General features: G+C 43.1%; 2 protein-coding genes across 2 annotated transcripts; both read right to left on the bottom strand.

Annotated features, from left to right (window-relative positions):
- Positions 1–9,933: 9,933 nt before the first annotated feature.
- Positions 9,934–16,276, bottom strand: LOC138789298 (DE-cadherin-like). The gene is made up of 5 exons (XM_069967903.1): positions 16,273–16,276; positions 13,882–13,975; positions 11,614–11,798; positions 10,006–10,238; positions 9,934–9,945 (listed from the first exon to the last, which is right to left on the bottom strand). Exons 1-5 carry the CDS (start codon positions 16,274–16,276, stop codon positions 9,934–9,936), a joined length of 528 nt encoding a protein of 175 aa, XP_069824004.1.
- Positions 16,277–16,598: 322 nt separating this feature from the next.
- LOC138789299 (neural-cadherin-like) lies at positions 16,599–103,631 on the bottom strand. Its single transcript, XM_069967904.1, has 19 exons — positions 102,587–103,631; positions 66,461–66,658; positions 62,838–63,063; positions 60,976–61,180; positions 60,285–60,396; positions 58,519–58,768; positions 47,914–48,056; positions 47,455–47,627; positions 45,871–46,039; positions 43,056–43,226; positions 33,794–33,966; positions 32,627–32,794; positions 27,205–27,454; positions 26,990–27,117; positions 26,321–26,507; positions 22,969–23,112; positions 22,324–22,607; positions 20,501–22,112; positions 16,599–16,603 (listed from the first exon to the last, which is right to left on the bottom strand). The coding sequence occupies exons 1-19, from the start codon at positions 103,629–103,631 to the stop codon at positions 16,599–16,601; spliced, it is 5,643 nt and encodes a 1,880-aa protein (XP_069824005.1).
- Positions 103,632–144,179: the final 40,548 nt, after the last annotated feature.

A 144,179-nucleotide genomic window follows, 5' to 3' on the forward strand; every position in this document is an offset into this window, starting at 1 on the left:
TTCCAGACCCTTTAAAGACAGACATAGAGAAATGTTGCATAATTAATGTCTAAGTGTAAGATTTCTTCACTGAAGTTGCAATTTTGATAATGATATTGTAGGTGTTTAGAAGGTGTAACTTAAATTCCCCCAAAGCTAAGTCTGTCACCTACCATGTCCCATTTATTATACTGTTGTATTTTCATGTGGCAGCCCCCCAGTCACCAGGGTTCATGTGCAACTGCTACCTCTTCACCCCTAATAGCAATGCCCCTGCTGCCATAGCTGTGTTTGCTAATGCACCATGAGGGATGTACAGTACTAGCGAAGAGGAGCACTTACCCAGGCTCGGCATCTGGCTTGTCAGCCGGCTGCCTTTGGACTGTGTGCCGCTCCTCTCTGGGTGCCTGAAAAATTATCTGGGAGAAGTTTCCCAGGACTGGGTTCAGCCTTTCCAGGCACCAGAGCAGGGTGGCACAGAGTTCAAAGACAGCTGACTGCCGAGCTAACAAAGTGATGCGCTTCATTAATACTGTAAATTCGCTTATCCCTAGTTTGTATAAAAAAGCAGAGCTGTACTCTGCTTTCCCTTTGCCCTTAGGGAAAAGGGATGCAACTTTTATGATCCATCTCCTGCCACAGCTAACATTCCCATCTAATTGATTACCAGTTGTTTTTTCTCTCTGCCTATTTTTGTAGGCCGATTTATTCAGTAGATATAGTATTACTGGAGATGAGCGAAGCAGGCAAAAAATCGTGGTTCGGGAATTTTGTGTCCGAATTGTAAAAATCTGCAAATCGAATACAAACGAATATCATTAAAACAGCTAAACTATAGTAGTATATCAGTTTTCTCCCAGGACAGCAGTGGACATACTATGAGTATAACACACTATGGGGGAGATTTATCAAACATGGTGTAAAGTAGAATTGGCTCAGTTGCCCCTAGCAACCAATCAGATTCCACCTTTTATTTTCCAAAGAATCTGTGAGGAATGAAACATGGAATCTGATTGGCTGCTAGGGGCAACTGAGCCAGTTCTACTTTACATCAGTTTGATAAACTGGTCTAAACTCTCCCTATGAGTTTTGAGCACCCAGTAAGTTATTGAGGTGGACGTTGTCTTCACTGATTCAAGCGAATTAGTATAACACACTTTGAGTTTACAGCACCCAGTGAGTTAATAATATGGACTTTGTCTTCACTGCTCCCAGTGACTTTGTATAATGCACAGCAAGCACCCAGTTACTTGGTAAACTGGACACTGGCTTGACAGCTCCCACAGAAAACCACCCACAATCCACCCTCCTCGCCTCTCTGTCCCTATATCTCGCTATTGCTTTCCCTGCTCTGCTCTAGCTGCCTGCTGCAACCTTCTTTCCACCGCCCACCTCCAGGAAGCGAATCACTCTATATGGGGGGGGGGGGGGGGGATGTTTGCTGACACCACAGTGGGGTTTGCAAGCAATTGGATGGGCACAAGGAATTATAGATAATCCTCTGCTACCACCAAGTGACAATACTGTAAGCTAACATGTGCGGCCGCCATTGCAGCTGATATGTTTTGCGAATTTGGAATGCACGAATCGGCGTGAATTTGCTTTGCTTATCTCTAATAATAACCACGTATATGTATCAGCCCCCACTCCACCTCACCTCCACTCCTTGGTCATCACTCCTCCAACTTCACATCCTGCCCGATCCTCTGTTAATAACTTCTTGCCAACTCCTTCCTTCTCAACTATAATGGCTGTACTGCAGCGGTCAAGGGTTAATGTTACTTCCTACAAAAAGAATGTATCCAAAAAACTATTTTAGAGGCATCTAATTCACTATTCTGTTTTCCTACTTAGAAACATATATAATCATGGGAACCATAGATGATTTCCATAACTACAGAGATTTCATTTCTATAGAGTGCGCTTTCTTTAATCATAGTACAATTTAGAGCAGTGAGAACCTTCCAGGGGTGTCATAGCATTCCCTAAGGCAACATGGCGACATGATGCACTAGGATGCCTGTGGCTTACCACTGCCACAGGTGATTTAGCACATCTTAGGCTTTAAAATCTTTAGGCTAAAGGCAACTTCATCCCTGTGGCCATCTCTGAGGTCTCTTCCTCTGGGACACACTCAATGAGTGACATCATTGTGCATGGCCAGAAGGCAGAGGTGCTCCCAGTCTTTAGTGGCTGCAGGAAGAAGCTGGCTGTGGTCTAGAATGGAGAGCAGAAGATGGTGAAGGCTGAGAAAAAGCCAGATTAAAAAAAAAATGAGTATGTTATGGTATATGCTATAGTATATTTTTAAGCATATTTATTTTAAATAATGTAAACTTTATTTTTATAGTAATAAAATAAAATCATATGGACCTGAAGAGTATAGATATCATGTTAGATTTATTACATGGTTAATGGCTTAAAAACAGTCTGGGGGGCATTATAGTTTTATTGTTTTGTTTTTGTTTTGGTATCGAGTATTGGACAAAAAAAATGGCATTGGTATCAAACTCAAAATTCTGGTATTGTGACATCACTACAGCATACTACATCCTGTGGCATCTACATACAAGAACAGGTACTGTATGCTGAGAACTGTAGTTTCACAACAGCTAGACTGCTCAGTTCTACAAAAACAAGGTCAGGAAAGGCTAGAGTATAAAACACACAAATCAATACAATTATAGGACTAAGTGATGCAGAATGCACAAAAATACTACAATGTATACATATACAACCAGATGCTGACCTTCTTCTTTATTCTCACATCAATCCGATGCCATTTTCCATCAGTTATATTCTGTATGTCAGGGAGTTGTAAATGTAGTGAATCATCAACATGTCCAATCTTAAGGCTGGGAACCCCCTGCATTATCGCTTTAAAACACAAAAAATTATACTGAAATTAAATCCAAATATAAACTATTGGTCAGAGGAATCAAACAATCATTGCTTTCATAGTATACCCATAAAAGTCTGAAGTACCAATATATATTCTTTTTACACGTCAAGCTGGTCCGTAGAGCCCAGCATCGTAGTCTACATACCGTAGAGGGAGACCATGTGACTATTAGGGCCCTATTACACGGAACAATAATTGGCTGAATCAGTGCGATATTGCATGTGCAATAAAGGCAACGATCAGCCCAAGGGCCGATCACCAGCCGATCATTGTCTCTTGGCAAGTATAAAAATCATTGTCAGCAGTCCGCGCATCACTATATTAATAGGTAGTGTGGCTGCTGGCTGATTTTGTCTATAAAATAAGAAAGCTATTACTTACCTGTTCAGGCTCCCCTGTGTTCTCCAGTATTGTCTGTGGGATTCCTCTGTCACCACAGCTGCAGCTTTCACTTCTGGTCCCGTCTCTGAAGTGACAGGCTGCTCAGCCAATTACTGGCTGAGATGGGACAGAACCATGGCCAGTGATTGGCTGGGTGGTCTGTCACTTCAGAAACTGAACTAGAAATGAGAGTTCGAGCTGTGGAGGCCAAGGAATCCCATAGACAAGGCTAAAGGACACTGGGAGAACATGGGCAGGTAAGTAATAGCTTTATTATATGACACCAAAGCAAGGGCTGCATGGACATCTCTATTGCTGCACAATAATTGAGCCGTGTAATAGGCTCTGTAAACAATTGTCAGATTGACAATCGGTTATCGGGAATATCGAGCCTTGTAATACAGCCTTTAGTCTTATTTTATTTGTTAATGAGTGGTGACAACATGTACTTGACTTGCCTATCTAGAGGTGTGATATTGTTGGCAAACATGGGTGTAAAAAATAGGTACAGTGATCAAGGAAGGACCTAAAGCCTATAGTGGCAAAACCACCATAATAGGGGTCCATTTTAATATTTTCTATGCTTCTGTCTCTGTTCTGTGTATGCAACTGACAAGTAAGGGCCCTTTTACACAGAAAGATTATCTGACAGATTATCTGCCAAAGATTTGAAGCCAAAAGCAGGAATGGATTTGAAAAGAGGAGAAATGACAGGCTTTCCTTTATTACCTGGTCTCTGTTTATAGTCCATTCCTGGCTTTGCCTTCAAATCTTTGGCAGATAATCTGTCAGATAATCTTTCTGTGTAAAAAGGCCCTTAGTTCTTAATAATGAGTCTTATAGTAAACAGGTGGAACGGAGTGAGGGTTACTTTTGGGCAACAAACTGTTGCTTAGGTCTTGTGATACTCTCATACGTCAACAAATGTATCACCTACACACATACATATACAGTGGTGCCTTGGATTATGAGCATAATTTGTTCCGGGACCGTGCTTGTAATCCAAATCCACTCTTAAACCAAAGCAAATTTTCCCATAAGAAATCATAGAAATGCAGACAATTGGTTCCACACCCCCCGAAAATAATGATTATTCTGAATAACATGTAAAACAGATGAAACAAACATTCAGAAACAGCAGAATATGTGATATTATAAGTTACTGTACAGTAATGGAGAGGATGGGAAACACAATGGCGAACAGGGACTGCAGGAAGCATGAAGGAATGAGCAGGACAGATGTGGGCATATACATGCAGCACTCTCTGTCCGGGGAGAGAGGGGTTACAGCTATTAAAAGATTACCTCCACAGTCCTGTCCTCTGATGCAAGCCCCAGCCTGAAGTGGATCTGCTATGATTTGGAAGGTGAGGGAGACTTCCTGGGTCAGAGTACAGTGCTGTAGACCAGTGATTTTCAACCAGTGTGTCGCGGCACACTAGTGTGCCACGACACATGGTCGGGTGTGCCGCGGGGAAAGTTCCTCAAACTATGGTGCCCCTGTGTTTTGTTCCCCAGCAATGCGCAGCGATCAGTGGCGGATTATAATGTGGGCGGTTGCGTGGTGCGCTGCGGCGGGCCGTGATGCACGCATCCAATCAACGTGTGCGCTACGGCCTGCCCACATGGGGGAAAGAAGCACAGGAGAGAAGCAGGGGGGAGAAGTATGGTGGAGAGAAGCACAGGAGAGAAGCAGGGGGGAGAAGTATGGTGGAGAGAAGCACAGGAGAGAAGCAGGGGGGAGAAGTATGGTGGAGAGAAGCACAGGAGAGAAGCAGGGGGGAGAAGTATGGTGGAGAGAAGCACAGGAGAGAAGCAGGGGGGAGAAGTATGGTTGAGAGAAGCACAGGAGAGAATCATGGGGGAGAGAAGCATGGGGGAGAGAAGCACAGGAGAGAAGCAGGGGGGAGAAGTATGGTGGAGAGAAGCACAGGAGAGAAGCAGGGGGGAGAAGTATGGTGGAGAAAAGCATGGGAGAGAGAAGCAGGGGGGAGAAGTATGGTTGAGAGAAGCACAGGAGAGAAGCATGGGGGAGAGAAGCACAGGAGAGAAGCAGGGGGGAGAGGTATGGTGGAGAGAAGCACAGGAGAGAAGCAGGGGGGAGAAGTATGGTGGAGAGAAGCACAGGAGAGAAGCAGGGGGGAGAAGTATGGTGGAGAGAAGCACAGGAGAGAAGTAGGGGGGAGAGAAGCACAGGAGAGAAGCAGGGGGGAGAAGTATGGTGGAGAGAAGCACAGGAGAGAAGTAGGGGGGAGAAGTATGGTGGAGAGAAGCACAGGAAAGAAGCACAGGGAGGAGAAGAAAACAGGACCAGGTTTCACACTGAGTGAGTATAAATACATTTAGAATCTATATTATTAACTATATGTATTATATGTACTGTTTTAGTGTCATTTTGTGTCATTTTGGTTGGTGGTGTGCCCCGGGATTTTTTAAGTATAAAAAGTGGGCAGCGGCTCAAAAAAGGTTGAAAATCACTGCTGTAGACCACACTATGCAGACCATGCCCCTCCTCCACTCCTCCTCCCACCCAGTACAGAGAGCTCTTAACCAAAGCAATGCTCTTAAACCAAGTCACAATTTTGAAAAATTGTGAACTCTTAAACTAAGTTACTCTTAAACCAAGGTACCACTGTATAGACATTTCAGTATACATACCAATATATACAAAATAATCAGAATTTCCGGACAGACTAGACAGAGGTCCATTATACAGCACAATCCCATTCGGTTCATCACTTCTAAATTCTATAGATAGGTGGCTTTCAGCGCAAAATGGAATTGGTGGGAAAAAGGTGAAACCATCACCACTGAAACTTCGCAGAGTTAGCTGACACAGTGGTCCGTAGAACTGTGATGCACAGTGACACCTAGAGACATATTAATATTGAAAAAACAACATATTCCTGATAAACATTTGCTGGAACTGAAATACTTTCCCGTCTTTAATTTGCCCCCCCCTCCCCATTTCTAGACAGGCATTTACATCCAAATATGCTAAAAGAGATTTAACAGAATTGTATTTCCCGCGAGCAACTTGTTACGCTGTTGCAATCAGATTTATGGCAGGATTATATAAATACCATCACTGCATATGTTACACAAGCATCTTTTCTTGTAACGCGGCATTTAATAAATACAAATTACTCTTCCATCTGTCAGTTTTCCTCTAATCCCTTTTTTGCCTCAGATTTCAATAAAATATATCTCCAAGTCTCGCACGGCAGAGCGGTTTGCTAAAAATAAACAAAAGCGTCCGCAGAAAATTATTTAAAAGAACTAAGAATATTATGAGTCCGTGCGATAAGACATAGGCTTTTAATCCATCTGGTAGACACTACAGGGAATGTGGGGAAAAAGGTTAAAGATAAACATAGCGATTCACAAAGCCCTAACTAATGGCAGCGACACATTAACATTCTACTGAAAGACTATGTACCCAGGTAGCACCACAATAAAGATGTAGAGAGCTTATACAGTAAGGAAAATAAGTATTTGATACAGTGCCGATTTTGCATGTTTTTCCACCACAAAGCAAGGTTCCACTGCTCATGGAAGCACATGTCCATGCCCGGTGACCATCTGGGTGATCCAGAGTAGACAGGGGAGAAGGTCACGTGGTCAGATGAGAAAAAAATAGAACTTTTTGGTATTAACTCCACTCGCCATGTTTGGAGGAAAAAGAAGGATGAGTACAACCCTAAGAACACAGTCCCAACCATGAAGCATGGGGGCAGAAAAATTGTACTTTGGGGGTGTATCAAATACTTATTTTCCCCACTTCAGTAAAAGTCACATTGCAATTGCATTACTTTTACAACAGTGGTAAGATTCAATTAAAGAAATAACACCTGGAAACGGGGAAGAGGCGGTGAACCCGAACCAGTTAAGTCTATACAGTTATTATGACAGGTACATAGGCCGAGCAGGTACCAATAACAAGCACCAATCTTTTTTATTGGTGCTTATTTAATGACCCTTCACATCTCTTCTTTGTCAACTAACCGCTGCCCCTTTAACAAGGGTCAGTTATTGGGAATGAGCATTTCTATGAATGCTGATTGGGCCAATAATTCTCCAGAGCTACACTCACTGTTCTGCTACTGCATACATACATAACTTTGCCTATTCTGAGTTACAGTCTGTATTATGCTCTTGAACTGCGCAAACTATTTTGGTGAGTACATACATTACTGAGTACATACATTACTCACAGTGATCCCGAGTTACATCTTGTATAATCTGCAGAGCTGCGCTCATTATTCTGATGGTGTAGTCATTGTGTACTGTACATTACATTACTTATCATATACTGATCTTGAGTTACAGTATGTAGTATACTTTAGAGCTGTGCTCTATTTCAGCTTTGAAGCTCACAGAATTGGTAATTCTGCTCAGCTGCTAAGTGCCACATCAATCTACAGTAGTGGTTATACAGGTACCTTGGTATTGTAGCTTGTCCCCATTCATACTGCGTAAGAGACCAGCCATTCCGTGACCCAGCCGGGTCATGGAGCGGTAGGTCTCCGAAAAGATTAACTGAATAGCGGCCGCAGAAAACTGACATGTCAGTTTTCTACAGCACCGCGAGAGATCCCGGCCAAACCGTATACCGGGATCCCATAGAAGGCAAGGAAATGTATATTTTCGTACAAAGTATGGCCGTTGTTGTCTATTGCAACAAAGGCCGTGATTATTCCGAAAATACACGTTACTTTGCCGTTTATGGGATCCCGGCCAGAGCGTATACATATAGTATGCGCTCCAGCCGGGATCCCTAGCAGCAACGCAAGAAACTGACATGTCAGTTTTCTGCAGCCGCTATTCAATGAAAACCCTTTCAGTGCACACTATAGAGTGAGCGGCTCCGGCCCCACGCTCCATAGTGTGCTGTGGGGAGTTCAGATACAGGCGCCCACGGATGCGCCTGCATCAGAACACTGCGGGGCTAAAGATCATCCAGACGGTACTGCAGTACTGGCCAGGATGATCTTTTTAGAGACCGGCCATTCCGTGACCCGGCCGGTCTCTTACGTTGTGTGAACATAGCCTAATATAGCAAAGTTACTATACTAGATGCAGTTCATGCGCAGAAATGGCACGGTAAAGAGCAGTCATGTTGTTCTAATCCTGTAAATCCCTTTTTAAGGGTATCTGGATGGGACAGAGAGGCAGATCACATCCACTGCTCAGGCAGAAGGTTTAGTGTCAGTAAGGCCCAGCAGCCCCAGGATCATACTGCAGCCCCCTTTATGCCAGTTTCACTGTTGTTTATTTCTACTTTTATCTATTCCTTAAAATCAAAAGCCTCATACCTGTAGCCCATTGCTGTATCCACACAAGTGCCACCATTTAGACATGGATTTTGAGGCAAAGTAGAGCAGGAATGTCGGGACCTTACTGAAGGTAGACACCTACATGCCGCACTCAGATTGTAGATGACTGAAACAAAGGAGACACTGCCCCCATCTACAAGCACTGGCCAGTCTGGGATGGCCCTGTGGCAGGAGCGTCCAGCACCTCTCATACATACTGCTCTCAGACAGAAGTCTGTCTCTCCGGGGAGAACTTCCATCTTCACAGCTGCCTGGATCTGAAAAGAAGAAACAAGAAGGGGAATGTTAAAGGAGGAAACCAGTCATTAGAATGAGGAGATAGATTTTATGTCAGCAGACAAATGGTATTGCAGTGAACATCTATGTAGGGTCAGATCCATTATTCATGTGACAAGGAGAACTTCTATATTCCTCAACTTTTCTGGATCTAGCCTGAGTGCACACATCGCAGTGTCTTTTGTTAGCTGTTATTTTACATGTAAGCTTCACTTCCAGGTACTGTGGATCCGTCACATGGGATTCACCTCCTCTAAATCAGTAATTACATAGATGTGCAACTTGTAGCCAGGGGGGAAAAATGAAGCCTTAGAAAGATTTTCACAGTCCCAGAGCCTCCTCCACAATTCATAATATTCCATCAGGCAGCATAATTATTTAAACAGCATTTAGTTCATCAACACACTCACATACAGCCCAACTCCTGAAACTATTCACTATGGCAGAGCGCAAAGCAAACTTGTCAAAGAGATTTTAATATGGCATATACAGGACAACAGCATTAAAAGTGTGTGTGGGGGTGGGGGGGTGGGGGGTGGGGGGAGATCTGTTCAGCACTGATCACATCTGTGTTATCCCAGATATTTACCCCACTGAGCAGCTCAGCATAAGTAGGCCAGCAATGTGCCTGAGAGCTAAATACAGGTATTGTAGTTCTGTACATTGGGTCATTCATTGTCACCAGCTGGAATCTTTACACAGTTGGTTCTGGTTATACTACTATTGTGGCTTCAAACCTTTGTGGTACTATAACCCCTATGACAGATTTACAGGGTAGGCCCCGTTGACCTTCCATCGGGCACCCATCAGGGTCTTGGTTTGTTGATGGCAAGACAAAAGTTGCTGAACTATGATAATACTTGCTGTTAAAATACTAGATACTGTTAAAAAGAAAAAGCTACTCTAGGAAGTACAAGAAAGGAATCCAGCATAATGTGTGATGGTTGTTCATGGAACAAATAACATCTACCCTGAAAATAAGCCTTTTTCTGGAGAAGAAAATAATATAAGACCCTCTCTTATTTTCGTATACTATATTTTGATACTTCATGGGAGCGGTCACAGCTTTAACTGGCAGACACAGGAGAAAAACAAGCAAAATCTGTGAAGTTAGAGAATACAGATGCTCACCTTATCTTTATGTGTGACAATCACACTCTGCATTTTCTCAGCTTTGTAATAAGAAGATGAAGAAGCACCCAGAATGCCCAACCTCACTTCTGTCACCCTCCCTTCACCCCTCAAGCTGAAAATCTGAATATTATCCAGTCGGGCTGGGATTACTTCTGCCAGGACCCTCTGCAGTTGGTCTTGTTTGCTTACTCCCATATCATCCTTTACTATAAACTCTTCTGCAGTCACATCTACAAAATAAAAACCACAAGATTTACTATTTCAATGACTGGTAACTTAAAACGTAACTGTCATTTCAGGGTCATTTTTCTGAAAACAATAAATATCTACAGTACAAGCGATTTTAAGAAACTCTGTAATAGGTTTTATCTCCCAGCCTCCCCCCTCACATCAGATGAAGCAGGATTTCTGTGTCCATTATGTGGCTATGGAGAGGGGAGGGGCTGTTAGGAGTGACTGAGCACGGAGCAGTCCTGCACAGCACAACACCCTGCAATCTTCTCTCAGTAAGTTCATAGATAAGCACTGACCTTTCTGACCCCAGAATCCTGCAGTTTAGGTGCCCAGAGAGTCTACAAACAGCTGACCTTCATGTCACCTCTTCCTGCTCCCTCATCTCCCTCAGCCCCTCCCCCCTTCATAGGCTTACAATGGAGAGCAGAACCTGTCTTCACTGGCTTCTCTGTAATGAAGATGTGTTTGCCTGATAATGCACAGATAAGAAGTCAGGGGGGGGGGGAGGCTGGGAGATTGCTTCTTGAGTACAGAAGGAGGCTTTTTTGGCTGATAAAACCTATTACAGAGTTTCTTAAAATCGCTTATACTACTGATTTCTGCAATAAAAAAAATATGACAGTTACGCTTTAAAAGAGACAGGTAAAGAGAGAGTCGGCACATGCATCGATCAGACTGGCACAGTGGGTTCTTGTGGCTCATTTGCATGCAGAAATGTGAGTTACTGGCCAAGTTTCAACTTAAAGGAGAAGTCCGGCGAAAATTTGTATTTAAGTATTGTATTGCCCCCCCCAAAAGTTATACAAATCACCAACATACACTTATTATGGGAAATGCTTATAAAGTGCTTTTTTCCCTTCACTTACTACTGCATCAAGGCTTCCCTTCCTGGATAACATGGTGATGTCACGACCCAACTCCCAGAGCTGTGGGGCTGTGACTGCTTGAGAGGATGATGGCAGAAGGATGCTCAGTGTCCCTCCAGTGCCCTGTGTCCCTCAGTGTCCCCCTGCCATCATCCTCTCCAGCAGCCACAGACTGCACAGCTCTGGGAGTCGGGTCGTGACATCACCATTTTATCCAGAAAGTGAAGCCTTGATGCAGTAGTAAGTGCAGGGGAAAAAGCACTTTATAAGCATTTCCCATAATAAGTGTATATTGGTGATTTGGGGGACAATACAATTCTTTAATAAAATTTTTTTGCCGGACTTCTCCTTTTATAAAGGTATGCCTGTTAAAGTTGCTTAAAGCCCTAACCGTTGCTGTGGGTACTTTATCTGTGATAACCCCTCTAACAGACTGCCTTTAACCACTTAGCAGATGGGGAAGCGACCCAAGGACTTGAATAATATAATATAATTATAAACATACTGGTTAGTATTAGAGAAGCAGAGTTATAGATGATGTCACTTGGTATCTCTTTTACATGAATCCTTATGGTGGACACAACATCTGGCCAGACCCCATCAGAAACTTTGATCTTCAAGTTGTACGTTCCTTGATCACACTTCTTCACAAGTTGTAGCATTCCTGTATTACTGTCCAAGTGAAAGTGCCTAAGGAACAAACAATAAGAGGAAAAGATTACTACCCTGCATCACTATGGATGAGGAAGGTAATAAGATTGGATACTTGGTACACCCCAAATACAAGCCTGATTGCCATAAACCATTACAGCAGTTATGCTGCTTTTACACATGGCAGTTTTTTTTTTAACCAAAGCCAGGAGTGGATCCGGCAGGTAGAAGACATAAGTACTTGCTTTATGTTATCCATTACTTTGAATCCATTTCTGGTTTTGGCTCAAAACCTGCAACAGCAGTTGTCCAAAAGCTGCCAAACCAGCATTAGAGACATTTTGTTCCCTTACCTTGTGTGATGTATTTGCAGGAAAATTCATTAGAAAGAGGCCCGAATATTCAGTGTAACATCTGAAGCAATATTAACCAAAACAAATGTGCTTCTTACCTTATCATGTGTAATCTTTCTTCCTACATGCAATGCTGGAATTATACCATTTGAAATTTTCCTTTTGCCAGAAAAGTGGTGTAGCTACCATAGAGGCAGGCCAGGCAGCTGCTATGGGGCCTGTGCTGCAGGGGGGCCTTGAGATGCACAGGGAAGGTAAGAGCCATCCTGTGACCCTCTGCCTAATCCCCTATGTATTGCAGTGTGTAAATGAACCATAGTTAACTTACATGATGCAACAGAAAAAAGGGTTAAAAAGCAGAAGACAATGAGATCTCTCCTTCACTGCTCTGATAACCCCTGACCTCTGCTCACCGGCTGCAAGCTTCGAGGTCAGGGGTTATTAGTGCACAAGCAGTGAAACAGAGAGCTCCTTGTCTTCTCCTTTTTTAACCTTTTTTGTGTTGCAGCATGTAAGTGAACTTTGGGTCACCTATACACTGCAGTACATAAGGGATTAAGCAGAAGGTAGTCTGCTCCTGCACCTATGTATTTAACCATAAGGGCTCCTAATGGGCCCTTATAGTTAAATACAGTGGACTTACAGAGTAAGCAGCCATTGTTACACTACTCTGCCTGTCTCTCTTGTGGCTGCAGGCAGGATACTGTCTCTGGCCACAAAAGATTTTATTTCTTTTGTCACATCACCAAGTATATATATACTGTATATGCAGTGCTTTCTGTTGAGTGTAGGGAAGGGGGGGGGAGGCGTACAGCTTTTTTCTATGGGGCCCCATGAATCCTAGCTATGCTACTGAGTGAAGGGGTATGGACGTATGCAATCAGCTAATGGAGGTTAGATGTTCTACCTCGTTGCTCCAGCATAGGGCACCCTGGCTTGTTCAACCCTTCATATACTGAGGAGCAGATTGCACATTATTACAGAATATTCAGGTCCTCTTTTAAGTGACTCTCCCTGTTAAATCAGCAGGAAAAACTGAAATTAAAGACCCCCCCCACATACATACACACACACACACACACAGTCTCTCTCTAGATTTCTTGAATAGGCGTTCACCCTAATACTCCCTGTTATCATCCATTTCATAGTGGAGAGATCTTCGGTGTGACCTTTCCATGGCAGGATTCACTAAGGGCGCATGTCTTTTAGTGAATCTGCCCGAACCTGTGCCCAGTGCACCATATCTACTCCTGCTTCTATCAAGTGTAGATTTGGATCATGATTTACACCGTAAATAACGATAAATGAGGCGCGGGAGGAGGTGCAGGTGATACGGCAGGCGTACACCAGGGAGTAGGGGCGAATCTGCGTCTTCTCCCTGGCATACGCCTTGGGTGGGACTTTCATAAATATACCCCATACTGTTGACCATGTGCTCTGTTATCAGTCATGTAGGCAAGGGAGAGGCAGACTGTAGTGCTCTTCAATGGTATAAATAAAGTGCAGAATTCCCCCTGTCCCCCTCCCACCACTCATGAACGCTGCTTTATGTGCTCAAGTGCTGAGAATCTCCAGAGACATTTCCATCCATATGTGTTATAACGCTGCTGTGCTTTTATATGCTGCCACATTAGGTTTAATGGCCCTTTAAAGTGTGGCCATCATTGAAATAGTGTACACGCAGCCTGTGACAGTGATGTGCGAGACATCTGTCCTCATGAAATACGCCTGCTGTCGGGTTAGTCTGTGATTTGCTACACTGAGCTTACGCTGGCATTTCGGAGATGGCGGTGAATGTTTTATTATCCCAGTCATCTTCATCTGGAGCGAACACCTTCCCAACATCAACCCGCGTCCGAGATGCTGTTCATAGAACAAGACAAGAATATTGTGGTCAATCATCTCCATAATAGGACAGGTCCAAGGCCACAAGACATTAGACTCACAGCAAAATATAAGATCTATTATATTAACATATGAAATACATGCTTGAGATATGAATACACATTTATGGAGGAGATTCTAAAATAGATATACTGAATAAAGAATAAAAAGAGGGGGGAGGACAATCAACCATGATAAATGTAAGCATGGGCCATGTTGTGCAGTACATTACTGAAAACATCAATATTTGAACAATAAGTGGACAGTTTACTGACCCTGCCCCCAAAGGCCGACTCTGCTAGCTCCTCCCCTGAGTAACTCCCCTGAGTTCATAGTTCTTAGTTCTCTCAAATACTCTGTGTTGTGCCTTGGGCGGTGCTTATTCCACTATGTAGCCGTCAGTCTGAAGCCTCCAGACCAGCATAGTTTTCAGCTAACTGCTGGCATGACTTGACTGAAGACAAAACCTTTTGTAAACTCCTCCCAAACCCCCTCTGTTTGAATAAAGTTACCCCCTATCTCTTTCACCCACTAAGCTCTGGAACTCTTTTTGTATACTAGATAGCTCACTCACTGGAATCTCACTAATCTACACTCTCTCTCCTCCTCAGACAAGGTAGACCTGACCAACTTAAACTGAAACTTACTTTACCCCATATCCCCAGGGAGCTCCAGGGTCGTGTGAAACCCACCCTGTAACTGAATATGAAGCTACCGATAGGCTGGGTGTGAGGGGAGGGTGTTGTGTGAGGTACCATGGACAGGGATTGGATCTCAGATAGCTTACAAGAACATACAGTGATAGGAGGAAACAAAGAATCATTCCAAAACAGTTAACCCCTGTGTAGTTTAGTTTCAGCTATACCCGAATAGTGTACTGTGGAACAGTGACACCAAGAGGCGGGAGTTGCATACTACAGCTATTTATCTCAGAGCTTACATATACAGGATACCGACCTATACCTGCTAGAAAAGGAGGTGGACACCTGCTCTAGGACACTGCAATTTGTGATAAGATTTACAGTCATATACAGCTGTTCCATAATATTTCAGTAGTAAAGCAATACTATAGCGCTGGTTTACAAAAACTCTTCTTCATAAATCTGCAGCAAAGCTTGAAAGTAGTGTAAATTATTGTTAAATTTTAATTCCTATCAATGTTGAGCAGAGACACAGCATTACTTCCAGCCAGCGCTGCCATGAACAATCGTGTTTTGTGCAGGCACTGTGTAGATTTATAGTGATCTAATGCACATTAGCTCGTATGTTTTACATGTCATTAACCTACTTAAAAATGATTCAATTAGTGCTGCAAATGACTTCACTTATAAAAACCACAGACGCTCATTAACAAACTGTGGCTACGGAAAGCTGCAGGACCACTGCTCTTTACTCAAGTTCTGTTCTGCACCTTGGGTCATGTTTTCTGCCCCAACTTATAATTCCAGGGGTAAGAAGGGAAGGGGGTGGGGGTGTATCTAGCACCAGACAACTAAGGAATTTGCATGCGACAAACATGTGAATTATGATATACAGTGTGGTTTGCTCAGAGGAACTTTAGATACAAGTAATATTACTGTGTATTTTAGGTAACTGTGATACTGTGCATACATTATGACAGTTTCTGGTGTTTCCTATTCAGGAGGGAAAAGAGGGCAAAATTGATTGAATGACCTATATTGATAACAGTTCATTTATTCGCATTGGCATATTCCATAATGTTAGCAGCATGGTAGCGGGAACTTACTGCCCCTATATACAATGCTGCTGGTGTGGAGACACAGGGGATAGGTTAGAAGGTCCTGTGGGTGACTGCAGGAAGGAACCACTGATTTTATGCCACAGTTTGGTGGAGGAGTCCTTAAAGTCTACAAAAACGGACAGATTTTCCACCCTTGTTATTACAGAGCTGATGTGTTATTGTGTTATTGAGCTCATATTGGAACTGCTGAGTGTTGCTGAGACATCATATGCTATAACTGTGAGGACTTCTCTGCTGAATTACTGCCACAAGAAGCGTGCCACAGTACTCGGTTATGTACAGAAGTCCCATAGAGAGGTGAATGGAGCAGTAGTCTAGCATGGAAACTTGGGAACAACAGACCTCCTGATCACTAGTGGTCCCAGAAGTTCCTCCCCCACCAATCAACTAGTTGTCCCATATCCTGTGAATATAGATATAACTTTTAATTTCAGGATAACCCATTTAAGAACTAAATTGCAACCACTAGCCTTGTCTGCTACTCCTTACAGTCATAACCAGCATACCTACATACCCATGTAGGAAAAAGTTGTGGTACAGTATAGTTGATTTCAGCATGTGGTGCTTTTCTTAGGCCCTATTCACACACCCACAATGTTGTGCGGATCTGTGTGTGGACATCCTTACCCGTCTCTATACGCATAGGCCTGTTGATTAAAATGGGTGATCTGTACCACAGCTACGGACCATAAAATGGCTAGCCAATTTTTTTGTGGCATGCATCACAGCCCCAACATGGATCTGTAACAACTATGGATGTGTTTAGTACCATAGAAATCAATGGGTCCGCAGTCTGTCCGCAATTGCTGAACAGCAATATGCAGATGTATGAAAAGGGCCTTACTCTGGGGAGAAAAGGAATGGTTATTATATACCCCATATAGAATTAATTAAGGAGGTTGTTTTGGAAGGCCTTTGGTTGTCATAACTACCATCAGAGCTGTGTGATCGCTTCACACAGTTCCGATGGTAAACAGAGGGAGAATTCTCCCTCTGTTGTGCCCTATAGATGCTGCGATCGCACTGGTCACAGAATCTATAATGTTAACTGCCGCAGTCCGAGCTTGGCAGTTGTGGCAGGTGCCCGGTTATCACTGACAGACCTTCTGCTGGAACAGGCACAACTTCTTCCCCCCCCTTTTTATCCAAGGACGTAACTGCATGTCCATGAGCGGTAATGCAGCACAGAAATGGAAGTACTTACATTCCTGGTCAGGAACAGGTTGAAGCGAATGTGTCATCAGAAACTGATCTATTTCTTTTTCCTAATTTTCCTTTTAACTATCTATATTATAAATTAACCCTAAAACCTTGTAGTTTTCAGTCTGGCTGGTAGGCTTAAAGTGTCACTGTCATTATAACTTTCAAAATCTAAATCAACAGTAGATGTGATAAAAAGCAAGTTTGCAATATACATTCTTTTTTTTGTTGTTGTTGTTATCATGTTAAACAGCTGAACTTACCAGAATTCCAGGTCCAGGCTGCTGAGGCAGATTTTCTGACTTGTGCTCGTTGTTAAAAAAAAAAAAACAGACTAAACACAGGAATTGCAGCCAGTACAGAGAGTCACTGCTTAATGTGTCCATCAGTAACTTGACTACCTTCTCCCTGTGAGCGCTCAGATGACCTGGGATACACAGGACTTCCTGATTTCTGTCTGTTTCCTGTTTTTTGAGAAAAAAACTGTCAGAAAACAGGAAGTGCCGTGTTCTCCATGATAACTAAAAAATAAACAATAAATATAATGTGCAAACTTGCTTTATATCACATCTACTGTTGGTTTAGATTTTGAAAGGTATAACGACAGGTACACTTTAAGCTAAGCTAAGACCTCCAGTTCTGTTTGTGATGACCTGTACAGCCCTACATTGAAAGGTGACACTAGTAATAGAGGAGACAATACCTCAAGTTCACGGCTCAGCCTCCCCTCCCTGTGGAATGACTTCTCTAAAGGCCACAGAGTATGCTCAGTAACCATAGAGCAGTAAAGTTAGCATAGTCAAAGGAAACGTTTTATTGACTGTAGCAGCAGTCTCCAAACAATGCCTTCTCCAGATACTGAGAAAATACAACTCCCTTGCAGGTTGTCAGGGGAGGCTGAAAGTTGCAGTTTCTCATGGGGAGGTGGGGGCACACTAGACCAGTGGTTTCCAACATGTGGCCCTATAGGTGTTGAGAAACTGCAGCTCCCAGCATGTTTGGACAGCCAACAGCTGCAGAGTTACAGGTTAGGGACCGCTGACCTAGAGAATGGTTTTATGATCCTTTATACCACATAGAAGTCTAAATATTACAACCTGAAATGTGCTTGGCCCACAAGACAACAACACACAAATTATCTCTGTGACAGTCATTGCCCGATATTTTTCCTGTAAGTGAATGGTTCCATTTACGTCTCTTGTGTCTTGGACTTCTAAAAACAAACACATTTGTGAGCTGACCTTTATTTTAGGAGTACACATTGTCACCATGCTGCGTTAGCGCTCTGTATAATCAACTGCAAGTACACGACACAAAACTGCATAACATTAGAGCAGTCTCCAGCTATTAGAGTAAGTATATATCCATCGAGCAGAGCTGACGTTCCACGGGAGCAAAACATCAAGATTAATGGTTTCAGTAAATTAGAGAAATGAGCAAAAGGTTGACCGCTACATTTGAATGCCAATAAATGCAAAATAATGCATTTGGGACACAAAACTGGAGACAGAACACAGGATTAATGGCATTTTACTGACATGTAGAGCAACAGCCGGAGAGGAATGGGATGAGGGAGTCATTATTTTAGGTGATTTAAAAGGCAAGAAAAAACCCATATAATTTGAAATGCCAGGTGGATGTACGTTGTATGGAATGACGAATTAAAGCGCCTGGTTTTATTCTAAAAGGAACCGAACACTCATTTATTATCTCTTTTTATATTTTAAACAAAAATGTGTGGAAGAGGTATAAAACTGATTTATTCACTTCTTAAAGTTCAAAAGAATGTTCATCCAAATGCAGGGGGGAAAAAACCCTGTTATGAATAAATCTTATTTTAGTTCATACTGCTACCACCATCATACATGATGGAGAGAAGTTCTTCCTCCTTTGTTGTAGTGAATGATGATTTGGAAAAAGCTAAAGTGTGACCCCTCACTACAGTTTCACACCTACTTATGACCTGGGTAAAACCACTGCTTTGGCACACTAATCCTCATCTTGTATTGCCATTTTTTATTAACAGACCTAAAGCACCCACAGTATGCATAATGCAATGCCACTTAGGGTGTCAATCAAGTGCGAGTAGCTAGGCGGAAGGGGCAGAATGACTACATGCACTGTGTCTCTGCCCTCATGCTTGCTAACCCGGAGGTGGGAAGTGGTGATTAAAGGAGTTTTCTACTATTGTGGGACATCAGAGGAAGCTTATGGACTCAGTATGAACGCTGTGCCCTACATCTACAAATTACTAGGGAGAGTTGGTAGGGTTTAGGGGAACTGTGCTGTCTTGCACTAATTGGTGTGAAATTTATGTAGACTTGCATAGCCGTATGCTGGTCTTACATAAAGCCCTGCCCCCATACCCCATGCTGGACTTACTAAGAGGCACATTTGCAGGATCTGAGGCTGCCATATGGCAGTCGCAGAAATCTACACTTCCTCTGGAGCTTAAATCATGATAAATTAGGCACAGGAGGAGGCCATGCCTTCTCTCCTGCTTGCCACACCCTCTGTTCACCCATCAGAAGAGCAGGGAGTAGTTTTGAAAAATATGCAGATTTTCACAAAAATCTGCTCCTTTTGCCCTTAATTACACCAGGCACAGCTTGATAAATTACCCTAATAGTCTAGTGGCCCTTTTTTCCATTATAATTTTAGTTTTCTCCAATCCTTAAAGGAGAAGTCCAGGCACAGACTTTCTTTTCAAAACTGCTGGCTCCAGTGCGGGGTTCCTTCCCACTTTTAGGTCTGAGTAGGATCTGGAATGTGACGTGTGAGGCCCACTCAGCCAGTCAGCAGCCGAGACGGGACCCTGCTACGGCCGCTGGCTGAGCGGACTTGGAACATCACATCCCGAGTCCAGGAAGTGGCTGGCGACTTGGGGACCGTAACGGATAACAGCAGACCCCAGCGCTGAAGCTAGGGAGGTGAGTGCATGTTAGAAGCAGATAGTGGTAACCAGCTCACCCTGGTAGTGCACGACCAATGGACCTTTGGATCCAGAGTAAACGATAATGAAGAAACTTGTAGGAGTCGGCACTTGCTGGTAAAAAAAAAAATTTTGTTTATTGATAATCTTGATAAAAAGTCATCACAAAAGTCCATGGAAATGCATACAGGACACAGTCTGACGCATTTCTGGCCTTACCTGCCCTTAATATTTTATGGACTTTTGTGATTACTTTTTATCAAGATTATCAATAAACGAAAAAATTTTTACCAGCAAGTGCCGACTCCTACAAGTTCCAGGTGAGTGCATGTTGTTTTGTTCACCCACCTTCTCCACAGCAGTTTTGAAAAAAAATCTGTGCCTGAAAAAAAGAGAGGAACTGGGCAACAGCCTAAGCCTATGATGGGACCGCAAGGGGAGTGATATGTGATATGTCCCAAGAATGCTTTGGAGAACTGTGGTAACTGCAAGGTGATATTCCACTAATTTTATCTCTTACAATAGCATTAGTAAAATATGCAACAGATACACAGCATAATGTAATCAACAGGGAAAATAAAAATACAGTACAATTTCATGCTTCCCTTACCTCCATGTACATAAATGTAGACTTCTTTGTCTCCGGCTTGGTGGCCATGATCATTCTCATCGCCAATGGTTACAGTCAGTGTATTTGTAGCACTCATTGGTGGATATCCACTATCTGTAATAATCACATGGAGATGAAACTCTTTTCCCTGCTCCCTATCAAATACTCTCAGAGTTTGGACTGATGCCGTGTTATCCCCATGATCAACCAAGAGGAAGTCAGTAGAATTTTGCTGGTTGGTTGCTAGAGAGAAATGGAAGGGTGGACCATTCTCTGGAGAGTCTAGGTCAACAGCATGCAATAAATAGGAACTTTCATTTAATCGTAAAGTCTGAGGAAAGGCGGTATTTTCCCAAATTATTGGCAGGTATATACCATCAAATATGGGGCCATTATCATTTACATCCAACAAGTTGAGAAGAACAGTCATTGTGCCAGTTTGTGCTGGGGAACCTTCATCAGTAGCCAAAATGACAAGGGTATATGTAGATAGGACTTCCCTGTCCAGAGGTTTTGATACCATTATGCAGCCATTCTGGTCAACAAAAAAATCCTCATAAACATCAGAGTCTGGTGCAATACTGTAAACTATTTGCCCATTTTTTTCAGAATCGGCATCAGTTGCAGTTACATTGGCGATGATGGTACCAACTGTTATGTTTTCATAAAAGGGATCCACCTTCATCTGTGATACATTGAAGACTGGGGGGTTGTCATTGGCATCTTGTAGCTCTATTATGCAGTGGGAGTAGGTGGAAAAGTCCTTATCTTCTACTTTAATAGTCAGGTTAAACCAACGCTCTTGCACATTCTCATAATCTAAGCTCTTCTTGAGTTTAATTTCTGCCTGGTGGTTTTTAATTTTGTTTTCAATGGAAAATTTTTTATCGGGGTCTCCATCAGTGATACTAAAGGTTAGCAAAGCATTGTCACCAATATCTTCATCAATTGCAAAGACTTGGAGGGCGCCTGAATTAACTTCATTGGTTTCCAAAATAATTGCACTCCAGGTTTCTTGAGTAAATTTTGGTTCATGGTCATTGGTGTCTAAAATTGTAATGGTGGCTGTTGCAGTGGATGACAAGCCACCACCATCTTTAACTTCAACCAGAATTAAGAAAGAATCATTGCTTTCCCTGTCAAGACTACCCTTGGATGTGTAAATTGTTCCAGTGTTATGGCTTATGTTAAACATTTCAAGGCCCGTCGCATCTAATGGATTTGATAGTATTGAGTAGGTCAAAATAGCATTTAGGCCATCATTTTTATCGTCTAAGTCTATGGCAGACATCTCCATAACTGAAGTATTTGGCAGTGCATTTTCTACCACACTAGCATTGCATATACTAAATGAACAGACAAACTGGGGAGTGTTGTCATTTATGTCTTGCACATAAATTATGGCATCTGTAAATCCAGTGAGTCCATCACCTTCGTCATCTGTGGCCAGTACCACAAATCTCCATATAGCATGTTCTTCACGATCCAGGGGTTGCATAGCAAAGATACTTCCCGTTTTCTCATCAATGGTAAATATGTTCTCAGCACCGCTGCCATGTAGAGAATACTTCAAACCTCCTGCTTGGTCATGATCTGGATCAGTGGCTGAAACCTGGTAAAATGTGAAGAAGAAGAAGAAGAAGAAGTGACTTAGGAAAACTTGTCCTCTGCTTGGGACTACATTGGTGCAGTTTGGTAACTGAGACACTTGGTAGAAAGGTGGCTTACAAGAAACCCTGATTTGATTGCATATTCACTTTGTAAACTACTGATGTCTACATTGTGATGAATACCCTACCTTGAGAGAGGATGTTTGCACTTACCTGTAGAACAAACACTGGTAAATCAGCCAACTCCTCGGTCACGCTTCCTCTGTACTCATTCAATGAGAAAACTGGTGGTTCATCATTTTTGTTCAACACATTGATGGTCACTGTGGCAAAGTCTTCCCATTTACCATCTGATGCCAGCAGGGTGAGCACGTAGACTTTAACTTCTTCATAATCCAAGGGGTGGACAATTAAAATTGCTCCAGTCTCTGGATTCAGATCTAGCACTCCTCCAATGTTCCCAGCTGTGATCTGATATCGGATGTTGGCATTCATCCCTACAGAAGCAAATTGATTTGTAAAATCAAAATAATTCATAGCTGACTGAATTCTAATGTTATAGCAATATATCTGAATCTTTAGGTACAATTTTGGGATATGCAAAAAAGTGGTCTGTGGAGCCTCAGTTGCGAGTCTCACAGGAATAGCCAGATATCCCTCCAATTTTGGGGCCATGTTCCTCAATTTAGAGTTCTAGATTTAGTTGGGGTTACATAGGGGAAAAAATGTATTCTTCAGGAGGTCAGGGGTTAAGCAATAACAAACTGACAAAAGACATGACAATGTTACAAGGAGAGTATGTTTTTTCAGGTAAAGTTGCCCCTAAAACTACATTTATTTTTCAACTTTGTCCTCTACCTTCATCTGGGTCGTTGGCACTCACGGTGACCACCACAGATCCCACATCCTGATCTTCATCTACGCTTACAAAGTAGGCACGTTGAGTGAATGACGGTTGGTTATCATTGACATCGATGATAAAAATGCGCACGTAGGCAGTGTCTAGAGAGACAAGAGGCAGGAAATTAAAATGCTTGAATGAGCCATTTCTGTCAGCTACAATTCCTTAGCCTGTCGGGGCGAGCGTTAAATGAAAACTAATATGCAGACGATACAGGAACCAACCCCCGGGGCTGGCAACAATTTATACAAGCACATTATTCCAAATCTCTTGAAGATGAAATGAACGTCAGCATCAATTCTTCTCAACAGATAACACGGGAATAATTGATTTCTGATGTCAGCGGCGTTGATAGTTAGGGTCTCTTCCCCCAATGCGACCATTTAGTTGGTAGTGTCTATCCTTTCAGCCATTTCAGACAGACAAAGATTAATCATAAGATCATTCATTATATATTCACACTGTTTGTATAGCCTGCAGCCCTGCATGGTCCACATTTACTCTGCTGTCTGCACATATATATTCTCTTATTAGGTTTGTTATTATAGGACTACAATTTACCATACATACCATTTTACAGAATCTTTTTTATCGTATAGGGTGCATTAAGCGTTATTTGCAGGGGACTGCTTTGCTATTTTGCTGCCTCAGGCTACAGAATTTCTGCGTCCTTTCTCATTCAGTATACAAACTACTGATAACCATTAGAATATGAGCTGCATTCACACACAAAAAAGCACAATTACCCATTTCAAATAAATGTAAAGGGGTCAGAGCTCTAATTTTTATAATTCTGAGTTCCAAATCTACTGCATATACACAGTGGTAATGGCATTCTGCCTACAGCTACCTACAATGTGGAACCTAAAAAAGCATGGTGCTAGCACGTGGACATTTACTTAAAAAACTAGGTAACACTTACAGACTGAAGGATTCTATTGACCAGGGTGGTTCCTGCTCCACCAGCCTTCATTGATAGACTTCTCCCTATAACTAGACAGGGAGAGCTCTATCAATCAAAGCTAGCAGCACAGGGAGAAGTCACCAGGGCCTGATCTGGCGCTTCGGGGTTCAGACATCATGAAAGGGATGAGAGGTCCCTGATTAGTGTGTGGAGACAATGACAGGGCACTATTAGTGTTCTGATTCCACTAAGGTAGCACAATTACTGTGTGGGACACAAATGGTGGCACTGTTAGGCTATGTTTCCACAACATTTTTTCTTGTCCGTTCATCAGTGCAGTAACAGCTGCTGGTACATTATTTCAGTTTAGGTGGACTAATTGCCCTTTGGGTTTGTCTTTAATTGAAAAATCCATTGAATTTAGAAAAAAGTAAAGCTGTGTGAGAACAACTATAAAATAACGTCCGCTGTTTGCAAAAGACGTCGAAAAATAATTGACATCATCATTATTTTGACGTCTGCACAGATAATGTCCGTCATTTTATACACTGTGTGAATTGCAGTTAAATCGTGGCAATAACTGTCTTTAAAATAGAAAAAGCAGGCGCCTTTTCTCTTTTTTTGACATTGTGTGAACATAGCCTTAGGGTGCGTTCACACACAATGGATCCGCTGCGGATCCCTGCCCTGTACACTTATGGGCAGACAAACTCGCAGCAGGATGAACATCCCACTGTGAGTATGTCCGCAGCCCACCCTGTTTACCCCCCGGACGCCTGAGCGTATACATCACCTTCCCAGCACATCCCGTTTGGCCAATCAGTGCGCTGCCCCGCCGCAGTGCACTGATTGGCTGAGAGGGACGTGAACACTTCGGGTGCACTAAAGCAAGTATACTTCACCTGCTCCACACTCCGGCAGCGGAGGGGGGGTCAACAGGGCGGGCTGCGGACATACAGTGGGATGTCCATCCCGCTGCAAGTTTGTCTGCCCATAAGTTTACAGGGCAGGGATCCGCAGTGGATTTCTCTGTGAATTTGCAGCGAGAAATCCGCTGCAGATCCGTTACATGTGAATGCGCCCTTACTGTGTAGGAAGGGCACTATTATTATGTAGCATCTTAACACTTAGGGTCATTAGCCCAAGAGGGCCCCCTCTATCCTAAAAGTCCCCTACTATTACTCCGTGTAGATAATATCAAATATGAATAAAAATGAACTTTTATTGGTATACTTAATAAACTGATATGTGAATATTTGTGAGTATCAGTTTATTAAGTATACCAATTAAAGTTCATTTTTATCCATATATGATACTATCTACACGGAGTAATAGTAGGGGACGTTTAAGATAGAGGGGGCCCTCTTTGGCTAATGGCCCTAAGTGTTTAGATAGTAAATGTACCCTCTTCCCCCTTCTTATGTTTAGCACCGTTTGTATTCTATTATTATGTAGGGCACATTATCATCTGGGCCAACATCTGTTGTGCACAGTTTTGGGGGAACTCGTTATAGTTATTAACCTCTTCATGACCAAGCAATAGTTTTTCCATTATCACCTTCGAAGTGCCATCATTTTGTAATTTTTCCAGTTGACGTACCTATAAGAGTTTGTTTTTTACAGGACAAGTAGAACTTTCTATTGGTACCATTTTTAGGTACATTTTGATTGCTTTCTTTTAACAAAATACAGCAAGTCTGGTGTTGTTTTTTAATTTTTAATTTTATAACATTCACCAAGTGGAATAAATAATTAGATAATATTATAGTTCAGGTCCTTTAGATGTATATGTTTTTATTTTATATAGTTTTATATAAAAATTATTTTGTAAGCGGGAATTGTATAATTGTGTTGTTGTTTTTTTTGGAGAGGGGGTTGGGGAATTTAAAGGGGTAGTGCGGCACTAAAAAATAATTCACAGAATAACACACATTACAGAGTTATACAACTTTGTAATGTATGTTATGTCTGTGAATCGCCCCCTTCCCTGTGTCCCACCACCCCCGCCCGTGTACCCGGAAGTGTGTGGTGCATTATACATTACCTGATCCGTGGTACATGGGCGGGGGTGGTGGGACACGGGGAAGGGGGCCATTCACAGACATAACATACATTACAAAGTTGTATAGCTCTGTAATGTGTGTTATTCTGTGAATAATTTTTTAGAGCCGCACTACCCCTTTAATACAGTAAAATTATATTTTCCAAAACTGTAATTTTTACTTTTTATCTGTCCAACAAAGGGACTTTGAAATTTTTTGATCACTAATATCTTACACTGTACTACTACTATAGTGCAGTGCATTATCCTGTCAACTTAACATAGGTAGGCGACCTAACCGTGCCCTTAAGAAAATCACCCTGTATGCCCCTATTCCCTTTGATTATCCAATTGCTGTCCTCACCAGAATTGGGTTGCCCATGTTTTCCAGGTCTAGCGGACTCTGACCCATCAGACGATTTCACCTCCAGCAGGTATGAAGTCTTCTCCTCTCTGTCAAACACTGCAGCGGTATAGATGCTACCTGTCTGGGGATCTATGTGGAAAAGAGCATGATCCCCACTGCGATCTTCTAAAATAGAATAGGTGATCTGGAGGATAAGCACAGGAAGGTTACATTTACCTATGATGCAGCAATCATTCTCAATCTAAATACAGATTATAGGGATGTTAGCCTCCAAACCCCCATTATTCCCTGTCGCTTGGTTTTGAGTATAGTCCTAAGTTGAAGATAGGGGACTATTCCCTTTTCCTTTTACCAAGTGGTCAGCAGTACCTCAGTGGATGCTACCAACAAGGTGATGCTGACAGTATTCACTGGGACGCAGGATTTTTTGTTGTCAACCACCAGTCCAGAGGCCAATATTAATAATTATATTATATGGCACTAATATATTCTGCAGTACTGTACAGAGATTGTTATCATTCTTATCCATCCCCATCCTGGGCTCACAATCTAAATTACATTGTTACAAATGGTAACCACTGAGCCACCATTCTGCCCAAATGCGCTAAAGGTGAAAAAAAAAAATTATTTAAAATCTAGAAATTTTCTTATGTATTTGAGGTTTACCTTGCCATTTAGACCCAAGTCTTGGTCAGATGCAGATACCTGAAGGACCAAGGTTCCTAGATCAAGCCCTTCAGTCACTGATGCCTCATATATGGATGAACTGAAGAACGGGACATTGTCATTCACATCTGGAAGTTCAACAAACGATGTCAATAACGGATAACAAACAATAAAATCCAATACTGAAGTACTGCAATCGATTACCACAGCTTTACCTGTGACATTAATATACACTGTAGTAAATGCTGCTAAAGAGACCGGAGCAACATTCTGAGCCCGGATTTTCAGTATAAAGTTCCTGGTTGTTTCATAGTCCAAGTTCTCCGCAACCAGCACAGAAGCAGAGCCATCTTCCCGATTCACAGTCAGGTAAAAGCGTATGGGCATGTTGCTCTCAGGGACCAGTCCTTCCTCCAAATTGTATGTCACACGGGGGTCTCCAAGGAGTGATGTGGCTTTAACTGTCTGTGTGAATATGACATGTACTGAAATATCAATAACATCTAAGGACGTATAAAGAGCATTCAATTCAAGAACACTACAGCCTCACCCTATCCAGAAATGACTGATAACAGGACACAGTAACCACTATGGCCCACATTTATCATTCTGTTGCCACAAGTTCTCTGGGGGAGTTTCCCATATTTTTGGCCATGGGCGCCAAATATCTGTTCACAAGCGAGCGGCAAAAATATAGAAATTATGACGTTATCAGCGCTTTCTGTCTGCAGACAGAAAAGTGGGGGGAAAAAAACACTTGTTTAACTCCCATTGACTTTAATCAGAGTTTCTCAATCAACACAAACCAATGGGCTACACTGATACAATGAGGGAAGTGTGAGAACAACTGCTAAATAGTGTCTGACGAGGTGAACCTGAAAAACTCCTATACCCTAGGAGAAGAGAAGATAATAGACAAAATACGGGGAATTTATTTTACAGATATAAAAAGTAGATATAAAAAGAGGTTGATCTGGTACCAAATCTCAGAAATGTATTAGAATGCTGCATAAAATAACAATGAAACATGAAAAATAAAAAATAAAAATAAAAAATAAAAATGAAAAGATGAATAAAAAAAAATGAATAAAAAAATGGGCTACACTGTTTGCACAACCCTCATTATTGCCAATGGGAGTTACACAAATTGCATAACTACCATGGTTCAATTGTTTCCAGCTTCCAGGCCATAGAGGGCAGAGAGGCCATTATTACGAGATGGGAATAACTATTTAACACCTTCATCACTATATACACAATAGCTACTGTATATATGCTGGTGTTCATGTTAATGACTGGCAACAGTGATCACACTGATGCTGGTCATTTGAGCTTCACAGCATCTGGAAATGGGGGCATGGGGTGCTTCGATGCTTACAAAACTAAATTACATTTTTGTTGTCCCGCTAAAGAACACAGCTCTGTTCCCGGGTGTTCAAGTATAAGTAAATGCAGCTCTACTTATTTTGGAAAGAACAAAAAAAAAAAACACTGCCTAATGCAAAGTAAAATGTTAAATGTAACATCTGACGTCTGGAAGCCAGAGTTGTGAACAACATTTAAGTCATTTGTTATACTCCTGCTGTGTTCCTCATGCATTAAAGTACAGATAAAATGTGCACTCTCCGAGAGGTGTGAATTTAGTGACACATATTGGACAGTGAACATTCTGGGTAATAAGCAAGTAAATAAAATCTCCATTTAAAGTTAGAACATCTTCCATTAACCAGGTCCTATGGTTTGTTGGGTTGTATGGCTGCTGCTTGGTCTTATAGATGCTTTGTTTTATAGCAGAAAGTACAAGAAAGTATTTCTCCAATATAATGATTTTTTTTTTTTTTATAAATGTGTTTTTATTGAAAGTTTTCAATTTTATAACATTACAAACAAGACAGAAGCAGTAAAGAAAAGGGCGGTCAGGCAATTCAAGAACAATTATCCATCAAAAACAGAACATTTACAATACCTTACATCTGTAGCTGTGAGGACCGAATAGAGCGGAGACTTAACCCAGAGAGGTACAACAGTAAGCCTCCAAGACACAAAGGACACAGACAATAAGTTCTAATGGGGAAATACAGGACCAAAGAAAGAAAAGACAAGGGGAGGGGCGGGGGGGGGGGGAGGGGAAGAGATAGGGGAGCACAGCCAGGAGAGACAACGCCAGCAAGCTCAAAGAGACGTAGGAAGAGTGTGGTTATCCCAGGGGGACCAGATTAGATCAAAGGCGTCCAAAGTATTGTTTAGGGAGGCCGTCAAATGCTCAAGAGTACGCAGCTCTCTGATTCTGGCAACCAAACAGCTGAGGGACGGGGGGGTTGTTTGCTTCCAAGACCTAGCTATAAGCGACTTGGCCGCAGTCAACATGACCAAAAGCAATTTAGAGGCCTTTTTCCCGAAGGTTTTAGGGGGTAGGCTAAGGAGACAGAGAACCGGGTCAAGAGAGACACTTTTCCCGAAGACCCTGGTGGCTAGTCCGCAGACCTCAGACCAGAAACTCGTAATAAGGGGGCAAGACCAAAAAATATGAAACAGGGAACCCACCTCACCCAAACATCGCCAACAGAGCGGGGAGATGGAATTGTTCAGCTTATGGAGAAGTTCTGGGGTATGGTACCACATCATCATAACTTTATAGTTAGCTTCTTTATAAGTTGTACATATTGACGACGTAGCAGCCCTATCCCAGATTATTCCCCAGCATTCAGGAGAAAGATTTCTACCCAGTATTTCCTCCCACCTGTCCATATACTTATGTCGGGTAGGAGCGTCCCCTATCGGAGAGTTGAGGATGTTGTATAGAGCCGAGATTAACCCGGTAGTCGATGATCCCATGCGCACTAGTTGCTCAAAGGCAGTTGGTTTAGAGACTGTGAGTGACCCCAAATGTACCAGCATGAAGTGACGGATTTTCATATAAGAAAAGCGTTCAGTAGGGGCCAGGTCACGTCTCTCCACCAACTTCTCAAAGGGAAGCAATGTACGAGACAGGGGGTCCACCACATCCGCAAACTGAAAGAGGTTCTTGGAAGACCACGCCCTTACAGTGGAGGAATCTAAGCCAGGAGGGAAATCCGGGTATAACAGAAAGGAGTTGAGGGGAGAGATCGGAGAGAACAACCCAAATTTAGTGGAACATGCTGACCATATGGAAAGACTGAAGCGCATCGGTCCCAATAAAGAAAGATGGGAGCAGGAGGGAGGAGACGAATGCCAGAGGAAAGAATTAGGATGGAAGGGGGCAAACCATATCCGTTCCACCTCCACCCATTTCTTATATGCATGATATTTGGACCATGCCACTATTTGCCTCAAGTGTGTCGCCCAGTAATAATTTAGAATATTCGGGACTGCCAATCCCCCCTGGGTCCTACTACTCATCATAACAGACCGTGGAATTCGATGCCTACCAGACTGCCATATAAATTTAAAAATGGCTGTCTGTATGGCCTTGAGCTCGGGTATACGCACTGGCAAAGTCTCGAAATGATAGAGAAGCTTTGGCAGAATGGTCATTTTAACTGATGCAATACGACCCAGGAGGGAAATGTAGTGGGAAGACCACTTGACCAGCAAAGACTTAATGTCCCGAAACAAACCAGGATAATTAGCTGAGTATAAAGCAGCATAGGTGGGGGTGAGACGGATACCCAGGTATTTAAGGGACGTCGCCGACCAGCGGTAGGGAAAATTAGATTTTAGTTGAGTTACTACAGAGCAAGGGAGATTCAAAGACATTGCCTCAGATTTAGAAGAATTGACCTTATACTCTGACAGGGTTCCAAATGTGGTGAGAATATTATGGAGGACCGGCAAAGTAGTGAGTGGCTCCGACAGGGTGAGGAGAACGTCATCAGCAAATAGCATGATCTTAGACTCCTTTCCCCGTATCAGCACCCCTTTAACGTCCGGGCTCTCCCGAATGGCCGCTGCCAGGGGTTCTATACAAAGAACAAAAAGCAGCGGAGAAAGCGGGCAGCCCTGTCTCGTGCCATTCGAAAGGGGGAAAGAACCAGAAACCATGTGGGGAAATTCTCCAATATAATGATTAACTATTTAGGCTGATCTTTGTCGCCTTTGCAATGCTTGTGCTCTTTAACCCCTTAGCGACCCATGACGTATCTGATACGTCATGGTGCCGCTCGGGGGGGTTCAGAGCGGGGTCCCGCCGGGACCGCGCTCTGAACGGCGCTGATCCCGGCTGAAACGTGCAGCTGGGCAGTGCCTCTATTAGCCGGCGCGGGTCCGGTTGCCGCGCCGGCTAATTAAGCCTCTAAGTGCAGCTGTCAAACCTGACAGCAGCACTTAGAGGCTTCAGACCTCACGTCCCTGGTGTCTAGTGGGACGGATCTCCCCCCCGCGATGCGATCGCGGGGGGGAGATCCGTTCTTCTGCCCGTGCCGGGCCTCAGCGTCGGAATGACGCTGATCCCGGCTCGGCAATAGATTGCTATGGCCTGCAGCAGGCCATAGTAATCTATGACCGATCTAATCGATCTTTGCTGTGTATATACACAGCATTGATCTGTATGAGAGATCAGTGCTGTCTATATACAGGTCCCCCAGGGGGACTTCTAGTTACAGTAAAAAAAAAAAGTAAAAAAGTGTTTTTATTAATAAAAAATCCCCTCCCCTAATAAAAGTCCAAATCACCCCCCTTTTCCCATTTTATAAATATAAATTAATAAATAAATAAATAAACATATTTAGTATCGCCGCGCGCGTAATCGCCCGAACTATTAATTAATCACATTCCTGATCTCGCACGGTAAACGGCGTCAGCGCAAAAAAATTCCAAAGTGCAAAATTGCGCATTTTTGGTCGCATCAAATCCAGAAAAAATTTAATAAAAAACGATCAAAAAGTCGTATATGCGCAATCAAGGTACCGATAGAAAGAACACATCATGGCGCAAAAACTGACACCTCACACAGCCCCATAGACCAAAGGATAAAAGCGCTATAAGCCTGGGAATGGAGCGATTTTAAGGAACGTATATTTGTTAACAATGGTTTGAATTTTTTACAGGCCATCCGATACAATATAAGTTATACATGTTATATATCATAGTAATCGTAACGACTTGAGGAACATGCATAACAAGTCAGTTTTACCATAGGACGGACGGCGTAAATGCAAAACTCCCCGAAATCAAAACAAATGATTTTTTTCCGGTTTCGCAGCATATGTTATGGAAAAATAATGCCTGTCATTGCAAAGTACAATTGGTTTCGCAAAAAATAAGCGCTCATATACATCTCTAGGTGAAAAAATGCAAGCGCTATGGACTTTTAAACTTAAAATGGCATAAGCAAAAGCGCAAAAACGAAAATAGGCTTTGACCTTAAGGGGTTAAACGCTTGGTCTATTGATCTAACAAGTGACACCTTTTGACATTCATAGTAACCAAGTACCATCCAAGATGGAGCAATGGTTCTGACCTATTTTTTAGTAAAGTTGGCCACTGCAACACACATTTTTATTTATTCCATCAAAAGATTGCAACAAATAGACATCTTTCATTCCCTGAACATATGTAAGTACACTAACTAGCATAGACATGCCAATAGCAATCATTATATTAAAATCGACCATATGTAATTATTCATACACAATTCAAAGATATAAAATATCATACCACAATAGGTGTATCCCTCAATGTATTCTCAGGGATGACAATTTCATATCTATCCTTTTCCCATATTGGTGGCTGATTCTGGGCATCAGTGACTCGAATAGCAACCTCAACCCTTGTGCTTCTGTTTCCACCATCTGTCACAATTACTTCTTGAGTAATTAAGGACTTCTAAAGGGTTAAAAAAAAACAGAAGGCTTTAGTACAGATAACCAACAGAACTTCTAAAGGGTTAAAGAAAGAACGGGTTTTGATTGCTATGGAAAGTAATTGTTCCTTGACTAGTCAGATTTGGAATAAGCCACACTCATGAAACGTGACCCTCTGGGATTAGAGACCCTCAAGTTCCAAGTTGACCTGTAAGACTTTCGGGTTGGTCTTGCAGTTGAACACCAACTGGAGAATCCCAGGATTCCTCCACATCTTGTGTCATGGGCTTTAGCATTCATATTCCTAACATCTGCCTTCCTTGCATAGTGCCATCGCCAACTCCAGATGTTCCTGTCTAGCTGTGGAGATGCTGGATTATAAGAAAAGTGAACATGACACTTTGACAGAACATCCTGACTGTCCGCACATCAGAAGTCACATGTTCTTCAGGCCACCAGCTGTGAGATCTTAAAATGTCCCCTAAACTTATAGCAAAGCCATCAGCTGCAAGAATGGAGCTCTGTCCTAACATGTCTTCATCTGTCACAAGAGCTAATGGTCAACTCATGCATCAGAGAAAATTCCAACAGGGCATGTGGAGAAAACAAAGCACATGCAAACCTTAGGCTATTGTTCCTATCTGCAAGTATGTCTTCATACTGTAATTGACAAAAAGTTCCTCTCTCCTAAGTGATGGAATGGATTTATACGGTATAGTATTAGGCATTTTCTTCAAGTATATTTCTGACAATAAACAAGTAATTTTTCTTAAAGGAATGGTCCAACAGACCATTCAGCAAATAGGTCACCAAGGACGTAGGACCACCCTAGGTACCAAAGCTGAGGGTAAAGAAGTCCTTACACCCATGGTAGTGACATCAGTTTATTATCATTGCAATGTAGTTTCCCCTCATGTCCTCATTTCTAGTAGCTGCACCCTTGGACGCTACACTTTTCCCTTGGCAGCTTTTTCCACCCGTGCTTAGCATGTAATATTGTTCCCTAAGAACAGCCACATACCCTTAGCAAAAGTTGATTGACATACAGCCACCCTGTTGTGCTGTTGATCTGAAACACAGGCGATTCATCACCTGCCACTGAGTAAGAGAGGGCTGCATTTGTGCCATAATCTTCATCATGTGCCGCAATGCGCAGGAAGCTGGTGCCAAAAGGTGTGTCCTCCTTTAAGAAATCTACAAGGTAATAACACTATCTTTAGAACATGGTCAGATGGGTCATGAGTGGCACAATTGACAACATTGTTTTTTTTAAAGTGAACCTGTGACTCCTTGACTGCCTACTGAGCTGATGGCAGTGCTGGATAGATCTAAATAAAGAGCATTCGGAACATACATTTGTTTCCTGTGTCTGTGTATGTATTATAGTAAATAAAACACTTTTATTTGGGCTGTAAATTGTGTCAAAGAGGTGGAGCCTATTATTCTCTGGTCCCTAACACAGATAAGCCTTACGCCTTACTGTGCTGTATACCTTCCCTTTGCATATTCAGTAATGTACACACTACATTACAAAGAAGTCAACAAAACCTGTAAAAATGTAATAAAAGCGGGGGCGTGTCCTGCTGCTCATGAGGGAAGACGTGTGAGCTCTGACCTCCTGCTAGCAACAGCCTAATTCGCGGCACATACCGACTTTTGAGGCACAATTTTGGGGTACACTGGTACCGGACACCCCACTTCTTCTGCTGAGATGGGCAAAACACGGAGAAGAAAGAGTCTGCAGAGGCTAGAAGCGTTTATTCCCACTGACGGGAAGCACCAAGATGGCGCCGCGCGGGAGCTGAAAGGAGCGGCTGTGTCCTCCGTGAACCTGCCGGAGCTGCAGCCCGATGCGGGACAGCGGAGACCACCGGCTTCTCCCTCCTCTGAGGTAACGGGTGACCTGCTTGACAACACCCCGCTGTTTGTACTGGCCTATTCCCCGAGTTCTAGCTCGCAGGACAGCGTACAACCACAAAACATGGCGGCCACTAACCATCAGCAGCAAGCCTCTCCTGCTCACACCGCTGACAGCCTGTTGGGGGCAGATGCACCTTCCCTGCCACCTACACCGCTCTCATGGAAAACGAGCCATATTACTGAGTCTGTTCTGACACCCACACAATATAGCTCAAGTGCCGCATGTGGAACTCTCTCTCTCCCTACAACCTCAGACCCACCAATTACAGAGTCTGTAATGAAACTACTGTTACATGATCTTAAACTGTCTATACGGGAGGATATATCACAAGCTGTTTCCAAAGTCCAGAAGGACGTAGATGATATAGGGGGACGTACCACTCACATAGAATCTAAAATGGCCGAGCTGACTGCTGCCCACAATGAACTAGTGGACGTCACTCATAACCTGAAAGATGAGGTTACTACTTTACGCCTCAAACTTGCTGATGTTGAGGACAGATCGAGGCGTAATAACCTCCGTCTCAGAGGCATCCCGGAGACAGTTAAGCCAGAGCAGCTAAAAGAATTCGTGGTGGATTATTTCTCTGCCCTTCTCCCCAATGCTTCCGAGGCTGACTTGATTCTGGACAGAGTCCACAGGCTTCCTAAGCCCAAAACAGTCCCTGCCTCTGCCCCAAGAGATACTATACTACGAGTGCACTTTTTTCACATCAAAGAACAGATAGTGGAGGCATCTCGTCGCCAACCGGATCTCCCAGACCGATTTGCACAGATTTCCATCTTTGCTGACCTGTCCGCGGCAACGCTGGCCCGTAGAAGGGAGTTTGCTGTATGCACCAAAATTTTTAGGGACAACAACGTCCAGTATAGATGGGGATTCCCCGTCAAATTGCTAATTGCTCGGAATGGTACCAAGATAGTGGTAAATTCGCCACAAGAAGGCCTTAGGCTCTGCAAAGAATGGGATCTGCGAGCCGAAGACATCGAAAGTCGCAGAGGAAAGCGCTCGCCCCCACGATCAATCTCACCTGAATGGTCTACCGTGGGCAGGTCCAAACGACGTCCTACCAGAGACTCCCCTGCTTGAAGCCATAGTTTGTAGCGGTAGTATTACTGTATAGAAATATTGCAAGGGTATCTCTTCTGTTGACCCATATTACCCGATCTAGTTGCCTCAATTACTGTTTTGTTATTACTAGATAGGCTGGTTGACATGCTTATGTCTGATATTTCTTGTATTCGGATCCCCTTTCAAATGGGACTCTCTATCCCATTTATTCTACTTTTACTTACTGTTTTCTGTTTGTTCACGTTTGGTTCTCATACTGTAGAACTCTTAGTTGTTTTAGTTCGGGTGGTACCTTACACATTTACTATGTATATTAATGCATTACATTCGGCTATTGGTGGTTATGACGGAGATCGCACCTTTTTGCCAGGACATAACAGTCTATCTAAAGAGGCCCATTACTCACTACCATGGGAATTCGTATAATCTCCCTTAACGTGAAAGGGTTAAATTCACCCTATAAACGTTCTCTTCTATGGAAGGAACTCAAGTCCCTGAGAGCAGATATTTGCTGCATCCAGGAGACTCATCTCAACCAAACTGACCTATTTAGATTAAAATATAAGGAATTCCCATTCATTCGCTCAGCACCAGCTGTTGGCAAAAAAGGTGGGGTCTCTATCCTAATACGCAATACCGTCGCAGTGACAATCCAAAAAGAAGTTATTGATGACAAGGGGCGTTTTGTTATCCTTGTGGGTACACTTAATAATCAACCCTACACCCTGGCCTCTCTCTATGCCCCTAACAGACGGCAACACGGATTTATCAAACATGTTCTGAATACAGCCACTTCTATCCAGCAGGGCCCCCTAATTGTAGTGGGTGATTTCAATCTCACCATTTGGCCTTCGCTGGACTCCACCTCCTCCGTGACGGTCGGTGAGCCTACCCCCTTAGCCAAAACCATCTCCTCATTTAACCTGATAGACCCCTGGAGGGTGCAACACCCTAGTGAACGTGATTTTACCTTTTTCTCTAATCCCCACAGAATATATACGAGATTGGATTTCTTCCTGACAGACAAAAGCCTCCTACCTCGCATTCTCCATACCTCTATTGGAGCTCTTTCTTGGTCAGACCACTCACCGATCGTCATGGAGGTTAGTGAACTCCACCCCCACTCCTATGATACCGTGTGGCGGCTAAACAATTTCATCCTGACCCATTCAAAGTATGCACCAGATACCAATACAGCATTACACGAATACTTTTCATTTAATGATAATGGCCTTACATCGGACTTTACAGTATGGTGTGCCCATAAGGCTACTCTCCGAGGCCATTTCATTAAACAATCTGCTCATTTTAAAAAACAGCATGCAGCTGAACTGTCTGCCATCCTACTGGAGCTGTCAGATCTCCACAGACTGAATAAGTCCCACTTTGACCAGAACAGGGCCCAAAAAATCTCCTCACTAACAGCTAAATTGCATTCCCTGCAGGCCCATAAACATGAGCATGCCCTGAATAAACTAAAGCTTAAGTACTATTGGCAAGGTAATAGAGCTGGGGCGGTGTTGGCCAAACAAGTTCGAGCTAAGGAACTAAAATCCCGCATTCCCTTCCTGTATGATAAGAACCGAGTGAAAGTGGTAGATCCCAAAGGCATAGCGGATGAGATGGCCTCCTACTACACCTCTTTGTATAACTTGCAAAATGATATCAATACCTCTCAACCATTAGAGTCCCATATCCAAAAGTTCCTAAATAGTATTAATCTCCCATCGGTGACATCGGACCAACTTGGGTCATTATCCTCGCCTTTCACAATGGCTGAAGTTAAAGCCGCTGTGAAAACCCTGAAACCCAACAAGTCTCCCGGACCAGATGGCCTCACTAACGAGTACTACAAACTTCATGTAGATACTCTCTCCCCATATCTTGTTAGAATATTCAACGCAGCAGCTCAGTCGGGATTTTTCCCGCCGGAGATGTTATCTGCGCTAATAATCACCCTACCGAAGCCAGGAAAGACCCCGGATGTACCTGGTAATTTTAGGCCTATTTCCTTACTCAACACGGACCTTAAATTATATGCCAAGATCTTGGCCGGGAGACTTGTTGACATCCTACCTCACCTGCTACACAATGACCAAGTGGGGTTCGTCAAGGGCAGACAGACCCTTGATGGAACTAGACGGTTCCTGGATATTATGGCTGTAGTGGAGAGCCGGCGAACGCCTTCTCTGCTTCTTACTCTTGACGCGGAGAAGGCGTTCGATCGGGTCCATTGGGGGTACCTGGGCCTAGTTCTACATAAATTTGGCTTAACAGGGGACATCCATAAAGCTATTATGGCCTTATATACTTTACCATCTGCTCGGGTCTATTCTTCGGGCACCCTGTCACGTAACTTCCAAATAACTAATGGGACACGGCAAGGGTGTCCCCTGTCCCCATTAATATTTGCCCTTGTGATGGAGCCATTGGCGCAGTGCATCAGAGAATCCCAGGTGATAACTGGAGTTACCATTGGACCCAAGGAACACCGCATAGGTCTCTTTGCGGATGACGTGATCTTATGTGTGACTAACCCAGAGGTTTCTCTAGTGGGTGTTATGGATATCTTGGGTGAATTTGGGTCCCTCAGCTATTACAAAGTAAATTCTACGAAGTCCTTGATCTTAAATATGGGCGTGTCTGATGAGCTGCGCCAATCGTTACAACGCCAATTCCCATTCCCTTGGTCGGATGGTAGTGTCCCCTATTTGGGCATCACTCTTACATTCCCCACGTCCAAACTAGCTATAACTAACCTGAACTTATTGACCACAACAATTAGCAATGACATAGCATCTTTTTCCCACTTACCTATATCATGGATAGGTCGCATTTCAGTCACTAAGATGATGTTAGTTCCCAAAATTCTCTACTATTTTAGAAACCTACCCATCACATTTCCCATTTACCGCCTTAAACAACTACAAAAATTATTGATGAGCTTTATTTGGAAAAACCAAAGAGCTAGGGTATCAGAACAAATCTTATGCCTCCCCGTTCACCTGGGGGGTCTGGGATGCCCCCATGTAATACGCTACTACTATGCATCTATCCTGGACCAGATCCAAAGCATATGGGCCAAAGATTTGACCAAACAATGGGTAGAGGCCGAAATAGCGATATTGCAGACTGAAAACCCTCAGATAGCACTGTGGAGCTCCAGGCTTCCAGGCCTATCCCCTCCCCCCTCACTTACCCTCCCGACACTAAAAGCCGCATTTCATGTATGGAGAACGATAGCGACTTCCCCACATGTTCTCCCTACCCGCTTCTTGGATCTACCAATGGATGTGATCCAACACCAAATCCCCGACTCCAACCTTAGCGAGTGGAAATCGAGAGGGATATTAACACTTGGAGATTTGTACGGCCCTCAGGGATTGCACCAATTTAGCCACTTGGTAGACCAGTATGGAATCTCCAACAAGGACTTCTTCAAGTACTTGCAAGTTCGCCACTTAGCTGCCTCACTAAGGTTGGAGTCCCCATCACCCCAATCAATATATGAGAAATTTTTCTATAATTCATCCCAACCAGCGCACGGTATAGCCAGGGCATATGTAGCTTTAACTCCTTCTGGGCATGAGTTGCCCTTCCAGACTAAATGGGAGAAGGAATTAGACCAGAGCTTTACTCAGGAGCAATGGCTTCACTCCTTTGCCAGCAGTTACACTGCATCACATTGCATTAACCATGTTGAAACATCCCGCAAGATCCTATACAGATGGTATCTGACGCCCTATCGTCTTTCTAAAATGTTCCCTACATGTCCCTCCACTTGCTGGAGATGCAACGCGGATGTTGGCTCCTTTCTCCATGTGTGGTGGAGGTGCCCTCTGATCAAGCAATTTTGGTCCCAGATCTATGATATCATAATTAAAATCCTGCAATTTCCTATACCCTGGGGACCAGAAGTAGCGTTACTCCATATGCGTCTTGACTCACTAGATAGGGCGGATACTACGATAGTGATCCATATACTTACAACGGCTAAGAACAAAGTAGCCCAAAAGTGGAGAAGTGCAGCTCTACCGCCCATGCCTGAAATCCTGAATGGCGTACATTATAATTACAATATGGAGCGTATGATCAGTGTTAAAACAAATAACCTAGGATCCTTTCTCAAAATATGGGATAAATGGAGAACATTTAGGTCCATTGATGACTGATATATGATCATAGTGAAAGGTCATAACTTACCAATATGCCAGATTATACCAATATACCAGATTATGCTAATCTTATGCTAATCTTCTGTTGAAGCGAAGCATGTTCCGACTCTTTGTTTCCAGTACCACCCTCACTTAATTACCTCCTTATTTGTTTACTTGTTTTCTTGTTTGTTGCTTTGTTTGTTTACATTGTTGAATGGTTTGCTTACCATGTCTAACTTGAATAGTACAGGGATGACAATTGTCCAATGGTGTACAATAGAGCTGTGGCACAGGTCTGTGCCAATATGTCGCATTTGAGCATCACGTTACAAACTTATGCACGGATGCATGACCCCCTTCTATTCCCCACTTCTTCCCCCCTCCCCCCCTGGTTTTTAGTTTCTCTTATTAACTTATCTGTTTCCCCCCCCCCCCCCCCCCCTTCGTTTTCCCTTTCCTCCCTCTTCTTTCCTCCCTCCCTCTCCCGTATTATCCAAGTCTTTCCTATTTCTCTTGCCCCAACCCCACCCTAGCCTTCTCAATTGACGCCCTCCTTTCCTCCTCTCTCTCCTCTCATACCAGCCTCTCTCCCATTCCCGTTACCCTGTACGTCCAGTGTCTACCCCCATCCCTACTGGCAATGCAGTAGGTTTACTAGAAGGTCCCGAGGTTTATAGTAGATCTAGGCCTACTGATGCTCTAATGATGGTATACTCATTTGGCACTGCTTACTTTTTGTATGTACTAATGTTGTTACACTGGACATATGTATATATTCTTTGTAAAAACCTGTGAAAAACTTAATAAACTATAAGTTATAAAAAAAAAATGTAATAAAAGCAGCAAAAATTCACAATGAAAGGCAGGTAGCTATAGATAGCAAAAGAAACCCCAAAAAATTCTTCAAATATATTAATGCAAAAAAAACAAGGTCAGAGCATGTAGGACCCCTAAATAATGGCGAAGGGGAATTAATAACTGGGGATCAGGAGAAAGCTGAGTTACTTAATGGGTTCTTCAGCTCTGTATATACAAAAGAAGAGGATGGAGCTGTTGTGGGTGGGGCCAGTGCTGCTAACACATGTAATGTACTGAACTGGTTTACTATAGATATGGTCCAAGATAAATTAAACAAACTCAATGTAGCCAAAGCTCCAGGGCCTGATGGATTACACCCCAGAGTTCTTAGGGAACTCAGTTCTGTAATTTCTCTACCCTTGTATGAAATATTCCATGATTCTTTGCTTACTGGTATTGTGCCGAGGGACTGGCGTAAGACAAATGTAGTGCCGATCTTCAAGAAGGGTTCTCGAACTTCCCCAGGTAACTATAGACCTGTAAGCTTAACGTCCATTGTGGGGAAACTATTTGAGGGGCTTATAAGGGACTACATCCAGGAATATGTAGTGACTAATAGTATTATAAGTGATAACCAGCATGGTTTTACTAAGGGCAGAAGCTGTTAAACCAACCTAATATGTTTCTATGAAGAGGTAAGTAGAAGCCTGGATGGCGGCGCGGCTGTGAATATCGTGTACCTGGTTTTTGCAAAAGCGTTTGACACAGTTCCTCATGGGCGTCTGATGGGTAAGTTAAAGTCTATCGGTTTGGAAAATTTAATGTGTAACTGGATTGAAAACTGGCTTAATAATCGTACCCAGAGAGTGGTGGTCAATAATTCCTACTCCGAATGGTCCCCGGTAATAAGTGGTGTACCCCAAGGGTCAGTACTGGGCCCTCTTCTGTTTAACTTGTTTATTAATGATATTGAGAATGGAATTAACAGCAATGTTTCTATCTTTGCAGATGACACCAAGCTTTGTAGTACAGTACAGTCTATGGAAGATGTGCAGATGTTACAGGATGACTTAGACACCTTGAGTGTTTGGGCGTCCACTTGGCAAATGAGGTTCAATGTGGATAAATGTAAAGTTATGCACCTGCGTACTAATAACCCATATGCATCATATGTCCTGGGGGGAGTTACTCTGGGAGAGTCACTGATAGAGAAGGATCTGGGTGTACTTGTAGATAATAGACTACAGAACAGCACACAATGTCAGTCAGCTGCTTCTAAGGCCAGCAGGATATTGTCATGCATTAAAACATGGCATGGACTCTCGGGACAGGGATATAATATTACCGCTTTATAAAGCTTTGGTGTGGCCTCATCTGGAGTATGCTGTCCAGTTTTGGAACCAGATTCATAAAAAGGATGTTCTAGAGCTGGAGAGGGTACAAAGACGGGCAACTAAACTAATAAGGGGAATGGAGCATCTTAGTTATGAGGAGGAATTAATAGAATTAAATTTGTTTCGTCTGGAGAAGAGACGTTTAAGGGGAGATATGATTAACTTATTTAAATATATAAATGGCCCCTACAAGAGATATGGGGAAAAGATGTTCCAGGTAAAACCCCCTCAAAGGACAAGGGGGCACTGCCTCCGCCTGGAGAAAAAAAGGTTCAATCTCCGGAGGCAACAAGCCTTCTTTACCATGAGAACTGTGAATCTGTGGAACAGTCTACCACAGGATCTGGTCACAGCAAAAACAGTAGAGGGCTTCAAAACTGGCCTAGACAAGTTCTTAGAGCAAAATAATATAAATGCATATGTATAGAACCTATCACCCCTCCCCCTTCCCTGTATCCATCCCCTCCTTGGTTGAACTTGATGGACATGTGTCTTTTTTCAACCGTATTAACTATGTAACTATGTAACATGTAGCAGTGAGGTGTAAGGTTCTAGGGCCAAGGGAATAATAGGCCCCGCCTCTTTGACACCATTCAAAACCCAAATAAAGGTGTTTTTTTATTTAAAATAAAGACACAGACATAGCAACAAAGGTATATTCTGAATTCTTTCATTTAAATCTGTCCAGCAGTGCCATCAGCTTGGTAAGCGGTCAGGGGGGGGGGTCACAGATTCGCTTTAATGAGATTTCAATTAACCAGATTTCCATTTTTCAAGGGATTGTTATAAATTGAACAAGAGCACTCATTTGGTTGCTATTGGCAATTCTGCTTATATACAGTGAATACACTTTTTTATTCATGTACAGACTCCTATATTCTTTCCTTTGTTATTGATTTTGGAATAAGTAATGGGAAAGGGTTTTTCAAGATTTTCACTTACATTCATAGCGGTTGTTTTCAAAGCTTGGGTCATTGTCATTCTGGTCCAGGATGGCTACAGTAATCTGACAGAGTCCAATGAGAGGGTCAGTTGCCTGGTCAGTGGCTTTTATAGTGAGGGGGTACTCCTTTTCTTTCTCACGATCAAAACTTTGCAATGTAGTTATGACACCTGCAGGAAGAAGAAGCAAGTTGTTATGAGGATGAACAGTAATTTCCAATATTTATTACACAATATCCTTTCATGCAGGTTCTATGGTGTCCAGCCAATATAATATTGTAGCACCACAATAGGACCTTTTTAATTAGAGAGAAATAAATACCATTTTGGAACAGTTTTACCTTCAAAACAGGATTTCTGATTTATTAGCATTTATTTTAGGTTTTAGGTTCTTTGTGCGCTTGTATCATTTAAATTACTAGATTTGGTTCCAACATCTGCAGTCTGGTCTGTCTGAGTCAGCACAGTTAGCAATAAAATGTTCTTCATCTTGTGTATGTCAAAAAGGATGTGAACCCAGCCTTAGGCTATGTTCACACTGCGTATATTTCAGTCAGTATTGTGGTCCTCATATTGCAACCAAAACTAGGAGTGGATTAAAAACACAGAAGGGATCTGTCCACACAATGTTGAAATTGAGTGGATGGCCGCCATATAACAGTAAATAACTGCCATTATTTTAATATAACAGCCGTTGTTTTAAATAACAGCAAATATTTGCCATTAAATGGCGGCCATCCACTCAATTTCAACATTGTGTGAACAGAGCCTTTCTGTGTTTTCAATCCACTCCTGGTTTTGGTTGCAATATGAGGACCACAATGCTGAGTGAAATATACATAGTGTGAACCCAGCCTTAATTTGGACGCAAAAATGCATCTGCATTACACTAATGTGAACCATGCCCCACTGACAAAAATATAAGGTAGTCCTATAAGGTAGTCTGTTAGGCAGGGCTTAGTCAAGGTAGTACATAGCAGATCTGTGGCCATCACCTTCCCGTATACACTATGCGATCACACCAAGCGGGTTTGCCAATTGGCTTTTAGAGGGATTTCCTCTCAGAATTGACCACAGCAGCTGAGGGGTTACACAGATTTTGACTCCAATCCTGGCCTCTAATTACTAATTACTAATAATTAGTGTCTTCCCCTACACTCAGTGGTCTTTTTATCCTGCACAAACGCAGCTCAAGACAATCAATTACCCTCCACCTTCTTCACTTATTCTGCTTCAGCAATGGCCAATGTACAAAGACAATGGACAACCAGGTTTTATTCAAGGTTTACCTTTTGTTGGCTTCTATCAAAATAAATTGGTCATATTACATATATTCTATATAACTTAGAGCTTGTCTGTGATGCCATATTGTACATCAGTATACCTCCAATTTCATATAAAAGCATACAAAGCTTTTCTTGACTGGGTCATATAGAATCCAACAGAAAAAAAAAATAATTGTAGCACGCTTCATCATATTCCATATTAAGGACCTATTCTCCCCTGGGGAGGATTCCTGTGTAATATGATTCTGTACATAGGTATCATATGTCACCACTGAACTATGCAGCTTCTATGGTAGTTGCCCAAACTCTAGAGTGCCATTATTAAGATCTGCTGCATGTGGCTGCTGTGTGCATGAGCCCTTAGTGCAGACGGTAAATTCTGCCAGGAGCCAACTCTGTACTGGAATTCACCAGCACCATGTTAGCTAACAAAAAATATAAATGAATCAATATTCAAGGTGCACTAATTTTATATAAATATATATATATATATATATATATATAAACCTCACAGGTCCCCAACTGGCATCTTCATTAAATAGTACCTGAAAAACACCAGTGTCAACATCTACAGTGAAGAGGCGGCTGCGGGATTTTGGGCTTCAGGGCAGAGTGGCAAAGAAAAAGCCATATCTGAGACTGGCCAATAAAAGAAAAAGATTAAGATGGGCAAAAGAACACAGACATTGGACAGAGGAAGACTGGAAAAAAGTGTTGTGGACGGATGAATCCAAGTTTGAGGTGTTTGGATCACAAAGAAGAACGTTTGTGAGACGCAGAACAAATGAAAAGATGCTGGAAGAATGCCTGACGCCATCTGTTAAGCATGGTGGAGGTAATGTGATGGTCTGGGGTTGCTTTAGTGCTGGTAAGGTGGGAGATTTGTACAGGGTAAAAGGGATTCTGAATAAGGAAGGCTATCACTCAATTTTTCAACGCCATGCCATACCCAGTGGACAGCGCTTGATTGGAGCCAATTTCATCCTACAACAGGACAATGACCCTAAACACACCTCCAAATTGTGCAAGAACTATTTACAGCAGAAGCAGGCAGCTGGTATTCTATCGGTAATGGAGTGGCCAGCGCAGTCACCAGATCTGAACCCCATTGAGCTGTTGTGGGAGCAGCTTGACCGTATGGTACGCCAGAAGTGCCCATCCAACCAATCTAACTTGTGGGAGCTGCTTCTAGAAGCGTGGGGTGCAATTTCTCCAGCTTACCTCAACAGATTAGTAGCTAGAATGCCAAAGGTGTGCAATGCTGGAATTGCTGCAAAAGGTGGATTCTTTGACGAATGCAAAGTTTGATGTAAAAACAATGTTATTTCAAATACAAATCATTATTTCTAACCTTGTCAATGTCTTGACTCTATTTTCTATTCATTTTACAACGTATGGTGCTGAATAAGTGTGACTTTTCATGGAAAACACAAAATTGTTTGGGTGACCCCAAACTTTTGAACGGTAGTGTATATATATACATATATATATAGTGAATGGTAATGCCCTTTATTTTTTATCATTGTTACCTGTATCGGGATGGATGGTAAATGCAGGCAAGGATCCTTCTCTGTGCACGATCCCATATTTCACTTGTCCATTCACCCCGTAATCAGCATCTTTGGCTTCTACTTGAAGTACAAATGTTCCTGGGGGCTGGTTTTCCAGGACAGAGGCGTTTTTGCTATAATCTGAACACTAGTATAAAAGTGGTTTAAATTAAATGTAAGGTTTTAAGTAATTTTTCACCTTGAGGCTTTTTAATACACCATTGTAAAGGTCATTTTGTACCTTAAAAAACAGCAATTTTTATATGCAAAAAAAGTCAGAATTTTTTTGCATTTGTTTTTTGGTTTTTTTTGTCCACACCTTCAGAATTTTTATGGACTACAGCAAAAGCTCCAAAATATGTCCCAAATTACTTGCAAAACTTGGGCCAAAACAGGGTCCACCAAACACTTTAAATACCAAACACTTGTGCCTTATTTCTGTGCTCCTCTCTAGCATCCTAACTGATGCCAGGACCCAGTGTGGCAGCTCCTGGAGCATCCTAAGGATGCCCAAGTGAGTGGCAACTCTCAGGTTGACAGTTGCATAGTCCACCATTGTTCCTTTTTGTTTAGTGGTAACATACACCTGTCTCTAACTTAGTGTATGTCCACACTACGGAATCCCAGCAGATCACCCGCCATAAATTCTGCAGCTCGCGTCCGCGCCCATCTCCGCTGGTCCCATAGGCATTGTTCTATGGTTTGGAAGATTCAGCCGTCCGCCCGAAGAATGAGCGTGTTCATTTTTTGGGCAGGGGCGAGCTGCGGAATCCATGTGGACATACTCTGACAGTCAGTGTATGTCTGTATCTCACCCTGTGATTTGGTGTTTCCATATTCCACTTTGATTTTCCATCTTGTGTTAATGCTAGGGGGAGTGGTGAGGTGTTTGACTAAATAAAATTCAGTTTCCTAGAGTGCAGACCTCTAGTATAAAAAAACAAAAATACGCTATATACATTTTTGCATTTTTTCAAATTAACATGGGAGTCCATGTATGAAGTATGCCAATGCAACTAACTGGCATCCTTCACATCTATATGGCGAAGGTACTTGTCATGGAGTCGCAACAAATAATAGTCTAGAAGTTAGAGAAAAGTCTGGGAGTTGCAGCAGGATATGGGTGATGGGGAAAGATCTGGAGAATCAAGGTGATAGAGAATGTTTGCCTCTTAAAGAAAACTCAGGGTGTTGGAGAATTATGTCGGGCAGACTGCAGTAAATACTGAGAGACAGTTCCTTTTCCGCCTCCACATCTTATTACATATGAAGAGGAGGAGATGCACAGACCATGGCTGCTGGTGTCTGTTGCTAAGTTGGTAAACCAACTTCAAACCCTGGGGAACCATGTCCTCATTGAATTCAACCATTTTTCTCAGGATATTTCATACATGACTTGGTATCTTAAAATTTTGGACCATCTTTTATATTTCTGTCCCCCAAAACACTGCATGCGAACATAGCCTAAATCTCAAAGGTTTATCCCATCATACACTGATACTAACTACAGGAGGCCATGCTCTGCACTAAATAACACTAAAATGGTTGTATAATGTAACACACCTGGTAGAAAATAGGCTTATTATTATTAATATCATCCACCCGCACCATGACAGTGGTAGTGCTGGTAAGGCTGTGGGAGCCCCCTGAGGAATTATCATCTGTGGCTGTCACATATAAAATATACTCTGTCCCATGAAGCCGTGGAAGAGGAGTTGAGCCGAGACGGATAAGACCTGGCAAGATAATAATAGGTTTATCATTAATTTGTAATTACGCCAGTATTCAAAGCATTGTATATTTCTTTAAATATGGCCCTGGAACCATGTTCTATAATAAGGACAATGGTCTTCTAGTAATGAAAAAATATACATCCTTGACAGCTGCCACCGAGCGCTCTATGACACTGATTGATTTTAGGCAAATTACGGTGAGTGCAATCAATAAGTATGTTCAGAAGCTGGGTTCACACAATCTCAGGCTGTAAACACTGTAGTGTCTGACTCTGGAAGCCATGATTACCTTTCTGAGGATCGATAAGAAAGTTTGCCTCTCCGTTTCCTCCTGATATTTCATACGTGACTTGGTCTCCATCAGGGTCGAACGCTTGCACTGTGGCGACCAGGGTATTTGGGGCTGCATCCTCAGATACAAATGTTCGATATCTAAGAGAGAGACCATAAAACATGTTCAATAGTATGCTATGACTTTTGGCCAACTATGGATATTATATACACATAAAGGGTAGTATTATCTAGATTATCTGCTCTTTTCTAGGCCTGGTAGCAAATGCAGTACAACAGGTAGTTTTCAGTAAAATGATTCTTTGCAAGAATTTCTATAGTCCTACGTAATACAAGATACTTTGAAAATGTACAAACCTTTTGATAAGAAATTATGTCCATCGTAAAATATGGATGTGACTTGCATATTATAAATTGACAGCTGGATTATCGTTTGATCAATCCTTCTGTGGATCCACCTACTTGTGGGAGTCTCATGTACAGTAGTTGTATACAGTGTGTGCTCTTTTAAGTCCTCTCCAAAATACTGTGTTTTTATATTTTAAAAAGTTTTGTTTCCATATTGTCCCTATAAATGTAAACATAGTCTCCAGGGGCCTCTTTTTGCACTTACCCCAATGCTATTTGGCATTCATTGACTAATATCATTGACATTTTTGACTAATGTTAAACACTGCCATACAAGATGACTTGTAACAGTTGAATGTTCTTACTTGCAGGAGGAGCCTTTCAGGAAAACAACCTGTCTACCTATTAACTGGGAGCATCTACCGATTGGTGGGCGAAGTGATTTTCTACTCACTGGGTGCTTCTTTCAAATGGGGAATTATCTACCTGTTGGGGCATCTTATAAATCCTTTATGACCAAATTCTATGTATATGGTGCGGCTCTAACCAACCACAGGACACACAATGTTAAAAATGGTAAGACATGCAGAAAATGGCACCGGTAAACCACAGACAAGACAAGATAATATCAGAAAAACCTGGGTAAACAGCTACACTGGATGTATATAAAGTGCATGTGCAGAAGATATATACTAAATATAATCACTAAAGTGTAGTCAGAGTATGTAAACATATAGAATGCCCAGCTTCCAAAAGTGCAAATGACAAAGTGCTCCGTATACCTGTTGTTCTGTGGTCTATAGTGGCTCCCTCTCCCCTGGAGCCACTATAGACCAATATAGACCACCGGACAACAGGTATACGGAGCACTTTGCCATTTGCACTTTTGGAAGCTGGGCATTCTATATGTTTATATACTCTGACTACACTTTAGTGATTGTATTTAGTATATATCTTCTGCACATGCACTTTATATACATCCAGTGTAGCTGTTTACCCAGGTTTTTCTGATATTATCTTGTCCAGGTGTGATCTGTGGTTTACCGGTGCCATTTTCTGCATGTCTTACCATTTTTAACATTGTGTGTCCTATTATGTTTTTTGAATAAAGAAATTAATATTTATTACCTTTGGACTTAAGGTATATTTATTGGTGTGCACAATATTTGTAGGATTTATGCTGTTGGGGCATCTACCTAATGGAATTATACACCTACGGGGGGCTTCTGCCTAATGGAGTGGTGATTATATACCTACTGGAGCTTCTAACTAATTGGGGTGTTGGGATTATGTACCTACTTGAGGCATCTACCTAATGGGAGAAAATAATTCAGTGTATAGTATTAGTAGGGGTACTCACTATATATACTGACAGCAGCTCCCTGTCTACCTCACAGAGCTAAAAAGAGATTCCTATTCACCAGGCAGGGCTGCCCTGCCCTGTGGTGCTTCTGTCCATAAGATGGCTGACATGGAGGACATGTGACCATGTGTCCACCACTGAGCCTGTATATGCCAATGGAAAACACTGAGGGCGGAGCATGGTCACATGCTCCTCCATGTCGGACATCTTATGGACAGACACACCACAAAATATGGCAGTACAGCCTGGAGGGGGGGGGGAGTCTGATGTTAGCTCATCAGGAAGCTGCTGTCAGTAAGTAACATGAATGCACTTACTTATACTACACACAACCTTACTATAAAGTGTCCAACCCCTTTAAATAGCAGAAACCCAGTACATATATGTGTTCTTTCATTAAACTACTGGAGGATGTATCTGGTAGTACCAAGGTAGCAACAATATATCACTGGGTCTTTTTTGGGTTCATTGGAAAAAAACTATAATTTTTTGAAAATAGTATGAATAAATTAGGGGGAATAGAAAGATTGCTTTCATCATCTGTTTATATCCAGGACTATAGCTATAACAAGGGGGCATCCACTACAGCTAAAGAACAAATTTCTTACTGCACTTGCAGTATACATCCCTTTTTATGCTGGTGTGGATGGGGTGCAAAGTTTCGGCTCTGCTGCCTATCTCAAGCTTGAGAAAGGCAGCAATGCCAAAACGTTGCATCTGTTTCCACTTTGAGTGCTGTTTCCAAACTCTATTTTGTTAAAAAAGTGGCCTGAATGCATATCACAGATTTGGCCAAGGGTTGTAGATCCAAGGCTTTACCCAAATTTGGAGTCAGGAATGAATATTTATTAGAGATGAGCAAACCAGGTTCGGGTTCGAGTCCATCCGAACCTGAACGTTTGCCATCTAATTAGCGGGGGCTGCTGAACTTGGATAAAGCTCTAAGGTTGTCTAGAAAACATGGATACAGCCAATGACTATATCCATGTTTTCCACATAGCCTTAGGGCTTTATCCAACTGCAGCAGCCACCGCTAATCAAATGCCGAAAGTTCGGGTTCGGATGGACTCGAGCATGCTCCAGGTTCGCTCATCTCTAATATTTATCCCTTAAAATTAGGAAAATCTGATTCTACATCATTGGGTTTTTGCCTTCCTCTGGATCAACAATATATGGTACTATGCTGGACTGGATGGATGGATGTCTTTTTTTCAGCCTTACAAGTTACTATAGATTATGTTTGCAAAAAATCTTTACTTGACACATAGGGAATACTTATTCAAACTAAAAATGTATAATATTGCTTGGGCAGAGGTAAAAATAAAAAAAAAATAATTGTAATGTAAATTATATGCCATTCCAGCACAGAATATCTTTAATGGCCTCCAAATACACAATGAGCCTGTCTTACATCAAGTCTTGAGAAATTATTTTCCTTTTCTTCATGTCACATTTATGCCCATTTCAATAAAAAATGGAATCTGGTTTCCCCTTATTGCAGTTGAGGAATATTACAGTTGAGGAATATAAAAATATATTACAAAAAAAGAATTAAACTGCAAATGACATGAAAGCCTGTAGGAATCGAGAACTTTACCAACGGTCATGGTAAGTAGATGTCCGCTCTGTCTGTGCTGTACTGCTGCAAATCGAAAGAGACTGGGAAATATATATATATTTATTTGTGAGAGTCTCATTTAATGCTCTAGATTAGGGGATGGGAACACTGTGATTTTGTTCAGCCACTCAACAATAAATTACAGCCCTGAGGCCACTGTCTTAGCCTAGAGTCTAACGAGCAAATCGATTCCAGCTCTGACAGTTTTAAAGCCGTAAAACGAAGAAGAACAGAGAGATGGGAGGTTTGAACATTACACGGAAAGGTCTCTAAAGACGCAGAAGGATTTTAAGAAAAAATAGGCCACCATTGTATCTATAGCAAACAGTGTACTGTTCTACTGACAGAAAGCTGCAGGGGTGATGGAGAGAGGGCGGTGGGGTATGGAATGCAAAACACAGAAATCTGTGTGTTAATCGAGGGGAAAAATAAGAACTTAAAGGCACAAAACTGAAGATCTTAAGCTACTTAGAGCAAAGAAAGACAGGGTTATGTTCATTATAACTACAAGAAAATCAGTACAGTAAAAAGGATTCTGATCATTTGATATTATTGGGACTGGTGTGATGGCACAAATTAGAAGTACTGTATTTGAAGTATTTAATGTCTGAACAAACAGCAACACAGTTATGTACCCAAAAGTCACGGGTCATAGCTTGTAGTTACAGAGGAGATACCTGTATAAACACCAGTCCAAAACTGGACTTTTCCATTGGAGTGGCTAATATAGACCCATTTGTTATGCAGCTAACTGTGAACATGTTGCATTTATTTATACCAATAACGCCATGTGGTGGGTGAGGGACTTCATGCCTCCATACTGGCATAATAGTTTAAGAAAAATCTAAGTGAAGTAAATGAGTACAGTTTTAGGCCAAGTTCAAATGCTGTACAAACAAAGGCCATTCCGCGTGAACGGCTGAAGGTAGCATTAAATAATGGATGAAGGGTCATTGTTTGAACAGCGTGTGAACATAGCCTTGGAGTGCAATCCATGCTGTTACTCAGGATCAGTTCAAGATATGGCTCGGTTTACACTATGTAAAATATTTCATAACAATGGCCATCATTGCGCAAATAATGTCCATTATTTTTTAAATAACGGATGTTATTTGCACAATGATGGTTGTTATAAAAGATAGCCCTCATTTTTACAAAATGTGACCCTCAGTGTACACAGTGATTACAGCAGCCCTAGTGAGTTCAGCTCTGGAGTAACTCTGTAACAGGATCAGTACAAGATACAAAATGGAATCTAAGTACTAATAAGTACTAATAAACTAAACTAATAAAAATAGTGAACATTCTCTTGAATATTTAGTCATTTTACAAGGGTGGAATAAAACAGGGGTTTCCAGGTTCAACCTGTTACTTATTACAAATGTTTTGGATCAATTTTTATCATTTCCCCACATGATATAGAACCATGAACACATTGTGGAGCTTCATTTCAGCTTCTATTGAGATTCTATTGTAGATTTCTATATTTTCAGTTTCTAATCTCCATCTATTCTCTTTTTCAGGCCAACTGTTTGAGAAGCAGTGACTGATCAATACTTTACAGCAGAAGTGAAGAATGAAGATACCATAATCAATACCTGAACAGGCCAATTATTCCCCCACTTATTCGGTGCAATTGTAATTTGCAGAACATTTCTACGTAAAACACATTTATACATGAATGTAATCACCAGCCATGTAGAAGTAAGGCACTAGAGGTCTATATAAAACCAATTGTAAAGTCTTAGCTACAGGGTGAACTCCACTAGTGTGATCATGCTAGTATAATTGGCAGCAATCAGTATTCTGTTTATTATATAGTATTTCATTTATTCAATGCTACACCCACGTTGATGGTTATCATCACAGAAGGTGGCGCCTTGTCATTATTCAGGGCAGTCATTGTCCAGTCATAGACTATAATTAACAGAGTTGTTCAGCAACAGATACACATGGCTGGTTTCTTACAGAAACATAGATGCCCCTGTCTATAAGGGGTGAACCTGCTAACCCAGCTACCAAAGCTACCCATAAACCCATGCCCCACAAACCCCAATATCCATGAACACAACATAGTTTGGCGGAAGTTTTGCAGCGGCTGTTGAACTTTATTTGCAACGTTAAGGCACAAGTTGAAAGGCCCGACGCAAATCATGACCCCTCATCCAAGAAATCAATTCCTTAGGGCAGTCCGCCCAGACAGGCCCTTCCCCCCTGACAGCAGCGCTGCCGTAAAGCAGAACTGTCACTGCCAAGGGGCCCCTGGTCGGATCGCTATAACCCTGGATGAGGAACCGTGATTTCCTCCTCATAAGAATAGTCACATAGGTATAAGAAAGAGAAGGAATTTCCACCAACGATATCACCCTACTGTGTTGATCCAGAGGAAGGCGAAAAACCCTCATGAGGCCAATGAGTGCCAATTTGCCCAATTACAGGGAAAAAATTCCTTCCTGACTTCAAAATGGCAATCAGAATAAATCCCTGGATCAACAACCTTTTACATAATACAGTGACAATTGCATAAACATACAGCAAGACTAAAAGGGGTGGGTGGGAGGGATCTGAAAATTGTGTCTTTGTCTCTGACACAGTTACCCGCCCTTTACACCCATGGCTCACACCCACCTCCTTTCCCTGACTGGCCCCCTCCGTCCCCCAGGTATTACCCTCCGCATACTAATCCCCCTTTGTTTTACACAAAGCCCTCCGGCTCGCCCCCACCCCCTCCCTTCATTTTCAGCAGCCATTGCAGCCCAGCCTTTACCTGAGGGGCAATGTTCCTATACAATACTGGCCCTCACCTCCTCCTGATGGAAAACCCCCACAAATGCATGGTCGTGGTCGCAGAGACCCCCGTTATGGCTCCTCGCCGGGAGACCCCCTTTATACCCTAACTCGTCACACTTGAGCTGTGTGTAAGGGAGTAAAAGTTGGACATTGTCCCTTGTAGTCAATGAACTTAACCTGTAATCCTGTAATTTTAGAGATATTGATCTGTCTAGTTAGAAAGTATAAGCAATGGTCAAAATGTGGATAACAACAAATACACCTTAGGCTGCACTCACACGTTTCGTGTTCCTTAAGGCCTGTAACGGACTCTCCCACATCCGGGCATCATCTGTGATACGATGCTGGGAGCGGGGAACTGTACAGATATGCATCGCGTTGTAATGAAGGAGCCGCTGCGCATATATATACAGTTCCCCCATTCCCAGCATCTAATTACAGATGCTGCCCGGGTGGGGTAGAGTCCGTTAGGCTGCGTTTACACGTTCCGTGTTTTGAACATTACGCATATTCATACAGTTTCAGCATGTTATCACAGATGATGCCTGGACAGTGGAAGGACTCTTTTCAGGCATTCCACCTCCGTGTTCCGTGTAGAACACAGAACATGTGAATGCTGTCTTAGAGGCAACAGAAGGATTACCCTTAAAAAAGGGAATGGTTTGTAGGTAGATGCACAGACAATTATTCTCTCTTTTTCTTAATGATTCTGGATGAAGGAATGAAACAATTACTAAAAGGGGCTTAAAGATAAAGCCTGATATTAGAAGATAGAACATGGTGATACAAATGTGCTGTACCACCACACCACACTGGGAGGTAGGGACAGGATAAGCACTATATTCAGGGGCCAATAAGCTCAATATGCCAAGGAGGGGAGGCTGTGGATTTGTGCAACTGTCAAAGTTGCACTCTAGTCCCTAAGTGTAGATGCAGAGGAAAATCGGCAAGGTTGTGTTGTGGAGATGATGGACTAAAGTTTGGAGGCCATGGCAACAAAGTCTGTGCAGAATGTGGTTGCAGCTAAGAGGCAAGAGTATATTTGTCAATAGGGCAACACTGCTTCTCGACCTGGATCGTTAATTCAGTAAGACATTACGACAAAGCATTGCCTTCTGTTGTAAGGGGTTAAGCTCCAGTGTTTTCTGAGGCCGATATATCGGAGGAACTTGCCTGTTCAAAGTTGAATAAGGCAATGAGTCCAGATGGTGTCCACCCCAGGATTCTTAAAGAACTCACATCTATATTGACCCCAGATGGATCTGTGTAACCAATCCTTACTAACAGGAGATGTTCCTGATGGTTGGAGAATTGCCAATGTCATACCCATCCACAAGAAGGGTAGTAGAGAAGAGCCCAGGAACTACAGGCCAGTTAGCATGTCATCTATAGTAGTGAAAATGATGGAAACCCTTCTAAAAAGAAAATAATGGATGACCTAAAAATCAACAATTTGATGGATTCAAACTCTGGGCAGATCATGTCAGACTAATCTCATTGATTTCTTTGATTATGTCACAAAAGTGTTAAATAAAGGTGGTGCTGTGGATATTGCCTATCTGGACTTCAGCAAAGCCTTTCATACAGTTCCCCATAAAGAGATCAAAGGGTTGATGTTAATGGTGTATCTTCTGAGCATAGACTGGTTACAAGTGGTGTGCCACAAGGGCCTGTTCTGGGCCCCGTGAATCTGAGCTATGCCCCTGGCCTAAGGCTCGATAAAGCTTTCCATAGGAATTATGACTAGAGATGAGCAAAGGCGAAGACAGATTTGCTGCGAATTGCTGGCGGTAGGCAGTCGGTTGTGTGTAGTGGAGAGCAGGATCACAGCAGGCAGGGACAGAGAGAGAGAGAGAGAGCGACATAGAGGAGAGGAGCGTGGATCGTGGGTTTTACGATCGTGGGTTCAAGCCAATATCCATTGTACCAGGTAACCAGGTAAGTCAATTAAGACAAAGTCCGTATTCATGATTCATTGGGAGGTGTAAACTTAAAGTGTGTTGTACTAATTCACTGGGAGCAGTGAAGACAAAGTCCATATTATAAGCTCACTGTGCGCTGTAAACTTATCATCCTTAAAAGGTGTATTCTTTGGCGGAAAATTGGCAGATGGAATAAATTTATTCGCAAATGGCCCTTTGTGAATAAATTTTCGCATCGGAACATTTTCCGCCCGATGCGCCGGGGGGGGGGGGGGGGGGGGGGGGGGGAGTGGGTGTGGAGGGGGGTGTAATGGGGGTTGCGGACGCTTTTTCACGCCGAAAAATTATAAGGAAACCTATGCCAGTTATTAAGGAAACCTATTGCATCTATTTATCTTTCTATTATTAAATATGGACAGTTGACCGGAGCGTCTCTGTGGGAAGTACTGTAGGTTTTTTCTTCCATATTATTAACTCACTGGGCGCTGTAAACTCATATGGGGGATTTATGAAGACCGGCGTACAAGTACGCCGTTCTTATATTAGACCCCACCCCCTTTTGCCCAGCAGGATTTTCTTTAACATACCAAGTAATTTTACCCCTTGCGCAAAAATTAATAGGATAATCCTATAGCAAATACTCATAGTCAATTCAGAAAAATGGGCGGAGATTTATCAAACTGGTGTAAAGTACAATTAGCTCAGTTGCCCCTAGCAACCAATCAGATCCCACCTTTCATTTCCCAAGGAATCTGGAAGAATGAAAAGTGGAATCTGATTAGTTGCTAGGGGCAACTGAGCCAGTTCTACTTCATACCCCTTTGATAAATCCCCCCCATCTTTACATTTAGTGCCCATGCCAAAACATTTTCAACATAACATAAATTATCCACACCAGCTTAATGCTTCACCAAAGTATAATGTGCAACCTGTGCCCCAAGAACGGGATCATCTAAGCACACATACCCATGACACAAAGAGGACATTACCCTTCTTGTTACCCATAGTGGTGCGGTTTCAACTCTGACACTTGTGACAAGGAATCTTATCATTCATGTCCCATTTTTGTGGACACACATGGTAACTGGACGTTAACTGTTCTTGGGGGTTTTAAGATATCGCAAAGGGTACTTAGAGCTCGCACAATAGTTCCTGATAGGGTACTTGTGTGACGTTTAAATTGCTCTTGTGGTTTCTTAAAGGGGTTATCCAGCGCTACAAAAACATGGCCACTTTCCCCCTACTGTTGTCTCCAGTTTGGGTGGGGTTTTGAAACTCAGTTCCATTGAAGTAAATGGAATTTAATTGCAAACCACACCTGAACTGGAGACAACAGTAGGAGGAAAAGTGGCCATGTTTTTGTAGTGCTGGATAACCCCTTTAAAAGGATGTCCTCTAAACATGATATAATAAACTTCTAACTACCAGCAGCTATCTTTTGCTGAAAGGCAGATTACCTTGCCTTAATTATAGTGCATTCATTTTGGGAATGCTTGCTTTTAGCTTTCTGCTGCTAAAACCCCTCAGCGCATGTGCTGATGGTTTTCAGCCACCTTTCAGTACTATATGGGGGGGGGGGATAATACAAAGTTCAAGGCAGAACTACCTAGTTCCTAAAAATCCATATTTTGAAAATTATGGACATGAATAATGATCATGATCATTGTGTATCACCGTATTTCCATGTGCTAATCTATTGTACCACTTATATTGACAGAACAGTTGAGTAAACAGTAGACTAAATTACTGGAATGATTCATGTCTGCACTTGTCTTTTCTTAAAGGGAACCAGTGTAAAGGTCTTTTTTCACTAAAAGATGTTTTGTATCAGGCCTTACAGTTAAGAAAAAAATAATTGGACTGACCAAAGAAACGGCAGAATTTTATGAGTACTTGTCATAGTTCTTCACTTCACTGTAAAAGGACTTTGCAAAGTCCTGTCTCAGACTTCTATTTGCTGCCCTTACTGCTAGTTAAAGTGAGGGATTCTGAAAACTTTGGGAGTTAATATTTGAGCAATTACTTAATATTTTCTGCTAAATAAAAACAAAGGTGGAATTCCCTTTGAGAATCGTCATGTACTAAGTCACAGCATGTAAAAGTCTGAGCTGCTCCATCAGCTATAATTTTTTTTATCAGGACAAAAGGGGTGATAAGCTGAAAGGTAAAACAGTTTCCCATTGTGATTATTTATTAGGGAAAAAAAGAAAATAATAGGGATATGCAGTGGGGTCTAGTGAGCAAGTTTCCTAGGGGGTCTAGACAGCAAGTGTCACTACATGGGACAAGGAGCATTACACACTGCCCACTGGAAAGGTGATTTCCAAACCCAACTACCCCTTTACATCTCAAGTAAACAGAATAAATGAACATTTTTTAAGGTGAGAAGGTGAGAAAATGCTAAACTCCTAAGGCTGGTAAACAAATTGATAAATAATGTTGTGCGCACTGAAGAACAAAACTAATTTTTAAAGCAGATGGCCATTACAGATAATGATAACCCCTACTGGTTAAATTACAAAAAAAAAAAATCAATGTATTAGACCAAAAGAGTTTACTGACATGGTTTGGGAAAATTCTGGGGCTTCATCGTTCACATTGGTGACCCGGATTCTGACTGTGGCAGTCCCAGTGTTTGGTGATTCCCCGTGGTCTATTGCCAGGATGACAAACTCATACAGATGACTGGGTCTCTCATAATCCAAGCGCCTTGCTGGGCTAATGGTGCCCTGTGCAGATATGTTGAAATCAGGGCTGAGAGTGAAGTATGAGAACTCCCCGTTCTTGCCGGAGTCACAGTCAGTGGCTGTCACTGATGAGAGAGGAAAAAAAGAAAATAATTGCATATACAGGAGGACAATTAGCACAAGTGATACATCAATACACCGTGTTATTAAAGGGAGAAAGGGACCGGTAGTTTAAAGCCAAGATAATTATGCCATTGTTATTGAGAACATACGCACTGCCTGTAGTCACATCATTTCACGCCTTTGTTATGGGTACTTGCTAGCCGACATTTTAGGACTTCAAAAGGCTCAAAAGACTAAATCTATTTTTCATGTTATTACAAAAGAACAAAATGCTGCACAGTGTGTCTGTTTTGCCATATTAAATGTATTTTAGAAGCAAACCAAGCTACATATTGGAGCATTTCCCTGTCCTCAGGAGCTCACAACTTAATTTCCCAATTTCATACACATACTGGGTCTAATTTCTGAGGAAGCCAATTAACATAGGGTCAGTGTTTTTCAGTGTGTATTCACACAATGTGGTCCGATCACATTTTTGTAGAACAGCCTAGTTAAAAAAAAAATGTGATTTGCCTGCAACATGTGAATACGTGTTTAGAAATATTGGAGAAATTCAAATTGAGCACATGTAGATTCCATGTTGAAGTTGACACTGGTTAAATCACTAACTAATCACTATATTTTCTAAAATGGTCAAAAATTGCAACTAAAGGCAACCATGTACCAGTGTTAGGCACATAAAAATGCATAAAAAAGCAAAAACTCGTTGCATATCTGTGGGTGCCGCCAGTCTAGCGTGTATGGGGCTGTCTAGAACCACGACTGACAGATTATGTCGGTGGTGATAGGGGTTGGCATGATAGAAAATCACAGCTGACCCCTATGTTCATACAGAGATAAACCGTAGCGAGATCTCTCTTTCGCTAAAGTTTTCCTCTCCCCATAAACAAGAAACGTTCCTGTGTATGGGGAACATTCCTGTGTATGGGGAACATTCCTGTGTATGGGGAACATTCCTGTGTATGGGGAATATTCCTGTGTATGGGGAACATTCCTGTGTATGGGGAACATTCCTGTGTATGGGGAACATTCCTGTGTATGGGGAATATTCCTGTGTATGGGGAACATTCCTGTGTATGGGGAACATTCCTGTGTATGGGGAACATTCCTGTGTATGGACAGGATGGGCAGCAGACTTGAGAAATAACTGATGGTCAAATGATCAGTTCGGCTGTCAGTTATTGAAAGTGTATGGAGGCCATTATTGCTGATACAGATTATACACAGTAGTGACAGCAATGAATTCAAAAGACAACTCACCACCCGACGCCCCTTTGTGAATGAAACCTCCGAATCTCTTATAATTACCACTTGTGATGCAATGCTTATCTTAGGTTCACAGCTTCTTTACAAATGAAGGTCTTTGGGACGGCTGTCATGTATCCAGAGACCTTATACCAAAATTTTGCAACACTAGTCTAGGTTGAATTCACTGAGTATTCAGCAGTAGTTCCTCTTCCCAGCTGGGTTTCCAGCACAATTTATTGCTCCTCAGCCATATAACGAGGATATACTAACCTTGTAGGAGAGAGGTTGCCACGGGCACCGTCTCAGGGACACCGTCTCTGCTATAGATTGTCTGCTGAAATTCTGGGGTGCAATCATTTATGTCTATAATCACCACCACAACCTGCAAGACATTTCCATTAACCACGTAAGAGTTTCAGGAGAGCGCAATAAAACGGACACTAATATCTTGATATAAAAATGATTCAGTGTGCTCCCGCCTCTTGTGCTCAGAGTCATAAAATCCCCTTCCACATATCAGCATTATGCTTGGGTCATAAACCTGCCCTTTTAATACATGTATAGTACATGCCAGAGCCTGTATTCGAGAAAGCTCCAAAGTTCTGCCTAAAGGCTGCAGCCTTTTACAATAAAACTTTTTTAAAAAGTTGCTAATATTCTTTATACCAACATGTGGATTACCAGCTGTTGGTAAACAACAACTACCAGCGGGCATCCATCTATCTAAATGCAAGGGGCAATCCAGCCCTAAATACAAGAAAAGTTACACTATTAGTTGTAGTTCCTCAACTTATAAAATATAAGAACACTCCTCCCATTCAGGGATTCTAAAGCAATAAAAAGAACATAAAAACTGGAAGTACCTGATTCCTAGCATATGTAGACATATAAATATACCATACATATCACATACAAATACAAGGAAACCTCTGGCCAACATATACATATCATTAATGCTTACCTCCACGGAGCTGCTCAGAGGCCTAGAGTCTTCACTTGCTCTCACCAGTAACAGGAACTGATTGGGTTCCGTCTCAAAGTCCACCCTTCTAGTCATTGTGATGTTCCCACTAAGCTGGTGAATACTGAATAAATTACGTGGATTGCTGACCAAGCTGTAGCTTAAAGGACGATTCTGATGAGACACTGCTGACACGACCAACAGTCTAGAACATAGAAAATGTGATCTGAAGAATTATTGTAATTAGACACTTAAACAATGTAGAGAAAAAAATAGTCACTGCCTTAAAATGTCTAATGATAACAAAAATAAAAATCAATTAATGTAAATGACAGGTTCAGGAACTCTTTTTATTTGCTTATGTAGTGCAGCATATGCTATTAGTAGAGAATAATGTAGAGTTCTTGTGTATGACTTGTGCTTAAATGTTTTAGTTGATGTGGCAAGTTTTGTTTTTTAGCCATGCTGATTTGGCTTTCCCTATAGTAATTATTTTGTAATGCTGCCTACATTTCCCATGAATTCTCTGGCTTTGCAGAGAGCAAGGCCACATCTGCCAATCAGGGGACAACACTACACTATATATAGTGTAAACTATACTTACTGGGTACCTACAGTAATATTAGAGGAGTTGTATTGTTGTGCATAGGGAGAAGTATTACAGGAGTTGTATTCTTGTACATAGGGAGCAGTAATAGAAGAGTTGTATTATTGTACATAGGGAGCAGTATTACAGGATTTTTATTCTTGCACACAGGGAGGATTGTAGTTAAAGTGAATCTGTCACCCCCTGACCACCAACCGAGCTAACGGTACCAATGGATTGCCATGAATAGTGTCAAAGAGTTGGGTCCAGAGGTGGACTTATCACTTGTCACATTTGTTCTATTCACTATTAGTGCTGTTCTGGGGTGACTTCCACACTCTGAGCTATATATTCTGATCCCTCACACAGCATCCAGTATATAATGCACCCAAGACCCTCCAAGTACAACAGCTGCTAACACTACAACTCCCAGCATTTACTGCAGTCTGCACCCCTTAGGATATGCTGAGATTTAAATTACAAATAAATAGACAACTGAAGCGGTTGTCCTCTTGGAAGCTACAACTCCCAGCATTCTCTGAGAGCTTCATACGTGCAAGGCATTCTGAGAGTTGTAGTTATTGTTATTCTGAGAGTTGTGGTCTCAGATACATTAGTACAGGATGGGACCAGGTCAGCCTGTCGCTTCTGACGGGTTCTTTATTTGGGTGCCCCCCATGATCAGTTCTATTGGTGGGCCACAGGTACCCCAGTCCCACACTGCGGCCTGCACAGACTGCAGTTCAGTCCTTTAGTGGGTCCTGGCATCTGTGCTGTTGGGTCCTCCCGAGAAACCAGGACACATGTACAGGATACCCGGGTGTACATATGTGTGTGCATATAAGGCAAAAAGGTGGAGAAACAAATAGGATATGGGGGCCCAAACACATTTTTTGTACATGGGGCCTCTGTAGTCTGTGTCCGCCCCTGGTTGGGGCCTATCATTTCCTGGGCCCTAACACTACTCTTCCTAACTATGCTGTATGCCTTCCACTTTGCATAATCAGTGGCATGCACTATGCACAGGGATCGGTATTATCGTAGTCATATTGTTGTACAAAAGTACAGTAATGTAGCAGTTACTCAGGAGGTACTAAATAGAAAAGTGACAATTACTTTTGGGATCTAGGAATGTTCTTAAAGGAGTTCTCAATTTACTCTCCTCACTCATCTTGACAAACCATTAAATATAATACACTATGGTCCTAGAAAAAAAAAAACTACAGCAACTACTTGCTACAATAAGAAAAGAACATATATTTTCCTGGTGACTCACACATGTCCAGCAGGTGTGTTCTCAGGTACATAGACTATATAAGAGGTGTTTTTAAACTGTGGGGGTCTTTCACCAGTGATCACTGACACCAAAACAGAGGAGCTTTTCTTTCCAAGTATATCAGCTGCTTGTACTGTAAGTAGGTACTCTACACCTTCCTCTAGAACTTGTCCAGTGGTTTGTATCCAACCGGTACTCCTGTCCACTTCAAACCTTCCATCACCACCTGGATTAAAGGAATATATATGAATAGGCTGCACATAATGTTTCTACGAATATTAAAAACGGAAACAACCTCATTGTTTAGGCTTCCCCTACACTCTTTTTTTCCCTTCTGATGAATTTCAACTCTTATAGTATTGTTTACAAGCTATTTTGGCTCTGCCCCCCCCCCCCCAAGTCCTATAGAAAAGCCCATGGGAAAAAACACAGAAAAAAAAACATACTTGCTATGTCATGCTATGTTTAAAGAAAAACAACAAAAACAATGCAGAGAATATGTTTGTAGAGCATTTAATGGGAAACTATTAGCAGGTTTGGTCCTCAGTGCTATTGCCATGCAGTTTTAAGTTAAATCAGTATGCTAATAAACTGGTTTGTTGCACTGGGATAGGGGCTACTGCCCCCAGTGCTCCAATCTGCCCCCCCAGCCTGCCCCTTCTAATGAATATAAGTGGAGCTGGCTGGATTAGTGCACTGGGGTTGGTAGTCCCAGCCCTAGTGCACCAAACCACCTTATTGGCATAGTGACCTAACGTCCATCTGCACAGAAACAACACCGAGGATGATGGTAAGAGACTTACCTTCATTTTCAGCTCCCCAGGTAGGGAGATATCAGGTTAGATTTGTATAACTTGCAAAATAAAAAATAAATATAAAAAAACACACGTCTAGGTCTACGTCTAGAGGAAAGAAGATTTTATCATCAGCATCGACGCGGGTTCTTTACTGTACGAGCGGTAAGACTGTGGAACTCTCTGTCACATGATGTTGTCATGCCCGATGTTGGTCCCCTTAAAAATAATCTGGGTGTAATGGTGGAGGGGGAAGAGGAAAAGGCCAATCTACTAAATACATTCTTCTCTACTGTATTCACAGAGGAGAATCCCATAACAGACGATATGACTAGGGATAATATAAATCCTCCCATAAATCTCACCTGCCTAACACAACAAGAAGTGGGGAGACGCCTTAAAAACATTAAAATCCATAAGTCACCGGGCCCAGAAGGTATCTATCCTAGAGTTTTGCAAGAATTAAATACTGTGTTAGACAGACCGTTATTCATAATATTTAAAGATTCTATTACGACAGGGATTGTTCCACAGGACTGGCGCATAGCTAATGTGGTACCAATATTCAAGAAGGGGTCAAAGAGTGATCCTGGAAACTACAGGCCTGCAAGTCTAACATCTATAGTAGGTAAAGTATTTGAGGGGTTTGTAAGAGATGCTATACTGGAGTATCTTAATGAAAACCATCTTATGACGCAGCACCAGCATGGATTTATGAGGGATCGATCCTGTCAGACTAATCTGATAGGCTTCTATGAAGAGGTAAGTTATAGACTGGACCTGGGGGAGGCTGTGGATGTTGTGTATCTGGACTTTTCAAAGGCATTTGATACTGTGCTGCATGAAAGGTTGGTCTACAAAATGAGGATGCTGGGACTCGGGGAAAACGTATGCAAATGGGTAAGTCACTGGTTGTGTGATAGAAAACAGGGTGGTCATTGATGGAACATATTCAGATTGGGTTTTAGTTACTAGTGGGGTACCACAGGGGTCAGTGTTGGGTCCACTTCTTTTTAATATTTTTATTAATGATCTTGTAGAGGGGCTACAGAGTAGAATCTCCATTTTTGCAGATGATACTAAACTGGGTAAAGTAATCAGTACAGAGGAGGATAATATCATATTACAGAGGGATTTGGAGAAGCTAGAGGCTTGGGCGGTGAAATGGCAAATGAAGTTTAATGTGGATAAATGTAAGGTTATGCACTTGGGCCATAGAAATAATAAATACAGTTATGTGCTAAATAATAAAACACTTGGTAAAACTACTTCCGAAAAGGACCTGGGGGTATTGGTGGACAGTAAACTCAACTTTAGTGATCAGTGCCAGGCAGCAGCTGCCAAGGCTAATAAAATAATGAGATGCATCAAAAGAGATATAGATGCTAAAGATGAGAACATAGTTTTGCCTCTTTATAAATCACTAGTCAGACCACACATGGAATACTGTTTACAGTTTTGAGCACCGGTATATAAGAAGGACACAGCTGAACTGGAGCGGGTGCAGAGGAGGGCAACAAAGGTCATTAAGGGAATGGGTGGGTTACAGTACCAAGACAGGTTATCAAGCTTGGGGTTATTTACGCTAGAAAAAAAGACGTCTTAGGGGCGATCTGATCACAATGTACAAATATATGAATGGACAGTACAGAGATCTTTGTAGTGGTCTTTTTACTCCTAGGTCTGTAACCATGACAAGGGGGCATCCTCTACGTCTAGAGGAAAGAAGATTTTATCATCAGCATCGACGCGGGTTCTTTACTGTACGAGCGGTAAGACTGTGGAACTCTCTGCCACATGAGGTTGTCATGGCCGATTCATTAAATAAGTTTAAGGGAGGCCTGGATGCTTTTCTTGAACAATATAATATTACAAGTTATGGGCATTAGATTTCCGGTGACACGTTGATCCAGGAATTGTTCTGGTTGCCATTGGATTCGGGGGGGGGGGGGGGGAGTTTTCTCCCTGTGGTGGGGTGGTTGTCTTCTGCCTCGTGGGGGTTTTTGCCTTCCCTGGATCAACACAGTAGGGTTTCTCTAGGTTGAACCCGATGGACTCTTGTCTTCTTTCAACCTTATTTACTATGTTACTATGTTACTATGTTACAATACTGCAGTTTGCTTTATCCAGCTTTTTTAACCAAAGCCAGAAGTGGATTTAAGAGGAACAGAAGGTAAAGTTTAAAGATCTACTGTGCAGCTTGCGGAGCATACCAGGCCAGGAGAGGGGCGGCAACTAGTCATCTGGGCGGGGAGCTGCCTGTGATAAATACTGTGTGTGTATCTGAAATGCACAGAAAAAAACTAACCAGGAGCCAAACTGTTCTCCCAGTAGAGATCTCAGAAGTCAGCAATCACATCTTATGCTTGGTGAGTGGGGAAAATGTTCACCACTCACTAAATGTATACGCCCAAAACAGTTTCCACATGCAGATCCACTGCAATCCTCCCGGACAGGCTCAAGGTCCCCCGGTAGTTGAGATATTTGCACGAAAAAGAAGAAAATGGAAAGCGGATACTAGTATCATAAATAACAATCAATGACCTTAGCTCCTCAGATATGAGTTTACTCACTGTTCGGAGGGGAGTAGTAGCCAGACCATTGCAAGCCCATGTGTAAACAAGTCCTTATTATAGCGAAAATGATATGACAAACATGAATTACTATGTACAGTCTTTATACTGTACTTACAGGGTGCCACCTAGCATCCACAGTGCATTGTGACTCCTATGACTACTTCTATCCTTTTGCAGATTAGTCTCATTTTTACATTTTTGAATTCTAGCAGTTCTCTATTTATATACTTTACACAAGTATAGTCTCATTCACCTTCCAAAAGGAAATATTCCACTTCTCCATAGATGCCTTCATCTTTATCAGCAGCATGTAATTTATACACGTATGTTCCGGCTGTGGCCAAAGGTGACACAGTTGCCAGGTAAGGATATGGCTGCATTGTCCACAGTGGGGATTCATCATTGACATCCGTGATTGTCAGTTGTAAATGAACATGATACCAACCTTTTCCTGAAAAACATAAATGGATTCCTAGTTTAGTGCCTCAGTGCTAAGAAATCTATGATACAGTACATTAGATACCATTCATGCACATAGGGGGCAGTAGTATAGTAGGTAATTTCTTATACAGAGAAGGCAGTGTTTTTTTGTAGTTATAGTCTTGTACATAGGAGCAAGTGTTATAGTAGTTATTCCTGTATACATGGCAGTATTATAACACTTTTATGCGCAAGCCTGGAGAGACAGAAATGGCTGCACATCACACACATGGTTCATACTAAAGCTTGTTCAGCTACATTAAAGTGACGCTGTCACCCCCTATTTGCATTTTGACTGCTCTCCACAGGTGTAAAGGGTAAATGTTACAGCTTTCATTACTTATTTTACACCTCATGGTGCTTGTTCTGGTAAAAAGTAATTTTTATCACCTGTGGATTGGTATATGTGGACGGGGCCTTGCGGCCTATATGCCACATCGCTCCGCCCCTAGCAACACTTAGCCCCACCCCCATCTGTGACGTCATCGCCGCATAGGCCCTGCCCCCTCATCTCCCTAGCATGGGCTCTAGGTTTTAATCGTAGTGTGAATAAAGGATAATGTTTTAAACAAAAAAAATTTTGGGACGTGCTGGATCCACACTTTTTGTTGTTGGTGGGGTCTAGAGCTTTAGGCTGGCCCTTCCAATGGCTGCTGAGGGGATGGGGCCTATGCGGTGATGACGTCACGGGTGGGGCGTGGCTAAGTGGTGCTAGGGTCGGAGCGATGTGGCACATAGGCTGCGAGGCCCCGCCCACATATACCAATCCACAGGTAATAAAAACGACTTTTTACCAGAACAAGCACCATGAGGTGTGATATAAAGTAAGTAATGAAAGCTGTAACATTTACCCTTTACACCTGTGGAGAGCAGTCAAAATGCAAATAGGGGGTGACAGTGTCACTTTAAAAACCAACATCAGGGCTCTGGCCCTGGGGGCTTGGTTCTGCAACACTGGGGTCGCTGGACCGTTGGGCTGCTCCCCCCTGTTGGCACTGACTTTGCGGCGGTGGTGGCCACTGACGAACGCTGCTAGAGTAGGGACTCATGTCTATCAGAAGACCTGCACATGGTCAAATTATATACTAACTTCTGATGTTGGTTTTTAATGTAGCTGAACATGCTTTAGTATCAACCATGAGTGCTATGTGCAGCAATTTCTGTGTTCTCCAGGCTTGTGCATTATAACAGCTTTATTCTTGTATATAAGAACCAGTATTAGATATTAGTTATATATTTGTAAGTGGGAGTCACTATTGTAGTAGCCATATTCTACTTTATAGCAAACAGTCTTAGAGAACTTACATGGGGCAATTCTATAGTACTAGTAATCTTTTATACAGAAGGCTGTATTTATAGTAGTAGTTATAAAGTATTTATATCTGGTAGTTATATTCTTGTACATAGGAGAGAGTACAATAGTAATCATATTCTTTGACATACAGTTTTAGGCCATGTTCCCACTCTGTAAGAGACCGTCCGGTGTCAAAAAAAGATCATCCCGGCCAGTACTGCAGTACCAGCCGGATGATCTTTACTGTCACTGAATTCACATGTGGGCACATCTGTGCACACCGCATCCGAATTCCCCGCTGCCCACAATGGAGCGTGCGCCCGGAGCCGCACACTCCATTGTGTTAACTGATAGAAAACTGACATGTCAGTTTTTTGCAGCGCCGCTATGGATCCCGGCCAGAGTGTATACTATGTGTATACACTCTGTCTGGCAATCCCACACTCTGGTGCAGCACTACGTACCGTAGAAATCATGGCTGTTGTTACAATGGCTGTGATTACTACGGTTTCTTACGTAGTGTGAACACAGCCTTATAGTAGTTATGTTCTTAGTATTATTGTACAGACCAGCATCTCCGACAACTCTATATATGTTTTTTTATTGGGAATAATAAAAAATAAGCAATACTCACCTGCCTGATACCCTGCAACTGCCATTGTGGTGGTGAACTGTCCCCACTGATCAAAACATCCTGCTGCCCAACTTAAAATATTTCCCATTCAATCAATTACTGGCAAAGGTGGGCAAGCAAGTGATTGGCTGAGTGGGCATTTCCAGTGGGTTATTATGTGCACCTGAAGAGGACCTGTCGTCAAACCCCAAAAATTACATGTTACTACATTAAGTAGCTTAGGTAACTCTGATTAATTTCTTGATACGTTGCTCTGTTCCCCAAATATTTGGGTTTATAGTTTCTCTGACAATTCCATGAATAGTCAAATGGGCGTGAACATCATTTTTTTTAAAGACATGATTACATGATGGGTGTGATTATACAGTAAGGCCATGTTCCCACAGTGTAAGGTCAAGGTCACAGTGTAAGGTCACGCACCGCGAACATACACCCGCAGTACAGTTATGCTTCCCTAGCTTGTTTCGAAGCGATCTGTAACAGGTCATTTACTTGGAAATCTTCGCCCAGCCCAATAAAACACACAGAACCTTTTGGATCGAAAAATCAAGTTCAATTTGGCTGAAATAAGTCCTCCGTACGGGACCGCATGGAAATCCACGGCCCTGAGTTGGAACATTTCCGTCCTCAAACAATGGTCTTGTTCATTTTTCACGGCGCCGTATACGATCCGGCCGTAAGCTCATACGTAGTGTGCATTGTGCGGGCGTATATCGTATACTTTCAAGCGAACGCATCAACCTCAAAACTACGTGCGTATATTCGCGATTCGCACTACGGACGGATTCATACGCAGTGTGAACATAGCTTAAAGGTGTATGTATTAGGTGTACACATACCTCAATGTAAAACATTCATACCCCTTAACTCATCCCTTTACCTGTCACTGATATTCACTATTCATTATTAAAATTAAGTTCACACCCATCTGAGAATTTACTAAATTATAAACCCACATAACTAAGGCTATGTTCACACATAGCGTTTAATTAATATTTAATTAGCATTAATTAGTGCTATCTTGCTGTGAATTGCACAAGGCGCTGTAAAATAGCTCTTGTGATTTTGATGGAATAGAGGCAAAAATATCTATTTTACTGCGATTTGTGCATTTAGCTGCAAAATAGTGCTAATTAATGCTAATTGAACACTATGTGGGAACATAGCCTCAGGAATGGAAGGTCATATCAAGAAATTGTAAAAAGTATGTAATCAGGGTACCCTTAGGTATTTCATGACAGTAACATCTCATTTTTTGTAAGGGGGGGGGGGTAGCTACATGTCCCCTTTAAGCCATCCCTAGATAGCACTTGTTTATGGACTTTTACCCCCTTCCACAAGCGGGGGACTGCAAGCACAACTATGTTATATTATTATAGAATTGCAATTTTCTGATGTTTAGCAATGATCTTACACATGATAAGACTGGAGTTATTTTTTTCATTTAGTCAAGAATATTACTCAGTATTAGAGATGAGCGAACCGGGTTCGGGTTCGAGTCCAGCCGAACCCGAATGATCGGCATTTGATTAGCGGTGGCTGCTGAAGTTGGATAAAACTCTAAGGTTGTCTGGAAAACATGGATACAGCCAATGACTATATCCATGTTTTCCACATAGCCTTAGGGCAGTGCCTCCCAACCTTTTCCACCTCGGGGCACACCTTGGAAAAAAAAATTTCCCCGGGGCACCCCTACTAAATAATGTTCTACAAAATAAGAAAACCGTCATACAGTGACTCACAGGTGACGTCTTCTTTGATCTGAGGAGTCACTTTCCCTTTTCCTCTCCATCCGCCATGATGATTTCTTCCAGCTACTTATCATCTCTTCAGAACCTGCAAGACAAACAATTTAGGCTCCGCACATTTCTAGCAACTTCCTTCCTTTTCTCCCTCCTGTTGGCTCCCAAAGTAACTGCGCTGTTTGGTGTTATGTGCAGTAAAGCGAGTAGGAATGTGGGATGCCCCCTGTAGGTAGGATCCCCTGCTGTGCCCCCATGAACTAATAATGTCCCCAGAGGTGCCCCCATGAACTAATAATGCCCCCAGAGGTGCCCCCATGAACTAAAAATGCCCCCAGAGGTGCCCCCTATGAACTAATAATGCCCCCAGAGGTGCCTTCATGAACTAATAATGCCCCCAGAGGTGCCCCCATATACTAATAATGCCCCAGGGGTGGCCTCCATATACTAATAATGCCCCCAGAGGTGCCCCCATGAGCTAATAATGCCCCCAGAGGTGCCCCCATGAACTAATAATGCCCCCAGAGGTTCCCCCCATTAACTAATAATGCCTCCAGAGGTGCTGCCATATACTAATAATGCCCCCATGAGCTAATAATGCCCCCAGAGGTGCCCCCATGAACTAATAATTCCCCCAGAGGTGCCCCCATATACTAATGATGCCCCAGGGATGGCCCCCATATACTAATAATGCCCCCAGAGGTGCCCCCATATACTAATAATGCCCCCAGAGGTGGCCCCCATGAGCTAATAATGCCCCCAGAGGTGCCCCTATGAACTAATAATGCCCCCAGAGGTGCCCCCATATACTAATAATGCCCCCAGAGGTGCCCCCATATACTAATAATGCCCCCAGAGGTGCCCTCATATACTAATAATGCCCCCAGAGGTGCCCCCATATACTAATAATGCCCCCAGAGGTGCCCCATATACTAATAATGCCCCCAGAGGTGCCCCCATATACTAATAATGCCCCCAGAGGTGCCCCCCATGAGCTAATAATGCCCCCAGAGGTGCCCCTAAAAAAAAAAAACATCTTACTCACCTAATCCGCGCTGTGGCTGCAGGCAGCAGCTCTTCCTCCTCTTCGGGCTCCATCTTGCGAGCCGCGGGGACGGGACTTCCGGCAGGCGTGATGACGTCACATCATCACGCCTGCCGGAGAGGTCACGTCCCGGCCTCCCATAGGCTGCTGGTATGAAGTGCCGGCGGCCTATGGGAGTGAATATAGGAGCAGGACGCTGACACTTCCTGCTCCTATATTCTGTTTACTTTAATGTTCCGCCCGCTCACTGTGCGGGCGGAACATGAAAGTGATCCGTGCATTCCGAGAAGCTGCGCGGCCGCAGCTTCTCGGGATGCTTAAAGAGACAGCGCACATTTCCCACCAGGATCCCGTGGCACCCCTGGCGGGTTCTCCCGGCACGCCAGTGTGCCGCGGCACCCCGGTTGGGAAACGCTAATCAAATGCCGATCGTTCGGGTTCGGCTGGACTCGAACCCGAACCTGGTTCGCTCATCTCTACTCAGTATACAACTGCATGTAGTGGTTTGAATGTGCTACACCTGTACAAGCTGTAAGGCCAGACATCTATGGCGCTGTTTTCCAGCTATACACACTACAGCCTTGCAGCATTTATGGAAATTCCTAAGAAAGATGTCTGGAAATGGATCGGAGGCCCTAAACAAACAGTTGCAGGATTTGATGATCTTGAGTGACCTCTAGATTGGATATTGAATCATTCAGTCAAATTTATGGAAAAAATGTTTGCGTATTCCCACATTAGATGGGATTTAGGCTGTGATCGACGCAGAGTCTGAATATGATCAATATTGTGTATCAGATGCAGGACTTGCTGTCTTGCTGGAAATGATAAAAGTGACATTGGAGCCGAAACATAAAGTGACAGCTTTGTATATAAAACATAGTCAAACAGACAAGGCTGTACAGCTCCTGACAAGTGTTAAACAGCCCCCTCCACTCTGCAGATACTCTGCATTATTATGATTAGGGAATAGTGTGTGAGGAGATAGGACATTCCTTGGCATTTTGGGGTCATTTTCTAGAATCCACAGACATTCCTATATTTTGTACATGCGAGTGGCGTACGGGGGACTTGGAACAACATAAGTGTGATTTGTTTATCTTAATCCTGCAGGGAAGGATAAAAAGAGCCATTTTATGATTGACGTTTCAAGGTTAACCCTTTGATAGTTTTTTTTTACAGTTAAGCTTTCAGTGAAGCCATTTTACTTTGAAAACACAACAAAAATATACTTCATAGTGGTGTGATCCCCACTATAGAAAGATAGATACCACCATAAGCATTATTTAGGCTATGTTCACACACTGTTTATTAGGCAGGGTTGTTTGGTGGCTGTTTGCTGGTTTTGTAAAGAGCAGTTTTTAACTAATTGCTTATATAATACACTAATTTTACAGTTGACTTGTTCACACATGGTATTTTGGGTCAGTATTTTTTCAATCAAAACCATAAGTAGGTTGTTAACACTGTCAGTTCTACTCATGACTTTGGCAACAAATACTGATATTACGAGTTAACATAGCTCTACCCCAAAGCATTCAAAACTAAATGACATGCACATTAATTGATGGACCAATGAAATAATGGCTATTTTACTATGAGCAAAAATAAATTATGTGAATAATACTTTATTGGGCAAAGACATCAGACTACATAAAGGGAGTCTGTGGTAGGTGATGAACAAAAACACGGTACTCTAGGTCAGGAACAGAAGTGCATAAGGGCACTTTCTAATTCTGATGAAGGTGGTATAGACCCCCGAAACACGTCATTTTGTATGTGCCCAATACATTTTCAGTTTTCTTTAATATTTGCCGTTTTTCAGCACTTCTGTTCCTGGATATCACTGACCTACAATACCACGTTTTTGTCTCCGTTCATTGCCTACCACTGTTTACTGGCACGGGCTCCTGTTGGGAGTAACTTGTTCTAGTGGTACAGTCAGCTGGGCAGTTTACCAGTGTGCCACTTCACTCCTGCAAATCCTGCGACCAAACTTGGATCCGCCACCAGGAGGTGTGGGAATTCTGTCATAAGGGGTGATAAAGCCTAAAGAGCAAGTAGGGGGGGGACTTCTTCACCTTCTCATTCAATTCTTCTCCCAATGGTAATACACACCATTGTATTGTGCCTTGTTTTTCCTTCATTGTTTACCCATAAAGAGAATCTATCAAATGCAATTCAAGTTCCAATCTGCTGACACTGTTAAATAGCTGCTTGGTACCTTTAGACACATGGTACCTTTCATATATCAGTTTGTGTGTGGAAAAATGCTTTTATTCTATAGTAGATAGAGTAAAAGGGGCTTTCCTAAACTCCTGAAGTGCAGCAAGCTGTAACACCTCCCTCTTCCCCTCCCATACCTGACCCTGCTTGGGACTAATGGTACTATTACACGGAACGATAATCGGCCAAATTGGCCCTACCCGGCCGAATATCATTCCGTGTAAAAAAGACAATGATCAGCCGATGATCGTTGTCATCGGCTGATTGTTGATATAGGTTCTGACCTATAATTGTCGAGCGCCGATAGCGCATCACTACGTTTAATAGCGGTGCCCGGCAGGTGACTGACGATATGCAAAGAAGAATACATTAACTATTTAGGCTGCAGGGTTCTTCTTGTTCTGTGCTTCTCCCGGCTCTGCGCACTCCAACTTCAGAGCGGCCTGGCTCAGCTGACAGGCCGCTCAGCCAATCACTGGCCAAGATTGGTTGGGCGGCCTGTCAGCTGAGACAGGCCGCTCTGAAGCTGGAGTGCGCAGAGTCGGGAGAAGCACAGAACAAGAAGAACCGTGCAGCCTGGACAGGTAATGTATAAAGTTTAAACAAGGGCTGCAAGGACATCGGTAATGATGTCCCTGCAACCCTTGTTAAACAATTATCGGCCGTGTAATAGGCCCAGTAAACAAGTGCTGGTCTAGCAGATCGGCGCTTGTTTACATTTATTATCGGGCCTTCATTGGCTGTGTAATGCTACCCTAAGCTTCCAGGGGTCAATACAGCAGGGAGGGAGGCATTCCATCTTGCAGCAGATCAGGAGCTTGGAAAAGCCTGTTTGATTCTTTGTGCCAAAGAATACATGCATTTCTCCACATTCTGGAAGCAGAGCTGCATATATGATAGGTGTCTCCTTGTCCTAATAGTGTCTAAAAGGGTCAGCTGACAGATTCCCTATGAAGTGGCTGTCTAGTTTAGAAAACATCATGGACCATATTATATCTCACATTTTCCTACACCCTATTAGAATCCTTATCTGGTGGTGAGAATGGCAAGGTTATAAAGAACATTAGCATTGCACAGACAACTGATTTGATGGGCACTGTTTCATATGTTGTCTCTCCTGTGGTGGCATTACACAGAAACTTAAACTTTAAAGGTTATGGACACCTTTTGGAAAAAAAAAACTAAAAAAAACAAACATATTTATTCTTTATACTTATGATGCAAAAAATTTGCATGGCTTCTGCATTTTCGTGCAGACAAGGTGATTCTTCACTGCAAACTATCTTTTGTGTCTTTGGATTAGCAAATTGTACTGCTGTGCAGATACAGGGCCCTTTCTAAGGTCATATTCATATGGCGTATAACACCAGCAAGTGGTACTGCAGTATCGGCTGGATGATCTTCATTTCTGGTGTATTCGGATGCAGGCGCACCCGTGTGCGCCCACATTCCAATTCACCGCTGCACAGAAGGGAGCGTGCGGCCGGAGCCGCACGCTCATTTTTGTGAACTGACATGTTCTGTACGGCCGCTATTTAATGAATAGCAGCTGCAAAAAACTGACGTGTCAGTTTTTTGTGCTCCGGCCGGGATTCCATTCATTTCAATGCAAAGTATGTTTAGCATAAATCACGGCCATTGTTGCAAATTGTAACAACGGCCGTGATTTATGCTAAACATACACTGTGTGAACATGGCCTAAGGGTGTGTCCACATGTTTAGGTTTTAAATTGCAATTATTGAAATTATTGCAAAATATGTATTAGAAAAGAGATAAGAAAAGAGAAGTGGTTGTATTCAAGGCTCCTGATCTTTCGGTGGCAGGAGTGACTGCACGCTGATTAGGAAAGCTGCCTAATGACAGGTATGCTTTAAGGCTATGTTCACACAATGTATGGACAATGGCCGCTGTTTGGCACTCAAAAACAACGGCCATTGTTGCATTGAAAATTGCATTGAAATCAATGCACAACAGTCAGAAATAATTGACATGTCAATTATTTCAACAGCTGTATTAATCAATGGCCGTTGTTCAATACATTGTGTAAACAATGCCCGTTGTTTGCATTGACTTCAAGGCAACACATTTCACTACCGTGTTTCCCCGAAAATAAGATTATATTACTGTATATTATTATATAAATTTTTGCTCAAAAACCGTCACTATGTCCTATTTTCGGGGGATGTCTTATTTCTCTCCCCCCGGTGGGCGGGCAGTTGGGGCCAGGGGGACAGAAATAAGTCATCCTCTGAAAATGTTTCAATTAAAAACAATGGTTGTGCTTTTCATAAAATATAGGTTGGGTGAACATAGCCTAAGGGATAAAATAAATGAATTTACTAATTTATTAACCCTTTTACTGGATATAGAAACATCCTGAACTTTAGAAAATCCTCAGTATTAAATATATAAATAATAAAGACTGTTCAGCTGGCAAGGCTCAATATTGTGTTGCTACTAGGAACTCTGTTACTGCATTATGTGTTTGTAAATTATATGGTTGTATTGGAAACATGTTGTACTGAGGAAATCCTCTATTGAAAAACCAGTCAGTCTGAATAGCACCCACATTTCCTCTTTGGCCTTTCTTTTTTTTATAGATTGCAAGGCTCAGCATTGTGTTCCTATCATGAACACTGCTATATTGGGTTCTCTGTCAGTAAAGTATACTGTTGTTTCATGGTAACATACCAGATAATGCTGTCTGTATACAGCTGCTGCTCTGATCAAGTGGATAATATTTTGGTAATTTAGATTGTATCCATAGTCTTGGTACAGCAGGGTCTCTAGTTGATTTACACATGTGTTAGATGTTATTAATTTTGTGATGTCATGGGTCTCACTGTGAGAGCAGAAAGTCAACCTGATATACTTATTCTTCTCTTAGTGGCAGCTAAACAGTAAGAACTATTTAATAATAATAATCAACAATATCAGTGCAAAAGTGTCCATATCATTAAACAGAGAACTACGGCCAAGTCACTGATTGGCTGAGCCGTTACTTTCCACCTAGACGTGACAATGCAGAAAGCCCAGAAAACAGGAGACTTTGGCTGTCAGGAAGCTGGTGAGCCTGCATTGTGGGGGTATGAGGGGTATGAGGGTATTGATTCCCCTGCCTGCACCAGATTTTTTATATTTGGCCAGAGTTCCCCTTTTAGGCCCCAGTTTATAGGATGATGGAATTCATCTGCCCATTCCTTCTGTTTTGGGAGAAATAGACTGTAGTGAAGTCTGATGGCAGCTTATACTTTCACTTCTGAACCTGAAAGAGATCAGGAAACATTTGTCTGACAGCTATTGCAGTTGGCCTCTTTGTGATCAGTTTATTGCCAAGGGACCTAAATTGGAAATGTCCAAATTAAACAACCGCTTTAAAAGGGAACCTGTCATCACTTATATGCTGCCTAAAGCACAAGTCATCAGAGTCATCAGAGTAGGTCCTGGTGGCCTCTGCCTGCACCATTGACCGTGCTGGGGGACAGGGGAGAAGCCAATGGAGACTGTCCTAATGGCTTGTGGTTCAGGCAGCATGAAGGGTATTACAGGTTCCCTCCTGCCTATATGCCCTATTAGAGCATATAAATGTAAGGGTATGTGCACACTGAGGAATTCTCAAGGAATTGAGGAGGAAAGTTTTCTGTTTGAATTTCCTCGCCTGTTCAGCTCTGGCAGAATAGGCACAGAATTTGAGCAAAATTCAAGCAGAATTTAAGCGGAATTCAAGCAGTGGAATTTAAACCCCCTTTGACTTCTATAGAATTCCTCTAGCAGAATCCGCCCCTAAGAATGAACCCGCACAATGTTGCATTTAAACGGGCGGAATTCCGCACAGAGTACTTAGGTATTTTGCGTCGGAATCCGTGCGGAATTCCTCAGTGTGCACATACCCATATAGAGTAAGCCCAGGATCTTACTCTATGGGTTGGTTTTAACAAGCTTGAGCCATCCATTACATGGATTACCATTCATATCGATACTACCCTTCTGCTGCCCTAAGGCTTCCTGGAAAACATGGATACAGCCATTGGCTATATCCATGTTTTCTAGTACTCCCCAGGGCTGCATCCAACTTTATTAAATGTTGAGAGTTCGAGTTCGAATGAACCTGAAAGTACTTAAAGTTCGTTCATCTCTAAACAAAAACACACCTACTATAATAAAGTATGAAGACAAAAACAGAAAGCACTCACCCAGGATATGAAGCGACAGTTTGACATTTATTCTTAGTTGATAGCTGGGAGGGGAGAGGGGAGAACTTGAGTTGGTGAGGTGTCAATGCTGAGAACCAAGATCCTTACCCCATTATAAGCTGTTTTCTTATATGTGAAAATACATTCTGGATCTGATCCATACTTCCTTTTTTTATTGCTGAGCCCCTTGTACACAAACTTTTTTTCTGAATACTTGGGGTAATGTTGTGATTCAATGCACTAGGACCACATCTGAATAATTTAGTAATGTATCGCTCTGTAGAATGGGTGCCTCATGCTGTGTTTTACAGTTGTAATTCTGCTGAGGATACACTGCGGCTGCACAACAAGCAGAAATTCTACTGCCTCGGCTTCAACTTTGCCTTAGTTTTATTGGGGCACAATTTTGCTCAAATATGTAAACTGTTTTGGTTTTCTTTCTATGTGCTGTGTGTTCATCCCATAACAGTATTCTCTGCTTTCTACTTTCTTTCCTTTGTATATAAAACCAAGAAGTAGAAAATCGTTGCAGCCATTTTAATAGCTATGGAGTAGCCTTTTAGTCACTAAAACTTTTTTCCAAAATATAGTGTGAATTTATAATTTTATAAAAGTCTTTACACCCTTTCACATTTTTATGGTAAGGCCCTGTGCTAAAATAATAAAAAAATAATAATGTTTTCCCCATCAATATGCACTCACAACTCTTCTAACCCATTGACTAGGTTACTTTATGACCATCCTCTTTTCTCATATTATGACACTGTCCCATCACATGGACGTCTATACTAACATTATTACATGAGTAAATAGGTCATTGCCTCCTGTATCTTGTTTCCTCATCTGCTGAAATACTTTCAAGTCTGTGATATCTCCAAAGATCAACAAATTCATCTCCTGAAATACTTTGAAAAACTGCTGCTGAAAAACTCTGCACCTTCCATTATATGGATCTTGGTCTCTGCCTATTCTTATCATGACACTATTCCTCCTGTCCCATCCCATGTCATCATCCCATGAGCGGACAGGTTACACAACATTATCTTTACCCCTGCGCCAAAAAAAAAATCTGTTGCTGCTGGTGACCCTGCTCATTGCCACTTTCTATTAAATAAGAGCTAAGGGCAGGTAAGCTTAGTTAAATCCCCCCCAAACGCACCTGCCTCCTATCTGCTCGCAAGTATGTAGGTTAGCATCATAGATTTACAGCAATTTAATATTTCTGCAAATTGTCTCATTATTATTTGATAAATATGATTTTTTAGAACAATATTTATGTAGCAATCTGGTGGATTTTTTTTTATTTTTTTATTTTTTTACTCCCACTTGACAAACTAACCTCCCCATAACCTCATAGATATTGAGCTACTTATATTTCACAGAATTTAATTAACATTCTTGTGAGAGGACAGCAGGACATCATTTATATATATACAATAGAGAGCAATAGACACTGAATTGTAATGGCTTCTGGTTTAAATATCTCGGCACTGTTGATAGAATGCTGACTCGCTGCCTCCAAGAAGCCGCCTTGCATTAATAACGCACTTGCACATATGTCCTGTCATTTTCTGCTTCCAGTAGATTAACAGATTCATCCTCAGCTCCTTCAGCCTATTTCACAATGACTGCACAAATTACTCGGCTGAAAGGAAGGCGAGGAGATGTGAACAGCTTTTCATGGGCCCTCACAAGATGCTCTAAATCTGTTTGATTTTAACAAGCAACTTGACGACTGGAAGTATAAAGCAGTCTTCCTGAAGTTTGTTTAATGTGCGTATCTCAGCAGTGCTGGAGATGAGCCGGCAGATATCAACATATTGAATATATTGAAAATTAGAATTAACTCTAAAAGTGCCTTTTCGGAAAGCTGCAGTCTAGCAGCAGGAAACCTCAACATTAGGCTTTGTATACCATGACATTTCCTGACCGGAGTCAACGGGGGGGGGGGGGGGGGGGTTGGGCTCAAAAATGTGACAAAATCGTAAGAGATAGGGCAAAAAGCAGTATGTTCAGAATAAACTCAGATGGTCATAACACACATTTTTGCCTTGGTTTGTTTCATTATGTTTGTGACTTCTTTCCTTATTTCAGATCAAGAACGTTTCGGCCAAAGGTTACTTTAGAGTCTGCGAGGAAATACAAAGCGCAATACCCACTTGACATTTATAGCTATGGTGTTTTTTCAGGGCAGTTTGGTGTTTTTCAATTCATTTGCAGTTAAAAGAAGTCACAGCAGGACCTGCATTGTGTTTTCCCACAGAAACATTGGATTTTTTCCCCATAGGGGGAAAACCACCAGAAAAAATGTCATATCTATTAGAATATTGGCATTTTTTCTAGCGTTTGTCCGCAGTTTTTTAGTAGAAATCCTGGAATCACATGATAAAGAACCATTTGACTTTTACTGAGAAAAAAATGCAAGGGATAAAATGCCAGAGAAAAAATAATGCATTCATTTAAACTAATATGAGAAAACGTCAAAAAAAACGTCCAGAAACATTGCAAAAAAAAGCAAGAAAAACTGCTGGCAATTTTTTGGGCATTGGTGATGGGATTGTGCGGTGTCCCACCACGGGTGTTTCTTGTGTGGCACCAGTCTTAAAAGCCTTGTACTCAAAAGTGAAGTGGTGATAAAGATGTGTATGAGTTTCGCCACCACATGTCAGTATTCTATGTATAAACTTGTATATATGTATTGCACAGCTGCAGTCACTATAGGGTTACTGTTTTTGTATTTAGTGATTCTGTGGACAAGTAGATATGCTTCTTTCCTTTCTACCTATCCCTATACTTTCTTTTTCACACTCTCTTCTCCACCACTCACAGGGGCTCTCACATACCCTGGTAGGAAGTAGTCATTTGGGGAGAGGAAATGTAGCGTCAGTTTTCCTCTGATTCTCTGGGGAGTAGGACACACACAGAACAGGCATCCCTGCTGAACTTAGCTAGGGTCTGGCTCTGCCAGGACCTCTGTCCAGGACAGTCCAGCTGTGTTTTTTGGTCAGAGACACACGTGTATGGAGAGTTCAGAGACTTTCACTTCTAAGCCTACAACTACAGACACTATGATTTTTTAGGCCCCAAAAAGAGGACAAGTCAGAGATCACTTCAGCCCATGCCATGAACCTCTCAAAACAGTGCAGGGCAGTGTCCTAGGACAGAGGAACTGACACGGATAGAGTAAAGCAACCATAATGAAGGTCTATGTACTCTATCCCGCAGCACAGGTAAAACCAGGACACCCTCGGACACCTAGGGTGTTATTCCACGGGCCGACGGGGGCCCGATAAGAACTGCAAATGAGCGCCAATCTGCTAGATCGACGCTCGTTTACTGGGCCTATTCCCTGGCCCTATTATCATTTAACAAGGGCTGCATGGACATTGTTACCGATGTCCTTGCAGCACTTGCATAAACTTCATACATTACCTATCCAGGCTGCAGGGCTCCTCTTGCAGTCTTCTTCTCCCTGGGTCCCGCGTGCTCCAGCTTCAGAGCGGCCTGTCTCAGCTGACAGGCCACTAAGCCAATCATTGGCCGCAGCGGTCCCGGCCAGTGATTGGCTGACAGGTCGCTCTGAAGCTGAAGCGCGCGGGACCCGGGAGAAGAAGACCGCAAGAGGAGCCCTGCAGCCTGGATAGGTAATGTAAATTGTCAGTCGCCGGCCGTGCACCGTTATTACACATAGCAATATGCGGTCGGCGCCCGATTATTATAGGTTCAAACCTATATCAACAATCAGACGATGATCATTGTCATTGGCTGATCGTTGTATTTATTCCATGGAGCGATAATCTGACAAATCGGGCCGATTCAGGCAATTATCGCTCCGTGGAATAGGCCCCTTAGCTTCGCCTGGGTAACCCAGTCTTGGGCTTGTGTCACCCTAATAGGACGGGTCCCCTGACACTGCAGGGCAGAAGGTGGTTAGTGAAACACAGGAACAAGTATTCTTCTCACAAGTATTATTCTCTTTTTTCAAGTATTCTTCACTCAAGTTCCGGCAGAGCACATTACTACCCTTTGTTAGGTCTCCCACAACAAACTCCTCTCCTCTTCTCTACACTGCTCAACACTAACCTATGCAAGCACTGCTATTCTACCTGAGCCCTTAAAGTATCTCCCAGCACAGATCCAGTGAAGTCTGTACTCAAGAAGTTATCTATCACCAGCGTATCTTGTATCACAAGAGACTATTAGTAAAGCCATTCTTTTTATTCTACTGGGATTCACTGATGCACCAGCACCTACACATTCCGGCTACATACTCCTTGGGTTAATTTCCCCTTTTTGTGGGTGGCGGTACCGACAGTCCGGGTGGGTCATCTCCCCACTACAGACCACTGTGACAAGAGCCCGAGGGACCCATCACAGCCCAGCAGGTCACCAACCATTGGGGAACAGTATAGCCAGCTACAATTAAAAGCAGGTGTAACATAAAACCTGTGTGCTGAATTAGCACTGTCACCCAACAGTATTATCACCGGCAAGTTTTTTAAAAATAGTGGTGTGCAAATGGCACATGGGAATAGGAAGCACATTGGAAAGCTCATGCAACACAAAACCAACCAGGAAGACGCCAAAGTGTAGTGCAGACGCGTTAGAAATTTTTTACCACTGTTTCAGTTTCACGGCAGTTATTTAAAAAATAATGGCCATTATTTGAGCAATGACAGCCGTTATTATGAAAGACGTCTGTCTTTTTTACATGATGTGAACCTAGCCTTGGACTTAACTGGAGAAAGACAACCCACATTCATCCATCTCCTCAGAAATGGGGGGACAAGTCAACAGAAAGTAGCAAATAAATGGCAAATCTTGAAATCTTGCAGCAGAATGTGATTGACTTTCCCTGTACACATCAACAGATATTGATGAGGAGACACAAAACAGCTGTAAATGGATAGATCCCAGCGTACAGTCAGGAAGTAATTACACTTTTTATCCCAATTCAACAGTCAACGCATTACTGATGTGTCTTATTCATAGGCACAGTATGTTCTGGGCTGAATGTGGGGCGAGTACAGAGAGAGCTATTTAGCATCTATGCATTTAAGGAGAAACTTGCAATAAATAGAAATCTTCTTCTGTTATCCCCTTGAGGATGCAGATATTTTTGGAATTGAAAATGTGGTAAATGTCATTCTGTTCACACACTGTGAATTTTGTGTGCACGGACAGTTGTTTTGCCACAGACTTTAATGTGGCACATTATTAAATTAAAAATACAGTCATATATACCCATTTTACTGCCATATTTTGCTTTTATTTTTCTGAGTGTGAACCTAGCCTTAAGGCCAGGTACACACACCGTATGACACCGGCTGATGTCAGTGAAGTTTATCCCAGCGGTTACTGCAATATTGGTAATTGGCAATATTGGTGAATTAGGCGTATCCGCACTCTCACTTGTGTGAACTGACAGTTTTGTGCGGCCGCTGTTCAATGCATCCCGTCTGGAGTGTATACTTTGGGGGACATTTATGAAGTCTGGCGTTTTCTGCGCCGGGCTTAAAAATGTCCCTGCGCTTATTTATGTAGAGGCACACTGCCTCTACATGAATCCCGTGTGCACCAGTGTGTGCGCCAAGGAAACCTACGCCAGCTCAGAGCAAGAAAAATGATAAGTTAAGCGGAACAAGAGTCTGCACCCCCCCTGTTGCACTGCTGCAACATTAATTTGGAGGACCTTTGACCTTTGTTCTTAGAGGGTTGGGGTTCTTAGAGGGCTGGGGTTCTTAGAGATTGGACCTTCATCAATCAACCAGATTTTCTTTTGGATAAGGTGGATAGGGGATGGCAATTGATGTATTTCCCCAATTTCAGTTAACTTGATTATCTCACCATATGGTCACCTAATTTTTTTTCCGCAGAAACATTAAATATTTTCGTTTAAAGGGATATTCCCATATAAGCTACTATAGTTATACTTGTAAGAGTTAAATATTTTTACAAAAACATTCATTTATCAAACTTGTCTCCTTCTCTAGATATACCCACTTTTTGCCTCCCATTGTTGACAGATCATATTCTAGGTTACCTACCACCGCTCTGCTCTAAAAGCAGTGGTCTGGTTGGTGTATATATATCAGTTAGACCACTGCTTTTAGAGCAGAGAGGTGGTTGGTAACCTAGACAATGAGCTGTCAACAATGTAAGGGAAAGAGGGGTAGATTGTACTCTAACCCGAAAATGAATGTATTTGCAAAAATATTTAACTTGACAAGATCTACAAGTATAATTATATGAGTTGAAATGGGAATACCCATCACTGTTGTTAAAAGTTTTTTTTCAGAAATCAAGTCCTGGCGACTTTAAGAAACTTTTTAATTAGGTTTATTAGACAAATATGCCATTATCTGCATTTAAAAAAACTTTTCCAGGTCCCCCCCCCCCCCCCCTCCTCTCCTTTCTGTCACTCACTGCTCATTATCAGGAAATCTCGACTCTTTGACATCAGTCGGATCCTGTCTGTGCTATGAGGAGGGTTGGGGGGAGGAGGGAGGAAGGAGATTAGTTGGCAGCAGAGAGCAGAGAACAAAGGATTACAAAGCAGGGAGCCGCTGAAAGCCCCTATTCAGTGATCAGAGAGGTCAGTGCTGACTGTCAGAGGAGATAGCCAGTGATGTAGCTGTAAATTAACTCTTTGTTGTCCTGTTTTGATGCCTCATCTCCCTCCACCCCTTCCCTCTTCATAGAGAACATTGAAGACAGGGGCAAGAGCTTCAAACTGCTTTTTCATGATAAAAATGCATTTTTTGGCTAATAAACCCAATTACAAAGTATCTTAAAATCACCTGTACTATTGATTTCTGCAAAAAAATAAATACATTTAACAACAGTGACACTTTCTATAGTTTCATAGCAGCTGTCAGGACATGATCCACAGTTGGATGGTGCTCTTTGGTTGCTGTGACGGTTCCTGGCTGCTGTGAGATTACAGGGAACAGGCTGAACAAGAATTAAAGATGAATATTGAAATAGCCAGACTGCCTCAAAATGGTAACGGCATTAAAGGGTTATCCAGAATTCAAAAAATATAGCAGCTCTCTTCAGAAAAAATGGCACTCTTGTGAATCAAGCAAAGTTGTAATAAACAACCTGGCACTGTAGAAGAAAGCAGCTATGTTTTTCCAAACCAATTGCTCTAGGACATAAAACATCTAGTATAACATCTAATGCACTCCAAGGATTGTACTCTAACCCGAATACTGGATCAGTAAGCTTATACTTGGTGGGATGAATTCAGTGTGGCCTAGTGGACAATTAAAGCCACTCTTTACCCACAATCTGCCCCCCCCCCCCCCCCCCAAACCACTTGTACCTTCAGATAGCTGCTTTTAATCCAAGATCTGTCCTGGGGTCCGTTCGGCAGGTGATGCAGTTATTGTCCTAAAAAACAACTTTTAAACTTACAGCCCAGTGCCATACGGGCGTGGCTTAGAATATCTGTGCCCTAACTTTGCACCACCCCTCTGTCCCTCCTCCCCACCCTCTTCATCATTAGGAATGCCACTGGAACATTTTCTCCATGCTGAACATTTGCACATGTGTCTTAACGATCCAACCCATGTGCCGGACTAAACAGGTGGGGAATAGGAGGCAATCTGCCTGGAGCATTCCTAATGATGAGGAGGGTGGGGAGGGGGGACAGAGAGGGTGTGCCAGCCTAATGCATACACAATCTAGACCACTCCCATAGGGCACGGGGCTGCCAGTTTAAAAGTTGTGTTTTAGGACAATAACTGCATCACCTGCCAAACGGATGCAGGACAGATCTTGGATTAAAAGCAGCTATCCGAAGGTACAAGCGGTTTGGGGGGGGGGGGGGGGGGGGACAGATTTTGGGTACAGAGTCACTTTACAGGTGGGAACTCAATAAGCCAATCTCTGTGTCACCTTTTCGACTTTTATGGTAATCATGCCCACACACACTATGAGCAAGTTAGAAGACTCTAACTCTAAGCAACATTTGTGGTAAGTCTTCACTTTATTAAATATGCACATTAGGCGGTTTGGTGTACACTGGGGGTAGAACTACCTCCCCCAGTGCACCGATTCACCTGCCAGCTAACCCCTTCTCTTTGTGTCACTGACGTCACAGAAGTTTAAGTTTTTCTTTCAGCCCTCTCCAGTTTATTTATCTTCCTTTTTTTCAGATAGGCAAGGCTTAGAGCTGGGGTAGAGCTTGCCTTGAATCATAAGATTTACACCTATTATCCAGCGCCTATTTCTGGAGAGCCAGATAACCTACTCAGGCAGATGAATGTTTCATCTCTCCTTTTTGTTTAATTACATATGTAGTGGGGCCTTGGATTATGAGCATAATTCATTCCGGGACCGTGCTTGTAATCCAAATCACTTATAAACCAAAGCAATTTTTCCATAAGAAATCACTGATATGCAGACAATTGGTTCCACACCCCAAAAATAATCATTTTTTGCTCTGAATAAAAGTTACTGTACAGTATAGCAATCAGCATGTGGAGTATAATGTATAGTAAGTGCATAAACCTGAATAAACAACAGCAGTCTGTAGATACAGGATGACACTGCAGCTCCCCATAATGCAGTAACATAATACAACAGCCTAGAATAGAGAAGCAGGCTGCTGTCAGAGGTCTATGTGGTCACATGACAGCAATGGGGAAGGTGGGGTGTTCAGTATGGACCAATCAGGACGTGAGAATCACAGAGCTGTGCAGGAGGACAGTGACAGAAACATTATATACAGCAGTGTGAATGGCTGAGTGTGAGCGCAGGCACATTATAGCAGCAGTCTGAATGGTTGAGTGTGAGTGCAGGCACATTATAGCAGCAGTGTGTATAGTTGAGTGTGAGTACAGGCACATTATAGCAGGAATGGAGAGGATGTGAAACACAAGGGCTGACAGAAACTGCAGGGAGCATGAAGGAATAAGCAGGGCATATGTGGGCACATAAATGGAGCGCTCTCTGTCCAGGGAGAGAGGGGTTACAGCTATAAAGAGATAACGTCCACAGTCCTGTCCCCTGATATAAGCCCCAGCCTGAAGTAGATCTGCTATGATTTGGAAGGTGAGGGAGACTTCCTGGGTCAGAGTACAGGGCTGTAGACCAGGCTACGTAGACCATTGTGGCCTTGAGTTATTCATGTATTATAATGTTTAACATGTATTTCATGTTACCTGAATAACTGTCATGTAATAATATATTTCCTCTGCTGCAACCATTGTTCCTTCAGTAAGAACCATCCCTTTACAGAATCCCGCCTTCTTTTACTCCCCAGTGGCAGGAAATCTATACATCATCTCCCACATCCCACATTATAAATATGATGCTTATCAATTTAAGACTTTCAAGCAGAGACGATGCATTTATTAAAACATGGCAAGTCTGCTTTATTATTAGTCTGAAGGTCACACAAGCTGTAAATGTTCACATTAAATCAAGGAAGCCAGAGCTCTGAGCGCAGTAATTTCCATCGATCGAAAAAATCATATCAGCTGAATGACTCTAAATATTTTCAATAATGCACAGTCTCAATTTTTTTCTTTGATGGTTATGGTTTGAACTTTAAGGTTATTTTCACCTTTGAAAACCACTTTACACATAATATACATATACATGTTACCTTTATTTATTCTTTGTTGTTGCGACAAACCTGTTAATGTTTATATAGGTGTTTTTTCTGCCCCCACTTAGTTACTTTTGGTTTTATTGTAAACTTGTAAAAAAACAATAATGTATTGGGGGGGGGGGGGGGGTCAGAATAGAAGGTTAAAGGGGTACTCCAATGATTTTTTTTTTTTTCAAATCAACTAGTTTCAGAAAGTTATATCAATATATAATTTACTTCTATTTATTAATCTTAAATCTTCTAGTACTTATCAGCTGCTGTATGTCCTGCAAGTCTGACACACTGCTCTCTGCTGCCACCTCTGTTCGTGAGAGGAACCGGCCAAAGAAGGATAGGTTTTCTATGGGGATTTGCTTCCTTGGTCCCAGTCTTGGTTCCTGTCAAAAAGAGGTGGTCAGACTGAAAATAATACACCCCTTCCTGCAGGATATACAGCAGCTGTTATATATCATATATCTTTTTGACACCATTTCAAAGAAAATATTTTTGCCGGAGTACCCCTTTAAAGTACTTCACTATTAGAGATGAGCGAACCGGGTTCGGGTTCGAGTCGATCCGAACCCGAACGTTTGGTATTTGATTAGCGGGAGCTGCTGAACTTGGATAAAGCTCTAAGGTTGTCTGAAAAACATGGATACAGCCAATGACTATATCCATGTTTTCCACATAGCCTTAGGGCCCTATTCCACCAACAGATCTGACGACAGATTATCTGCCAAAGATTTGAAGCGAAACCCAGGAACAGACTATAATCAGAGAACAGGTCACAAAGGAAAAACTGGATTTCTCCTCTTTTCAAATCCATTCCTGGGTTTGGCTTCATATCTTTGGCAGATAATCTGTCGTCAGATCTGTTGGTGTAATAGGGCCTTTAGGGCTTTATCCAAGTTCAGCAGCCACCTCTAATCAAATGTCGAAAGTTCGGGTTCGGATCGAGGTTCGCTCATCTCTATTCACTATCATCTACTGATTCTTAAAGCGATACAGTCATAAAAAAAAACAGCTGACATGTCATAGAGACATATCAGAAGCTTAGATCTCTAAGGGTCTGGATGCCGAGATTCCCACCGATGGCTAGGAGCACCGAGCCAAGCGCTTCTTTCCCCATCTCTCTCCTCACTGCTGGAGATTGGCTCTATAGGATTCCTAAGGAATCCATCTGCTGCAGTGAGGAGAGAGATATGGAAAGAAGCACTTAGCTGAACGCTTCCTAATGCTTATCTAGCAATCAGTGGGGGTCTCTGCATTCAGACCCAACTGATCAAAACATCTGATATGTCCCTATGACATGTCAAACCTTTTTTTAACGATAGTAACACTTTCAAGTGACTCTGCAACCCCTTGAGTGCCTACCAAGCTGAAGACACTACTAGATAGAACTCAATAAAAGCTTCCAGAACCAGACCTTTGTTGCCTCTGTCTGTGTTTTTATTGTCTTTATAAAAGCACTTTTATTTAGGCCGTAAATAGTGTCAACGAGGTGGAGCCTATTATTCCCTGAGCCCTAGCACTGCTACACCTGCCGTATGCCCACTCCTTTGCATAATTAGGGCCAAGCACTGTGCATACAGCACAGTGAGGCCTAGCTGTGTTAGAACCCGGGGGTTGAATGGCCCCGCCTTTTTGACACTATTCATGGCCATAATACATTTATTTACACATTTGCTATTGCATTATGTTTATTCAACTGTCTGTTCGCATTTGTACACTCTTGTCATGTTGTTCATATGTTAGTTTCATATTCATTGATTATATTTCTTATTATGGCATATATTGTGTATAAAACACTTTTTCATATTGCCTTCATGGCAGCAGCATCTCTGATATGTGATTACCTCACAGGTGCATAAATACGTGATATACAGTGCACCTGCGTGTGTACAGAAGACCCATTCACACTTAACCAATGTGTTATAGCGGTAATACAATATGTGTTCGCCGGATCCGTGCACCCTCCTCTATAAAGTGAGTTCCATGCAAACTATTGTGGAGGTGAGTTGACATCACTATTTTCATGATGAGCAGGTGTCTTTCTTTGCATGAGGATGCAAAGGTCTGGGGTTTCCTGTGTTTGGTCTCTTTTTTTTTTAACAATGGAAAGACCAAAAATTGGCACATAGGGAGCATAGACCACAGTTTGGCTGCATGTATAACATTGTTTTGAGGTAATAGCCAATTTGCTGGGTACATAGCTGCCAGTTAAGAAATTGCAGTTTTTTCTGATTTCAGGTAACCTGACACAGGCAGAAGTAAGAGTCAAGAATCATTCTTAGGGTCATATTTCACGGGCCAATGGGGGCCCGATCAACGATGTCCTTGCAGCATACATTACCTGGCAGGGCTTCTCCTCCGCTCCGTTTTCCTCCCCGAGTCCTGCGGCGCATCAGCAGTTCCGGAGCGGCCTGACTGAGCTGTCAGACTGCTCAGCAAATCACTGGCCGCAGCGGTCCTAGCCTGTGATTGGCTGAGCGGTCTGACTGCTCAGTCACCACGCACCGCTATTCCACCGTAGCGATGCGCGGTGGGGGACCGATGATTTTAGGTCTGGCCCTAAATAAACGATCAGCCGATGACACGATCATCGGCTGATCGTTTTCTCTATTCCACCGAGCAAAAATCCACCGATTATCGCTCCCGTGAAATAGGCCCCTTACACAAGTGTGACACCTGACTCTGATACCTCAGTATTGACTAATTTCTGACACCTAACTATTGACTTCTGACTACTGACAACTGACTTCCGACAAATGACTACTTACTAATGACTACTGACAACTGACTTTTGACAAATTACTACTTATACATGACTTCTGATAAAACAATGTGTGATATCTGATCTCTGACTTATCAGAAGTGAGAAATCATAAGTGAGAAGTCTTGCCTCACTTGTTTATTGCATACAGACTTGAGTTTTTAGTCAGCAACTTTAGTGCTTCTGCTCCAGGTCAGCAAAACTGAAACAAACACAATGTTTTTAAAATTAGCTCTGTATGCAATCAACAAGTGAAACAGGACTTCTGACTTCTCATTCTGACAAGTCATTTTGTTACCTGAATAATGCAAGCTAGGGGCTGCCTTGCTGTTGATGTGAAAGTGAAACTCAAACTGAATAGGGACTTGAGATACTTAACTACTGACATTTCAGAGATCAGATATCACACATCACACATCATTTTATCAGAAGTCATGCATAAGAAGTCAGTTGTCAAGTAGTCAGTATTCAGAAGTTAGTTGTCAGAAGTCAGTTGTCATTAGTTAGAAGTCAGGTATCAGAAGTTACCTGCTCACATGGACTTTTGGGGGGATAGCCGCTGGCTGGGGCATCCCCATCCAAACAGCCTTAGAAAAGACATTCTACACAGTGTGTCCTCCCTCTTGTGACCGTAAGCAGTGTTTTGCCTTCGGTCACAAGAGTCGGGTGCCCCGGCTGACGCGTAGCTCCTTGGTCACCGGCTCTGTCCTGGCCCCGGCAGCACAAGCATCAGTGAGCTCAGTGTGCGCCAGGGAAGTACCTCCAGCACAGGGGGCTCCTATAACAAGCTACCCCCTGTGCCGTAAGTAACATCCCCGGCGCACACAGAGCTCACTGGTGTGTGTGCTGCTGGAGACGGGACAGAGCTGGGGAGACGGGAGACGCACGTCAGCCAGGGGGGGGGGGGGACAGAGTCTGCAGAAGAGAGACACGGTGGGGGAGCAAATTGCAGGGGAGTTTTTTTTTTTCCTTATCTGCTCTGCACAGACAGAGGGCAACAAAAGGGGGATACATTGGGGGGGACATCTATAGTGGGGATAACATGGGGGGGCAACAGAAGGGGGATTCATGGGGGGGCATCTATAAGGGGGATACATGGGGGGCATCTATAAGGGGGATAACAGGCATCTATAAGGGGGATACATGGGGGCATCTATAAGGGGGATAACAGAAGGGGAATCTATAAGGGGAATAACAGAAGGGGCATCTATAAGGGGGATACATGGGGGCCATCTATAAGGGGGTTAACAGGAGGGGCATCTATAAGGGGGATACATGGGGGCATCTATTAGGGGGATAACAGGAGGGGCATTTATAACTGGGATACATGGGGCCATCTATAAGGGGGATAACAGAGGGCATCTATAAGGGGGACACCACAGAGGGGGCAATCTATAAGGGGGACAACACAGAGGGGGCAATCTATAAGGGGAAAACATTGGGGGCCATCTATAAGGGGGATAACACAAGTGGGGCCATCTATAAGGGGGATAACATTGGGGGGCCATCTATAAGGGGGACTACACAGGAGGGGGCGTATACAATAGGGCATGCACAGAAGGATGCATGTACTATAGTGTTCTACACAGAGGGGGGTATGTACTATAGGGCGGTAACATAGAGTCAGTCTACCCACTAAATAAGGGCATAAAGGGGCCAATACAGATGTGCAGTTTGTAGAGGGGTGAGGATGGTGCCTAATGGAGTGAGGAGCCTAATATCTCTGTCTGGCAGATTCTGTGGATTTGTGGCTCGGAGAAGTTCTCATAACGGCCCTGGGCAGATGGAGAAAAAGATCAAAAGGGAAGTACTCTGATCAGAGAAGACATTCCCTGTGAGTCACCTGATATAATTGCACTGTAATGTATATGTATACAGAGCCTGTGTACAGTTGGGTCAGCCTCTATATAACTGCATGAGGTGATAGTGATATGTGTACAGTGCATTATTCAGTAGCAGTGGTGGTGTTAGTCAGCATGTGGTGGTGTTAGTCAGTATGTGGCGGTGTTAGTCAGTATGTGGCAGTGTTATTTGTTGCTTGTAATCTGGTACTGTGTTTTATTGGATTTAGTTCACTGGATTTGGTCAGTAACAATATGGTGGTGATGGTAGTGGTTGTGGAGGTAATATTTGTATACTGGCATTATTAGCAATATTGGTCTCAGTATACAGAATTTGGTTAGTAACAGTATGGTGGTAATATGTATGGTGATAATATTTCCTATATACTGGTATTATTGGTAATATCGGTCTTGAGATATACCAATACCATCGCTTGGTCAAGGAAGGGGGGGCCCAAGTTGACCTCTTGCACCAGGGCCCAAGAGACATAAGCCATGCCCCTGGAGGGGGCTACTATATAAGACACTATTGGAGGCTGGCTACTATATGGGACACTATCGGGAGGGCTGGCTACTATATTGGGCACTATTAAGAGGGCTGGCTACTATATGGGACACTATTGGGAGGGCTGGCTACTATATTGGGCACTATTGGGAGGACTGGCTACTATATGGGTCACTATTGGGAGGACTGGCTACTATATGGGTCACTATTGGGAGGGCTGGCTATTATATGGGTCACTATTGGGAGGGCTGGCTACTATTTTGGGCACTATTGGCAGGGCTGGCTACTATATTGGGCACTATTAGGTGTGCTGGCTACTAGAGATGAGCGAACCTCGAGCATGCTCGAGTCCATCCGAACCCGAGCGTTCGGCATTTGATTAGCGGTGGCTGCTGAACTTGGATAAAGCCCTAAGGCTATCTGGAAAACATGGATATAGTCATTGGCTGTATCTATGTTTTCCAGACAGCCTTAGAGCTTTATCCAGGTTCTACAGCCCCAGCTAATCAAATACCAAACGTTCGGGTTCGGATCGACTCGAACCCGAACCCGGTTCGCTCATCTCTACTGGCTACTATATGGGTCACTATTGGGAGGGCTGGCTTCTATGTGGGGCTCTAATAGTAGGCCTGGCTAGTATGTGGGGCACTATTGGGAGGGGGGCTACTACATGGGGCACAATTATGGGATTATCTACTGCTTGAGGGATATAATGGGTAACTACCATGTGGGAACAACTACTTTACGATAGGCAGTGCCAGAAACGCTTGGCCCGCGACTTTGTCCATTTTTTTAAATTTTGGCCCACTGTGGATTTAAGTTTGACACCCTTAATCTAAAAGAAAGAGACACTATTGCACTTGTAGTATTACAATACATGTTCACTTGCGCTTGGCATTTTATTATTGTTTTTAGTTTATATTATTTGGAAGAGAAGCCGGTGACTCGTAGCCTAACAGTTGCAAGATTATCACAGCGCTGGTGTTGGTTCGCTGTGATTTAGGTATCAGAAGTTAGTTGTCACACTTGTGTTAAAATGATTCTTGACTGACTTCTGACTATGTCCTAATCAGGGGTCAGGTGTCAGACTTGTGTAAAGCCCCTATTCCACGGGTCATTAAGAGGAGCAAACGAGCGCTCTCAGCGCCGCCGCTATTCATCACGGCTGCAGCAAGCAGGTGAGTGTGGGAGGGGCTGCGGGGGGGGGGCTGCCCGGGTGATCGCTGATCGTCCGGGCAGCCCATAGGATACAGCAGCGTCTGCTGCCGATGCTCCTATTCAATGGAGCGACGGCAGCAGATCGTTGCTGTATCAGTCGCTTGTTTTTCAACATGTTGAAAAACAAGCGACTGCAACGATCAGCCGACATGAATGATGTCAGCTGATCGTTGCACCCTATTCCACGGGACGATTATCGTCCATAGCGGCCGATATCAGCCGAATATGGACGATAATCGTTCCGTGGAATAGGGCCTTAAGAATGATTCTTGACTCTTACTTCTACATCCTAAAATTAGAGTAGTCTGCATATTGTCTGAAGAAATTGTCACCACAGGATTAGTAGATTGGTAGGTAATAGCTCCAGGTGTCACATTTAATACCGCCACACCAGCCCTTACCAATGCCACCATACTGTGACTGGATAACACTGCCACACCAGACCTGACCAATACCGCCATACTGTGACTGGATAACACAGCCATACCAGACCCGACCAATACCACCATACTGTGACTGGATAACACCACCATACCAGACCTGACCAATACCACCATACTGTGACTGGATAACACTGCCATACCAGACCTGACCAATACCGCCACACTGTGACTGGATAACACCACCATACCAGACCTGACCAATACCACCATACTGTGACTGGATAACACTGCCATACCAGACCTGACCAATACCGCCACACTGTGACTGGATAACACTGCCATACCAGACCTGACCAATACCACCATACCCTGACTGGATAACACTGCCATACCAGAATTAACGAATACCACCATACTTTGACTGGATAACACCACCACACCAGACCTAAACAGTATTGCCAAACTGTGACTGGTGTGACACAGTCAGGGGTTTGTTGCTGGATGGGAGGTATTTTCCTCTCAGCTTGTCTTGCTCTGAGGAATGCAGAGAGCTAGGTTCAAGGACTGGACTGGAGTTATTAAGCCATTCCAGGTTTTTAGGCATTTCCCAACATACAAAGCTGAGCTGGGAGTAAGGGCAGAGAGATGTGGTGTGTGCTCAAGTCTGGAGTACACCTATGTGATCTGTCTAGGAGGACTGGTTGGACTGTGTTCAGACACATGGACTGTGTACAAGGCAGCTGCTGCTGTAAGGTCTGAACCAACACTTAGAACTTCTGTTACTGCTTTAGGTTACAAACCCACTTGCCGGATCTGCAGCGAGTCTCCTTGCTGCGTTTTTGCAGGGAGACTCGCTGCAGATCCCGGCCCTATACATTCAATAGCAGAGAAACTCGCAGCAGGGATGTACATCCCTGCTGCGATTTTGTCTGCAGCCCGCCCCATTAACCCCCCGGCCGCCGGACATTATACATTACCCGGTCCCCGTACCTGCTTGCTTCGGGGCTCCCGGTGTCTTCACGGCCCGCCTGGCCAATCAGTGCGCTGCGGCGGGGCAGCGCACTGATTGGCCAGGCGGAACGTGCCGGGAGCCGCTGAAGCAAGCAGGAGCGGGGACCTGGTAATGTATATCCCGCCCGCCCCCCTGCAGCCCCGATCGCCCCCAGCCCCCGGCCGCATGATCGCCCCCAGCCCCGCAGCCCCCGGCCGCACGATAGCCCCCAGCCCCGCAGCCCCCGGCCGCACGATAGCCCCCAGCCCCGCAGCCCCCGGCCGCACGATCGCCTGCAGCCCCGCAGCCCACGGCCGCACGATCGCCCCCAGCCCCGCAGCCCCCGGCCGCACGATCGCCCCCAGCCCCGCAGCCCCCGGCCGCATGATCGCCCGCAGCCCCCAGCTCCGCAGCCCCCGGCTGCACGATCGCCCGCTGGGGGCGATCGTGCGGTCGGGGGCTGCAGGGCTGCAGGCGATCGTGCGGCCGGGGGCTGCGGGGCGATCGTGCGGCCGGGGGCTGCGGGGCTGGGGGCGATCGTGCGGCCGGGGGCTGCGGGGATGAGGGCGATCATGCGGCCGGGGCCTGGGGGCGATCATGCGGTCGGGGGCTGCAGGGCTGGGGGCGATCGTGCGGCCAGGGGCTGGGGGCGATATACATTACCTGATCCCGGCTCCTGCTTGCTTCAGCGGCGCCCGGCACGTTCCGCCTGGCCAATCAGTGCGCTGCCCCGCCACAGCGCACTGATTGGCCGGGCGGGCCGTGAAAACACCGGGAGCCCCGAAGCGAACAGGAACGGGGAACGGGTAATGTATAATGTCCGGCGGCCGGGGGGTTAATGGGGCGGGCTGCAGACAAAATCGCAGCAGGGATGTACATCCCTGCTGCGAGTTTCTCTGCTATTGAAAGTATAGGGCCGGGATCTGCAGCGAGTCTCCCTGCAAAAACGCAGCAAGGAAACTCGCTGCAGATCCGGCAAGTGGGTTTGTAACCTTAAAGGCCAAGCTGGAACTGCACTTGTGTGTGATGGCAGCATGAAGGTAATGCTGGATTTTTGTTCCATTTGTTTTTGTGGTGTGAATAAACACTAAGACTTGAACTGTGAACTGCCTGTTTTCCTCTGTCTGCTACCGCTACCTAGCTATACCTGAGCAACTCCCCTACACTGGATAACACTGCCATATCAGACCTGAACAATACCACCATACTCCCCCCCCCCCCCAAAAAAAAAAGACACCATCTTTACTGGCAAGTCTGAACGGGACCATTAAGACCAAGGAGTGATGGTAACTCTGAATCTCTCCAAAGAGGTGTCTAACTTGTAGTTTAATGTAAGAAGTTTTAATGGCTTCATATATTACTAATTATATACATTGTACCTGGGGGGCCTATGTATGAGAGCCCCACGAATTTCAGTTGAGGTTTGTGGTCATTCGGTAATGCATAGCTCTGCTAGGGTCTCATCACATCATCTCAATTGGCTTGGGGTCTGGACTATGATGGGACCATTACAACACCTTGATTCTTTTATTTTCAGCTATTCTGCTATAGATTTGCTGTTGTGCCTGGGATCTTTGCCATATTATTGCATGACCCTGTAAAACAAGTCCTAATCCTCACTCCTTCACCACTGGCTTGACAGCTTTCATGAGTTCTTTGCACCAATAGGCTATGTTTGAGTGTCATGAACTTGAACATTTTAACTTACTAAGGCCTGTTAAGACTTTATTACACCAAACGGTTATCAGCTGGAACAGCCGGTAATCTGGCAAATACGGCCAATAATCGCCTGGTGTAGTAGGGCCCTTTGACATATACATATATTCAAATATTTGTTTTACAAACTATAATTAGTAGTGAGATGTCTTGAGGGCTGGTTCCTTTTTGCATTATTTGTTTCTTTTCTTGCATTTTGGGTTGGGGCATTAACCATTGTACCTTGATAGAATTCTGTCCTAACTGAAAGTGACTTGCACCTACTTTCTTCCACACACCTGAATGTGCCAGACAGCCAAACTTTTGCTTTTGGCGACTAGAAATGAGAGAACCTTTAGCACGCTCTGGTTCATCCGATCCTGAACACTCTACATTTAATAACTGGTGGCTGAAGAAGTTGGATGCAGCGTATGGACCCATTTACACAGAGGGATAATTAGCCATACTGGCCTGATTCGGCTCATTATCGCTCCGTGCAATAGAGATGATGATCAGCCAGTGAAATGATTGACTGATCGTTTCTTTACACCCAGACCTAAAATCACAGTTCGCCAACCGTGCATCGCTATGTGTAATAGCGATGCGCGGCCAATGGCTGACAATTGCCCAGTTTATACTTTACCTGTTCACGCTCCTGGTCTTCTCCTGAGCTTTGTATGCATCCCGGCACTGCGTGCTGCAGCTTCAGGGCGGCCTGTCTAAGCTGATGGGCCACTCAGCCAATCACTGGCCAGGACCAGGAGTGATTGCTAAAGATTATCGGACGTGTAATAGGCCCAGTAAATGAGTGCAGATCTAACACTGATCATCGACCAGTGTAATGGAAACCTAAGGGCTATCCTTTTTTTTCAGACAGCCTTAGGGCTGCATCCAACTTCTTCAGCCACTGATAATCAAACACAGAGCGTTCGGATTCAGTCTTGAGGTTTGCTGCTATGTAACCTAATGATTCCTATGAAAGCAGTAAGGGTGTACTTATTGTTTGTATTGTATAGTGCTCTTATACTTTGGCTTAGGTTTTTGTAAAATAAATGATGACAATATGTCATGTATTGTTGTTCACCTGAGGTTGTATGTACCTGATGTATGACTTTTTTATTATGTCCGTATATGTAAAACCATAGAAATGAAAGTTGTTGCACCTTCCTTTTCTCATGGCTGTAGCCCAATGATACTTTCTGAAACTGTTTCTCAAAACTTACCTAAGTTACCTCTCCAACATAACAAGGTTTACCTTGCAGCAGCAGTAAATCCACATTGGTTTTCTATGGTATTCAGTTTTAAAGCCTGGATGTTGACTATTTTATTTTTTAATAACACAGTGCTTCATTAATTCGAATAATATTGTTGACTACGAATGAGTTACCCTTTTGTAACAGAAGTGCCTCTTTACTACATGAAAGCCATTTAAACTAGGGATGAGCGAACTTTAAAGTTCGGTTCAGTTCGATCCGGTGAACTTCTGCGAAGTTTGGATTCGTACGAACCGAACCTAAAACGAATAGTGAAATATTCGATCGGATACTCAATCCCTTTAAAGTCTATGGGAACAAGTATTCGATTATTGAAAATCATCTATACGACCACTTGGAGGTCACCAAGTCCACAATGACACCTCAGAACATGATGCCAACACCACTGGAATGCAACTGGGACAGCAGGGGAAGCATCTGACACCCCAAAATCGCCGGTAATAAAATCACAAGTCGTGGTTATACAGGTGAATTACCTGGTTATTAGAGATGAGTGAATAGTGAAATATTCGATTTGATTTGATTAGATTCACATAGCTCCCGATATTCGACTATTCAAACGAATATCGAATCCCATTGTAGTCTATGGGAGAAAAATCCTTGGGACCTGGAAATCAATATTCGACGAATTGGAGGTCACCAAGTGCCCAATGAAACCTCAGGAAATGATGCCAACACCTCTGGATGCATATGGGACTGCAGGGGAAGCATGCATGGATGCCTCTGAGGCTGCCTAATCGCTCTATTAAGCCAAATTCTGGGCTATAGCATGGCAGTGATCACACAGTGAACCATTAAAACAGAGGTAGCAAATAAACCATCCCAAAATTGGTGACAGAAAGCAAGGTTACTGTGTGTTTTCATTCAGTGACAGCAAACAAGGACACTGGGTGTTTCCATTCATTGACAGCAAACGAGTACTAGGTGTTTCCATTCAGTGACAGCAAACAAGGCTACTGGGTGTTTCCATTCATTGACAGCAAACAAGGTTACTGGGTGTTTCCATTCAAATATGTAGTAGCAAATCTACAAAGGCTAGTGCAAGCACTCTGCTCACCAAGTGCTTTGTGCTGCTGATACGTGCTAGACTGCTCGATCTAAAAAAAAAAAAAAAAGAGTAGTACGTGTGTTCATCTAGTGCTATGTGCTGCTACGTCATACATAAATACACAGGGTGGTACAAGCAGGCTGCTGTGCTATTGTAAGGCACTGTTTACCAAGTGCTACATAATACAGCCGACCAGCTTTACCTATAAAATATTCATACACCTTGTAATAACCAGGTAATTCACCTGTATAACATCGACTTGAGACTTTATTACCGGCCATTTTGGGGTGTCAGATGCTTCCCCTGCTGTCCTAGTTGCATTCCAGTGGTGTTGGCATCATTTTCTGAGGTGTCATTGTGGACTTGGAGACCTCCAAGTGGTCGAATAAACGTTTTTCAATAATTGAATACTTGTTCCCATAGACTTTAATAGGATCGAATATTTGATCAAATATTCGAATATCAGGAGATATGCGTACTAATATCGAATATTCCAGATTCGTTACGAACTTTCTCAAAGTTCGGTGACAAACCGAATATTTTGCGAAGTTCGTAACGAATCTGGTTTGTTATGGTTCGGTTCGCTCATCCCTAATTTAAACCAATGGCCACGTCTAGAAAACATAAACATAAACACAGTATGGTCACCCATGGATTTGCGATTACCATCCCCCGACCAGACAGATTCTGACCAGGTCCAGGGACAATCTTGCTCAGTAAAGACCTAAATGTACAGACTCAAGCAATGTAAAAGTGTGGTCTGACACCACTCCTGCTGTAGCTGAAGGCAGGCTGAGTATTTGATTCTTACATTTCAGGTCTTTGGAAGAGAAGCTACATGAAAAAAAAAAAAAAAATTAGCCCTTAACACACTGAGAGAATGACGAAGGTACAATATGGAATACAGGATTCAGGTAGATTTGCTATGTTAATGTCCTGGGGGAAGTTGCGCATCATTTCAATCAGCTAGGTGGTCTCTGCAAATAACTGGGGGATTATACCAGTAATGAGCAAAACATGAAGGTTGGGTTGGATTAGCAAATCACAATGACTTCTTGTCTTGTATACAAAAGTGGCTTCTGCAGTAATCCTTCTCAGAGTTAACCCTTTAGTTGCAAAATAAAACTGGAAATAACTAAATATTGTATTGTAAATAGCAACAAAGAAGTAAAGTACAGACTACAGAGATGTTGACTACAAGATATTCCCTAAAGCCTAATATCCACATTAATCCTAGCACTGTTTTAATCCCTGTGGATGTAGGAAGACCCCCCCCCCCCCCCCCCCCCCCAAGCCATTTGCATTGATGCACAAGAAACTGGGTTACAACTCTCTTGCCAGCTATAATGGCAGCCATGTTGGTTTTTACCCAGTTTTTATAGGAACACATAACTGAGGATAACTGTGAAGCAAACATTAAAAGACTTAAAGGAATATTCCAGTCTCAACTAACATAGTTATACTTTATCAAATATTTTTGCAAATACATTTATTTAGCAAACTTGTCTCATTTTTCTAATATACCTACTCTTTTCCTCTCATTGTTGACAGCTCACTGTTTAGGTCACCGACCACCTCTCCGCTCTAAAAATTCTGGTCTGGCTGGCGTATATATAGCTAAAATATAGACTTATAGCAAGATATTGTATATATACTGGATAATATATATATAAATAAGTATACTATATCTATATATTCACCAGCCAGACCATTGTTTTTAGAGCAGAGTGGTGTTTGGTAACCTAGACAACAAACTGTCAACAATAGAAGTGTAAGAGCGGCATGTCAGGAGTTTTCCAAATTAATGTATTTGCAAAAATGTTTAATGTGACCAACCCTACATGTTTAACTATATTAGTTGAGATGAGCATGCCCCTTTACCCAAGTGAATCTGTCAACTGCAATTCAGATTCCAAACTGCTGACAATGTAAGATAGCTGTTCGGTCACAGAAACACATAATACCTTTTATATAACTGTTTGTGCTTCCAGAACATAGAGAAATGATTTTATTCTACTGCATAAAGTGTCAAAGAGGCTTCTCCAAGCTCCAGGAGTGCTGACGGCTGTAATGTCTCCTCACTACCCCTCCCATCCTTTACTTTACTTAATTGACAGTGAGGGCTCAGCTTTCAGCTGACTGACAAACAAGCAGGGATCAAGATGGAAGGGGGGGGGGGGGGGAGAGTGACTGGCATTACATCCCTCCGGATTTTAGGTGCTTGAGAACGCCTCTTTGACACTTTGAACTGGAGAATAAAAGCATTTTTCAATGTTCTGGAAGCACAGATGGATATATGAAAGGTACCAAGTGTCTCACTGACCTAACAGCTATCTAACAGTGTCAGCAGTGTGGAACATAAATTTCAGCTGACAGATTTACATTAAAGGGGTTGTCCAGCGAAAATCTTTTTCTTTCAAATCAACTGGTTTTAGAAAGTTATACAGATTTGCAATTTACTTCTATTTAAAAATCTCCAGTCTTTGAATACTTATCAGCTGCTGTATGTTTTGCAGGAAGTGGTGTATTATTTCCAGTCTGACACAGTGCTCTCTGCTGCCACCTCTGTCCCAAGACAGGAACTGTTCAGAGCAGGAGAGGCTTTCCATGGGGATTTGCTACTGTTCTGGACATGAGACAGAGATTGCAGCAGAAAGCTCTGTGTCACAATGGAAAGAATACACCACTTCCTGCAGGACATACAGCAGCTGATAAGTATGGGAAGACTGGAGAATTTTAAATAGAAGAAAATTACAAATCTATATAACTTTCTGATGCCAGTTGATTTGAAAGAAAAAGATATTCTCCGGATAACTCATTTAAAGTGGTGAGGGCACTTGGTTGTTTCTGTATGTGCCATCCAGTTTTATGGAGCGGCAGGACATACTTGGCTACTTCTCCATGCAACAACTTCCATCCAAAGGTGCCTTGTTGGAGTGGAATGTCTTTTATTCTAGCAGCCAGGCACCCTCTGAACTAAAATTTGTAAGGTTGGTAAATAATGACAGCTGGAAAGCCACTTTAAGCTTTTTACAGTAAAAAAAATGTAGTTTCTAATGCATCAGGAAAACTATATAGCTGGCACAGTAATGTAACCCATTAGAAATGTATTTTTCTGCAGTCACATCAATGCATACCCAAGGAAATTTGCTATTCAGGAGTTTGGAAAAGCTGGGTGATGACCCTTGGGGGAAAACCAATGGCAGCCATATTTGCAGGCATAGTGGATTCAGACAGCAGCAATCTAGAGGAGGTGGTGGGTAAAACAAGAAATGCACATAAACATCGATTCCACAAGAATTTACAAAGTATGTCCCTTTAAATCTCTATGCATTGTGTGCAGAATATATGTATATTGTGCATGGTGCAGTACATTGCCCTAATAATGAATAGTACATGCAGCAAGTATCCATAGAAAGCCATGCTATTGCTTACCGGCTCTGTCCAGCACTTTGATCAGACACTCATAGCTCTCAGCCTGTTCCCTGTCCAGGGTCCTGATCACTGACACTTCTCCAGCATCCTCATTCACTGCAATAGGTGACTGTTCTGCAGACGGGGACAGCAGTCCATAGCAGGGGTCCTGGAAATCTCTGGACACTAGGGTGATGATGACAGAGCCCACAGGGGTGTCCTCTGGGATGGATAGAGCAGTGAAGGACTCAGGGAGCTCCAGGGACCTCTTCTGCCTGTACAGCCCCAGAGCATACTCTTCTTTTTCGGGGACTGAAAACTTTTTGACCCTTGGGCAGATGTGCACCTGTAAGGGGGCGCTGACCAGAGGGGGCTGCCCGTGATCCCTGGCGAAGAGCGTCAGATTGATGGTCTTCTTCATATTTAGAATGGACTCCACCAGGACCACCTGTCCAGTCTTCGGGATGACAAAGAAGTAAGAGCTGGCAGGGTCAGCGAAATACACCAGGTCTGCATTGGTGCCCTGATCCGGGTCCTCTGCCCGGACACTGTACACCACAGACTTCAGGCCGGTGGTCTCATCCAGGCTGATGGTCGATGCATTGCTGGAGCAGAAGCTGGGGGCATTGTCATTCATATCCAGCACATAGACAGTGACCAGTGCCAGCTCGGTTACTATGTGCTCTGGGGAGATGCAAAGTTTGCAGCACAGCCCCAGCCGGAAGATGTACTTGGACTTGTCCTCCCTGTCCAGGATCTGGGCAGTCCTGAGGGACATCTGGGCATACCTGTGGTGGAAGTAGACCTCAAAGTGAGAGCCCTGCTCCCCAATCAGCTGCAGGTGCCACTTTCTGCCGGCCACCTTGGAGCACCAGGGCTCCGGGCTGAGTCGGTTCAGATGGATGTTTATCCCGGTGACTTTTGTCCCTATTGGTCTGTTCTCCTGGACTGATCCGGAGAAGACAGGTCTCTTGTGCTTTGCTCCATCACTCCAGCCAGTGGTGCATGTTACTAAGAGCACCAGGGAAGCTTTGAGGATGCACCAGAGGGAGCTGGCAGTGCCCATGCTGCCAGCAGTCAGGAAAGTGAGTGCCCCAGTCCTCTGTAGCAGGAGCTTGTACCTTCTTGTGGAGAGACGGCAGATTGATGCTGAGTGTGGTCCTTGCAGTGTGCCATCCCACCTCTGGGTGGAGAGTGAGACGAGCAGCTCCCATTCAAAACATCTGTGTGTGTTTCTCTATTACAGACTCCCATTTCCAGCATATGCCTCACACATATCATGGTGCTTCAGCTATGGACACATGTCAGATGTCTCCCTCCCTGCAGGGTTGGGCACTTTTACAGATCCTGGGGAAATCATTAGCCCACATTCATCAATGTAAGTTGCTGTGTGATCCAATGAACTACATACATCACCTACTCCCAGGATAGGTGATAAATGTGGGATCACCCCCCTGGGCCCCCGCCACTCACAACAATGGGGTCTCTGTTCCCCCATTCACAAGGTAAAGCAGTCACCTGTGCACAAACCATCCTGGATCAGAAAAAAGCTACTTCCCAGCGCCACTTCTGTTCTCAGGATGTGTGTGGTATTACAACTGAGCTCCATTCACTTCAGTGTAACTAAACTGCAAAACCACTGGTGCTGTTTCTGGAAGAAAGTCGCCATGTTTTTCTAAGCCTGGATAACACCTTTAAGTACAGCTATCACGGCCAGTCCCATAGACAGTGAATAAAGTAGAAATGCACACGTGTGACCACTGCTCCATGGCACCGATATACAGAGTCATAAAAAAATAGCTTATGAGATATACAGTAAGATACACATATATCTAAAGTGATATCATGTTAGCAAACTGGTGTGGCGGACTTTAAGGGGTACTTCCAATCAACTGGTTTCAGAAAGTTATATAGATTTTTATTTTACTTCTATTTAAAAATTTCAAGTCTTCCAGTACTTATCAGCTGCTGTATGTCCTGCAGGATGTGGTGCATTCTTTTCAGTTTGACACAGTGCTCTCTGCTGCCACCTCTGTCCATGACAGAAACGGTCCAGAACAGCAGCAAATCCTCATAGAAAACCTCTCCTGCTCTGGACAGTTCCTGACATGGACAGGGGTGGCAGCAGAGAGCACTGTGTCAGACTGGAAAGAATACACCACTTACTGCAGGACATACAGCAGCTGATAAGTACTGGAAGACTTGAGATTTGTAAATAGAAGTAAATGACAGATCTATATAACTTTCTGAAACCAGTTTATTCGAAAGAAAAAGATTTTTGCCAGAGTACCCCTGTATGTGCCATACATAATGAATCTGTCACAAGATACATTTCTGCCATTATCACGATGACTAACAGGAGTATGTCGCCTTTATACCCTGTGTGTGGATTAGAGATACAACTTTGTTTTACATGTGTCTAAAGCCTGGGCAAGCTGCAAACCACACTCACTTTTCATGGCTCTTTTGCAAACTGACATGCAGGTCCCAGATGGCTTTGAAATTTTAGAGGGTATTATAAGGGGGGCGCTCAAAAAAGTTGCACAAATCACAATTTTACTATTTGGCACTTGTCACCTCACTTTTTAGAAATGATAAGGTGTATGGGGTATAACAAAGGTGATGTGGACTCCTCAAATCACTCCATCACTGGTCTGAATTACACCTAATACAAGATAGTAGTCTGCAGCTACCTCTAGGTTATATTGTATTCAGATCACTAGGCTATTGGCATATGTGATTTGGCATACTATTACCTGCTGGTGGTTCGGGTGGGTTTTCTAACAAATATATCCACTTTCTATATTAACACGAGGAGTTACATTTGGGGGGAGTTTTTGGGCCTATGGCCCTATTCAGGTTAGTGGCATAGTGTGAAATAGGGCAAGGTGCCGGGCATATTAACCATCCGGTATATTTGCTCTCCAACTGGATCGAAAAAACGTTGCATTCAACTTCTATTGATCCAGCACCTGCACAATGGATGGCAAACATGCTGGATGACGGATATATGTGAACCTGTCCTTAGAAATTACTGCTATGATATACTGGTGTTAATTATAATAAATATGTCACTGGCTGTAAACCTTTCCTCTTAAGCTCTGTATACTTTTATAAAAGTGGTGGGTGCAGTGTCTTGGGCAAATGAGCTTTGCACAAAAAGGATTAACTTTTTACACCAAAAACTAGAATGATAGAAAGATAAATTTCCTTCACTGTGTTCTACTCAGAAGATAATCAATGTGAGCCAATGTAAAAAAAAAAACTTTGAAAGTTAATAGTGTCAAGGAGGTGGGACCTATCACTCCCTAGGCCCTAGTATTGCTAAGCCTCACAGTGCTGTATGCCCATCACTCTGCAGAATCGGGGCCAAGCATTGTGCTAGGACACAGGGAACTATAGGCCAGGCCTCCTCAACAATACTCAACAAGACTGTACTGTGCCAAGTGATGTTGCCAATTTACAGCAAATAGGGCATGCTCACAGGGTCCACTTGTGAATAAATTTGTTCCCAAAAGCTTGTTTTTTGCAATAATTTATTTGCAAGTGGGCTCTCTGCACTACTTGTGCCAGAGGGGAGGGGGAGTAACGGAGAGTGCGCAGTGCGCCTCTACATAAGTCCTCAGGGCTCTAGTGATGTGGGGATATTTGTAAGCGCAACTTAATAAATGTCCCCCATAGTATTTCCGTCCGTCTTTTGGTCAGTCTATTTTCAACCAAAACCAGGAGTGGAACTGACAGGGCAAAATGATAATGGAAAGAACTGAAAAGCTTCTGTGTTTTCACCCCACTCCTGGTTTTGGTTGAAAAAAGACTGATGGAAATACTATGTGTGAAGGTAGCCGCCTATGTGTCATTTACACCTTACATGTAATCAGGCCTTTGTCCTATGACCTCACCTGTCATTTTTCTAGAACATTTTTAGGGGTATACTATTCAAAGACTTTAAATAATTAAAATTATTTTAGTGAAGTGATCTCAAACTCCACCTCCCTTTGCTAGATATTTATACTGTCTAGAATTGTTCTTACTACGTCTATTTTTTGCCATTTCGCGGCCGTTTTTTGGGGGGGATGGCCGGCATTTGGGGCCAGTTGTATGTAATTTGCATAAAATGGCCACGTTTTAGCACCAACGTGACTGCCGTCCAAAAAATACGGCCGAGAAACAGCCAAATAAAAAGCGTGTAAACTTAACCACACAGTGCTTGATGTTAAAGTGAAGCTCCACTTTGGGGCTATTTTGCCCAGTTATGTGGAGCGTAAATGCAAATGCCTTGCCATTGTTCCTTGCTGTGTCTCCCTATAAAACCACGCTTAGACAGGATACTGTTAAATCTATATTCTGCTCTACTTCTAAACCTTGCCCTATTTTTCTATACATCCTCATGTGAAACACACATTACTATATATTTTGCTGCAAAGGTTGAAGGGGCATCACCCTCAGCAGCAGCACTGGACCTGCTCCCTGGTGCCTACTGTGATTACTCATTATAGATAAAATGGTTTGTGTCTTAGAAGAAGCTGCAGGGCAACTGTGAGACACAGAGCTACGGGATACATCTATAGCTGCAGGGCTGCCATGCCTCTCAGCGGTGGCTGGAGTGTAATAAGTAATGTACTCATATGCACATCCGCTTCTGTTCAGCAAAGGAATATGATCTGACACCTGAAGACAGTTCCCTTCAATACTGAAGCTTGTAACAATACAACATTAAGGAATATGGAGCAAAGACATAAGAGATGTCTAATGAAAAATAACCAAAGAAGGCTCATTTAGTATAGTGCTGATGGTTCTGTGCTCATAGGGCTGCCAGACATCAGCATGTGGGAACACCAGATGGATAATTGCAATAATGGTCTACAACAGAGTAAATAGTTACTGCCTACTTGTATATTCACCAACCATTTCTTTCTGCAGCTACTTTGAGAAGCTGTGATATATTTGTTAGCAAGATAGTTTGTCCATATGTGGAAAAAATAATTCACCAGTTCTGCAAGTTTTCAGTAGATTTTTTTTTTAATTTCAAATACTGGGGACATGCTGGAAGCCCCCAATCTCACAGCTTAACATTCAAACTTTGTTGCAATTTAGTATCCTTTATTAGTATGCATTAACACCAATTTATAGCCAGGACATAACAGTAAAATCGCATCTACTGTAGATGCCCAGAGTAGCGAATCCTACTTATTTCGAACCATGTTTGTTCTTATTCGTGGGTATATCCATGAGTAACTTTTACTGTTATGTATTATCTATAAGCAGGTGGCTACTAATAAAGAATACAGAAGTCTTACAGTGCTTGAGTGCCAGACCGCCCTGTTCCTATGAGTGTTGCAGCACCAGCCGGCATGCTTAAAGCCACATACACCGCCCTCTATTTCAGCTGGTGGTAATATAGATAGAACATGAATACATTAATATTTACTAGCTCACAGCTGCAGGTTTGCTACAGTTGTACCTAGTGTAGGCAATCATCTATGGGACAGACAACCTTTACATTAGATGGATAGATTTTACCTGGACTAATATATTGCAGTAAATTATCAGTACAGTATAGAGTTTGTCCTGCAGATGTATTTAGCTCACAGAGGATTATCTCTACTTGATACATTTGTCGGAATTGTTAGATTTTGACAGTTTTGTTTTTTTACAAAAAAAAAGGTTTCTATTCAATGGCAGAAAACAGATCTTTTAAAGGCATTGTGATTTTCATTATACACTGACTGAAAACCTGAGACAATTCAACTTGAAATAACAAAAGGTAATGGATAGCACTTGTCCATGTTCCCTACAAGGCTACAGACTTAATAAAGGGGCTAATACAGAGCAACTTCTACCTTGTCAAACCAAGACCCTCAATAAACTACAAATACAACCATTCATCTGAATGGCAACCCTGTTCATCTAAGGCATTGGCATGGGACATTGCAGTGCAACAATATGACATAGTGACGTGCCACTGAAGCTGTAATGTAGCTCCAGTGTAAATGGTGGCTGGGGACAGAATCTTGCTCAGCAGAGCAGAGGGCTTGCTGTAGATTTATGTATAAACCAGATTATGTCTCTATCAATGTACGGAGTCCATGAGCATACTGACATCTCCCATCTGTTTGTGTATGAGCTTAGCTGGATCTGTGACTGTTCTACTTATTAACAAGAAGAATCCTTAATTACTCCGAGGGCTTAAGCGGCTTATAGTGTAATTTGTACAAGTTGTTTTTTGGTGTGTGATACACAGTAGGATTGTATATTGAGTCATCTTAAAGATTAGCACCTCTTAGAAGACACTGCACCCACTGGAAGGCTTAACAATTGGAGTTGGAGGCGACTGATTCCTGACCTTTCAATCTGTTCCTTGTACACCAATATGGATCAGGATGGCAGTAATATTTTCACAGTGAACCAATATACTAAACTGTATAGAGTGAAAAAGGTATTTCATATTAATAACTTTCATCTTGGGGGTTACAATGCAAGATATTTAAGGAGCGTTTCCAAGTCTTCTCAACATGTGTCTGATATGGAGCACAATTTACACAACCATTTAGTTAAATTATAAGATTATGTCTGTTTGCAGCAGCCACTAGAGGGAGCTCACTTAAGGATTTATACAGCTCTAATTCCAGTCAGCTCATATTAAAGAGTCATTGGAAAATATTTTAGAATGTAACATTTTTCTCATGCACAGTAGCTTTTTTGTTGTTTTTTTTAGCAAATAAAAGAAGAGGTACAAATCTTCAACTCTAGATCTAGTTCTCTCTGTCGGGTCTTGTTCAGTCCTAGTGATGGTAACTTTATATGGAACATATGATTCTATCTTCACTCTATGGCTGATGTTATTACCTCGTATCCTAGTATCATAGATTGAGAGCGTGTCAGCGTAGATAGCATACCTATTCCTTACCACGCACTGAGAATTCACTTGGTGTAGATAGCGTATTGATTCCATTTGGGGTTAACTGATGCCACAGACCGAATGCTTGTGATTGACAGTGCCTTGTGTTTGATCGGTATGGGCAACTCGTGACCATAGGACATTTACTACAGTAGTAAGGATCCTGCCATTTATCAGGTGTGCCCTTGATGTGTTTTTTTGTTTTTTATTTTACTATTTTCAGCGGGATTGTTATATGAGAATTATATTGATGTATGTTATCTCTAGTCTTTATAGGACGTACTGATCATATGTCTGTTTTATTTGGAACAGACATGACGTTGGATTCATTGGGATTATATATGTTATACTTTTGTATTATTATTTTTTTCTAGATGTTTTGCTTATATTTTATCAGTGTTATTTTCAAACTTGGCAGGTGCCCCCTGAGCTAGTAGTGGGTGGAGCTACCACCAAAGTGAATGGTCTATTTAAAGGGGAACTTAAGGTAGTGGTTAAAAACACCTGCTGCAGAAGCAAATAGCATTACTTACCTGTCTATCCCAGTTTTGAAACTACTAAAAATCCATTTGTTTTGGGGGGGTTTCTTCTGTATTGTGTTTCTGTACTTTGTGGTTGAGCAGTTGTACACAGTACTACAGGTTCCAGAATGCATTGCTTTCCCTCAGCTGTTAATCACAGTCCCCCACCCTGCACATTCCCTGCCCAAATCTGTTGCAGAACATCTAGGCTGTGTTCATACATTGCAGTTTCATTGTGTTACTGAATTATTTGCAGTTCCCACCCAAACAACACTTCCCATGCAAAAACACACTGTATTCTCTACCTGTAACATCACACAGCACACTGTATTCTCTACCTGTAACACCACACAGCACACTGTATTATCTCCCTGTAACACCACACAGCAAACTGTATTCTCTACCTGTAACATCACACAGCACGCTGTATTCTCTACCTGTAACACCACACAGCACGCTGTATTCTCTACCAGTAACATCACACAGCACGCTGTATTCTCTACCTGTAACACCACACAGCACGCTGTATTCTCTACCTGTAACACCACACAGCACCCTGTATTCTCTACCTGTAACACCACACAGCACTCTGTATTCTCTACCTGTAACACCACACAGTACGCTGTATTCTCTACCTGTAACACCACACAGCACACTGTATTCTCTACCTGTAACACCACACAGCACGCTGTATTCTCTACCTGTAACATCACACAGCACGCTGTATTCTCTACCTGTAACACCACACAGCACGCTGTATTCTCTACCTGTAACACCACACAGCACACAGTTACTACCTGTAACACCACACAGCACTGTATTATCTCCCTGTAACACCACACAGCACTGTATTATCTCCCTGTAACACCACACAGCACACTGTATTATCTCCCTGTAACACCACACAGCACACTGTATTCTCTACCTGTAACATCACACAGCACGCTGTATTCTCTACCTGTAACACCACACAGCACGCTGTATTCTCTACCTGTAACACCACACAGCACGCTGTATTCTCTACCTGTAACACCACACAGCACGCTGTATTCTCTACCTGTAACACCACACAGCACTCTGTATTCTCTACCTGTAACACCACACAGCACGCTGTATTCTCTACCTGTAACACCACACAGCACGCTGTATTCTCTACCTGTAACACCACACAGCACGCTGTATTCTCTACCTGTAACACCACACAGCACACTGTATTCTCTACCTGTAACACCACACAGCACGCTGTATTCTCTACCTGTAACACCACACAGCACGCTGTATTCTCTACCTGTAATACCACACAACATGCTGTATTCTCTAGCTGTAACACCACACAGCACGCTGTATTCTCTACCTGTAACAGCACACTGTAGTCTCTAGCTGTAATAGCACACAGCACACTGTACTACCTGTAACACCGATATTAGAAAAAAATAAAGAACTTTTTGAATTAAATTTTTTTTCTTTTCATCTTCACGCACATATTATGATCAAGCATCTTTTATCTTTGAAATTGAGCTAACAATAAGGACTTTATCCGATATTATCTTACATGGGAAGTTATGTCTCGTTTTTTGTCCTGGTGGGACTGGCAGTACCGGCTCTGATCTCTGGCCATTTAGAATCATTTAATTGTGTTACTGACTCTGTTACTGCAGTACTCCAATGAAACTCCAGCATGTGTAAACATAGTCATAATCTCACTGCAGACTTCTGCACAATCAGTAAAGTTGCAGCAGCTACTTCTGTCACTCCTTGCCTGCTAAGGTGTAGTGGGGGACTGGTTAGAGATGATAAATCACTCAGGGGATTGGGGGATCCAGCCATTTCTCCTGTGACATCACGCCCTGCCACCTGTCTGCATCATCAGCCTGTCCTCCGCAAACACACACAATGTGAGACAGAAGCATGTAATCTTTGCCTCCAAAGGGTGGAGAGCAGAGGGAGCAGGAGACAAAGGGGGAGATTTATCAAACTGGTGTAAAGTAGAATTGTCTTAGTTGCCCCTAAAAACCAATCAGAGTCCACCTTTTATTTCTCACAGATTCTGATGGAATCTGATTAGTTGCTAGGGGCAACTAAGACAATTCTACTTTACACCAGTTTGATAAATCACCCACAAAGTGAATTTTTCTTCATTTCCTAGATTTCAATCAGCTACCAGTGTGAGAGAGCCGCACAGATATGGTAATACAATATATAAACACAGCTATTTAACTTTTAATGTACTTTTAATAGAAAACATGTTTTCCTTATCTGGAGTTATCTGAAGTGATATTTTTGTATATGCAGCTATACCTGATGAAGTCTCTATGAGAGTGATTGAGCTGAGTTGTGTTTTTTAATTAAATTATGTTTTGTGTTTTTTACTCATTTTCTCATTGAGCGGCATACCTGCATTTTTTGGCTACGTGCGCTTTTCACCATATGAAGAATTGCTTGGTGAAGTTGACAGTTCCCTTGATTTCTATAGACTCTGGTCGCTGGTAGTGGTCCTCTAAAAGCTGCACCACTTTCCACTTTAAGGCTATGTTCACACTGCGTATGAGTCTGGCCGCATTTCATACACCGCCGTACATGTGCGGCTGAAACTATGGGCGTGGGAAAAATCGATATGTGGCCGGATGCATACGAACCGCGAACATACGCCAGTAGTACAGTTATGCTTCCCTAGCTTGTTTTGAAGCGATCTGAAACAGGTCATTTACTTGGAAATCTTCGCCCAGCCCCATAAAACTCACGGAACCTTTTTGGATCGAAAAATCAAGTTCAATTTGGCTGAAATAAGTACTTTGTACGGGACCGCATGGAAATCCACGGCCGTGAGTTTCAACATTTCTGTCCTCAAACAATGGTCGTGTTCATTTTTCACAGCGCCGTATACGATCCGGCCGTAAGCTCATACGTAGTGTGCATTGTTTGGGCGCATATCGTATACTTTCAAGCGAACGCATCTACCTCAAAACTACGTGCGTATATTCGCGGTTCGCACTACGGCCGGAATCATATGCAGTGTGAACATAGCCATAGGCTGTATAAAGTTGTGTCTATGTCATTGTACAACCTTACCAGGTGAGTGACTCCATAGACCTCTCTACAGCAGTGCGCTGATCTACCTCATACACTACACTAGGAAGTGCCTACCTGTCTTTTGTTTTCGCAGTTTTAAGACGGAAGAACATTTTTGTCTTTTTGTCTTAAAGGGGTACTCCAGCAAACTGGTTTTAGAAAGTTATATAGATTTGTAATTTACTTGTATTTAAAAATCTCCAGTCTTCCAGTACTTATCAACTGCTGTATATCCTGTAACACAGTGGTGTTTTCTTTTCAGGAGAGGAGAGGTTTTCTATGGGGATTTGCTGCGGGTCTGGACAGTTTATGTCTTAGACAGAGGTGTCAGAAGAGAGCACTGTGTCAGAGTGAAAAGAAAACGCCATTTCCTGCAGGACATACAGCAGCTGATAAGTACTGGAAGACTGGAGATTTTTAAATAGAAACAAATTAGAAATCTTTATAACTTTCTGAAACCAGTTGATTTTAAAGAAAAAGATTTTTGCTGGGGTACTCCTTTAAGAAAGTTTTAAACTGTTCTACAGGAGCTGTGGGTTGTTCCCTCTCCAGAGTTTATGATTGACGCCACATGTCATGTTGAAGGGATGTTAACAGCAAGCGGCAAAAATCATTCCTGTGCTTTTAGCGATAGAATATGTATCACACTTGTGGAGTATATTAAACCGTAATCTATATCTTTAAAGGCAGATGGCTGAGTAATTCCCCTCTAAGTGCACACAAGATAATGTATGTATCATATTTTCAATATTCATTTTTTTTTCCAGCTGACTCTTTCGCTCTACATCACGACTCAATTCTGAAACTTCTGCAACAGACAATTGCCAACAGATTGTCTCCGAAACAAGAGATCATTCATAATGTGCAAGATACTGATTATCATTGCAAGCAAGAACATAAAAATAATTTTAACTATTACACTATGCAAATAGAGCCTTGGAGCCGAGAGCAGAATGGCAGCAGCTTCCCCAAGGCCTCATTGCGGCAAAGTGACTTTTATTGCTAGAGGGACACTTTAATGTAAATTTACTACCATTAATACTAATCCTTGCGAGAGCTCAGGACATGCTGTACTCCTTGTGTGGAGGAGACGGATGTGTTATGGAAATCTCCTGATACATTGTATTTGTATTAAAGCGCTGTCCACTTCCATAGACCCTCATCTGCTTTCAGGAATAATTTAATAGCAATTTCGTCGTTCTTTTTTTCCTTGGGTATGAGACAAAATATTAAAATTACACAGACTGAAGAATACATTATACTGAATGTACTCAGTCCTTTCATTTTTCTCTCCATGGAGAAGGCTCTCCAAGACTGTATAGTGGATTATAGAAACAAAACAACAACAAAAAAGAACCCTGTAGAATCTGCTTTCTTTGCTATGGCTATTTATATATAATATATCTAAAGAAGAAAAATAAAATCTCTCCTGCCGGTCCTCCATGTGTCTTCTTCTAAACCATGCTATTAAAAGATAATAAAAGCAATACATTTCCTAAATTTCTCTACTAGCAGTGCTGGGTGGTGTCAGCTCTTATCTCTACAATATCTGCCATCTTCACGCTTATGGCTGACAAGTAGTGTTGAGCGAGTATGCATTGGGGTGCTTGATCAAGCTTGATGCTTGACCGATCACCTCGTGGTGCTCGGTATACATAAAGCTTGTTGAAAGGCTGCTGAGCGGCCAATCAACAAACTTTAAGGCCGTGATAATGCTTAATGCTTTTCCACAGCATTAAACCCATGGGGGGGGGGGATTATACTTACCTGTCCAGTCTTCCATCTATCTTCACTGTCTCCGCTCAGCCAATCAGCAGCAATGTCCCTCCTCAGCCACTGATTGGCTGAGTGGTGATAATGAAGATAGATGGGAGACTGGAGCTGTAAATTTAATCCCCCCATAGAGCACAGCCTTGAGGGCCAGACTGTCACTTTGTAAGACTTCAGGTTAACAAGCAGCTCAACTCAAATAACGAACCCTTGGCTATTTTACTGCTGGCTTAACACTTGTGGCAACCTACAGTATGTCCCTACAAGAGTTGGGGGATCCAGAGAAGCCACCCTTTACTGCACAGCCATATGCTTGGCAACAGGCAGCAACTTTGTACCATAGAAGCAGGCAACTGCTATGGGATCCAGGTAGAAGAATAAATCCCTAATCAGTTCAGGCAGGTTTCACACTAACATGATACATAGGCATTTTTTTGTGGCCATTTTACAGCCCCAACTGTGAGTCTAACAACCTGAACCATATATTGTTATATCAACTGCACACGACTCCAGAAAAGTTATGCTAACTAAGGATACAAACTCACTTGCCGGATACGCAGCAAGCCCCCTTGCTGCGTATTTGCAGCGAGACTCGCTGCGGATCCCGGCCCTATACTTTCAATGCCAGACAAACTCGCAGCAGGGATGTACATCCCTGCTGCGAGTTTGTCCGCAGCCCACCCCGTTAACCCCCTGCCGGCTGGACACTATACATTACCGGGTCCCCGCTCCTGCTTGCTTCGGGGCTCCCAGTGTCTGCACGTCCCGCTCGGCCAATCAGTGCGCTGCGGCGGGGCAGCACACTGATTGCTCGGAGCGGGACGTGCCAGGAACCACCGAAGTAAGCAGGAGCGGGGACCCGGTAATGTATAGTATCCAGCCGGCAGGGGGTTAATGGGGCGGGCTGCGGACAAACTCGCAGCAGGGATGTACATCCCTGCTGCAACTTTGTCTGGCATTGAAAGTATAGGGCCGGGATCCGCAGCTAGTCTTGCTGCAAATACGCAGCGAGGTGTTTGTACCCTAAGGGCTCAGCCACACTAGCGTTTTTCTTTTTTTCTAATGGAGCCATCCATATTAATTGAACGGATGAGCATAAACTGATGAGCAGACTGATGCAAACTGATTGCAAAATGTTCATCTTTTTTTAATGGTTCGTTAGTATTTTGGCTTAAAAAAACTGACTTTTGTACATCAGTTTGTATCCGTTTGCATCAGTCATCATTCGTTTTTCTATCCGTTTTTTTTTTTTTTTTCTGCTTTGGTTTCTTGCTTCTTCTGTGCATGCTCAGTGCAAAAACGGATGAAAACTGTTAACTTGCAAATGGATGTGAACAGAAATACCTTCCGTTTAGATCCGTCCTCATTGACTACAATGTAAAAACAATGAAAAAACGGAAGTGCACTTTCCGTTCGTGATCCACTTTTTTAAACTGAAAGAAAAATACTGCAAACTGTTCAAAAAAACGGATCTTGAACGGATTGCATGCAAACGGAGCACAATTAGGGAAAACGGAGCACACTAATATATCATGGGAATCTATGGGGATTTTAACGGATCCGCCAGTTTTCGTTTTGCTTACTTCAAAACGGAAAAGGTAGACGGAATGGTGCCGGGTGGTCAAAAGCTGATGTGAACGAAGCCTTAGACATCTTTTATTTGTCTCACTCTCAAAGCAAAAAGGGTTCAGTTACATGCACATCTTACATAGGTTTATTCACTCTCACATGTTGTTATTGTACCCCAGACAGGACATTTCAGTCATTCTGACCTTTCTCAACTGGGTATATAACTGTGGTGCACAATAAAGAAAAGTAAGAGATTGCTTGATAGAGAGTGATGCCTGAGTGTAAAGAGTACTGGTCCTGTCATGGCGACCGGAGCCACAAGTCCCAGCCTGACTCTGATACTGATGACCTGATGAACTGAGAGCTGACAGTTCAGGTCATCAGAAACGTGGTCATGCTGGGTAATTAATTAATTTAATTTAAAGATTAAAAATACAGCTATATTATGCCTGTGTAAAAAACGGCCTTCCTTAGTAACGTCTATGTTCTCTATAGCATAGGGTAATGTGTTCCACTTGCAACATATTCTTCTCCAAAGTTCAGAGGGGCAGGCCAGATCAGACAGACATTGTGGCAGCATTTTGGAAAAAATTGCACCATTTTGCAGGCAGAATGTCACTTTTTATAAATGTGCCTCCTCGTACATAAAATAAGCCTTTAATAGATTCATTCTGGCAGCTCAGAGAATAGTCTGTATAATAGGATGGAAACATTATACACGGCTGCGATCACTGATTTACAATCTGTACACATATAGACAACGCAGCTTATCTAGATTAATAAAAAAAAAATGAATTTGGAAACTCTTCATCTCCAAAGCACAAAGTAAATTTTCTGTACTGTATTTATATGAAAACATTGCATTTACAATAGCGCTGCGATAAATCTCTCTCTTCTACGGCCGCCTTTAGAAGTTTAATCAACGTTTTCAGGAAATCCTCAGCTAAAATCCCATCATGGCAAGATAAAGATAAAGAACTGCAATTCTTTGAAATACAAATAATTGCCCTGTTTTATATGCCATACAAAGTGTGTAAATACAGAGCTGCTGTCAGGAGCCGCTGCTGATCTCACATTGATAGAGATATTAGAATGGGAATATATTTAGCTGAGATCTTGACTTGTTTGTGCATCCTGCCGTAGGCCTGAGACGTTAATCACAATTATAGGAGTATTTATAAAGGCAGACAGTGGTGTTCTCTGCTCAGTGAACAAGGAGCTTGCTGTTTAATGTCTCCTCTCATTCTGGAGGCCGCAGAAATAGCTAATAAACTGTTTAGTATACAGCGAGCGGTGCAGTGTCTACGCAGGACAAATTGTGCAATAAGCAGAGATGGGGGGAAAATAAATGAATAATGAAAGACTGATGCATTATCATTGCAAACATGTTTGTCTTCAGTATTGGATGATGACAAGTAATACCCCTCATGCACACATCCTGCTAGGGTTATTGTCTAACTCAGGACAGTCTTAGATTTGGTCTACATCCATATGGGCTTCTGGCCACCACTTTGTTGAGCTACTCATCTGGTGATCTTGTCCTATGTAGCTATCATACAGTAACTAATGTCATGCCTTATGAACTATTCCAGGAGGCTCCTTCCTTTCCATTCAAATAGCAGCTCTAATGGAGCCTGGTTATGTATTCACACCAATTTTGTAATGGGGGCCATTCCCATTTATTACCTATGCCATATATCCTATTCTAGTTCTATCTCAATAATTGTCTCCTGTTCACCTTGGTATACACTGGGGGGTGAGGTTTCACTGGCTTATTTTGTTTTGTATGATACAGACCACTGTTAGCTATTTCAAGAATTTGGTCTCCATGTTTGAAGGAGCATTTGAATGTTTTCTACTTAATTGTGATACTGGTAGTTTCTAATAAAGCTTACTTGGAGTTTTTTCTTTAAAATGTTTGTATTTCATCAAGAAAGAATAATAAAAGTTATGTACCATATTGGTTATTCTTCTGTTGTGTAATATATGTTTATTAGAGATGAGCGAACCTGGTTTTGGTCGATCCGAACCTGATCTTTCGGCATTTGATTAGCTGGGGCTGCTGAACTTGGATAAAGCTCTAAGGTTGTCTGGAAAACATGGATACAGCCAATGACTATATCCATGATTTCCACATAGCCTTAGGGCTTTATCCAACTTCAGCAGCCACCGCTAATCAAATATCGAAAGTTCGGGTTCGGATGGACTCGAACATTTTTTTAGCCAAAGCCAGGAACAGACTATACACAGAGAACAGGTAATAAATGAAAGACTGACATTTCTCCTCTTTTCAAATCCATTCCTGGCTTTGGCTTAAAACAATCTGTCAGGTAATCTCTTGGTAAAATAAGGCCCTTACATAAGCCTCCTTCCTGGTAGGTCTAGATCTTATAGTTAAGAGCACAAAGGTGTTAAGTTTAGGCTGTGTTCACACTATGTTTTTGCAATTTGTATTTTTGCATTCAGATTTTGATCCATTTTTTCCGTTGACTTCCATTGGAAAAAAAAAAAAAGGATCAAAACGCTTTCGTTTTTTTCCCCACCTACACGAAAACATAGCCGACCATATTTTTGTGTATGTTAAAAAAAACGGATGCACTTTATTATAATGGAACACATGCAAAAACAGATGAAAAAAGATAGTGTGAAACCAGCCTTAGTCTTCAGGTTTTATAATTGTCTATTAGGCCCCGTTCCCACTGAGCAAAGCTAGCGGAATTCCGCGACGGAATTGTCTGCCGCGGAATGCCGTTAGCCTCCCGCTCATAATGGGAGTCTATGGGAGGCGCGCGCTGCTGCTCTATACGCGCTGAAGAATGAACATGTTCATTCTTCAGCGCGGACAGGGCAGGAGCGCGCGCCTCCCATAGAGTCCCATTATGAGCGGGAGGCTAACGGCATTCCGCGGCGGACAATTCCGTCGCGGAATTCCGCTAGCTTTGCTCAGTGGGAACGGGGCCTTATATATTCACTAGGGCAGGGTGGTGGAAGATTTCAGCTCCTTTGAGAACTGCATCTGCTTTACATAAAGACAAAGTGGTTGTTTTACTACTAATAAATCTCATTGGTTGTCATGACAATCTTTACTTTCTCAACTTATAGAATGCATCAAGAATTCTTTTATAAAAGAACATAATGTTTGGAACAATATAACTTCTTCTATTTATATGATAGATAATAATGTTCTGCAGAGCATGATTGTGATCATGTGTCTGCTTTCATCATGTTCCAGGTCATAGGCAAGGTCATATAAACATTAACACTACATAGAGTTTCTAAGCTGTGTGTACCCCAGACAGCAAAATGTTAACCAAGTCATGATCAGATCAGGCAATGGTGTGAGCACAACTGTCACTAGTCCGAATGTCAGCTTTCCATATATACTATCTCTGATCACAGCCTGTCGGGAAGATTTAAATAATAAATCAATTGGCCCACATGTAATGATAAAAAATAGAAAATAATTTTTTTTTCCTTTTTTTACGTTTTAAGTTTTTATTGTACAGCCCAAGCCATATAGCAAGTATTAGTGTAAAACACTAAAATGGAAACCTGCCAGTTGTTTCATGGTGCCCAAACTACGCCTATAAGTAAAAACAGTATTTGGCTAGGTTCACACAACGTTTAACAGCGTCCGTTGCATAGCAATGGACGCTGTTAAACAGCCGGCCGTAGGGCTGCACTCAGCCCGTTCCTGCAGCCGATACCTCTGTATCGCCTGCAGGCACGTTCTTTTTTCACAATTGATTTCCGAGCACTGGCGGCTGCAAATCAATTAGCCATTGTTTTGCGGCCGCACTGCACATTGCGTTGTGTGAACAGCTGATGTTTCCGGACGCTGTTCAGTGAACAGCGTCCAGAAATAATTGACAGGCACATTATTCTAACGCCCGTTCTAAAGATCGGGCATTAGAATAACGATGTGAGAACACAGCGAGCGGCATTGCATTGACTTTAATGCAATGCCGCCCCTGCAGTAAAGAACGCTGAGGCAATTGCAATCAGCGTCTGTTCTTTACTTAAAAAGAACATTGTGTGAACATAGCCTTTCTCTGAAATTTTTCAGAATAATGCAATGTAGTGAATATGTTTCATACAGATAACAGTGACTACAGTACCCAGAAAGATTATCAAAATGAGGGTTATTAAAGTAAACATATATATATATATATATATATATATATATATATATATATATATATTTATTTATTTACTTTAATAACCCTCATTAGGGCTTAACTAACGACTATATTGGGGAGATTTGTCAAGTGGTCATTAGTGCAAGAATACCTTTTGTTGCTCATAGCAACCTATCACAACTCGGCTTTAATTTTACCAGGGTTCATGAATATTTGAAAGCTGGGCTGTGATTGGTTGCTCTGGGCAGAAAAGGTCATCCTTACTGCATGACTGCGTGATAAATCTTTCCCAATGTTTTTATCTCCAACACCGTGTTCAGCTATAGCATATCAACATGGCCATTTCTATAAATGTGTGCAGCTTCTATCTGTATCACTTTAATTCCTATACTAGACACACAAAATTTAAATGGTAGTCTCCTGACAGGTGTGATCTTCACTGATCAGGCATTTCTGGCACAGCAGCCCAATATGGGAAAACCCCTTTAATGTGCGTGAGGTAAAATCTTTACTTTTCACAGCGTCCTCATGACAGCACCACAATGGAGGACGTCACCCTTGACCCTATCAGGAACAGGAAATCACAGAGGTTAAAAGGGCACTTCCCACCACTCCCCTCAGTGTTTTTCCTGTTCCTGACAGGATTAAGGAACACGGAGGTTACCTGTGATCCTGTGCGGTCATGGGTCCTGGGGCGAGGCATGGAACGGCCCGTTGGTCCTTCCGGAATACATCTGCCTGTCGGTCGCAATCCTTTTGAGGTGCCTCCGGTCCCCCTGCTTCCCTGCGGCGCTCCCAGAGTTAATGCAGGGGAGCTTAAAGTCGCCGCGGCCCTCGGGATCCATGGCGGGTCTCCTGCGGCCTTTCCCCCGAGTAAGGAGCGTCTGCGCATGCGCGCGCTCCTCGCATAACGTACGTGCTGACGTAGGCACGTGCGTGCGTGGCGTGCGTTGCTGCGTCATGTACGGGGTGACGTCACGCGCTCATGGGGGAGTCCACATGACCGGAAGAGCGGCGCGGCGCGGAAATGGCCCCAAAATTGATTTCCTGCGGCCTCTCAACTATATAAACTGGTGAGTAACCACTACATGTCTCTTGAGTCCTGTATGTGTATACTATGGATTTTCCTGAGACCGAATGTGGGGAGGCTGCAGAGAGATCGCCTACTGCTGGCTTTGTGAGTTAACCTAAAGGTTTTTCTTACCTTCTGTGATAGCTACTCCTTTTTAAGTGATTCCCTATCATATTTTATTGGTGTCTCTCTGTCCTTAGGTAGAGAAAGAGAAAACAAAAAGGAGTATGGATAAGAAGTGTGTAGGATGTAATGCCAGTCTGCCGGATATTTACAACAGGATGCTGTGTACAAATTGCCTAGAAAGACTTAATCCTCCGACTCGGGTGTCTGTTTCTGAGGAATTACGTACCCTTATACGTCAGGAAATTCAAGCATCTATATCCGGGATGATTCCCGTGGCTCCTACACAAAGTACTACCATGTTGGTACCTACACCCACTCCAGGGTCCTCCACTTCTATTGTGCATTCTCCCCCTTCGAAAAAGCGTAAAGCTTGGGTGATATCTGACTCTGAATCAGAACATGACCAAGGGGATAATGCTGAAGCTGAAGATAACTTGGAGGATGGCACAATAGAAACTCCTGTAATTACTACCAATAAAGAACCAACTAAATTTTGTTTTTCCTCAGAAAATTCAGAGACTCTAATTAAAGCTGTTCGAGCAGTAATGGAGTTAGATGACACTGAGGAAACATTGTCGGCACAAGATGCCATGTTTGCAGGTCTTAAACCAAAAAAGAAAAAGGTCTTTCCTATTCATGAAAATATCAGAGATTTGATACTTTCAGAATGGAGGGAACCTGAAAAAAGGCTGCAAATTCCTAAAGAATTTAAATCTAGATTTGTGTTTGATGAGACAGAATCTGAATGTTGGTCTACAACCCCTAAAGTAGATATTTCAGTTACTAGAATAATCAAAAAAACATCATTGCCCTTTGAAGATGCCTCACAATTAAAAGACTCCATGGATAGGAAAATGGAGGGACTCCTAAGAAAATCTTGGGAAGCGTCCACTGCGCTCTTAAATCCCAACATAGCAGCCACAAGTGTAGCAAGATCCCTACATATCTGGCTAGAACAATTGGAGGCTCACATTGCTGGTAAAACATCTAGAGAGGACTTACTTTCCACCATACCAATGCTTAAAATGGCAGCTGGGTTTTTGGCTGACGCCTCAGCGGAATCCATACGTATGGCCGCTAAATCCGCAGCGTTATCTAATGCTACTAGAAGAGCTCTCTGGGTTAAGCATTGGCAAGGGGATGTATCTTCAAAGAATAAAGTCTGTCAATTACCTTTCCAGGGCAAGCTCCTGTTCGGTCAAGACTTGGAGGAATTCCTGGAGAAAGCTGCAGACAGGAAAAAGGGGTTTCCCGAGTCAAAACAGCAGAAAGGTAAAAAACCTTTTCGTCTCTATACTCAAAAAAGACAGGACTTCAAAGGTAAAGGCAAGACGGGCCATTGGTCCTATCCCAAAGGTGGTAAGAGAAGAGGATTTCTCCTCAACCCTTCCTCCGAAGGGAAAGATAAGTGACTCTATCAAGGTGGGGGGAAGACTTTCTTACTTCATAACACAGTGGGAGAAAGTCACACAAAACAAGTTTATTCTAAACATCCTGAGAGAAGGGTACCTCTTGGATTTCTCCTCTCTCCCCCCCCCAAAAAAAAATTTCAAGTTACCCACTATCAGTCAGACAAAATGAGAGACCAACTGATGGACGGTGTGAAAGAGCTGCTAAATCTTGGAGCGGTAATTCCAGTTCCCCTAGAGGAAAAAAGACTAGGACATTACTCCAGTCTATTTCTGGTTCCCAAACCCAACGGGACATTCAGAACCATAATAAACTTGAAATTTCTGAACAAATACTTGAGGTACAAAAAATTCAAGATGGAAACCATAAAAACCATCATTCCTCTAATTTACCAAGATGCAGCCCTAGCTACGATCGATCTAAAAGATGCATATTTTCATATTCCCATACACCCGTCACATCAAAAATATCTCCGGTTTGCAATTCAGACATCACAAACAATCCTTCACTTCCAATTTACAGCACTCCCATTCGGGATATCCTCAGCCCCTTGGCTATTCACAAAAGTGATGCTGGAACCAGTAGCAGACCTGAGACTGAAGGACATTACATTAGTCCCCTACCTAGACGACCTTCTACTTATTGCTCCATCCCCATCCATCCTTTTAAGCCACATACAGCTGGTCCTGGATTACCTTCAGAACTTAGGATGGATAATAAACTACTCCAAGTCAGATCTTGTCCCCTCTCACAGGAAAAAGTTTCTTGGCATGATACTGGATTCCAGAATCCAGATGACATCCCTCCCGGAAGAGAAGGTCTCGGCGATAATATCGAAGGTGGAGGACTTCAGAAGGAAGTCAGTAATATCAATAAGAAAAGCTATGTCCCTCCTAGGTCTGATGACCTCGTGCATTCCGGCAGTACCATGGTGTCAGCATCACTCCCGGACTCTTCAGGCCAGTATCCTTCGAGTATGGGACAGATCTCATTTGTCCATAGACAAAAAGATAATTATTCCTTTAAGGGTCAAGTCCTCCCTCATATGGTGGAAGACGAGGCAGAACTTGACCAAAGGAATTCAGTGGAATCCGGAATCACCAATACAAATTACCACGGATGCCAGTCTTTGGGGATGGGGTGCGCATGTTCAGGGTCTTCACCTTCAGGGTCAATGGCAGGAAGTTTACAGAAAACAATCCTCAAACTACAGAGAGTTGAGGGCAGTATGGGAAGCCCTGAAGGCAGCCGAATTCCTTCTGACCCACAAGGATATCAAAATACTCTCGGACAATTCAACAGTGGTGGCGTATCTCAGACACCAAGGAGGCACAAGATCCTCTCAACTTCAAAATCTGTCAGCAAGAATATTCTGCTGGGCAGAACAGAGAGTGTCGTCTGTTTCCGCAATTCACCTAAAGGGTACAGACAACGTACTTGCAGACTACTTAAGTCGCCACCATGTCTATCTGGGAGAGTGGGAGTTAAATACCCAGATATTCTACAGCTTAGCAGAAAAATGGGGTCATCCAGAGATCGACCTATTTGCCTCAAGGTCCAACAGGCTTTTGAAAAGTCCCTCCTTTCAGCTAGAGGGTTATATGACAAGGTAATAGAGACTTTGCTAAAAAACAAAAAAGAAGTCACCTCTGCTATCTATTTGAAACAATGGAAGAAGTTCTATTCCTGGTGTGGTGACTCTCCACCGGATATGATGTATCCCAACATCCCCAGAATCCTGGACTTCTTGCAAGATGGTCTGGATAAAGGATTATCCATTAGCACTCTCAAAGTGCAAGTATCAGCCTTAGGTTGTATATACGATACACAGATAGCAGATCATAGGTGGATAAGACGTTTCTTCAAGGCAGTAGCCAGGATGAAGCCCAAGATCAAAAACCTAGCTCCCCCATGGGATTTAAATTTAGTTTTGGCTGGTCTCTCCAAGGAGCCTTTCGAACCAATAAAAGAAATTTCCCTAAAACTCCTCATGATTAAAACCGCTTTTTTAATAGCCATTACTACGGCCCGAAGAGTTGGGGAACTTCAGGCATTATCTATTATGGATCCTTTCTGTACTATTTTAGACGATAGGATAATATTCAAACTTAATCCCTCATTTCTTCCTAAAGTCGTCACAGACTTCCATAGATCTCAAGACATTGTGGTCCCATCCTTCTATAATAACCCGAAGAATGAAGGAGAAAGACTTTTTCATAACCTGGATGTAAGAAGAGCTATTATCCAGTACCTGGAAACTACTAAAGATAATAGGAAGGATGAAAACCTTCTACTACAATTTCAAGGCCCCAACAAGGGCAAAAAAGCGACAAAAAGCTCCATCGCAAGATGGATCAAGACTGCTATTTGCGAAGCCTATACTGCCATGGGGAAGGATCCCCCTTCAGGCTTAAAAGCGCACTCTACTAGAGCTACAGCAACTTCATGGGCAGCTAGATCAGCCTCCCTCGAACAAATTTGCAAGGCGGCCACGTGGTCTTCACCCCATACGTTCTTCAGGCACTATCGTATGCATATTGGCACTTCTCAAGATTTGGCTTTTGGTAGAAAAGTGCTCCAAGCGGTGGTCCCTCCCTGAAAGTCTAAGTTGGTATGTCTCCATTGTGGTGCTGTCATGAGGACGCTGTGAAAAGCAAGAATTATTACTCACCGATAATTCACTTTTCATAAGTTCCTCATGACAGCACCCTTAGATTCCCACCCTTATTAGTGTATGATCCTGTATGGTTTCGTTATAATTACACTGAGGGGAGTGGTGGGAAGTGCCCTTTTAATCTCTGTGATTTCCTGTTCCTGATAGGGTCAAGGGTGACGTCCTCCATTGTGGTGCTGTCATGAGGAACTTATGAAAAGTGAATTATCGGTGAGTAATAATTCTTGCTTTTCCAACTACCAGACCTTGGGCCCACCAGAGGAAAGAATTGTGATTGCTATCCCCCCAATATCTACATACATAGCGAAATTACGCATATCAAAATATAAGCAACAGCTACAGACTTGTTGGAGGACATATAGGCTAAGTTCACACAGTAAAAAAAAAAAAAAAAAAAAAGCACTGTGTGCTCTCCTCCAGTAGTATATAGCCCCCTGTGTGCTCTCCCCCAGTAGTAATATAGCCCACCTGTTGCTTCCCCAGTAGTATATAGCCCCCCTGTGCACTCTCACCCAGTAGTATATAGCCCCACTATGCGCTCTCCCCCAGTAGTATATAGCCCCCCCTGTGTGCTCTCCCCCAGTAGTATATAGCCCCTGTGCGCTCTCCCCCAGTAGTAAATAGGCTCCCTGTGCGCTTTCCCCCAGTAGTAAATAGGCCCCCTGTGCGCTTCCCCCTGTAGTATATAGCTCCCCGTGCGCTCTCCCCCAGTAGTATATAGCCTCCTTTGCGCTCTCCCCCTGTAGTATATAGCCCCCCTGTGCACTCTCCCCAGTAGTATACAGCCCCCCTGTGCACTGTCCCCCTGTAGTGTATAGCCCCCCTGTGCGCTCTCCCCCTGTAGTATATAGCCCCCCTGTGCGCTCTCCCCCTGTAGTATATAGTCCCCCTGTACGCTCTCCCCCTGTAGTATATAACCCCTGTGTGCACACTTCCCCAGTAGTATATAGCCCCCTGTACGCTCTCCCCAGTAGTATATAGCCCACCTGTGCGCACTCCTTTTGTAGTATATAGCCCCCTGTGCGCTCACCCTGAGCAGTATATAGCCCCCCCTGTGAACTCTCCACCAGTAGTATATAGCCCCACTGTGCGCTCTCCTCCAGTAGTATATAGCCACCCAGTGCGTCCCCCTGTAGTATATAGCCCCTCTTTGTGCTCTCCCTGAGTAGTATATAGACCCCCTGTGCACTTTCCTCCTGTAGTATATAGTCCCCCTGTGCGCTCTCCCCCTGTAATGTATGGCCCCCTGTGCGCTCTCCCCCTGACGTATATAGCCCTCCTGTGCGCTCTCCCCCTGAGGTATATAGCACCCCTGTGCGTCCCCCAGTAGTATAAAGCCTCCCTTTGTGCTCTCCCCCAGTAGTATATAGCCCCTGTGCGCTGTCCCCCTACCATATAGCCCCCCCTAAGTGCTCTCCCATCTAGCATATGACATAAAAACAAACACTTATACTCACCTGGGTCTGGTGTTTCCTCTTCTCTTCCCTCTTGTGGCCGCACTGCAGCGGTCACAAGAGGCCACTCTCCCCTTGTCCTGGTGTTGGCACTCGAGTGACATGACTCAAGCGCCGAAACCAGAGGCAGAGAGCGGCCTCTTGTGACTGCTGAGTGACTGACAGGGAGGGAGCCAATGGTTTCCTCTCTGTCAGTGCTCCTGCACGGTAACTGTGAGCGCTCGTTACAATCGTTACTGTGCAGGGAGCGGCACAGCTCAGTATACAGGTATACTGAGCTGTAGCTGGGTCCGGGTTCCGCCAGTTGGAGACCCCTGCTATACAGTGTGTGCAGTGCCATCCAACTTTCCTATTAACTTTAATGGAGCGCATTATTATATTGAAAATACGGCCGTATTTTTAACCTCAAAACTACATTTGTATTATTCTTTTATTTTATGGTGTGTGAACATAGCCTTAAAAGGGTTATCTACCTAAGAGCAAAAAAACTGAATGCTACCTGGTCTTACTCACCAAGTCCCTCTAAGTATTTTGAGCCATTTCCTGTATTTCTGTGCATCTCCCTCATTGGTCCATTTGCGTACTCGCCCCCTTAACTTTCTTTCCTGCCCACTGCTCTCATTACTATTGCACAGTAAACACAGGACTGTTTTTTTTTTCTCTGATTTTGCATTACTTCACCCCAGTATGTATTCTATACTAGCTGATGATGTAGCAGAGCTGACGTGTGCATGGTGTAGTGCTGCCTAACGGGCATCTGTTTACCAGGGGGTGTAGTGTATATTTAGATCTCTGCTTGCTGACTGCGAATGAAAACCTTCTAGTTCCATCCAGACTCTAAGAACATCCATAACACTTACAATATACAGAGCTGAGACACAAAGACAGGTACATATGCCTGCATTTACTGACAGCAAGGAGAAATAGCAATATAACTTTTCATATTACAGAAGCCTAGGCTCAGGGACACATGTAAGTCTATGGAAGCAGCACTTTCACTAGCAGCGAACAGGTGCAGATGAAGTCTCCTGGGGGTCGGGTTACCAAGTCATTAGATTTGTCATTACAAAGGGAGGGGTGAAGAGGGAGCTCAGCTTCGTCAGTGTGGACCTAGAGTAGAGGATTTTACACATCCAGAGCGGATAAGAATGCAAAAAAAAAAAAACTGAGAAAGAATGCAATATAGGTTACACATGTATATTAGACATAGGGTGGTATAACCCAGATAGCCCATTTAATGTTTGTTAATGTGAATACTGATTCCTCTAGACAATCAGAATAGGCCCACATGACTGAGGATGTAGGCAGGGTAGGAGGAGAATGAGTGGAGTTAGCAGGTAATATAAGAGGGTGTAGATGTGAAAATAGTCAGTTTGCAGGTCCCTCCGACCCTTTATTTTGTAGGTCCCTCCTACTCTTTATTTATTTTGAAATATTATTGCGTGTTTCCTAGTTTTTGTTAGCTTTCCTGGGTGGGCAGATGTTCAAGTGAAGTTTGTTTAGCTATTTGGGGACAAGACTAGCATGCAAGGGGAGGTTGTGGCTAGGCAGCTGGTGGAGTCATCTACAGCTAGCAGTTGTCTGGTGCCTTTTGGGACTCATTCGGGGGTGGGGAGTCCTCCCTCCTTCTAGAGTATGTGGGTCCAAATTGCCACTTTAGTGGCTATGGTGCATATGGCTAGAGGCAAGTTTGGCTAAAGTGGATTTTCTTTTACTAGTTAAATTGCTGAGCGCCAGTTTTCGTAGTTCAGGGGAGCTCCCTTTTTGTTAGTGATGAAATCCAAGAAAATTTTATTTTACACATATATTTGTTATAAATTTATTTTTGATTGTTGAAAACTTTCATTTTTGTTATATGTTTAATAAAAGGCTGCTGTGGCCAATTCATCCAAAACTAGGTTTCTGTGGTTATTTCAGGGATGAAGGCAAGTAGTAGGAGATGGAAGGATTAGTCGGTCATATAGAAGTAGGTTCAAAATCCTAACTATACAATACCTAGTCATGATATGCTGGGCTTTATGGTTATAAATATCATTCCTCTTCGCTGTTATCCTCCATCTTGATATGTATCTGATAATGTTCTTTGTATGCCTCAAGTAAACAGTTAAAGGGGTACTCTGGGCCTTCACAATTTTTAAGATATTGTAGAGAAAATAATAAACATTTTAGCTGTCCAGGCATAAAGGAAATTGGTAGTTGAGTAGTTTTACAACAGCTATAGGGCCGCAGGTTTGACATCTGTGCTTTTAAGCATAAAGGGCCCTTCAGGAATGGCCATGGACATGGCCACTGCCAGCCATGTCTTTAGATGTTGGGATTGCATCCTGATTAGAGATGAGCAAATTTACAGTAATAACAAAGCGAATCCACTCATCAGCCTCCTGCTTTCTAACTCACTGGTGCTCCATTCTGCTCCTCCATGGGTGCTGAGAAAAGCTGAATACAGTCTTGGGAGACTGGGAGAAGTTTCCAAGGACTGCGCCCAGCTTTTCCCAACACCTTGGGAGGAGCGGCAGTGAGTTAAAAAGCAATTGGCTGATGAGCAGATTGCAGATTTGCTTCATTATTACTGTAAATTCACTCATCTCTAATCCTGATCCCTTATTTCCTGCAGACCATCCTGCAGCATTACTGCCTATGGCATGCTCTTCTTGGTTGGAGCCTTGCAATCCAAAAAGTGATTTGTGGTGTTATGGCATGTAGAGAGCTTTTCTAAAATATGCTGTAATCATAGGTGATGCCATTACAGCTCAGTGGCTGGTAAACTACTGTAGGGAAGGATACCAATCACTACATCTGGCAAATTGGACTCGGTAGTTTCCCCTTGCTGCCGACAGTAGAATTGTATCCTGTGTAGGCTATGTCAATGTTGCAGGGGGGGGAATCAGTGGGATCCTTTATATACTTATTCATAGTGTCACTTGAGCGCTCTTTACATATTCCCTTTCGGGTGGCTTTTCCCTCTGATTTTCTAGCTTGGGTTAATTTCCCAGGACGGTCACAGTTGTTCAGATCTTTAATTTGAAAAGCTTATTTTCTAAGAATTAAAATGTATGAGACACTTGAATTAAATAGATTTGATGAAATGTATTCTTGTGAAAGTCTTAATGCATTCTGGACTCGAAAACAAGCTTGGCTTGGATGTTTAGCATAAGAAGCGGCAGAGCGGCAGCATTCCTCTCCAACAAAATGGGAAATAGAACAACATTTAAAAGGCCAGTAATCGAGATGTGCAGTTTGCCTTCATTATGGAGGCTGCAGATAGTATGCACAAATGTATATATACTCACACCACCCTAAAGTGGTAGGATTCAATGGGAACAACATCAGAATAGGTTACCTTGGTAACAGTGCTTTACCTGTGACAAACACTCTGGCCACCCTAGGTGGTCACCTTAATCTCTGGAGAGTTTAACCACTTAGGAAATTGGCTTATTTTGGCCTTCAGAAACGAGGCAGGTTTCTAGTTTCTTGTTTGTTTGTTTTTCATTGTTGCACTTAGCTGAATCGAGGCTTTTTTGTGACTAAAATGTAATTTTCAATGCCACTATTTTCCATTTGTTTTCTATGTATTATATTTTGCATTAGTTACAATATGGGATAAATAACATGTTCACAGGTAACGGCCTTGACAAAAAAACATGTGTTTTGGCTCCCCGTCAGTGGTATTTGCTACTTGTTTTTCTCATTCATTACAAATGACGTTTTAATTAATTTGTAATGAAAGCTAAATTGTACTCAAGTAGGCTGGATGGATCCATAGCTGGTGCCGGATTCCAACGCAGAGTCAAAGAGGTGGGGCCTAGGGTACCCGTGCCGTTGGCCTGCTGTGCTTCTCTCTTCTTGCTTCCCGCCTTTCTTCTTTTTAGCTATGCCTCTGGGGTGGGTAGGGTGGCAAGTAGACAGGAGTGCTGCAGGCCTAGGACATGAATGCTCTAGGCTCTGCCTCTTTGACCCTGCACCAACAGAATAAAAGATATTTTTATCGGAATGCCATCACAGGGAGGAAAACAGACCCTGGCACTAGCCATGAAATTTATTAAAGCTACATAATACAGCTGATACAATGCAACTGAAATTGATACAGGCAGTGAGGTAGCAGATACAGTGGCACATGAAGTTAGTCCACAATATGCTGATTTTACACAGATAAGTCATACACAATTTTTACATTTTGCTTTTATTTGGGCTAAAAAAATGCCATTTTAGTTTAAAAAGGTTATCTGGTTAGGTAAAATACAAGCTGAATGACACCCCTTCCTGGTGACTAACAATTCATTCCAGACATGTTATTACCTTTTCAGCTTCCTTCCCCAGGGAGCCTGCTACTTTCTGCTGAAGACACAGAAAACTGTGTGTGAGCTGTTTTCTCCATCTCCCCTTTCTCTTTCCAGACAGTGTATCTGGATGGCTTTTTCTGCAGTCTGTGATGCAGGTTCGATTGATCACAGTAAGGTTACAAGTAACTTCCTGCTTCAGAGAGTACAGAATCAGCTATCCATCTCAGAAGGAAAGAGAGAGGAGAGGAAGACTGAGAGAACAGCTCACACACAGTTTTCTGTGTCTTTAGCAGAAAGCAGCAGGCTCAGAACTGGGGAAAGGAGACTGAAAAGGTAATGACATGTATGAAATGAATTTTTAGTCTGCAGGAGGGGGGATGATTTAAAATGTGTTTTACCTAACCTGATAACCCCTTTAAATTAGTATAGGTATTTTAAGGCCATGCACCAATTTTGGCTTTAAGGAAAAAAACATCTAGGGGGAGATTTATGAAAGGGTGTAAATAAACACCTGGTGTAAATTGCCCACAGCAACCAATCACAGCTCAGCTTTCAGCTCTGGTAGAATAAAAGTGGAGCTGTGATTGGTTGCAGTGGGCAGTTTACACCAGGGGGGACATTTATTAAGTCCGATGTTTTTTTCGCCGGGCGTAAAAATGTCCCCGCAGCTCCAACACTACGGAGATTTATGTAGAGGAGCATTGCCTCTGCATAAATCCCGTGCGCACCAGTGTGTGTGCAAGGAAACCTACGCCAGGTTTCCTTATCGTTTTTCGTTGTAAAAAATTATAAATAAAGCGGACCGTGAGTCCGCAATCCCGTTCCGCCCCCTCCACACCCCCTCCCCACCCCACTGGCAAAGGTGGCGTAAAATGGCCTGATGCAAATATTTTATTCGCAAAACGGCCATTTGCGATTAAATAAATTTGCATCTGCCATTTTATACCAAAAAATACAACTTTTTTATTTGATAACTTTCACCCCAGGTGTGTATTTACACCCTGTCATAAATCTCCCCCCTAGTCTTACAGTACCCTAAAGGTGTCAGTAATTCACAGCAATTTATGTCTGATGAAGGCCTGAATGTCCAGCTCAAAATGTTACATGTTCAAATTCAATAAATCTTACTTTTTCATGCATAAACCACAAGTTTTAATTTACAATATTTACACAGTTTTTCTATGTTTACTATTTTTGCTCAAAAACACTTTACCCTTTGAGGACCAGGCCCAAAATGACCCAGTGGACCGCGCAAATTTTGATCTTAGTGCTTTCGTTTTTCCCTCCTCCCCTTCTAAGAGCTCTAGCACTGTCAGTTTTCTATCTACAAGCCATGTAAGTGCTTGTTTTTTACAGGAATAGTTGTACTTTGTAATGGCGTCATTCATTTTACCATAACATGTATGATGGAATTCCAAATATATTATTTATGAAGATATAAATAGGTGAAATCGTAAATAAGAATGCAATATGGTAACGTTTGGGGGGTTCCTGTGTCTACGTAATGCACTATATGGTAACAGCGACATGACACTATTCCTCTATAGGTCAGTCCGAACACAACCATATGCAGGTTACACAGATTCTCTAATGTTATATATGTATTTTTTTTATGAAATCCTTTTTTTTGGCAATTAAATATTAATAAAATGGGCCTATTGTGACGCTTATAACGGTTTTATTTTTTCACCTACGGGGCTGTATGGGGTGTCATTTTTTCCGCCATGATCTCTAGTTTTTATTAATACCATATTTGTGAAGATCGGACGTTTTGATCACTTTTTATTGATTTTTTTAAATATATAATGTAACATAAAATCGGTAATCTGCGCAATTTTTCCCCTCTTTTCGTGTACGCCGTTCACCGATCACAATGACGCTTGTTATATTTTAATAGATCGGACAATTACGCACGCTACGGTATATTATATGTTTATCTATTTATTCATTTTTATATGTTTTATTTATATAATGGGAAAGGGGGGTGATTTAGACTTTTATTGGGGGAGGGGTTTTGGGGTAGTGTGTGTGTGTGTTTTGAACTTTTTTTTTTTTTTACACTTTTGAAGTCCCTTTGGGGGACTTTTACATGCACTACTCTGATTTTTACACTGACCATTGCTATGCCATAGGCATAGCATTGATCAGTGTTATCGGCGCTCTTCTCATTGAGCCTGCCTGTGCAGGCTCAGTGTAGCAGATCGCCGATCGGACTGCACGGAGGCAGGTAAGAGACCTCCGGCAGTCCGTTTTACCGATCGGGACTCCCCCTGTCACTTACACTTAAACGCCGCAGTCGCGGCGTTTAAGGGGTTAATGACACGCGGCAGCGCGATCGCTGCAGCGTGTCATTACTGGGGAGGTCCCGGCTGCTGTTTGCAGCCGGCCCCCACCTGCTATGAAGCGCGCTCCGCTCCGGAGCGCGCTTCATAGCGGGAAAAACACCCAGGACGTAAGGTTACGTCATGGGTCGTCTGGGGACAGACTTCCATGACGTAACCCTACATCCAGGGTCGTCTAGGGGTTAAAGTGTCACTGTCGTTAAAACATTTTTTGCAGAAATCAATAGTTCAGGCAATTTTAAGAAACTTTGTAATTGGGTTTATTAGCTGAAAAAAAAATTTTTGTCATGAAAAAGCAGTTTGAAGCTCTCCCCCTGTCTTCATGGTTTTCCTATGGAGAGAGTGAGATGAGGCACCAAAACAGGACAACAAAGAATTAAGTTACAGCTACATGACCAGGCTCTCTCCTCTGATGTCACCACTGACCTCTCTGACCTCTGAATAGCACTCTGAATAGCTCCCCAACTGTGTAATCCTTTGTTCTCTGCTCTCTGCTGCAGACTAATCTCGCTCCTCCCCCCTCCCCTCTCCATAGCTCAGACAGGATCTGATAAAAAAAAAAAACAGATTTCCTGATTCTGAGCAGTGGATGACAGAAAGGAGAGGAGGGGGGACTTGGAAAAAGGCTTTTTAAATGCAGATAATGGCATATTTGCCTAATAAACCCAATTACAAAGTTTCTTAAAATTGCCTGGACTTTTAATTTCTGCAAAAAAATTTAATGACAGTGACACTTTAAAGGAGAACTCAGACCCCAACTAAAAATCCAGTGCAGGGAGTGTGGAAATATAATTAAGAATGTATATTTACTCACCTCTGTGCTCCCGCAGCGCCACGCCACTCTCTCTATGACAGTTGCCGTACTTCCTTTTCTCCCGGCTTCCTACTACGCCAATACCCAGTGTCCTTGCAGAAGCTAGAGGAGGCTAAAATTCACTATCCCTATTATCAAAGGTCCTCTCTCCCTAAGTCTATCTATGAAGATACAGACTGCCTTTGCAGTCTGTATCTTATTCTTTACCTAATTCTTCCTCTTCTGTGAAGTAATGCCGGGCGCCGCCATCTTGATGACGTCACGCTGGAACGCACCACTGGAATGCAATTGACGTCATCAAGATGGCGGCGGCCAGCATTAATGCACCGGAACAAAGGAGCAGGTAAAGTATAAGATACAGACTGCAAAGGCAGTCTGTATCTTTACGAAGTCTATTTATGAAGATACAGACTGCATTTGCAGTCTGTATCTAATACTTTACCTGCTCCTTTGTTCCGGTGCAGTAATGCCGGCCGCCGCCATCTTGATGACGTCACGTGCGTTCCAGCAGTGCGTTCCAGCGTGACGTCAAAAAGATGGCGGCGGCCGCCATTACTGCACCGGAACAAAGGAGCAGGTAAAGTATTAGATACAGACTGCAAAAGCAGTCTGTATCTTCATTTTGTCTATTTATAAAGATACAGACTGCCTTTGCAGTCTGTATCTTATACTTAACCTGATCCTCTGGTCCGCTGTAGCATGGTCGGGCGCCGCCATCTTGATTTAGTCTCTTGCGTTCCAGCGGTTATTTTAGATAAAAATTCGGCCATATATTGGTAATTGCGGGCCAAAATAAAGAGTATAATCATCATTTATGGCCGTAATTATCAAAATTTAACCGTATTTTCGCCTCAGTTACTTTCTTGCTAAATCACTGTCCTCTGTTTGTGAATGGTATCGCAATCCAGATTCATTCAGTTCAATGGACATGATTTGCAATAACACACCCAACCTGAGGACAAGAGTGGTGCTACTTCTGGAATAAAAAGTGGCCATGTTTTTATTAGAGATGAGCGAACCGGCTGAGGTTCGGGTTCGTATGAACCTGAACTAACGGCTTCTGATTCCTGTTGTCTGCAGCCTCTGTGAAGAGGGTGGATACAGCCTGAGGATGTATCCCAGTTTTCCAGGCGGTCCTCAAGGTTGTATCCACCCTCTCCACGGAGCAGGCAGACAGCGGGAATCAGAAGCCGATAGTTCAGGTTCATACGAACCCGAACCTCAGCCGGTTCGCTTATCTCTAGTTTTTATGCGCCTGGATTACCCCTTTAATTTAATACAACTGCATTGTGACCTCACTGTTTTTTCCTGTAGAAAAAAAAAAGATCCTGCTTTTCGTTATAGCCACCAAAGTGATTTTATTCTGTAGAGGAAATCAAAGATTTTATAGCAGCAAGACTCTAGTACAGCAAGACTCAAGACAGAGCCTCCTAGCTTACATGTCTGTAAATGTGGTATAAAATAAAGCATGGCACAAACCTAATACACCACTGTGTAAAAAACTGAGCCATAATATGGCCATGTCCAGATTATGCTAAAATGTTATACAACACTGCCATCTATTGGTGAGGCAATATATAACAAGTCTAGAAGTTACATGCATTCTACTCCGATACTTCCATCCTAGGTCCGAAATAGCCGCTTTCATATAACTCATTCCCAAGAATTTCTTTTACTAATGGAAAAAAATGTGATAAGATAGTTTCTAAGAAAAAAAGATTAAATGCAAAAATCAATGATTATTAATCCAATTAAAGCAGAGTTTAGGTCAATGACTGGTGTTAGGGTCATTTACACACAATTTCCTGTCGCCATAAACTCTGCATCGTTTATCTGTACTTATGAGAGGACATAGAGGTAGACCTGAGAGCAATCTTTTATTTCAATACAGTATTTGCACCTACTTCTACTTCTACCACTTCTGCCCTCAAGAGTGGTAGAAGACCCCATTGTGCTGCCCACAGTAGTATACAGACCCAATTGTGCTGCCCCCCAGTAGTATAGATACCCCTGTGTGCTGCCCCCAGTAGTATATGGACCCCATTGTGCTGCACCCAGTAGTATATAGAACCCTTGTGTGCTGCCCCAGTAGTATATAGAATCCGTGTGTGCTGCCCCATTTGTGTATAGACCCCATAAGCTCCCTCAGTTTTATACACCCCCTGTGTGCTCCCCCAGTTATATACAGCTCCCCTGTGTGCTTCTCCAGGTATATACAGCCCCCCTGTGTGCTCCCCAAGTTATTTATAGCCCCCTGTGTGCTCGCTTAGTTATATAGCTTTTGTGTGCTCCCCCAGTAGTGTATAGCCCCCTGTGCACTCCCCCAGTAGTATATAGCCCCCCTGTGTGCTCCCCAGTAGTATATAGCACATCTGTGCTCTCACCCAGTAGTATATAGCCCCCTTGTGCATTCCTCCAGTGGTATAAAGACCCCTGTGCGCTCCCTCAGTAGTATATAGCCCCCCTGTGCGCTCCCCCAGTAGTATATAGACCCCTGTGCGTTCCCTCAGTAGTATATAGACCCCTGTGCGCTCCCTCAGTAGTATATGGACCCCTGTGTGCTGCCCCCAGTAGTATATGGACCCCATTGTGCTGCACCCAGTAGTATATTTAACCCTTGTGTGCTGCCCCCAGTTGTATATAGAACCCCTGTGTGCTGCCCCCATTTGTATACAGACCCCATAAGCTGCCTCAGTTATATACACCCCCCCTGTGTGCTACCTCAGTTATATACAGCCCCGTGTGCTCCTCCAGTTATATAAAGCCCCTCTGTGTGCTCCCCGAATCATATATAGCCCCCTGTGTGCTCCCCCAGTTATATAGCCCCCGTGTGCACCCCCAGTAGTATATAGCCCCCTGTTCACTTCCCTAGTAGTATATAGACCCCTATGCATTCCCTCAGTAGTATATAGACCCCTGTGCGCTCCCTCAGTAGTATATGGACCTCTGTGTGTTCCCCCAATAGTATAGAGACCCCCTGTGGTCCCCCAGTGTTATATAGACCCCTGTGTGCTGCCCCAGCAGTATATAGCCCCCTCCTGTGCTCCCCCAGTAATATATAGCCCCCCCCCCCCCCCCCCGACACTGACACCTGTTTCCTTCTAGTGCTTTCCCCACTAATAGGAGGTGATGGTGTGTTTAATTCTTAAGTTATTTAGGTCTTCTAGTTCTTGGTGGGAGGGTCTCCTTTAGTGGAAGGTGTCGAAATAAACAAAGATAGTGTTCCTGCTTTGAAACAAAAGAGACAAGAGATTATTGATTCTTATGAGAGACTTTCTGTATGCAGTGCTAAACGCAAAGGTGGGGGTCATCTGGCAAAACCTTACCTTGTCTATGCCTGGGGTAACATCCTTCTAAACAAAGCCAGGACAACCCAAGCTAGGGATTTATCTGCAGTGGAGAAAAGTGCAAGCAAGCCGACGAACAACTCCATTAATTCCTGCTCAATCTTCTCAGGTGTCCTTGAGAGGTTAGCTTCCCCCAGTTGTTCAAGCTCGGGACTCGTGCTATCAGACCTGACACTCTGTGGGCTCTTCTGGCAGAAGGGGGTATATCTTTGTATTTACTAATTTACAGTTCACATTGCCCCGGCACAGTCCTGCACTATTACACAAGACCACAAGACAGACCCTTAGCCTTATTCTACACAAGTAAAACTTACTACAGATACCCCAAGCACCCAAGCTACAGTAACTACTCTGTGTTGTCCACTAAGAGAAAGGACTGTTTTATTTTTTTATTACTTACATACAGTAGAAGCTGTATTGCACTGAAGAGTTTTCTAAACAAGCGGTTTCTGTTTAAAGGGGAACTCCAGGTAGAGGTTAAAAAAAAATGAAACTTCAGCAGAAGCATATAGCATTACTTACCTGTCTATCCCAGTTTTGAAACTACCAAAAATCCTTTTGCTTGGGGGGTTTTAGTTCTGTTTTGTGTTTCTGTCTTTCCTGGTTGATCAGTTCCCAGAATGCAATGCTTTGCCTCAGCTGATCATCAGTCCCCCACCGATCACAATTAGTAAAATTAGTGCTGCACCTGCTTCTGGCCATTTAGAGATGGGTGATCACTCAGGGGATTGGAGGATCCAGCCAAGCCTCCTGTCTGCATCATCAGCCTGTCCTCAGCAAACACACACAATGTGAGACAGAGGCATGGAATATTTGTCTCCTAAGGTGGGAGAGCAGTGGGAGCAGGAGACAATGTAAATTGGCACAGAGGCCATTTCTTTTCACTTCCTGGATTTCTATCAGCTACCAGTGTGGCAGAACCGCACAAATACGGTAATACATTGTATAGACACAGCTATATAACTTTTAATAGAAAACAAGTTTTTCTTATCCGTAGTTCCCCTTTAAGTCCTGGACTCTGTAGTCATTTTGCACCTGCACTCCTGGTTCTACAAAGCCAGTGTTAGTATACCTGGGGGTAGGCATACCACTCCTGGCCAGTGTTTAGCTTAAGCTGTGCAACTGGAAGCTCAAAGGGAAGCCCCGCTCACTGTTGCCAGAAGCCCACTTAGCAACACAAAACTTTGCGCTCTAAATGTAAAGTGAGTGGCGATGCGTAATATGTACGCATCACCACTCACTACTTTACAGGAGCAGGTAATCTGAAGGTAAATTCCATCCCAGCTCCTGTACGTACATTTCATAGTGTAGTACGTAATGTATGTATAGAAGCAGGGACTCCCTGCGCCTGTAGACAAAAACAGCACATATCTCCTCCTGCAGGCAACGCATGATGATGTAATTTTGTCGCTCGCCGCCCATGAGAAGCACCAGAGACTACAGTAGGATGAGGAGGTCGGCCAGTGTTGGAACAGAGGACAGGTGAATGGTATTTTTTTTTATTTACTTGGATTTGGCACAGATGAGGGGCATTACTTTGGGGACAGAGGGTTTAAGTACAGTGCAAGGGGTTGTTTAACCCCTTATCGTCCTATGACGTATCTGGTACGTCATGGTGACGTGGGGAGAGTTCAGAGCGGGGTCCCGTTGCCGCGCCGGCTAATTAAGCATCTAAATGCAGCTGTCACATCTGATAGGTGCATTTAGATGCTCGGCAATACATTGCTCTGTCCTGAAGCAGACCAGAGCAATGTATCACCGATTACTCTGATCATTGCTGTGTATATACTCAGCATTGATCTCTATGAGAGATTTAGAAGTCCCCCAGTGAGAATTCTAGTTAAAGTAAAAGTTAAAGTAAAAAATTTTTTTTATTAATAAAAAACCCTCCCCTAATAAAAGTCCAAATCACCCCCTTTTCACAATTTTATAAATATAAATAAACAAATAAACAAACATATTTGGTATCGTCGAGTGCGTAATCGCCCGGACTATTAAATTATCACAAAAATGAAAAATTATGCATTTTTGGTCACATTTTTGGACTCTCCAGCTGAAAAACTACAACTCTCATCATGAACTGCCAGTTGGAAACGATGGGGGTTGTAGTGCTGCAACCTGAAGAGCCACATGCTGCAAAACTACAACTCCCATAATAACTGTCAGCAGGGCACGATGAAGTTTGAATTTCTGCTACCTGGAAAAGTCACCTGATGTCACCTGCAGTCCTATGTAACACCACAGATAACACAGTGATATCCCTCTGAGTACAGATAATGTAGATGTCACCTGCAGTCCTATGTAACAGCACAGATAACGCAGTGATATCTCTGAGTACAGATAATATAGTAGATGTCACCTGCAGTCCTATGTAACACCACAGATAGCACAGTGGTATCTCTGAGTACAGATAATGTCACCTGCAGTCCACCAGTCCACCAGTGGTTCCCGCAGGGTTCAGGCTCCCCCCCCCACCGGATAACAACATTGCTGTACTCTCTGATGTTACTTGCCGGCTGTACAGTGATGTCATCTGACCTGGGGGAGGGGCCTCAACGCTGAGGAGAGGTGGATTGCAGCACAAGCTTGAGCTCAACGCCGTAAAGGTACGGCCATAGGACACAGCTTGGGCTGCCAACGCAGATGTCTGGAGGGGGGGGCGCTGGTACTTGCTGTCATCTGATTAGGTAAGAGGCCCAATCAGATGAAGAAAAAATTAGCTCTGGGCACCCCTACCAAAATAATGTTCTACAAAATAAGAAAACTGTCATACAGTGACTCACAGGGGACGTCTTCTTTGATCTGAGGCATCACTTTCCCTTTTCCTCTCCATCCAGTCCAGTCCTCCATGAAGATTCCTTCCAGATACTTTTCATCTTTTCAGAACCTGCGAGACAAACAATTTAGGCTCCGCACATTTCTAGCAACTTCCTTCCTTTTCTCCCTCCTGTAGGCTCCCATAGTAACTGCACTGTTTGGTGTTATGTGCAGTAAAGCGAGTAGGAATGTGGGATGCCCCCTGTATGTAGGATCCCCTGCTGTGCCCCCATGAGCTAATAATGCCCCCAGAGGTGCCCCCATGAACTAAAAATGTCCCCAGAGGTGGCCCCCATGAACTAATAATGCCCCCAGAGGTGGCCCCCATGAACTAATAATGCCCCCAGAGGTGGCCCCCATGAACTAATAATGCCCCCAGAGGTGGCCCCCATGAACTAATAATGCCCCCAGAGGTGGCCCCCATGAACTAATAATGCCCCCAGAGGTGCCCCCATGAACTAATAATGCCCCCAGAGGTTGCCCCATGAACTAATAATGCACCCAGAGGTTCCCCATGAACTAATAATGTGCCCAGAGGTGGCCCCATAAACTAATAAAGCCCCCAGAGGTTCCTTCATGAACTAATAATGCCCCCAGAGGTTCCCCCATGAACTAATAATGCCCCCAGAGGTGCTCCCTTGAACTAATAATGCTCCCAGAGGTGCCTCCATGAACTAATAATGCCCCTAGAGGTGCCCCATGAGCTAATAATGGCCCCAGAGGTGCCCCCATGAACTAATGATGCCCCCAGAGGTGCCCTCATGAGCTAATAATGCCCCCAGAGGTTCCCCCATGAACTAATAATTCCCCCAGAGGTGCCCCCATGAGCTAATAATGCCTCCAGAGGTGCCCCCATGAACTAATAATGCCCCCAGAGGTGCCCCCATGAACTAATAATGCCCCCAGAGGTGCCCCCATGAACTAATAATGCCCCCAGAGGTGCCCCATGAACTAATAATGCCCCCAGAGGTGCCCCCATGAACTAATAATGCCCCCAGAGGTGCCCCCATGAACTAATAATGCCTCCAGAGGTGCCCCCATGAACTAATAATGCCCCCAGAGGTGCCCCCGTGAACTAATAATGCCCCCAGAGGTGCCCCCATGAACTAATAATGCCCCAGAGGTGCCCCCATGAACTAATAATGCCCCCAGAGGTGCCCCCATAAACTAATGCCCCCAGAGGTGCCCCCATGAATTAATAATGCCCCCAGAGGTGCCCCCATGAACTAATAATGCCCCCAGAGGTGCCCCATGAACTAATAAAGCCCCCAGAGGTGCCTCCCATGAACTAATAATGCCCCCAGAGGTGCCCCCATGAACTAATAAAGCCCCCAGAGGTGCCCCCATGAACTAATAGTGCCCCCAGAGGTGCCCCCTATGAACTAATAGTGCCCCCAGAGTTGCCCCCTATGAACTAATAGTGCCCCCAGAGGTGCCCCCTATGAACTAATAGTGCCCCCAGAGGTGCCCCCTATGAACTAATAGTGCCCCCAGAGGTGCCCCCATGAACTAATAATGCCCCCAGAGGTGCCCCCATGAACTAATAATGCCCCCAGAGGTGCCCCTAAAAAAAAAACATCCTACTCACCTAATCTGGGCTGTGTGGCTGCAGGCAGCAGCTCTCCTCCTCTTCTGGCCCCATCTTGCGAGCCGCAGGGACGGGACCTCCAGCAAGCGTGATTACGTCACATCATCACGCCTGCCGGAGAGGTCACGTCCCGGCGTCCCATAGGCTGCTGGTATGAAGTGTCGGCAGCCTATGGAAGGGAATGTAGGAGCAGGACGCTGACAGGTCCTGCTCCTGCATTCTGCTCACTTTAATGTTCCCCCCGCTCACTGTGCAGGCGGAACATCTAGGGATGGTCCGAACTCTCCGAGGTTCGAGTTCGTATGAGTGTATGGAGTGGGTGGATACAGCGGGAGGACCGCCTGGAAAACTGGGATACAGCCTATTGCTATGGCTGTATCCCAGTTTTCCAGGCGGTCCTCCCGCTGGATCCGCCCGCTGCACGGAGCGGGCAGACAGCGGTAATCATTACCGAGAGTTCGGTTTGGACCATCCCTAGTTCATTCATATCAATTAACTAAATGACCAAACAGCATAAAATCTGCAGCTTTACATGCAACTGCAACTTAAAGGGGAACTTTACATAAGGAAAATTGTTTTTCTATTAAAAGTACATTAAAATTTATATAGATGTGCCTATATAATGTATTACCATATCTGTGCAGTTCTGCCACACTGGTAGCTGATTGAAATCCAGGAAGTGAAGAAAACTGGCCTCTGTGCCAGGCACAGGGGGCAGGGCGTGATGTCACAGGAGGCTTGGCTGGATCCCCCAATCCCCTGAGTGATTCACCATCTCTGACCAGCCAGAAGCAGGTGCTGCAACTTCACCGATTGTGCTAAAGTCTGCAGTGAAATTAGGGCTATGTTCACACATGATGGAGTTTCATTGCAGTACTCTTGCAGTAATCTTCACAAAAATGATGCAGTAACACAAACCTGGGCCAGTAACCAGTAACACCTGGACAAAAAAAAGAGGCAACAGTATATCCCATACAAGATAATATCGGATAAAGTCCTTATTGTAAGGCTCAACCTCAAAGATAAAAGATGCTTGATCATAATATGTACATGGAGATAAAAAGAAAAAAAAATTCAAAAAGTTCTTTACTTTATTCCAATATCAGCGTTACAGGTAGTAACAGTGTGCTGTGTGGTGTTACAGGAAGTAACAGTGTGCTGTGTGGGTGATACCACAATGAAATGATAAAGTACTGCAATTAATTCTGTAACACAATGAAACTGCAATGTGTGAATACAGCCTTGATGTTCTGCAACAGCTTTGGGCAGAGTGGGGGACTGTGATGAACAGCTGAGGGAAAACATTGCATTCTGGAACCTGTAATACTGCATATAACTGCTCAACCAGAAAGTACAGCCACAAAATACAGAACAAAAACACCCAAAGCAAAGGGATTTTGGTTGTTTCGAAACTGGGTTAGACAGGTAAGCAAAGCTATTTGCTTCTGCAGCTAGTTTAATTTTTTTTTTTTTTTTTTACCTCTACCTGGAGTTTCCCTTTAAAATCTGCTGCAGATCCTCTGCATGTGAACAGACTTTTAAAGGTTTACCCACCCAACTAGCATTCAGTTGCTGCTACCACTGAAGGTTCTGGTGACTATGTATACGATCATGCTGGGACAGTTCTGTCCAAAAGCCCTATGCCTGATATGCTCCGTTATAGGAGTCACATGGGCAAACAATGACCTTGGAAGGGGCCTGAATTTCTTGGAGCAGCTAGAACA

Source organism: Dendropsophus ebraccatus, chromosome 4, assembly GCF_027789765.1.
Source record: "Dendropsophus ebraccatus isolate aDenEbr1 chromosome 4, aDenEbr1.pat, whole genome shotgun sequence".
Lineage (NCBI taxonomy): Eukaryota > Metazoa > Chordata > Amphibia > Anura > Hylidae > Dendropsophus > Dendropsophus ebraccatus.

Coding starts and splice junctions, on each gene's coding strand:
- LOC138789298 (XM_069967903.1), bottom strand. Junction 11,799..13,881: donor GCCATCTCCGAAATGCCAGC/GTAAGCTCAGTG, acceptor TTTGTTCCTTAG/GCACTTTCACTTGGACAGTA. Junction 10,239..11,613: donor TGCTTCTCTAATACTAACCA/GTATGTTTATAA, acceptor TTTATTTTGTAG/ATGTGACTGCAGAAGAGTTT.
- LOC138789299 (XM_069967904.1), bottom strand. CDS start 103,631: ATGGGCACTGCCAGCTCCCTCTGGTGCATCCTCAAAGCTTCCCTGGTG. Junction 61,181..62,837: donor AACACACCTGCTGGACATGT/GTGAGTCACCAG, acceptor TCTATGTTCTAG/ACTGTTGGTCGTGTCAGCAG. Junction 22,113..22,323: donor TACCAGTGTTTGTTCTACAG/GTAAGTGCAAAC, acceptor ACATTTTACCAG/GTTTCAGCCACTGATCCAGA.